This window comes from Thunnus maccoyii, chromosome 16 (assembly GCF_910596095.1).
Source record: "Thunnus maccoyii chromosome 16, fThuMac1.1, whole genome shotgun sequence".
Classification (NCBI taxonomy): Eukaryota; Metazoa; Chordata; class Actinopteri; order Scombriformes; family Scombridae; genus Thunnus; species Thunnus maccoyii.
In genome coordinates, this window is record NC_056548.1 from 1859869 (window position 1) to 1999314 (window position 139446).

The following is a 139446-nucleotide window of genomic DNA, read 5'->3' on the forward strand; positions in this document are numbered from 1 at the left end:
TTTGAGACACAGCTCATCTGTTAAATTAGCAAAAATACTTTTGCAGTAGAAGCACAAGCAGCTCCTCCTGAGACGTCACTGTATCAGTGTCTATAGAGGAGGTGTGCTGATTATAACATTACCTGCTGGTCAGTGATGTTTATCCAGTCTCTCTTTCATTTATCAGTCCATTCAAAGTTCCCGTTCATGTTTCTCAGAGACAAAGTTAATGACTCTGAGTTCTCTCGTCTACAGTTCGAACCAACATGAAACTCTCCTGGGCTGAATCATCAGTACAAAAGACGAACAACTGGGTTCTTTGATAAAAAGTTGAAGGTTCAGGACTGTAACTACAGCTCCCAAGATGCATTTCAGCATCAATCACCAAGTTTAAAATTCAGACATGTGCGCCGCTAACAGTAGAAACCAGTAGTGAACATAACACTGACATATCATCAGCTTATCAGTTGATATGTTGAACTTGTTAGCAAACAGTTTTTTATTTCCACATCCAGCAGTTACGGAGCAACATTATCATTCATGTGGAGTCGTGTTTCTGTCCACCTGGTGAATATAAGTCCAATATTCACTCTCTTTTAGCTCTGCTTTTGTTCTCCACCAGCTCCTGAGGGAAATATCTGGCTCTTTAGCTGCTAAATGCTCCACTATGTTCACCAGCTAGTCTACAGCTAACTGTGTTAGCAGGTAGTGTACAGCGGCTTTTTACAGCTTTTTCTCTCTGAAAACGACGCTATGAGACGCTGAGAGTGAACCAGAACAGTAAAAGTTGCAGCCGGACAGATAAACAATGAGCTGAAACTCACTATAAAGCTCCGTAAAGCCGAGAGGAGCTGCAGAGTCACTGATGATTCTCTGTAGGTTCATCACACACTGACACATCAGACACTGTTATTATAAACATATTGATTATAGCTGCTTTAAGAACAATCAATAAAATATTTCTAGGAAGGATTTAAGATTAAAAAAAAAAGAAAATGCAACAGAAAAAGATTCACTGTTTTTTGAAAAGGAAGCAAGGAAATCTCCAATTTTGTTGTTGCCTAGCAACAGTGCTCTCAAGACTTGAACCACCTGAATCACGACGTGCACGTGACCTTTCTGACCTCTGAGCTTCCCGCCTGGAGGCGAGTCGGTCTTCAGCTCACAGCGATAGCAGAATATTCAACTGTGTGTTTATTTCTCTCTTGTTTTCATATTTTTCCGATGTGTTTACCGACGGCGGCGCCGGCGCCACTGCTCACTTTGTCGACTCGCTCTTCACTTTGTTTTTACACTGCAGCTGCAGAGGTACCACCATCGGCTGTCAGTCACACACACACACACACACACGCGCATAGAAAGAGACATGCATGTATCCCTGCTGTGATGTATATGAGGTTCAGTCAGGGCTCAGGGTTAATAGCCTAGCTGTCAGTTTGATGTGCATACCTGTGTGTGTGTGTGTGTGTGTGTGTGTGTGTGTGTATTAATAATAGCTTGCTATCTGTCAGTGCAGATGAGGGGTGTGTGTCAGGAGAGCGAGCTTTAAATGCTCCTCGTCAAGCAGTTCGATGCACAGAATGACAGGCCTGCAGTGTGTGTGTGTGTGTGTGTGTGTGTGTGTGTGTGTGTGTTAGCATATGTTAGCATTTGTTAGCCTTTCCATGTGGGGATTTGTCATACGTACTTAAGATGTGTGTGTGTGTCTGTGTGTGTCTGTGTGTGTGTGTGTGTGTGTGTAGTCGTCTCTAAGTGGAAAACATCATGCTGAGCAGAAAAGCAGCCCGTGTCAAACTACCCATCATGCCGCATGAATGGGCCGCTCTCTCTCTCTCTCTCTCTCTCTCCCTCTCTCTCTCTCTCTCTCGTTGCCGGCGCTATTATGAAAGAGCGAGCTGAAATATTATTATTCTGCTGTTATTAAGCTGCGCCGACATGTCAAGTTGAAATCATTAGCTTCTCTCTCAGAAAACACCAAAGACTGTATTCACACAAAACACCCGAAAATACGCTTTTCATCACTAAAACATAATTTGCCTCCTCCACGGCTGGAAGATCACACTGAACAAATGTTTCTTTTCTTCATTTTCAAACTGAACCTGGAAGTTGTAACACATGAAGCTTTATTTTCCATCCTTCCTAACGTCGTCAGGATGTTTAGATAAAGCTCTTGTCACGTTGGTTGTTCCTGGCCAACTTTTGGAAGTGATATTTAAGATGCAACAACCTTCTCTGACCTTCTATAGAGGTTTAGAACAGACATCTTTAAAAGTCTGGAGCTGAAGTGAAACTGGAACCTCATTAAAGATATATTATTATGGCCTTTTTTTGACTATTTTAATCATATCTGTGACATTTTATTCACCAAAAGTTGTTTAGATTTCTCTAAATCCATCTTTCCTTACAGTCCAGGCTGTTGCTGAAATTATTTACATAAATCTACATTATTAATGAGCAGCTACTCTGATTGGCTGGAGGTATGGCCCCCACCTTCATCCCCAGCCAATCAGAATACGACTTAATGAATAATGCAGCATGTTTACCTGGAACAATGTCTGCAGCTGGAGATGTAAGACAGTTTACAGCGTCTATGAAGTCTGATCCTGAATGAAGGGAAGAAGCTGCGACTCAACAGGATGTTTCTGAACGATGAGATCGTGTCCAAGTTTCCTCACAAAGTAAACGTAGCCGGAAGTCGCTAGCTTAGCTTTAGCACAGATATATTCATTTAGCTCAGTAGCAGAAAGACGCCATGTTTTAAAACTTAATCTAAAGCGCTGGGCGGCGGCGGGCTCATGCTAAAGCTTCCTGCTGATCTGATTTGACTTTGAGTTTTCTTGTTTTCTACAATAGCAGCCCTTTAAAAGTCCCGTTAACATTTATAACTACACTAATGAGTAAAAATGTCACATCAGAGGGGAAGAGTCCATGAGTGAGTTCAGATATGTTTGTAAAAACAGCAGGACAGAGAAGAGCAGCACAGATTACTGCTACAAACATCCACAATGACTTTAGAGGATCGCAGCAGGAAGTTTTATAGATGTGGACAAAACCAAGTTACTAACACGAAGGTTTAAATATCTGACAGCAGCTGCTGTAGTGGAGCTGAACAGTCTGAGAATATGGAAAACACTTTATTTCTTCAGAAAGACTGATGAAAGAAACGCTGAATAAGACATCGTGTTGAGTTACAGAAGCTGGTGGAACAGAGATTAGACAGGAAGTGACGTCACGACTTCGGCTCTCTGTACGTCTTTATAGACAATCTGATCTGTCTGGTTCAGGTTTCTATCACAGTCGGACTACAGTTTAACCACAACATGTCAAATATGCTCCAACAATGTTAAAACAAGCTCACTGTAGTTTATAACAGCAGCCATGATGGAAATCTGATCTCAGACAGGGTTTCTGACCGTTGATTGTTGACGATTATTGAGACGTCGTGATCTCAAACTGCACGTCAAACAACAACCGATCTGACAGATTCTAAATGTTGTACGGAGCGACCAGGTCGGGGTTAAAATCTGTAGAGAGTCTGTAAGTCCAGCGACACGATGAGCGTCAGTCACGTCAGTCTTTATACGTGTGTAACTCACAACTGAAGTCTGTTTTCTTCCAACACATACAGTAATAACTCATAACTCCCAGTTTAATATTTTCATTTTCGTGGTCTATTTACGAACATTTGCATGTTTTTTATGGTCAAAAAGCTCCTAGTTTCAGCTGTATAAGCCGTGGATGCAGAACCGCTGTCCTCACTCAGCCTGAAACGGGCTGTTTTGTGTTCCTCTCTTCTGATTGGCTGTTTTCTGAGTGACGCACGCCCAGGCCAACCACAGGTAGCCTACTGTCGCCAGGTAAAACCAGGACTCTAGGTAAAGCTGAGGTTAATGTTAGACCTTTAGAAGACTTCCTGACATCCAACAACTGCTCAGCGTTTCCTCCGTGACCGTCTCTCCTCTGCTCCGCTCCGTGTGTGTGTGCGTGTGTGTGTGTGTAAGCCCCGCCCCCAGCGAAACACAATGAAGAGCAGACCAGAGAAACCGACTCTCACGCTGAGCTGAAATGAAACAAGAGCACATAAATCAGGTAAATAAACATATTTTGTTTGTTTCAGGAGCGGCGTATAGTTGTGACATCACAACCTTACTGAAGTCCAACCAGCTCGTTTAAAGGCGACGTCTCTGAATGTGTGCTTTTTATTTATAGCAGCTAGACCTGCTTTCTACAATATGCCCCCTTTAATAAGGAAATAATTTACATATATATATATATATATATTTAATAAAATCTTTCATGAACCTTTCTACAATTTGTACACAAACAAAAACAAAAGAGCAGCAACTAGTCGACTAGAGGAGAATTAATCATTTTAAACATCTTTCAACCAAATATTTTCTGGTTTCAGCCTCTCAGATACGAGGATTCGCTTCTTATTTTTTACCACATATGTAATATAAATGAAATATATTTAGTTTTTGGACTGTTGGTCAGATAAAATAAGCATCACTGTAACTATGTGCTCTGTTAAGCCTCATTTCTTTAATTGTCAGGTTAATCGGTGATGATAAAAGCTTTTCAGTTTTGGCTGCTTCCCTCTAGCGCCTCCCTCTGGCCAAAATGTCCCACTCACCTTTCTCTCTTGACTCTCGGTGGACTGAAGGTGTTTTTACCTGCTGGCTTGTGTGTAACCGTGATGTGATGCAACCCGACAGATTCTGACTCCGCTAGTTCTTCTGAGGAAAAAAAAAAAAAAAGTAAGATTCAGCATCTTGCTCGAGGACACTTCAGCAGGATCGAACCCGTGACCCACAGCAGCCGCGGGACCGGCTAATGATTCCCTGTCAGTGAGTTTGAGCAGCGGCTCGTCTAAAAAACCCCCACGACTCCTCCAGCGGTGCCCCGCCGAGCCCGGAGCAGCCCGTGTCAAAGTAAGCCGTCAGCCGGATGAATGGCCCGCAGCCTTTTGTTCTCCCCCTCGCTATTAAGAAAGACCACGCTGAAATATTATTATTCTGCTGCTCCGAAATATGCCAGATTAAATGGTTACCTTCACTGAGCCACACACAAAAGGCACAAACACTCAAGCACTTTACAGGCCCCCGAGTCCAGGATGTTTCTTGAGTTTTCTGAAATATTATTATAAAACCATTGTTAAACTGCTCTGCAACATGACAGCTTAAATCATCACCTTTTTAAAAAAAAATAAAAAATAAAGGGCACAATGTGCTGCCGAGATTTAAAGTGTAACACCGGTGTAATTTGAGTTTCCGACTCGCCGCCAGCAGCGAGGTTGCACAACTGTACAACCCCAAGCTAAGCTAACTTCAGTGAAAGGGCTTTAACTGCACACAGCAGCATAAATGATCAGAGTTTGGAGGGAACAGACGTCTCCTCAGTCTCAGCAAGCTGCTGTTTCAGACTGGATGTTGCTGCAAAAAGGAATTATTAATAAAATGTTAATCAGTCACATATTAGTTAGAGAGAGAGACGTTAAGATGACGTCTACACCAACATGTCTGTGTTTAAAACACAGTTTTTTATGTCAAAATGATTTGAGTCCACAAATGTTACAGAGTAGAAAAACACCTGAACAACAACAAGAAAAAAAAAAAAAACAGCTAAATCTCTTCTTCTTTGTTCTCTTTTCAGTTGGTAAACAACAGTTTTGCATCACTAGTCAGTTTTCCATCCAGATAAACAGCAGGTGGCGCTGATTCTCCAGTCGGCGCCATTAAACCGTCGCAGAAGAAGAAAACACAAGGAGATGACGTCATTAAAAGAGTGACAGTCAAAGCTCAAACGATGGAAAAGTGAGGAATCTCCTCATCATCGCTCCACACAGATCTGATGTTTTCAGCTCTTTCAGTGACGTTTAAGTCACATGACTCATGTCGCGTCGACCACGTTTTTACACCTCAGAGAACAGGATACTTGTGATACGTCCTCGTGTGCACGCTTTTCTTTTTTTTCTCATGCGCAGATTGAAAATGCCACTAAAATGAAGATATACAAAATAAACAACAAACAAAAGTTACAATAATTAAGACTAGCGACGTTTACAAATTAAAAGCGCAGCTAAAAGTGTTTTAAGTTTAGTTTTAAAAGCCGTCTGACAGGATCAGTGAAGATGTTCCAGAAGCTTAAAAGCTGATAATATTATGATGATAATAACCAAACAGTTCATAGCTGACAAGCAGACCATGAAGGCCTTAAAAACAAGCTTTTATTTTATTTCTCTGCCGTGTGATGAACATTACAGTCGGTCTTCTGTGTGTGTGGTTTATTTCATCATGAAGACTTGAACACCTGCAGTAAAAGGAAACAGTTGTGTTTTTAACAGAGATGCTGGTTGTTTCGTCTCAGCAGCAGCAGCAGCAGCAGCGATCCGCCTGTGAATGAGTCTGGATGCTGTTCAGAGCATGAAGGCTCAGAGTGCGCCTGCAGACGGGGGTGTAGGGCGCAAATTCACACAAACACGTCCTCAATGAAACTCCACAGAGAACACAGATATTATCACAGTTGGCACACGCCGCATTTTCCAATACAGCTGTCTCTGCTGGAGCCAAGTTTTTAGTGGGAGCCGTTGTGGCCAACTGGCTGCTCAACAATAAACTCTACAGCGTCAATCAGTCAATCAGTCAACTTGTTTTGAGCCGCGCACTCGTAGTTCTCCTCTTCAGTGTCACTTTGCAGTTTTGAAATTGCCAGAACGCAGCAATAGAAAGCTTTGTTCTTTAAAGGAACATGCCCGTGTTTATTTTTACACCAATATTCAGAAAGGTTTGTAGATTGACAAATTCTTTCTTTCTTTTACCTTCCAGGTTGGCAATTTCACTGCAGTGTGACAGTGAACACGCAGAGACTTGAAACTTACCTGAGAAGGTTTTTCTTTGCACAAAAAGTTCCATGTGAAGCAGAGAAAATTTCAGTTTAGAGGATTTAAACTCCTTGAGACGATGTCCTTCATTAGTATTTGTGGATAAGAAGCTGGAGTCTGGCAGCGTCTGAACAAAGCAGCAACTATTAAAAAGATGACATGATAACATGCTGATGTTTGACCATGTTCACCATCTTTCTTTAGCATGTGAGCGTGCAAACAACTCATTATCAGTAAATGTCATTAATCTTGCAGGTATTTAGTCATAAATCAAAGTATTGGACAAATGAATGTTAAATAAAAAAGCCAAAGATTCACTAGAGTCAGCAGGATTTATCCTCTGAGGACCAGGAATGTTTGTATAAATTACAGCTGCCAGTTATTAAATTAATCACTATTTTGATAATTAATCCAGTTATTTTTTAAAGAAGAAAATAATCTAAATTCTCTGATTTCAGCTCCTCAGATGTGAATATTTTCTTTACTTTCTATGACGGTAAACTTTGAGGAGTAAGGTTCTCTTTGGGATTCAGTCGACAGTGATCGAAATTTTCACCATTTTAATCGATTAATCAAGAAAATAACCATCAAATAGTTGTGGAGATATTTCAGTCTGGACTCAGACAGACCGACTGAAACCTCAGAAAGGTTAAATAAAGAATCACAAACCTGAAGAAGAACTACAGAGGGGTTTGATGCTCCGGACGCTGAACGATGAAAATCAAATATCAGCATCACGTCTTCAGTTCACTTTCCTACTAGAAGTATAAAACTGACCATCAGCACTGCTTTGGTAAAATAAACACGTTATTCATGTAAACCTGTCAGATCAAAAACATCATATGAATCTTGCAAATAGGGACATCTACGGTGGCCTTTCGGGACAAAACACATACAAAAATAAAAGCACAAACATTAAGAAACTTGCAATAGAAAAATGCTGCACACACACACTAAGAGATAAACAGGCAGAATAACGCAGCGTGAGTCACAGCGAGGTCAAAGAGCTCATCACTGCCCCTGCTGGCCGGGAGCATTTCCTGTTTACCAAGAAGCATCTCTGCTTTTGTTTGTGTTTCATCATTTGAGAATCTCTCTTCATGTTTGTGTTTATAGTTCACTATTTGTTGCATATTTGGATTCGAGATGCATTTTTCTTAATGTTTGTACTTTTGCTCATGAATATGTTTTATTAACTGAGCTTTTCTTTTTCTCAGTATTTGTGTTTTAATCTTGTGTGTGTTTTACAGTTTGTCTCATTTTTGAATGTTTTTGCTTTTGTATGATCGTTTAGTTTGTCAGATTGTGACGTTGCCAAGTTTGCAGTGAGAGTCACGTCTGAGACTTAATGGCTGTTTAATGGATCCACAGTGAACGTTACAGCTTGGATTAGAAAGTACAGCAGGCAGAGATTCATTCATTCATTCATTCATCACTGCCACAACATCCTCTGTCCTCTGGCTGCTGTGACCTTTGACCCCTGACCTCACACTGATAGTATCTGTTAACAGGAAACTTTTACTCCTCTTCTTCTTCTTCTTCTTGTCTCTGATTGAAGATTGAAGTGTGAAATATAAACGTGAGCTCTGATGAAACACGCATCAATACTTTGCAATTTGGGAAGGAAGAAAAAAAAAAAATCTGCACCTTCACCACCAAAAAAAAACCTCCTTGAAAAGTCCTCGAACGCGGCGCAATCGTTCAAATCGCTGCACTTCTGCTGCGTGAAATCAGTTAATGGTTAATTAAGTCTGCTGACAGCTTCACTGCTGATGTTCAACGTTTGTCACGTTTCATCGACGGACGATCAAACCGAAGACGGAGAAAGAAAATCCTGCTGAGACTCTGAACTAAGTAACTACGTACATTCACTCAAGTACTGTTACTTTACTTGTACTTTCTACTCCACTACATTTATTTGACAGCTTCAGATTAAACATTTACATTAAATAACATATAATAAGCTTCCAAAATACAAAATGTCCAACCTTTTGACTTGTAACCCTGTTTGTAGTTGTGGCTACTTGTCATGTGACAGATGTTTGTTGTTGTAAAACTTTCCAATATTTTATAATCAAACTGTCCGTGCAGCACCGACTTTCTGCAAAATCATACTTTTACTTTTAATACTTGAAGTAAATTTAGCCGATAACACTTGTGTACTTTTACTTTAGTAGGATTTTAAATGCAGGAGTTTTACTTGTAATGAAGTATTTTTACATCGTGATATTTCTGCTTTTATTTAAGTAAAGAAAACAAACATCAGATATAAATTCATATGATTACAGAGTAAAAACATAGAACTTGTAAAATGTTTTTATTGAAAAATGAACAATTTCTGCTTTGTTGTTTTTATCTGTTTTCTGTTGCATAATATATACATATATATATATATATATATATATATATATATATAGTATGTCAAATAAAACATTATCCAAAAATAAAAAAACAAAACTTAACTTTGGACTTAAGTCCAAACACAGACTTAGATTCAAGACAAAAATCAGACTTAGTGCATCTGTACATATATGTATTCAAACACACACACTGTACATACATTTATATGCACATACAAGTAAAAATGCATGTAAGAAAAACATAAATAACAGAATATTCTTAATAGTAAAATAATTCTTGGCGGTGTTCAGCGTTTGTGTGGGTTAAAGGACGAGTTCACAGTTTTTCAAGTCCAAATGAACATTAAAGCTGTTTTTCTTGCTGTAATCAGTCCTCCTGTTCATACTGACCATTAGAAGATCCCTTCATAATGACCTTACAATGGAAGTGATGGGGGACAAAAATGTATTTCAAAGTTTATCTGAAGCTAATATGAAGCTTCAGCGTCCAAATGAGTCAAATCAAGTAGATATCATTCAACGTTACAGTCTTTTTAGAGTCAAAGTTCCTCTTTTTGTTACTATACTTCCACCTGCAGCTCAACAGGGAAACACAAAGACTGTAAATGTGTCAGATATCCACTTGATATGACTAACTCAGACTGCTGAAGCTGAATAGAAGCTTCACACAGACTTTTAAATGCATTGAAAGCACATTTGAAGGATCTTTTAATATCCAGTATGAACAGGAGGAATGATTACAGACACCTGACTGCTGCTTTAACACACTGGAAACGTTGTGAACTGGTCCTTTAAATTAACCTAAACCCAGTGAAACTTACACTGAGAGACAGAACGATGGAAAACAAACCAGTCCAGATACTTAAAGCCCCAGTCTGACCATTTACGGTGTGTGTGTGTATGTGTGTGTGTGTGTGTGGGTCTGGCCTCCACACACACACACACACACACACACACACACACACACGTTACCCCGAGCAGAGCTGCCGTTTGACAACTGACAGCTCAATAAGGCCCTCACGCTGCTCTGAGTGTGTGTGTGTGTGTGTGTGTGTGTGTGTGTGTGTGTGTGTGTGTGTGTATGTGTGTGAAGTCGGAGGCCAGACCCACACACACACATTACGGTCCTGAACACCTACTGCCCTCTAGAGGCAGATGAGTGACGGGTCAGCGAGTCGGTCCTTAAAATCACTCACATCATCCTGCATCCTCTGAGCTGTGGTCATGCTGGGACCAGTTTATAACCAAACGTCCACTGCTGGTCTGTTGCTCCAGAGCTTCTAGAGCTGAATATGTCCCTCTTTGACTTCCTGTTGCTACTGCTGGCTGCATATTTGTGGAGGTCATGTGACCTGACAGCAGATTAAAAAGACCAGAGGCCTTTCTCTCTCAGTGCTGGGACAGACAGGTATCCCAGAATGCATTTTGCACCAACCAGCAGCAATGGTGGTGATTTTGATCGAGGCTAAAAGCTGTTATATGTTGTTCATTTTCAATCTATGACTGTTAATAAGTCACTTTATTAAGTTTAATTCTTTTTTCAGGCAGGAAAGTGACCATTTAGATTCCCAGTATGTCGTCAGTTTATCCAAATAACGTCTGTTTGGAAATTTGTTCCGATGTTTTCGGAGATGTTTCGGAGCCGCCGGCCGGGTGAGACCAGCAGCAGGTCGTCTCGGCCGCCAGCAGCCCGACTCCTGAGTCGATCGGCGGGTCAACATCCGATGATCTGACCGCTGGATCTGATGTCTGATTGATCTGTTTGTTGTTTTTCTCTCTGGAGTGAAGTTATATTCAGTGTTTAGCTCGGTTAGCTTCCTCACTTCCACCTCTCTGCTTTCTCCTCTTTTGTCCTCCTCCTCCTCCTCACCTCCTTGCCCTCTCTTCTCCCTCTCATCTTCTTTCTCCCTCATGTCCTCCTGGTCTTTTTTGGTTTCTCCTCCTCTTTCCTCCACTCTTCCTTCCTTCCTCCATCTCCTCGTTTTATCCTCAACTCTCTTCTTCTCTCTTCTCCTCCCTTTGGGGCCTCTTGATCTCCCACTTCTCCTCCTCTTCCTCTCTTCTATCTCCTGTTTCCTTCCTCTTCTTGCCTCTGTTTCCCTTTTCCATCACTTCTCCTCTCCTCCTCCTCCTCCTCATCTCTCCTTTCCTTGATAGTCTTCTCTCCTCCTGTTTGGATTCCTCCTCTCCCTCTCTGAGGATTCTTTTCCTCCTTCTTCTCTTCTTTCTCTCCTTTTTCTATTTCTTTGTTGCTTTTTGGCCTCCTTTCATTCACTCTACATTTCCTCTCCTCTTTTCCCTTCTTTCCTCCTCTCTCCCCTCCTCACGCCCCTCACTTGCCCCCACCCTTCTTCTCCTCTTGCCTCTCCCTTCTTGTTTCCTCTCCTCCTCTCCCTCTTTCACCTTCCCTCCTCTCCTCCTCTCTCTTCTCTCCTGTCTCTCTCCTCTTCCTCCCTCTCAGTAGGGGGTCTATATTGTCCTCCTCTCTCCTCCTCTCCCCTCTCTCCCTCTCTCAGTCAAGAGTCTGTACTGTCCTCCTCTCCCCTTCTCTCTCCTCCTCCCCTCTCCTTCCTCCTCCTTCCTCTCCTTTCCTCCCTTGTTTCCTCCCCTCCTCTCCTCTCTCCCCTCCTCCTCCTCCTCCCCCTCCTCTCTCCCCCTCTCAGTCGGGGGTCTGTATTGTCCTCCTCTCGTCTCTCTGTGGGAACAGCTCCTCTGTTTGTTGGCCAATAGGTCCAATTCAGCCGGGGCCTTTTTAGAAAGACCAGCACCACAAAAGCCAACGGGAAACGACCCCCCCGCTGCCGATCAACATTTTCTTACCCCCCCGGCCTCCCCAGCTCTCCCCCCGCCCCTCCCACCGAGGCCCTCTAAGTTTGTTTAAGAGATTGAGGGTCCAAAGAAAGAGACAGAAAGAGAGAGGGACAGAGAGAAAGCGTCCGCCCATTAAGGTAATTATATAGAGCCTGTGTTCCCGTGAGGGCCCTTAATTGATGTTAATGTTTGTCTAATTGGGGGGACTTGGGGAGGAGGAGGAGGAGGAGGAGGAGGGGAGGGAGGGGGGGGAGGCAGAAAGAAGGAGGTGAAGGTTCCTCCTCAAAAGATCCTCTTCCTCACAGGACAAGGAGCACTTTTCAGTCGTCCCTCCTCCCTCTCCTCTCTCTCTCTGTCTCTGTCGTTCACACCTTCCCACAATAGCTGTCACCTCCAGCTTTCTCACATTACCTTTTCTTAACCCCCCCCACCCCTCCTCACCCTTCCTCCCCCCTCCCCCCTCCCCCCTCCTCCCCTCTGGGCAGCCAGCGAGCTCTCACAGCTCTCTGAGGCCTCGAACCGACCTGATTAAACTGCAGCAACACATCCAAACTACAGCAAACAGGATGTTAAAGGCTCATTTCACACAAATCCTGAAAAACTCACGTCTAGTTTTAACTTCATAATTGATCACTAAGATAAAAATGCTAAAATTCTCTGGTTCCAGCTTCTGAAATGTTTTTTTCCCAGTTTTTTTTTAGTGTTTTATGACAGTAAACTGAATATCTCTGGGTTGTGGACTGTTGGCTGAGACGAAACAAGACATTTTTAGTTGCATTTTGGGTTTTGGGAAACATTTTCTGACATTTTATAAACCACACAACTAATCAATTAATCCGTCTGGAGTTTGGACCTCAGAGGATGTTAACAGCTCTGTTATATATTCTGGGTCCAAGTTATGTTTTAAAAGTGAGAAATTTAATTTAATATAAAATGTAAAAGACACCAGTGCAATGATGCTTAGACAAGTGCTTTTAAAGAATATTTTATTAGTTTAGTTAGTAGTTATTTAGTAAATGATGACAACAAAACAGTGAATATAAAAATAAAAATAATATAAATAAGTATAAGTAAGTAAATAAGTAAATAAATATAAAGAAGTAATAAATACACATTTTATAAGTAAAGTTGTAACAAATAAAGATTCTCAGTAATTCAATGAAAGGGACACTTATTGAAAAACTGTCTTTACTCACTATTATACATGTGCAACATTTATAATAATGAAACGACTAACATGTTATCATTCAGAAAGGTAAATATATATTTAGGTCGACATATAACAGACTCAAACACTGTTGTATTACACTTTCAGTTCTCTGCTGGTCAGTGTTTCTGCACTTGTATTTCTTGTTATATTTTATATATCTGCAATAAGCAAACAGTCCGACTTCAACAGGAGTCGTTGTGTCTTGTTAACACTCATTAAAAGTCTGAAACATGTCGGTTACACAACTGAGCTGTTCTACCAAACAAATAACTGTCAGACAGGAAGGCCACTTCCTGAAAATGTATTTTCAGATGTGAGACGGTGTCAGCGGACTGAATATTAACTGGAACCCAGTAGATCTTCAGCCTCTTTCTGATCAGAAGGTTTTAGGAAACTGTGGAACCAGAAGAACGAATCCCAGGAAGTAAACTGAAGAACCGTGAAGACTAATTAGAAATACTGTGTTAATCACTAAAGTCATCTAAAGCCTAGTAAGTGCTGAGCAGGTGACCAGAGCAAAGAGGCTGAAACTGGGATGATATGTATGCAGAGTTCTGCACAGTTAAGGCGGGAAAACAAAGTCCTACAATAGTCCAGACATGAAGATGTAAAACTGAATGTTTTTTTAAGTTTTGCTAAAAGACATCATTAATCAGATCTTGGAAATATTGCTGAGTTAGTAAAAACTTGATTGGACAGATTATGTTGTTTGTTGTTTAAAGCTGGAATTAAAATGAGATTCCTGCTTTCATCCAACACAATGGAGGCAAATGGATTTCAGTTTGTGCTGCTCACATTACTGAATAATACCTGCATGAATCCACAGAACACACTGATGATATAAACAGCCACAAGTTCTGGCTGCTGTTGAAGAGCGTCTACATCAATCTATAGCTAGCTGAGTGTGTATCCTGGTTATGATCCGGTCTCTGGAGTATCCTGGTTATCTGCTGTGCATGTAAACATCATATCCTGGTTTCAGAAACCTGGATATACTACCTGGAATACTCCAATAGAAACCAGGATACTGTGGCCTGAAATCAAGACTCAAGTAGTACTCAGTATGAATAATCTGGTTTCTTGTGCTCTATATAAACGTCAGGTCTCAAATGTGGATGTAAAAGCACTTGTCGGAGTGGAAATCAGGTTGATGTACGAGCACCTGCTTTCACAATGATTGGATTTAAAAAACAGAATCATGAGCACGAACAGATTTATAAAAGCTGATGAAAAGAGTGTGTCTGCATGTTTCTGGCTGCAGCTGTAGTCTGTTCAGGCTGTTCATAAATCCATCACTAAGTTTGTGTCTTTCTTAAAAGACACATATGCTGCACATTTCCAGCTCTATATTTATATTCTGGGGCTCTACTGGAATATCTTTGCATGATTTCCAGTTAAAAACTCCTTATTTATCTTCTACTGGTCCTTTATGCAGCCCCTCAGTTCAGCCTCTGTCTGAAACAGGCCGTTTTAGCTCCTGTCTCTTTAAGGCCCCGCCTCCTGATGAGCCCACTCTGTTCTGATTGGTCAGCTTTCAGGAAGCTTCCTCCGGCTCCGGAGGCTACGTAAACAAACTATAGTAGCAGGATTTCACTTCTTTTTCTCCTTCTTTACTCCAAATGTCAACTTCTCAAATCCATCCGTACATGTTGGAGCTGAATCACATCTGAGATATGAGACACATGGAAACACCTTAGCAACCACCTTAGCAACCGAGGATACAGAATGGAGGAATGTTTATGGGCATGTGTGACGAGCTGACGTCAGCTCATCAGCATGGTAGAAAAAAATGTCACAAATGAAGCCTTCACGGCAGGTTGAAGCCCTGAGTTTTGCCTTGCAGGCAGCATTTCTACATACGTTCACCTCAAGTTTTGGAACTTTGACCATGTTTAACATCCGACATCAGAACAGGAAATAAATAACAGAAAAGCACAAAAAGCTGAATATGTCCCCTTTAACGTCAAATAAGAAGCAACCAGCTATGTAAACAGGAAGTGACTGTAGCATCACAAGCTGTAACATAACTTCCAAAAATAACAGTTTAAAGTGACCTGTTAATCCTTTGTGAATGTAGGCGTGACTTTCTTTTATTTCTATCTGCATATCAGGAGAAACATGTGTTTTAGAATCAGTATTCATGCAGTTTACAGTGAGAAGGAAATATATGATTATGCTAAGCTAACTGATGTTATTGGTTTAGTAATTTGAGGTTTAGTGTGTTTTTTGTGTGAAATGTAAAGTGTCAGCTCAGATATGTCGACCAGAATGACATCTTCTATGTGACAATTAGTTTGGTTTAATTTAAACGGTTATTTAGACTTTTAATTTGGAGGATTTTTGAGGAGCGAGAACATAAACACAGGAAGTAGCTCCTGAAGCTCCCGTCTGCCCGAATATGAAGAAGAGAACGTACTCGGTTGTTAGTCCAGGTCGAGCTGCCGACAGCTGTTGATTTCACTCATCAGCATCCCAGCATGCAAAGCCTCTCCCGGCTACGGGCGCCAGTTTAGCTCAAACTTGCAGTCTTGTGGTTGGTCAGATGGAGGTCGGATCACGTTCCCACCACAAAACAGACAGACGGACCGTTTCCTCTAAAGGGTCTGTGCTGAGTTCAGACGAATCGAAACCGAGCAGACTAAACAACGAAGCTCTGAAGACAAACATCCTGTTGAACTTTTCAAACTAAATAATAAAACAGCCAAAGTGAGTTAAAATCAGGATGACACACAAACAAACAAACAAACAGTAAAGTGAGTCGATCCAGATGAACCGGAGCTCACTGACAGCAGCCTTTGTGTGCTGACTCACCGCCAGACTGACAGCGATTGTTGGCCTGTGTTTGTGTAGGCCCTGCTGCTGCTACTGATGATGATGATGATGATGATGATGATGGCGGTGGGTGAAAGCCACCATCATCCTCTTCTGTCACCATCAGCAGCATCAGCAGCAGCAGCAGCAGCAGCGCCGCCGCTAGGCCTCGCGCTAATTACCGCTGCATCTGTCTTCATACGTTCTTCCCTCGTTCTTCCATTGTCTGCCCGAACAAATAGTTCACGCCACCTCCTCCCACCTCTCCGTCTCTCCTCTTTTACTCCTCCTGACACCTCCCTGCGTCTCCTCACAGCTGGAGGCAGTGTCAACGCCACTCTATTGTGGATTGTATTTGCATGTTTTTGTGTGTCTGCATGTGTGTTGCGAGAGAGAGAGAGAGTGTGCGAGGGGAGCGTTTGGTTTCTCTCTCTCTCTCTGTCTCTCTCTTCCCACATCCTCTCTGTATATATTTGTGTATGCTAATGAGGGATTTCCGTGCTGCCAGCCATAATGGAGCTGCTGGATAATAACCCTGCAAAAACAAACTCAACTGCAAACCAACAAACCAATTATCTTTGCTCTTGTTTTTCCAAGCCCACTGTAATTACTGTACGCACAAGAAGAAGAAGAAGAAGAAGAAGAAGAAGGGGGGGGGAGGGGGGAAGCAGAAGAAATGAGGACGCCCCAACATCCATCATAAAAAATAATCAGGTTTGATTTCATTTTTCAATCCTTGGCCTCAAATTAAAGTCACCCCATCACCCTCACCTCTCTCTCATTCCTCCTAAATTTACCTATCATTCCCATGGAGGGGGGGCCGCGAGGATCGACAGACAGACAACGAGACGGGCGTCAAGGAAAAGAAGGAAAAAAATGACAGCGCGACAAATAACCTTCCTCGCTTTCTGCCCACAAATTCGACCAAAGAAATGAAAAAAAAAAAAAGCCTCTAAACTATGTCCCGCGGCCAAATGAGACACCTGTCCAAACCTCTAAAGACCTTTTGTGTCTTTCACAGATTCTTTGCGCTGCGTTCTAATTGGCTGGCCGGCCTGTGTGTTAGCGTGCATGGCATGCCCGGCTGCCGGGAAGGTAAAATAGGCAGGCGGGGGAGCTGAATAGAAATGTGATTGTGTTGCTGTCAAGCGCTCCCACATGAACTCCCCTTTTCTTTCTCCACCCGGACAGAGAGGAGAAGTGTGAAGGGAGAGAAGGGGGGGGTGAGGAGGAGGAGGAGGAGGAGAGGAAGGGTGAGAGAGAGAGAGAGAGAGAGAGAGAGTGAAAGAGACACACTTCATTTGTCATCCAGTGGCCTGATTGGAGTGGCAAAGCCAATTCACATCTCGAGTGGAGTTCCCATCACACAAACCCCCTATACCAAACCTCCCCCCCCCCCCCCACCTCCTCCTCCTCCTCCCCTCTCCTCCTCCCCCCTCCCTCCCCCTCCTCACCCCCTGTATCCTGCCAATCAAGCGCAGTCTGTACAAGCTGCCGGTGTTTCGAGCTGAGAGCTTCATCATCATGGATGGGAGCGGTAATGACTCTCTCTCAGGGGCTGTAATAGCTGCAGCTAATGGGATGGGAGGGAGGGGGGGGGGGGGGTGTGGGGGGAGGCGGTGGAGGGGTGAGGGTCATGGGGAAGGTTGGATGGTTGGATGTGTGTGTGTGTGTGTGTGAGGGGGAGTCGGGGGGCGACTGCTGCCGTCACGGCCAGAAGAACATAACTTTTTTTTTTTTTTTGGGGGGGGGGGGGGTGATTTTTTCGTCGAAGGCTTCACGTGGAGTTTCTTGGACACTGAGTAAAAGTTGGAACGTCATAAAATACGTGAATCAACTTTCTAACAAAGACCGAAGTCGTATTTATCACAGAATCACTCCGAGTAAGACCAGAAACGCTCCTCACAGCAGGACGGGAGACATTTAGGACAGTTTACTGCACCCACTTTTAAGATGAAATGATGATGTCGTCTCGTCAGAATCATTTACAGACCGTTAACATTTATCAATGTGAAGCCTTCATGTGTATATAGTAGACAAATAATAAAGATAACCTGTGTTTATGAAGCATCTCAGAGCAGAAAATCACCAGTAAAACTGTCATCAGCTTTCTTAAAGATCCTCATGATGCACAACAATCAAAACATAGAAAGTCAAAGTGATTGTAAATGTAAAAAATGAGTAAACATATATTCTGAGTGAGTGAAAAGAGCTGTTAGTGTTATTATCAGGATAAACAACACATCACGTTGGATGTGATGATGACATTTGTAAAGTTAAAGCGGAGTAAAAGACGACGTCAGTGGACGTAACGGCCTCGTTGATGAAGCAGCTGCAGTCTGGTAGAAAGCCGTTCATGTGACGGGAGGTTTTACTGGAGGGGAGTTTATGATGGGTGGGAGGTGTCGACATGTTTTAAGACATATAAATACTGTCTGATAGCGTTCTTCTGGTCTTCATCTCCTCCTCCTCCTCAATCATTAAACATCCAGAATCTGTAAATATTGTCGGTTTCTAAAGTTTTCCTGCTGGACGCCAGATGTTTCCTCCTTCACTGTGTAAAGTTCAGTGTTTGTTCACTGGAGGCTTCAAGTTTCCACATCACACTTCATACTGGACCGTGATTGGCTCCAAACTAGTTGTGATGTCACAAATCTTGCTCGTAGGTTAATGTGTTAAACTGAGATTTAAGGTGAAGAGAAGAAACAACATCCTATTAAAGGGGTTTTCCAATAAATCTAATAAATAATGAATAAATAAATAAGTGACAGGTCTGAGGTTTAAAAGAAAGACTTTATATCAAAATCGTCCTTAAAACCGTTGGTAGAAAAAGTGAATATTTGCAGCCTTTCCTTAGGTGTTAAACAGCGAAATTGTGTTTGTTTGTTGTGTGTTTGGTTTCATGCAAAATGTATTTTAAAGTTGCTTTAGAGGCGGGAAAAGGAGGGAATGGAAATTCATACAAATATCTGCTGCACCTGATCGATCGTCTGGGTCTGAAATGTAACGTCTGAGAAAAGCAGGTTTAAAGTCAAAGATGCGTCAGGCTCATGAAGTTAAAGAGGGAAGATGAAACTTTCCTCCTTCAGCAGACTGATGAAGAACAACATCCAGCTGCAGGAAGAAGAATGACACAACAAATATGTGCAGGTAAGCACTTTAAATCAATATATTAATGTATATCATATATACTGGTCTCTGAGTGGGAGAACTGGAGTTACACAGACGAGCATTAAAACACTGGTTCTCCACCTGCCGCCTGCTCGGCCTCTCGAGGGGCTTCGGTTTATTCCTCCGTCCGAATATATTTCTATTATCTCTCTTTTTTTAATATTCTTCTGTCTTCCTCTCCGTCACCTTCTCTCCTCTTCTGTTTTCACTCTTAAATGATGCTGTCAGTCCCAGCTGGATGCTGTTTGTGTGGATGCTGGTGAGTCATGTGTTTCCTGCAGATATCTAGTTGAATAGTTGTGTTGTTGTGTCTGCAGTGTGTGTGTGTGTGTGTGTGTGTGTGTGTGTGTGTGTGTGTTTGTGCTGTTTGTGTGGGTGGAGGTGTGAGTCTGCGAGTCGTTTCAGAGGTTACAAACTGTTTCCCAATTTTTTCCTTTTGTTGTTGTAAAAGCTCCAAAGAACACAGAAAATGTCCCGACTCTCCTTCTGCCGCTGAACGAGCTTCTCTGATGAAACGTCTCAGTGTTTAATACGTTTTATACTTCAGTCATCTTTTTGAAATATCTATAAAACTCCACTGAATATGATCAATCAATTAATATCTTGAATCCTTCTACAGTAAATAGACACAAACCTTGTTTCTTCACAGACGGACGGCAGCAGTGTCACCAACTGTACTCCACAAAAAAACACCAAAACTGAGTTTAAAGGTGAAGTAATTCTTGTTTTTTCTCCCCAAAATAAAGAGAATATATTAAAACTAAGCAGAGTTTAAGATGAGTCGTAGTGACGTATCACTACAGGAACTTCTGTGTTTAAGTGATAAACTTTGTTCTGTATGAAAGTTTCATGTAACAGGTGTGATGTTTAGGTCTTACTGGGCAAATATCACTTCATCTTCAATATTTTATTAAGATATTTGCATTTTTTTTAACATTAGCAAGTTGTGGAAAGAACAGAGAAGGAATCCTGCTAAAATCAAGTGGAGTTTTTTCCAAATTTTGTTTTTTTAGCACTAAATTACTGTTTTGATTTGCTGCTGCGACTCATTATTGTGCTTTTATGTGTTTTCCCTTTAAAAAAAACACATGAAGTGCTGTTTCACATGTGATAACTCACACGTGTTTTAACATGTGAAATGTTCAGGAGCACATGTGGTTTTCGGACATTTCACATGTGGTGCATTCAGGGGCACATGTGAAATGTTTCACTTCACATGTAAAGCTAAAAACGTCTTTTTTCACATGTGAAAGACTGAATTTCACGTGTGCTTTTTTCCGTACGGCTTCTGTGTTTATATCGTTATTTTAACTCTATCAAGCTGTTACATGTGTGTTTACATAGTTTTAATATAAATTATTCAGTTTTATATGTTATTTGTTTTTAATTGATTTTGTTGTAATATTCTTCTGTTTTCTGTGAAGCATTTTGAATTAACGTGTATCAGACATAATTTTATGCATAATTTTAAATATTGTATGTTGTGTTGTGTCTGATTGTTGTTTTTTTTTTTGTTTTTTCTTCTTCTTTTTTGTCTTTATATTTATGTTTTTATAAAAGTTCATCTGTGAACTTGTGTATATTGGTTTTGTTTCAATGAAAACATGACGTACTCTGGAACTGTCCTGACTATTAAATGTGCTGTTTAAATAAAGTTGCCTTAAATTTACAACGTGTTTCGAGACAGTTTTAAAAAGCAGCTCGTCAACATTAATTCTGCTTCGGTCGACGTCTCTGCTCTCGAATCGCCTCCAGCTCCTGGATGCTGTTCTGTAGCTGACCTCTGACCTCTGACCTCTCTCTCTGTGTGTGTGGAGGCGCAACACAAGACAACCTCCTTATATCAGAGAGAGGATCAATAAAGTATCTCATTATCACCTATTAAAGGAGTCATTTAAAGAATAACATGAAGGTATCGCTTACGTCTCTCCTGCTCAGGTAAACACAGCTTGATCAATAACAAACACAGATGCTGATTTTCTATATTTGTTCTTCTTGTCGACATCTCATGATCGGATCCGAACCACCGATGAACTGTGTCTTTATTCAAGAGTGTGGTCTTTCAATTTAAGAGCTTGATTTATTGATTTAACGTTCAGATTTTGTAACCTTCCTCACACTCAGACTCCTGCCTGCTCTTAGACTCGTTCTGCTTCTGCTCAGACTGCATTTATATATATTTTGTTACTTGCACAGATGTTCTGCTGCAGCTTCAGCTCTTCATCTCCTCACACTCAGGCTGCTGCTTCTGTGCGCTCGTCAAACATCTGCTCTCAGATTTCTGCTCCCGGACTGTTTGTTCGCTGTCAAAATCGACCAACCAATAGAAGGCCAGGTGAAGTATTGACCAATGAAATGACCTCTGTTCACTTTACTTCTCAGAGCGTCTTGTACAGGCCGTTACTCTTTAACCGGGTTCATCCGCTGCCGCTCTCCAAGGTTTTATTAAATGTATTTTACAGTTTATATATCATCACCTTCCTTCCTAAAATAACAGCCTGAGTCATTTCTTCAGGTTTCTCAGAAAACACAAAAAAACATCACGGTGTGCACAAGCTGCCATCACTAATATAATGTTCAAGTGAGATTTTCATTAAATAAAAACACAAAAGTAAAGGTTTTGGATCTTTATTTGTAATTTTTTTTAGTTATACACATAATTTCTAGCTGTTAGATTATAATACGGTATTCAAATCTTTCTTAATTATATCATGTGATGTGGAAAAAAATGAGACAAAAACTGTAGATGAAATATTGTTTAAAAGGCAGAAAAGAGTTAACAGAACAGCCACAGATTCTGGAGCCGTAACACTCTTTGCTAAATGCTTCATGGACTTAAACTAAAAAGACTGAATAACTATAATATGAATGCAATATGAGGATTTAGTCACACTCTTGACGTAGGCCGTTATACTGCAGGGGTAGAATCACATGATCTGTTCAGGTGGCATTATGAACAGATCATGTGACTCAGGCCATTAATTTAGGAAGGTGACGATATGTCCGAGTGTCTGTATGTTTTCTTTTACTATAATAACTACATATAATAATAGTCGTGTAGCACACCGGCCTCTCGTCAGTGTGTTGGAGGAGAAAACAACGTCACCTTCATGACTCAGCAGCAGGAGTCGTTTTTTAATTATCTGTATTTCATTGCTCAGGGATGAGAGTAACACATGAAGACAGTAGAAACATTTTCAATAAACAACAGTAAACATCATCTGAAGAGAAGGAAAACACTTGAACTACACAACAGTGTCACTAATTATGTTTTAAAAATGTTTCAGCTCAATGATGTTACTTTTGTTTTCTACTGTCTTAATGTTTTAACATCGTTTTGTTGTTAGTTGCTTAGCAACAGTGTTCACTTAACATACAACACTTGAGAGCCAAACATATTATCAGCGGATGAATTCTGGTGCCGCAAATACGACTTAAGATAAAGTTTTCTCCTCCGTCACACCGACGGGGGGCCGGTCCCCTCCAAACTCTAAACTCTAAACTTCTCACATGGTTTCATTTCAGTAAATGATCCAATATTTCACCAAAAAAAAAAAAAAAAAAGGAAAGAAAGGGAAGGGAAGGAAGGAATGTCATAGAAGGAGAAAGGAGGCGAGGTAGGAAGGAAAAGTCTGGAAAGCTGGAAACAAATAAAGGAAAGATGGAAATAAGGAAAGTCAGGAAGGAAAGAACAGTCAAGATAGAGGATAGGAGAGAAGGAAGGAACGAAGGTCAAAAAGACAAGAAAGGAAAGGAAGCGTGAAAAGGAAAGAAAGAAAGTCAGAGAAGAAATCAAGATGGGAAGAAGGGACGGAGGATGGATGAAAGTAATAAAACAAAAGACAAAAAGGAAGGAAGGAAAAAATGAAGAAAAAGTCAAAAAGGAAAGAAAGAAGTAAGAAGGAAAAGTCAGACAAGAAAATGAGTTTGATGAAAGTTTAAACTTCATCAAGCTGAAACTATCAGAGTCCCTGAAAGAGTTTCGTTAAATGTGTCTGCAGTAGACACAACTTTTCCTCTTTCTCCTCTATTCTTCCTACTGATAATCAGACTAAATTGCTGTTTTGTTTGTCTTTATTCATCGGAAACGTTGAATTCATCAAAGCTGTGGGAGAAATTCAGAGCTCAGAAAAACAGAAAGTTTCAGTGCAGTTCAGTAAAGTAGAAGCTCCGAACTGGATTAAACAACTGAGACTGACAGAGAGAGTAAGTAGACTTAAAGAGGGAGCTGGACAGTGAGGACAGGGGCTGAGGGGTCATCCTGGCAGAGGTCAAAGGTCGTGACCTGTGAGTCCTGGCAGGTCTTTGAAGAGAAAGACGAGCTGAGCTCTACAGATCTTCAGCGGAGGAACGCAGAGTTCAGACTCCCACCAGGCCTGTGGAGGAGGATTACACGCTTTGATAGAAACACTTTACAAATATTGTGGACTAATCCTTTAAAGGCTTTAACCTCGCGCTGAGACTTCCTCTGCAGCTGCTGTGTGGGCCGAGCAAGGCAGAGTTAAACACCGGCAGGGTTACAGGTTCAATTCCCTGTCAGACTTAACAGGAAGTGTTCCGTTAGAATATTTAATCACAGGATTTTCTCTGTTTTTGAGACATTTTAGTGAATTTCTTTAACTTCCCTCTTTGCAGCAGTGGAAGAAGTATTCTGATCATTTACTGCAGTAAAAGTACAAATACAGCAATGTAAAAATACTCCATTATGAGCTTGATGTAGTTAAAGTATTGCAGTAAAAGTACATAAGTATTATGAGCTTGATGTAGTTGAAGTATTGCAGTAAAAGTACATAAGTATTATGAGCTTGATGTAGTTAAAGTATTGCAGTAAAAGTACATAAGTATTACGAGCTTGATGTAGTTAAAGTATTGCAGTAAAAGTACATAAGTATTATGAGCTTGATGTAGTTAAAGTATTGCAGTAAAAGTACATAAGTATTATGAGCTTGATGTAGTTAAAGTATTGCAGTAAAAGTACATAAGTATTATGAGCTTGATGTAGTTAAAGTATTGCAGTAAAAGTACATAAGTATTATGAGCTTGATGTAGTTAAAGTATTGCAGTAAAAGTACATAAGTATTATGAGCTTGATGTAGTTAAAGTATTGCAGTAAAAGTACATAAGTATTATGAGCTTGATGTAGTTAAAGTATTGCAGTAAAAGTACATAAGTATTATGAGCTTGATGTAGTTGAAGTATTGCAGTAAAAGTACATAAGTATTATGAGCTTGATGTAGTTAAAGTATTGCAGTAAAAGTACATAAGTATTATGAGCTTGATGTAGTTAAAGTATTGCAGTAAAAGTACATAAGTATTATGAGCTTGATGTAGTTAAAGTATTGCAGTAAAAGTACATAAGTATTATGAGCTTGATGTAGTTAAAGTATTGCAGTAAAAGTACATAAGTATTATGAGCTTGATGTAGTTAAAGTATTGCAGTAAAAGTACATAAGTATTATGAGCTTGATGTAGTTAAAGTATTGCAGTAAAAGTACATAAGTATTATGAGCTTGATGTAGTTAAAGTATTGCAGTAAAAGTACATAAGTATTATGAGCTTGATGTAGTTAAAGTATTGCAGTAAAAGTACATAAGTATTATGAGCTTGATGTAGTTAAAGTATTGCAGTAAAAGTACATAAGTATTATGAGCTTGATGTAGTTAAAGTATTGCAGTAAAAGTAGTGGTTTGGTCCCTCTGACTGATATATTATTATATATGACATCATTAGATTATTAATAGTGAAGCATCAGTGTTAGAGCAGCATGTTACTGTTGTAGCTGCTGGAGGTGGAGCTAGTTTACACTACTTTATATACAGTTAGCTAGTTTAGTCCAGTGGTTCCCAACCTAGGGGTCGGGCCCCTCCAAAGGGTCAGCAGATAAATCTGAGGGGTGGTGAGATGATTAAAGGACAGGTTCCCAGTGTTCCCAGTGTGTGTTAAACCAGCAGTCAGGTGTCTGTAATCATTCCTCCTGTTCATTCTGGATATTAAAAGATCCTTCAAATGTGTTTTCAATGGAAGTGATGGAGGCCGAAATCCACAGTGTGTCCACACAGTCATTTAAAAGTCTGTGTGAAGCTTCTATTCAGCTTCATCAGTCTGAGTTAGTCATATCAAGTGGATATCTGACACATTTACAGTCTTTTTAGCATCAAATTCCCTCTTTGTGTTTCCTCAGACAGTGTTTCCCTGTTGAGCTGCAGGTGGAAGTATAGTAACAAAAAGAGGAACTTTGGCACTAAAAAGACTGTAACGTTGAAAGATATCTACTTGATTTGACTCATTTGGACGCTGAAGCTTCATATTAGCTTCAAGATAAACTTTGAAATACATTTTTGCACAGAAGGAGAACTTTGATCACTTCCATTTTAAGTGCTTTATGAAGGGATCCTCTAATGGTCAGTATGAACAGGAGCAATGATTACAGTCGTCCTCTAACTTTCTCTCTCTGGTCGTTTCGTATAAACCAATAAAAAAAAGAAAGTCAGCAGCTTGCAGCTTCCCTCTCTCCTCTCCTCTCCTCTCCTCTCCTCTCCTCTCCTTCCTCTTGTTTCCCTGCTCGGAGGAGAACTCGACTCCTCTGCGGCTGTAATCACTTTACTACTGTTTTTGTTCGCAGTAAGTGGACTAAATATTTGGATGCTCATAAGTAAAGCAGAATAATTGAACGTGTGATTTGTGGCAGCTGGCTCCGAGTCTATGGGCTTGTCTCAGCATAATGAAAACAGCTAGCGAGCCGCTGTAAACAAAAGCAACTTGTTATGTTGCAAACCCCTCGCTGTGCTTTGCTGTGTGTGGGAAACAACTAATTTTCTTGATGGCGTACTGTAATCATGGCGAAGCTTTACCACGCGCTGCGCTGAGTACTGCACTGCTTATTAATACACTGAGAGAGAGAGAGTCGGTCCACTCCTGGCAGAGCTACTATTACTGTAAACACTTTAAAGTACGAGGAGAGAGAGAGAGAGAACAATAAGGCAATCTGAATTATTATAATTATTAGTTGAGTCCAGAGCGGCGGACGGGGTCGGCTGGAGGACCCGAGCCTGTTTACAGCCGTCGACGGAGCTTCAAATTTGGACTCCGGGATGCAGAAGTCGGCCTGATATGAGAGTACTCAGGCCTTTTAAAAAATCACACAATAACAATTATTATTATACTAAAAAAATAATTACAGTAATAATAATGACGCAGGTGAGAGCAGCCCTCTCCAGCAAGGCGTGAGATGGAGCTAAAGGTTCGCAGGAAATAAATCTTCAACCGGACCTTTGAGCCGATGAAACAACACACAGCAGATTGTATCTGAAACATAACGAAACTATGATAATAATAATTAACAGTTTGTTCAAAAATAATCTTATGAGTTTGTATCAGAGATTTAAAACACGTCTCACAACCTTCATAGACGAGTAAAGATTTTAATAATATTAAAATATATTAACGATGAAATGAAGCTTGTTAAAGTTCAGAGTGTCTTAAACCAACAGTCAGGAGTCCAAATGAACATTAAAGCTGTTTTTTCTTGCTGTAATTATTCCTCCTGTTCATACTGACCATTAGAAGATGAAATTTAAAAGTTTAGCTGAAGCTAATATGAAGCTTCAGCGTCCAAATGAGTCAAATCAAGTAGATATCTTTCAACGTTACAGTCTTTTTAGTGTCAAAGTTCCTCTTTTTGTTACTATACTTCCACCTGCAGCTCAACAGGGAAACACAAAGACTGTAAATGTGTCAGATATCCACTTGATATGACTAACTCAGACTGCTGAAGCTGAATAGAAGCTTCACACAGACTTTTAAATGACTGTGTGGACACACTGTGGATTTTGTCCTCCATCACTTCCATTGAAAGCACATTTGAAGGATGTTTTAATCTCCAGTATGAACAGGAGGAATGATTACAGACACCTGACTGCTGCTTTAACACACACCTGAAAAACTGTGAACGTGTCCTTTAAGTGCTGCCGGCATTTGGCTTGTAAATCTGTCAGAGAGGCGACTGAACTCGTCTTCTCGTGACTCTTTCTGTCATTATCTCTGTCTTCTTCTTCACCTCTTCATCCTCCCTCTCGTCTGTCTCTTCCTCTCTTTTTCTCCTCAACAGATTCCTCCTTCAGAGGAACAAAAGCTGCTCTCCACATCACTCAGGCCTGAGCTGCACCTGTGGAGAGCCGAGAGACCGTCACTGAGGCTGGAGAGAGAGAGATGTGGGGGGGGGTGGGGGGGGTGTTTCTGGCTGGTCGACCCCTGAGAGGGGTCAAGAGTCAGGGTCGGGGGTCAGATGTCAAGAGGAAGTTCTTTCTACCGACGGAGAGCCACTTATCATTCTCATCTAATGGAGCAGCCATCTGTCAATCAGGAAGAAAGGGGGAGGGGCCAACAGGTATCACTGGCCCCTGATGCCGCTGCCGCTGTCCCCCGAGGCGCCAAACCTTCGAGAAATATGGCTGAAGGGTCCGAACCAGGTCGTGGGATTGTTTACAGTGTCCCTCTGTCCCCCGACCCTGAACCACAACGACCACTTCAGAGGGTCTGTCGTCCCTTTAATTGAGTTTTGGGACCTGAGGACGCTTTGGGTTTTTAAAGGAAAATGTAGATTTATGTTGCAGCTAAAGATTATTTTCATTATCGATTAGTCTGCTGATTAATTTCTCAATTAATGATTGACAAAAAAAAATCACAAGTATTAAAAAATCTGAGTGGAAATATCTTGTCTGAGGTGTAAAAGTAGTCATGTGGATAAAAAATAAATGATGTCGTACATGAATCATGTGACTGAAGAGCTGAAAACATCAGATCTGTGTGGAGCGATGATGAGGAGACTGTAACCTTCCTCACATCAATACATGAAACTAACAGAAACATCATATCTCCATCGTGTTTTCCATCGTCTGAGCTTTGACTGTCGCTCTTTTAATGACGTCGTGTCCTCTTCTTCTTCTTCTGCGACGGTTTAATGGCGCCGACTGGAGGATTAGTTTAACTGCTGATATTCACACAACAGCAGTGGATGGAAACAAACACTTTTTCTTTTGACGATTTTCTTCAAATTTGGTAAAAATTTGCGCTACATGGAGAAAAAAATGGAGTAATTGATAAATATCTGATCATTTCAGTTCTAATGAGAAGATTATTTTTCTACCAAAATGTAAATTCTTTGGCGAAAAATGTTTAAGTATCCAATATTATCTTAATAATTACTAAAATAAGATATCTTCATTCAAATCAACAATAATTCAAATAAGCTGCAGAAAAACAGTAAGTGGCCCTTGAGTCTGGATTTACTTTCATGCTGAACTTTCAAACTAAAAAAACTCTCCATGAACACTGAACTGATCCATGAGAGATGGCTGAAAGCTCTGGAAATATCTAGTAAATGGACCATGAGTTGCTTTCATATTCTATTAAAATAAGATTTAAATTAGAATCAGTGAATATAAATTATGTTGAAAGTTTGAAACTCGGCACGTTTTTACATTTTAGTTACAAATCGTCAATAATATTTTATGTTTCTTTTAAATTGAGACACTATAAAGTTTGTTAAAGGACCAGTCTGTAGGATTTAGTGTCTAACAGTGAGGTTAGTGAAGTTATTTCAATTATATTTCTCCTGCTCTATTTTCTTAACACATAATTTTATTGTTGCTACGGTTATTACTGTGGAGAATATCCAGCCAGAGTGTAAACAGTACAAATAGGTAATGTGTGTTCTTTTTCTGCGTCGGTATTGGTAATGCCTCAGGGCTCCAGTAGGGGGAATCGCGCTCCTCTCCCTCACTCAATACAAACAAGTAAAAACGAGAGAAGCGTGCGGGTTTCTTCATCCCTCTTCCCTCACTATTTTCCCTGTTTTAAGGTAATTACCGTACTTAAAGCACTATAAACTTAGCAACACACATTGTTGATACTTCTTTTGTTGTTCATTGCAAGGGAAAGTGGTGAATTTTGTACTTTTATATTGTTAAAGAGTTTCTGGCTAAGTAAGCTAGCTAACACTGCTATTGTCTCGATGTAGCATCCGACTGTTGTTCCGCCATTTTCTGCATTTAAGTTTGTTTAAAAACATTATTTTATTACTGTAAAGAGTCGGTTCATGTGTTAGGTAAAATATGAAAGTTAAAAAGTTAAGTTACAGTCTGTGTTGGCTAAAAATATAATTTACATTATTTAGAAAAAACCAGAGAATAACTTAGTTGTGGAAACTGGTCCTGAGACTGAGAAAATATGTGAATTTGGTTGTACTGTATATAATTAAAACTCAATACAAACGAGTGAAAACCAGAGAAGTGTGCAGGTTTCTTCATCCCTCTTCCCTCACTATTTTCCCTGTTTTAAGGGCACAACAGAGCCAGTTGGTTTGTCCATTCTGGGCTACTGTAGAAACATGGTGGTGCAACATGGCGGCTCCGTAGAAGAGGACCCGCTCTGATGTAGATGTAGTCACTAAGTTCTACACACTGGTCCTTTAAAAAATAAATGTTCTAGTTTTTGTATCAAAGACTCGTCCTGGTGATGAAAACTGAAGCTGAAAACGACATTTTTGTATCAACAAATTTAAAAAGTAAGAAAAAACAAAGCTGGAAGAAGCCTTTGTTTCACTGTCACACAACTAAAGTGAAACTGATGACACATGTTGTGCAAATGACCAACGGTTTCAGCTGGATTCTCATGTGTGACAACAAACCTGCGACGTTTCCCCGCCTCCTCCTGAACTACCCAACAGCTGATCTGGAGTCAGTGTGAGAACGTTCGGGGCTGTTTGTTGATCCTGTAATATCCACCGATCCTTCAATTATCCTGAAACACAATCTGCTGTCACCTGTGCTCGCGCCGCCTCGTCCCGCTAATACCAAACATTCCCACTGTCAGCCGGCGAGCTGGGGACTCCCTGTGGACCTCCTTCATCCACCTCCTCCTCTCTGGCACCTCCACATCATTTTGTAACAGGTGCAGTTTACAGGCTAGTTTGTTTGTGTGTCTTTGTTTCATCCTAAAATTCATTCAGGTGCATCTTTGCAGCACCAAAACTAACGTTAATGATTATAAAATTATGCGAAATAAGCTTGTAAGACAGAATTGTGTCCCTGCAGCTCTGGTGACAGAGGAAGAAGAAGTACTCAGATACTTTACTGCAGTAAAAGTACCAATACAGCGATGTAAAAATACTCCATTACAAGTAAAAGTACATAAGTATTATGAGCTTGATGTAGTTAAAGTATCGCAGTAAAAGTACATAAGTATTATGAGCTTGATGTAGTTAAAGTATTGCAGCAAAAGTACATAAGTATTATGAGCTTGATGTAGTTAAAGTATTGCAGTAAAAGTACATAAGTATTATGAGCTTGATGTAGTTAAAGTATTGCAGTAAAAGTAGTGGTTTGGTCCCTCTGACTGATATATTATTATATATGACATCATTAGATTATTAATAGTGAAGCATCAGTGTTAGAGCAGCATGTTACTGTTGTAGCTGCTGGAGGTGGAGCTAGTTTACACTACTTTATATACAGTTAGCTAGTTTAGTCCAGTGGTTCCCAACCTAGGGGTCGGGCCCCTCCAAAGGGTCAGCAGATAAATCTGAGGGGTGGTGAGATGATTAATGGGAGAGGAAAGAAGAAAAAACAAAGTTCTGATACACAAATCTGTTTTCAGTTTTTGGACTTTTTCTCTAATCTTTGATTTTTGCTGAAATATTGGATCATTTGAACATTTATTGAAATGAAAGCATGTGAGAAGTTTAGAGGGAAAAATCACTATTTGGTGGAGCTGTTAACAACTCATAGACATGTGAAATGTGACCCCGACTACACACTGCTTTTTGTAAGACGTCAAAAGACAAAAAGGTTGGAAACCACTGGTTTCATCTTTAACAATGTGTTGTATTTTAAAAGCTTGTTATATTATCCATTGTGTCAAATCTTCATCTTAAAAGTAACTAAAGCTGTTAAATAAATGTAGTGGAGTAGGAAGTACAATATTTCCCTCTGAAATGTAGAAAGTAGCATCACATGGAAATACTCAAGTAAAGTACAAGTACCTCAAAACTGGACTTAAGTACTTGAGTAAATGTACTTAAATGTTACTTTCCATCAGTGTCTGCTGGTAACCGCCGGTGGCCTCTAATGATCAGATCAGTGATTTAATGACAGTCTGGCTGTCTGGGAGAGGCCTCTCACCAGGTTTCTCAGAGCTCTGCCCTGCAGGGATTAGAGAGCCAGGGGGCCGCTGCGGCAGCGTGGCCCAGAACCACAGCTGGTCCCTGGGGGACAGCGGTGAGACACTCACCATACAGACCTGGAGGAACAGGTGGAGCGTGGGAAAAAAAAAGGTCTGCTGAATATCTGTACGGACCTTCATCATCATGAACACACTGTCGTTTATTTTTGACTCAATCCTACTAGAGCACCTACTGTGTATTCATCCGCTGCTGAAAATAGTCCCCAATAAATGCACTATTTCCTCTTCAGTTCACCCCCCCCCCCCCCCACACACACACTCCCCCGTCCATGTTGTGTTTGCTCAGGTGAGCTACCTGGTGTCATGTTTCCACTTCACAACACTGCTGTTTAGAAACAAACAAACATTTTGGTTACAAACACACAAAACAAAGTCAGTGTGGTCATAAATCAAACAGCTGTAATAAATCTAACCTTTAATCATTATTTAAAGTAATTACTAAATAAGTGTGATTGTGAGATTTTATGACATTATGATCAAATTCATGTTAAGTGTAATAAAAATAAACTTCTTCAGCACAAACTCTTAGATTCAGTTTGCAGTTATGTTGTTTATGAAAACTGTAACATGAAATGAAATGTGAAATGAAAAATGAAAAATGCAAACAAGTTAACCGTACTTTTAATCACCGATCTGCCACGACGCACTAAAAATATCTTATTTCTGTTGTATTTTGATTTGTAATTTTACAGCTCAGGTGACAGGTGTGTAGGAGAGACAGCTGATCTATGTTTGAATCTTATTACAGAGAAAAACATGAGAAATGTTTGTAGCATCTGAGTCCCACAAGTTTCTAAAAAGAGAAATTTGACTGTAAAATGTAAAAGTATCATCACTTTCCAAAATGTCCTTATTTTACATTTTTGTGATATTTTGGGAAATTAGGACATTTTTTAAAAGTGGAGGCATTTTTTTAGGAAATTGAGAACATTTCTCATGTCTTTTAAAGAAAGGACAGTTTTTATTTTGGAAAATAGGTAAATTCTTTGTAAAGTGAGGACCTTTTTTGTAAAGCAGGAAAGTGAAAACAAACATTTTAAACAAACTAACATTTTTGAGAACAATTTGGAAAGTGAAGATCTTTTTTGGTAAGAATTAGGTTACAGTTGGGAAATGTTTTACATGTATGGTCCTCATTAGTGTACATATACAAATACGTGTGTGTGTGTGTGTGTGTGTGTGTGTGTGTGTGTGTGTGTTTGTCTCTGCTTTCATCCACATCTGACAAACATGTCAAACACACAAGTTAGACTCAATCACATCCAGCTGTTTGGAGCTTTTTGTCGTTTTTTATATTTAAATATATAAAAATGACATAATTATAAATATTTTAACATTGTGACAATCTGTAAATAATAATTAAGGAACCAAATACCTCATAAAAACACATTACGTGTCATTGTTTTATCCAGAGACAAACATCTGTCCCTTCAGGTCCTGCTGTTTAACATTTTACCTCATGAGATTATAAATGTGCAGCCTGATTAAACCCGCTCTCTTCTTCTGTGGTGTTCAGGGCAGTCTGCCGTATTTACACCACAGTGGAAATGAAATTATCTCTGCTGGAACAGAGCTTGATTGAGAAAAGAAGAAAAAAAAGGGAAAATTAAAAAGGAATGATGAGTATTTTCAGATCGGGCTGATGTGTGCTGATCTAAATACTCTCGGCTTCAGGTTTGTGATGTGCAGATTCGGGGCGTTTTTTTTCCTGCAGAAACACACAACTTCTTTATTTCCTGCATGTCAATCATCGTCCTTTTTATTAAACGATTAGTTAAGAAAAGAAAAACACTGTGATTCAGCGGTGGGATCTCCAGGAAGCGAGCGGCGGCCTGATTGCGGCGCAGCTCGGCCCCTCGCCGTCGACGGCCCTCGTCGCCTGAATGCCAGTAATCATTTGTCTGATTTGATACGAGGAGGAATGAACGGAGCCGTCTTGATTAATGCTGATTTGGACGGATGGATAGATGAAAGAATGGACCCCCCCCCCCTCCTCCTCACCACCACCAGTATCACCACCATCACCAGCACCGACCCCCCCTGAGGAGACCACGGCCTGCTGGAATATTATTACACGTCGACGGCCTCCAATCAGCTAATGGCTGGTTAGCAGACAGGAAGGTGGAGGTTTGTCAGATATCCGACCTCCTCGGTAGGAATGAAGGCCGTAACCTGAACACAAGGCCGGCCCTGTTTGGATCCAAACAGCGAGAAAACACCAAGAAACAGACGCATCCTTCTTCCCGACAGTCTGCACAGATCCGAGCTTTCACTCACTGTAACAATCCTAAAGATTAATCAGCTTTTATTATTCGTGAACTTCAAGTCTCCTTCATTTCCAGCTGTTTTCATTCACATCTGTGGTTTTTCAATTCTCGTACATTTTTACAACACTGTAAACAGTTTGGTAAAGTGAGGACATTTATCTGTAGTTGTGCATTTTTCAATGATTGTACATTTTTACGCTACTGTAAACATGTTTTGGAAAATTAAAACAGTTTTGGAAAGTGTGGACATTTTTCAGAAAGTTTGAGTATTTTGTAAAATTAAGACTTTTTTTTGCAAAGTGAGGACTTTTTGGAAAATGAAAACAGTTTTTTAAAGTCAGGATATTTATTTGTGGTTGTGCATTTTTCAATTTGTGTACATTTGTAAACATGTAAACATATTTTGGAAAATGAAAACATTTTTGTAAAGTGAGTACATTTATCTGTGATCGTGCATTTTTAAATTGTAATTTTTACATTGCTGTAAAACTTTTTTGGGATAATTACAGTTTTGTAAAGTGAGGACATTTTTTAGAAAGTGGGTAAATTTATAAAGTGCGGTTATTTATGTAAGACGTAGACATTTATCATAAAGTGGGGACATTTTTGAAAAGTGAAGATATTTATCTGTAGTTGTGCATTTTTAAATTGTGATTTTTACTGTAAAAATTTTTTTGGGGATAATGACAGTTTGTGCAGTCAGGTAAGTCAGTAAGTGCAGACATTTTTCAGAAAGTTTGAGTATTTTGTAAAACAAAGACTTTTTAGAAAGTAGAGATTTTTGGAAAATGAAAACAGTTTTTTAAAGTCAGGACATTTATTTGTGATTGTGCATTTTTAAATTGTAATTTTTACTGTAAAACATTTTTTGGGATAATGACAGTTTTGGAAAGTGAGGACATTGTTTAGAAAGTGGGTAAATTTATAAAGTGAGGTTATTTATGTAAGACGTAGACATTTATCATAAAGTGGGGACATTTTTGAAAAATGAAGATATTTATCTGTAGTTGTGTATTTTAACACTACTGTAAACATTTTGAAAATGAAAACAGTTTGGTAAAATGTGTACATTTTTGTGAATTGGAAACATTTTTAGAAAGTGAGGACATTTATCTGTTGTGCATTATTCAATTCTTGTACATTTTTACGTTACTGTAAACATGTTTTTAGAAAATGAAAGAACATTTTTTTGGAAAGTGAGTACATTTTTATAATCTAAGTAATTCATCATTCATTCCTTTGTGTTCTCAGTAAAGTTCAGCAATCTTGTTTTTACAAAAAAATGTTTTTTAATTTCATTTTGAATAACTAAACCACATCTCAGTAATGACAGAATTATGCAAATGTAGTTGTCACTTACAATATTGACGTCATGTTCTAAGTATTTTGGGGTTTCAAACAACATTTTACTGGGTGGAATAACCAGTGTATGACTGAGCTGCAGCATATTTTATTCAATATGATATCCGTAGCCATTTTCCTTCAATCACACACACATTAAACAGCTTTAAGGCTATAGACGCTACAGGATCTGAACATGACGTCAGTATTGTAAGTGGAAACTACATTGGCATAATTCTGTCATTATTGAGATGTGGCTGGGTTTCGTTATTCAAAATGAAATTAAAAAACATATTTTTGCAAAAACATAAGATTGCTGAACTTTACTGAGAACATAAAGGAATGAATGATGAATAACTCTGGGTTTTAACTGTCGTACCACAGACTGCAACTCTCTGTTTCTTTCTTCTTCTTCACAAAATCACAGATTCCCATAAACCTACTGGCCATGTTGGTTGAAAACGATGCTGGTTTTGTTGGTGTTTTGTCACATTTCTCGCTCACATGGATCCATCGCTCAGTCTGAGCCTCAGTCAGCTGTCAGCGTCAGCGCTCCGCAGAGGGAAATAACTAAACTCCTTCATTTTTTATTCAGGAAACAACTTTGATGAAATTTGCTTTATCCAGTGGTGCTTGAATCAAAGTGCAAATCAGGGACACTGAGTGCGGGGCTGCAGGTCGGTGATGGAGATGATGGAAAAGACATCTGATCAAGAAAAATCAAAATGCGGCTGCCTCGCTTTTCAGAGAGGGAGAATAAATTCATCCTGGCTCCTGCAGGCTGATGATGATGATGACCTAAAAATATCTTTTTTGCTGCAGAATAACTTGCATGTTTTGGCAGAAAGCCTCCATCAGTGTAACATGACAAACACACAAAAGATCTTTTTTAAAAACGGACACTTTTTCTTCTTTTTCTCTTCTTCTACAAAGAAACTTCAGTACAAGTTTCCAGATAAATTGATTATTTTAATTTTTAAAAAAAAGACCCGCTCCACACAAGATATATTTACATACATTTATATTTACCTTGCAAATAACATGTAAACACTGTGAAACTGCAAAAGAGAAGGCTGGTTGTAGGCGTGTTAGAAAAAACAATTAGTAGTACATAACAGGGTTCTGTTTATGTCACAAAAATATCTGTACTGGGATTTATAGCAGAGGTATTTTAATCGATCAATCAATCAATCATATGTCACCTTTCATTCAGGTTAGTGCAACTCAAAATGCTTCACAGGTGACTGACAGGCTGATAATAAGACAAATGTAAACAGTGAAACAGTTTGAGACACACGAAAAAAGAAAAATTTGAAAATGTAAAAATTAAACCAATAAAACAGATTAAAAAAAATTTGAATTAAAAAGTAAGACGATCACAAATACAACTGACAAGAGGGAATATTTTGTGACTCATTTTCTGCATTGAACTGTTTGTTTTATAATAAAAACAATAATAATAATCTTTATTCATGGAAACTTTATTTTCAAAATCCACGTTCAAAGTGCTTCACACAAAGCAAATTAAAATAATAAAATCATTAGATATTATTTAAGCTGCAATTAATGATTAATTTTTTTTGTTGATTGGCTAATCAATTAATCAACTAATTGTTGCAGCTCTTATGTTTTATAATGACATTATCACAGAGGTTTGTCGTCCTGCTAACAACTTCCAGCAGCACAGGAAGTCAGCTGGAGACGGACTCTACTGAGCATGCTCTGTGGGCTCAAGAAACACTGCAGGAACATGTCAGACTTTTCTGGCTTCATGCGCCACTGAGCAACTTTGAACGCAGTGTCCACTTCCTGTTCATACAACCATGAGTTTATGTCTACAGAGAGAAAGGCAGCTTTACTTTTAGATATTTACTTTGTACAGAAACCAGCACAGAGCTGGATTAACCTGCTCTCATAGATTCTGTTCACACAACACGCTCTCGTCTGCGCCATGTTTGTTACTGTTTACTTCTGTACTTATTGATGTAACTTTATGAGACCGTGGAACTGCTCTGATCACTGTTGATCGTTGGGGTAATTAATCAGGCGCTGTGACCTCAAACTGCACCTGAAATGACGACTGATCTGACGGGAATTCTTGGTTCCAACTCTGTGTTAAAATGGGGCTGAATCCATACAGCTGAGACCGAACCAGACAGGAAATGCGCCGCAAAACCAAAACCAGGAGCAAACTTCTCAAAACTACTGGATCCACTTTCATTTAACAGAGACATTAAATGAATTTAATATCATAAATGTTGATTAGTGGAGCTTTAAGTGAAGGATTTTCCACAGCTGACATGTTTTGGAGTCCATTAAGACTCTTGGAATTGCGTGTGATTGGCGTCTGAAACGAAACTGTGTTCATCCACCAAACCGAAGCAGTGCGGCGTGAGGACGGCTGGAGGCCCCGTCTGAACCTGCCTCCGTCAGCTCCAATCAGCTGCTGGCTGATGGTTGTCAAAGCAACGGGTTGAAAAGGTGTTTGATGTGAGGAAACACAACAGTAAAGCTGCCCTCGCTTCCCGAACCGACCAATCAGCCGCCGCCCCTGCCGCTGACACGTGACAGCGCTTAGCCCCGCCCCGCCCCAACCAGAGGCCCGTCTACCCGTCACGAGACTGTTTAATCTGTGTGTGTGTGTGTGTGTGTGTGTGACCAGGAGAGAGAGAGAGAGAGAGAGACAGGAAACAGACAGACAAGCAGCATGAAAACAAGATGGAGGAGTTGAAGCAGGAAAAAGAATGTTTCATGTAAACAGAGAAGAGCGGGAGGAACGAGGAAGAGGAGGAGGAGGAGGAGAGCAACAGGTCATGTCCAGTCTCTGGATTAACTTCCTCTGGATTCAACGGCTCCAAACTTTGAGTCAAAGCACTCGACCGTCTCTCAGTTTGAAGAAGACTGAAGATGAATCCAGATTACAGCAGCAGAGAAACGAAGGTCTTGCAGGTTGGTTGGAACAGTAGAGAGAACTTCTGGATTCTGTTTCAGAAGTAAGAAAACCTCATTAAAAATCTCATTAACAGACTTGGATCAGAACCTTTCTCAACAGTATGTCGCTTCATGTGTTTAGATAAGGATTATATATGTGTTAATTTACAGTGAAGACAAAGCTTTTGTAGATTTCAGTCTCCCGAAGGATGAATTTTAAGAGGAAAATGACCACAGATGTGTTATGATGGCAACAATTCATTCATTCATTCCCAAAATAGTTGTTTTTCTCACATTAATGAAATACTTAATCTCCTCCAGACCTTTAAAAACCTTTCAAAAGAAGATTTTTTTCTGCTTGAAATGACCAAATGCAACAGCGTGGGCAGTGAACACGAGCGTCTGACCTTCAAACTCAAATATCTGACACGTGAAACTCTCTGACAGCCTCAAAATCAAAATTAATGAGACTTTCAAATGATTTCTGAAGCCTCTGACCTCTAACTGCTAGTTTGTTGTCTTATGTAAAGAATGTTTTATTTCTGTTGGTTGTTTGGAGTTAAACAAACCAAAAAAAGACAGAAAGATGTTCAGTCAGTTCAAATAAAAACAAAAAAAACTGTCAATCTGTAAATAAAAGTGAATTTCATTGATTGTTTATTGATCCCTGAGCTCCAGTCAATAATATCTTGTGTCACTTTTCTTTCATTTATATGTGCAAATAAAGCAAACTGTGATGAAACATCTGGGCTCATTACGTTTAATTTAAGAAAATTACAGAAACACATGCTCACTGCTTCTCTTTTACAAAGAAAACTGTAATAAGTGAATGTATAATATTGTTTCTGTGCTTTAAAAATATTGAAAGCAGCAGTCTGTCAGTGTAATTACAGTCTAATTTCAGGCAAACATCATCTAATTGAGAGAGAATAGGAGGCGGGTAGAGTTTTAATGACCGTGTTGTTTTTTTCTTCAGACACTTTTCAAAGTCTTAATTTCTCTTTTGAAATTAGTTTTCAACATCGTTTTCAATTAAAGCCGAGATGAACAGTGAAACGTTCTGACATCGGCTGTGTATCCGTTGAAAATAGAACAAAATCTCGACAACAAACTGCAGCCGAAGTGAACTGAACACGACTACTGTGACATTTAGAGAAGAAGAGTCAGCAGCACTTCATTCCTCTCACTGTTTGTTTATCTGTTGAACCAGCACGGCAACGTGTTTCCTCAACTTTATACCGTAAGAAGCAAAATAAAGAAAGTGCAGTTTACCGTCTCACGTGTTTTCTCTCCCGTCTTCTTTGTTTATCTGTGAAATAGTTGCTTCATCTATTGTCAGGTTGTTGTGAACTCTGTATTCAAGTCGTATGCTAACGTTACATGGAATTCATCTGAAGTTACGGAAGACAACATACATGTCGTTGCTGAGCAGGTTGTGTACGGTGGCTTTTTACAGCTTTTTCTAGAGCGCTATATAAGGATTCTGCACATTTCCAGGTCTGTATTTATATTCTGGGGCTCTACAGGAATGTCTTTGCTCTGGTCCTTTATGCAGCCCCTCAGTTCAGCCCAAGCGGCAACGTCCAGGGCTGAAAAATGAAGCCAATGCGGAAGTGCCAAAAACCTGCATTCTCTCTAACGGCCAGCAGGGGGCGACTCCACCGGCTGCAAAAAGAAGTCCAATTGTATGGAAGTCTATGAGAAAATGACCCTACTTCTCTCTTGATTTATTACCTCAGTAAACTGTTCCCTAACGAGTTCATGGTCTCAATCGCTAGTTTGAAGTCTTCTTCAATACAGCATGATGTTCATTGTGTAAATTATGGTCCCATTAACTTAAATTTGACGATAAAGCAGGGTATGCTTTAGGGCGTGGCTATGTTGTGATTGACAAGTCGCTACCATGGCATGGGCGTAACTGCTGCTATTTCACAGTGTTTCCAGGTCACTAAAGTTAATTGTAACATTTTAGTCGTATTAAAACAGTTTTGTTCAGCGTTTGGTTGTAATAAAAGATCCATCAATGAGTCAGATGATCAGTTTTTCCGGTGAGTACATTTTGTTTTAACGGTTTGAAGACTGTTTTTTGCTAGCGAAAATTAGCATTAGCATTAGCATGATCACTGTTAACCATAGCTCGTAAATGCACCATGCTGACCAAGCTAGCAGCTAGCGCTATGGTCAGCTCCACCCTCTCGTCCAAATATGGTCACTTCTGGCTCCAAAAATCAAACATGGCGACGGCCAAATCCAAGATGTTGCGACGGTCAAATCGCTACACTTGAGGCTTCAAAACGGCAGTTCACAAACCAGTGGGTGACATCACGGTGAATACGTCCATGTTTTTTACAGTCTATGGTTCAGCCTCTGTCTGAAACAGGCTGTTTGAGCTCCTGTCTCTTTAAGGCCCGCCTCCTGATGAGCCCACTCTGTTCTGATTGGTCAGCTTCAGGAAACTGCTTCACGGCAAAATCCATCTGCTCCAGAGGCGACGTCAACAAACCATGAAACAATGTATAGTAGCAGGATTTCACTACTTTTTCTTTACTCAAGATGTCAACTTCTCAAATCCATCTGTACATGTTGGAGCTGAAATCTGATCCGAAATATGAGAGTGGACAACACATTGAAACACCTTAGCAACCACCTTAGCAACCGAGGCTACAGAACGGAGGGATGTTTATGGGTTGGCAGAAAAAAAACATTTCAAACAAAGCGTTCAGAGCAGGTTGACGCCCTGGATTTTAACTTGCAGGCAGCATTTCTACATACATTCACCTCAAGTTTTGGAACTTTGACCATGTTTAACATCTGACATCTTAACAGGATATAAATAACAGAAAATCACTAAAAGCAGAATCCTCTGAGCACTTTTGCCAAGAAATCTGTCAAAGAGATCCTGTAGAAGCATCTAAATATACTCAAAATATACTAAAAAGAAGGTTATATTCTACTAAATTCAACCATCTGCTCCATGAAAGTTACTTTACTTTTATAAGTCAATTAAATCCTCATGTTTCATTCTGAGCGATATGCCAACAAAAGGGCCAACCAGGGGGTCGACGGTGATCTCTGTTAGCTCGGTGCTAGCGTTACATTTCCTTTACAGCATCATGTGTTTGAGATTTGTATGAAATGATGCATTTATTCTGATCACAATGACAGAAATCATTGATGAGTTTGATGAGCTTCTCTTGAAAAACCAGAACAGCTTCAGGAAATTAAACCTCAAAGCACATCCGACCTCCCAGACAAAAATAATAATAATCTCATAACTCATCCCGAATGGAGCTTTTATACAAGTGATGTGATGAATGTAACAGAGTCCTGTCCAACACACACACACACACACACACACACACAGAGCAACATGTAGACGTGACATCATTCAAATGTCAAAGCGCAGTAAAGTGAGCTGAGGCCGTCTGATCTGGGAACAGTCTGACACTCAGTGCTGTTAATTCTCTTCCACTCGTCCTGTTCTGTTTGCACCTTTTTTCCTCACAGATCGACTCCTCATCTCCATGTCCTCATCGTCTCTCTGTAAAGGTCACATCCAATTGTTTCAGTCTTTTCTCTTCTAAATGATTTTTTTCACCTCAACACCCTCAGAAACATGGAGAGCTTCAGGGAACAGAAAGAGAGCGGGGGAAAAATCTGAATATCTAATTTTACAGTCTCATTTGTAATAGTTACTGCATGTTTTAAAAAAAGAGAGTAACGTTCAAGTACGACAGGGAAAAGTATGAGTTGTGGATTTCATTTGACTTCATCACTGCATATCCAGGTTAGCCACTGTTTATTCCCAATCTTACATTTAAAAGGAACAGTTCAACTTCTTTTTTTTTTGGAAAAAACTTGAAAGATGAAGATGGATATCATGTCGTCTCATGTCTGCTAGCTTAGCTTAGCATAAAGACTGGAAGCAAAGGGGAAACTACAAGCCTGGTTCTGTCAAATATACAACAGAGCAGTTTTAAACTTATATAATACTTAATTATATATATATATATATATATCAATGCATAAACCTACTAACACCTGTAAAGCCGAGCAGAGTTGATCAACGATCTGGCTGTTGGACAATCGGTTGGATTTCTGAGCAGCTCTGAGATCAGATTTCCAACATGGCTGCTGTCAGAAGATGTGTTCTAACAGTGTAGCGAGCTTGTTTTCATATCATTGCAGCACATTTGACATGTTGTGGTTAAACTGCAGCAGAGCAGACGGATCAGATCGTCTGTGGCTCTGCTCAGTAGTAGAACGCTGTCTTTCCTCTCTTCTAGTCAACATTATTTAGGACGCAGTCGTCTTGTTTGAATAAACCTGTTTACAGGCGAAGGATAACAAAATTACTACCGAAGGACACAGTGAAGGAACCGTGTGCCTCCACAGATACACCGAATATAAACTAATTAACCTACATTGTCTGCTTACAGCTGCTGCACCAGGACACTGTCTCTTTCTCTCTCTCTCTATACATATATATATATATATATATATATATATATATATATATATATATATATATATATATATATATATAGTAAAGGGGCAGCACTTGGTTGCCAGGCTGCATGAAATTATTCTTAACTAATGAATGAAATTAAATTATGGATTTATGGACATTTAAACATTGAGCTCTTACATATTAAAAAAAAAACAACATATTTTAAGTATGTGTGGTTTTCAGAAACGTACAATAACGTTTTATTCTGCTGACTGTGTGCAGCATCACAGATGATTGTTGTCTTGTTGCCACGTTTGGTAAAACTGAAACCAAAACCAAAACCTGAACTCCTCAAAGCCACCTGGTTACATCCATTAAAAATAACTACAGACTAATCAACTAATCGTCAGTCAGCTGAAGCCGTGATTAGAGTTAGTTTCACTGGTCAGTTAACTGGTTGTTGCTATGGTTACCTTCAGCTCTGATGTAGAGATGTGGTTAAACTGTTGACCAGGACTACAGTGTGTTTTTAGGTGTCCTGATATAAACCAGGATCGGAGGCAACTATTTTCCGCAGTACGAGTTGAAAACATCATCCTCCCATCCAAAAAAAAAAAAAATTGTTTAGCTGATGAAAACTAGTTGCATATGACGGTAATTCTCAGGAGAAAAGGTTATATTATCTTTCTAATTTAGCTGCTAGCTTCTCTGATTCGCCGGTGGGAGTGGAGTCACCCTGAGAGATAGAGAGACAAAGAGTGGTTTAATTGCCTCAGTGAGGGCCGGAGCGGCATGAGAAACCAATCTGAGAGCTATTATCTTCCTTTCTCTCATCAAATTGGAAGCGGGTCTGATTTGGCCTTAATCGAGCTAATCTCCCCCGCTGCTCCTTCACAAAACTGGCTGCAGCTCAAATCGTTTCCCTGCCAGAGGAAGAATATTGGTCATTTTCTTTTAGCACCAGGACTCTTATTAAGAGCCATCTCTAATTTTCTCTCTGTCTCACTGAGGGGTTCATAGAAGACACGGTGACAAGTCGGCACGGTGATTACAGTTACCTAGACGACGGTCCGGCGGTGGCCCGGGGATCACGGCCGGGCGGGGTGACGGAGAGCAGAGGGAGAGCTGAAATTGCATTCCATTAGTGCTAATACAGAGACATTAAGAGTCTGTTTGAAGCACGGGCGCTAACGATTACGGTCACTAATTCATCCAATCAACTTCTGAGCAGACGTTTCATGAAGTCATAACGACCTCGCCGCCGCCGCCACTCCTCGCTGGCTATTACCGCGTGATTGACAGCAGCCAACGCTTTGTTTTAAACAGAGAGAGAGGAGAGAAAGGCCAAAAGGAGAAACATCACCGTCACTCTGAGAAAGACTTTTCATGTTTGATTTATCCTCCATATTGACAGGTCTTTATATTTAAGGACCATTCCGCTGTTTTTAGAAGGTTTTTAGCTCTTTAGTTACTAAAGTAAGTCAGCGACTGGTTTCAATTCATGTCAGTCCGCAGGGTTTAACTGTACGGCTCCTGGACAAGTTGAATATTACATTCAATTTGGGCACTTTTGTCCAATGTGAGTGACATTTTTTCTATATTGAGGACGTCCTGAGCCGATCCCAAGGACTGAAATATATATACAACTCTGTGCAAAAGTTTTAGGCACTTTAGATGTTTCTTCTTCTCCATAATTAACACCTTCAGGGAGGCAATTTATTCTGCAGCAGCACGACAACAACGAGCCCAAACATCCATCCAGAGTCATAAAGATCTATCTTCAGTCTCTGATCTCAACATCATGGAGTCAGTCTGGGATGAACATGAAGACACAGAAGAACTGCGGCGACTTCTCCAAGATGCAGGAACAACCGACCTGCCGAGAACCTGAAACACTGAGAACTGCTGCTGGTTTAAAGACAAAGCTGCTCACAGCAACATATTGATTAACTTTAGATTTCTGCTGTTTACTCAACTCTGGATCAAGTTAACTGATCAATAAAAACTATTCATTGCATTATTTTTGAAAGATTCTCACTTTACTTTTGCACATTTTAATTAACTTTTCTAATATAAACAAAACATAATGCAACACAAGACCAAATGTTATAGTAAATCAATGAAGCACAAGTGACAAACAAAACAAAATAAATCTGAGCAAACAGAAACAAACAAGTAAAATAACACAAACCAATTAAAGGCCACAATGTATAAAGAAATACAACATAAATGGGGCGGCACATTTTCATTAAAAAGCTAATTGTAGGAATATTTACTTCCTGTTAGAAAGTAAACAGTCATAACTTGGGCCGTGTTTGTTGACAAGTCCGCAGCTAATTTACATATTGAAATCCAATCTGGATGAAGATGAGCCTGTATTTAATATCTGTGATGAAGATCCTTCAGTTGTTTTCAACAACAATAACAGACTGATTAAAATAGAATATAATTACAGGTTCTCCTCTGCTACTAAACAAAACACACAACTGTGCAAATAACAATACAAATGTAAACAGAACAGAAATAACAACCTACCTGCTCTCACAAAGTAAAGTTTTCACTGAGGTGGACACTTCTTTACCAAAGTATTTCCTCCTGTGTAGCTCCATACATCTCTTACAGGTTTTGTGAGAGGAAAACTAGCCTATCAGCAGCCTCAGGTGGTACCACAGACTAAATACTTCAGACAGGAAGTGAATGTGAAGAGAAACAGTCCGGTAAAACAGTAAAACACCTGTCTGCGTTCGACTTGGCTGCCGGTGTTTACGAGCAAACAGCTGACACGAGCCGCTCGGCAACATGGGCTAGTTAGCTACAAGCTAGTTAGCTACAAGCTAGCTAGCTGGCGTGGCTCCATTCACAAGTAACGACATTGTTAATCATAACCTATCAATGAAGACACCAACGCCGACCAGCTGCATGGCAACTTGTAGCTTGTGCTTAATAAAACACGTTGCTGCTGATTAGCATTTTGACGTTTTATTCGTTATTATCTGAGCTGTCGTCACTGAACTCGACGTCCTCGCTCTCTGCCTGGACCGGCGCTGTGTCTCCCGCCTATTGCAGGAGAACTCGTGAGTGAGTGTGAGAGAGGAGAGATGAAAACACTGGCACGATTTTACAAAAGACACGGGTTATATTCACAACATCAAACTATATCGATACAAACAGTATTGTCTCATCCTTTCTTTGAGGGGGGGCAGAGAGTCCCCCCGAGGCGATGGCAGAGACAACATTATTGGTAGGGATGTGCAGAGATTCCAGTATTTGTATTTGTATCTGTATTTGTATTCAAATAAAACTGGAAAGAGGCTTAAAAATCCTGTTTTTGTATTTATTACACTTTTAATTTTACAAAATTAAAGTGTTACAATAAGTGTTCATGAATAAATTACTTTATGAAGGAGGTCCCCACACCAGGTCTCTAACTGGAGTCTCCCAGATCATAGACAACTGCGCTGACTACTGAACTAAAACTTTACTTATCGACTCATTGCAGACAGACCTCTACCTATTTATACACCCGTAACACAGAGACGACGACGACGACTCCACTGCAGTACATTAATATAGAATAGGGCTGTCACTTCAACAAAAACTCAAGTTTGAATGATTTCAAACTAATTAACTAACTATCTGACTAAGTCAAACACAACCTATATACTGTAATGTAATACTGTAAAATACAGTTTACTGTGACTGTGGTGAGCATACACGGCCAGCGATGTCCATCTGAGAGCGTTGTACCGTTAATTATAGTCTTTATATTTTCCTGTGTGATGTCATTCAGCTGCAGCGTGTCAGACCAGGTTCTGCTGGTTTGATGTCTCATCTGTGAGGTAAACTAGGGGTGTGCCCGAATACAAATACATTATTCAGCAAAGCAAATAGTGGGTTTTATACGAATATTTGTTTCATACAAATATTTTAAAAATTACTTTCGTTTTTGGGAAGAAAAAAAACCATGTCAATCATCAGGGTTAAGTACCAAGAGACTCTACATAACCTGTTGTTCCCCTTTTCCTTTCCACAAAGTTAGGTTGTAAAAAATAAGCAATAAATGAAAAGTACAAAGCAATAATCATCTTTGAAGTTCCTCCCTACATGTTACATGGTGTGCTGTCTCTGTGTTATGGGTGTATAAATAGGTAGAGGTCTGCCTGCAATGAGGTGATGAGTAAAGTTTTAGCTCAGTCGTCAGTCATCTATGATCTGGGAGACTCCGGTTCAAGGCCCGGTGTGGGGACCTCCTTCATAAGGTAGTTTATTCATGAACACTTATTGTAACACTTGAATTTTCTAAAATTAAAGTGTAATAAATGCAAAAAAACCCCTCTTTTCACTTTTATTCGAATACAAATACAAATACAAATAATTTTGCTGCCTCAACAAATACAGATACAAATACAAATACCGGGCCCTCTGCACATCCCTAGTGTTTATAGTGTTTTATTGTCTGATTGTGTTTGTTTTGCCCCCAAAATCCTTCACACGCTTCTTCTCGGATGCTTCAGTGTCGTGATTATCTGATCAGAGCAGCTTTGTTCGCTACTGTCCTGCATTTTTATTCGTTAGCTCAGTTTACTGACGATAGATCGAGCTGATAGTGAATTTTAAGAACGCCCCCTGCTGGATCACAAGGCAAACAGTCTGTTGCGTTTATAGACTGTAAATTTTGAATTTGAACAGATCGTTACAGTTCGAATAGAGAAAAAGGAGCAGGAGCATCAGTTTGACCTTTGGGAGGTGATATAAGGTACCTCAAGTGCAGTAAAAACTTAAAGTGATTATTTTATTTAATGTTTTTACATTTCATTCTTGTTACTTTCACCACCATTCTGTTTAATGTTCTGATGGTTTCTCATTACCGTATTTGTTTTAGTCTAAAAAGTATTTTCTAAATCACTCAGTAGTTTTACCACTATTATCCCAGTATGATACAGTCACACACACACACACACACACACACACACACACACACGGATCTATAGGTTTGCAGTGGAGTTGTTGTGGCGAGTAAACAGCGTAAACGGTTCGGCCGGTGTGTATTCACAACCGACAGTCCTTTCAAATCCTCCCCCCGGCAGCAAAACAGCAGCGGTGATACAAAATCGATCCGGCTGACAGAACATGAAAGAGGCCACATGTCGCTCTGACTCAGGAATTTTCCTCACGAACGTCGGCACAGAAAAATAAGCTGCTCAGCCTCAGAAGGTCTGCATCTGAGGAGAAACTTTCAGACACATTTAAACCTGTTTCTGGCATTTTTATTGCTTAAAAATCAAACCAATCAGATTCAGGTTTCATTATAGTATCAATCTGTCATATGTGAATCATTTTTCTCAAAGTTTAATATGTTGTTCACCTTGTTAGATTGTTTTCACTTGAAGGTTTCGTCCCAGTTTAGACGCAAAAACAGTTGTTGACACAAATTTTACGTAGAGGAACGATTAGTCAATCAATCGATTAGTTGATCAACAGAAAATTAGTCGTCATATATTTTGATAAACAATTGTTTTAGTCACGTTTTAAGCAAAAATGTCAGATATCTGCAGGTTGAATCGTTTATGTGTCAAACACAACAGTAAACTGAATATCTTTGACATTTGAAGACGTCACCGTTAGATTAAAACATTTATAACAGTCATTTTTCACTATTTTCTAACATTTTATAGACAAAACGATTTGTCAGGCAGATTAGTCTATTATGAAATAATTTTATGTCTTAAAAACCGATGAGTCTGTTCGTTTTGGTCACAAAAGTATAAATCAAATTAGTCTTCAAATGATTAGTTTGAGCCTAAAAAGTTGAAAAAGTTTTCATGCAACAAACATTTTGTCCTTCAGTCAGCTGGTGACTTCACGTTGCTTCACGTCTATAATGTGTCATCATGTGTTTTAAGAGTTTTCTTTGCTCTCAACTGTATAATCGTGTGATGATGACAGGAGTTAATTTTCACACAAAAGCCCAACGAGGTTAAAAATCTAAAAAAAAGAAAAGACAGAAAATTCATCTGCAACTATTCAAATAAGCATTTGACTCATTTTTCACACAAATGTCAAACATTTTGAAACATTTGAATTTTGTGTGGACGTTTTTCCACTGACGTACAAAACTGCACCGCCTCTGAAATTCACTTCAACTTCTGTCTGAACACACGGGAGCAGCATGTTACCGTTCAAACTCTTCAAGGATCCTTAAAACTTTCTCAAGGACCTGTAAAGCCTTCTAAAGGATATTAGACTAAACTGAATGACCCACAGCCACTGAGAATCCTGCTCTCTGATTGGATGTCTGGTTCTGCTTCATTGTTCAACTGTTCGCGCTTAATTCACCCCAGAAAACCTCCTCAAGGACTCCTGGTCACTGCTCAAAAAGCCTTACAACCTCCCTAAGTGCATCTCACACTTGCCCAAACTCTACAATATGCAGAGTCTAAACTAATTAAACACATTCAGCCACAACCACTGAGATCCTGCTGTCTGATTGGATGTTCGTTCTGGTCAAAAGCTCAACCATGGTAACATACATTACTGCTTAATTCACCCAAGTAGGTTCACAATTTCCTCAAGGATCTCTGGAAGTTCTTTATGTACCTCTAGAGCCTCTTCAAAGATCCTACAACCTTAAACCTGCCTACAGCGAGACTCTGTTGGAGTTAACCGACTGGTGAAACTTTTGTTTGCATTTTTAATTTGCGCATAAAAAAATCTGAACACATATCAAAAAAGATTTTATGCTTGGCTGAGGTTATATATTTATATATTGTGACAAAGTGCAAAGTGTGCAGACTTAGTGAATAAATGATGACGTACATGAATCGTGATTTAAATGTCACTGAAGAGTTGAAAACATCAGATCTGTGTCTTCTTCTGTCTTCTTCTGCGACGGTCGTTCATTATTCTCATTCATCAGGACTTAAATAACTTCCATTTATCTTCTGATGCAGTAGTGAACATGTCCAGACTGCTAAGAGCAAACATGATGTTTTCCAGCAATCATATTCCAAAACCAAAACAACCAAACAGAGACCCTTTAGTTGAAGCGGTCTCAGTCTGGTCACAAACCAAATCTGGAGCGGTTCGTTTGTGGCGGGAACATCATCTGACCTCCATCTGACCGACTACAAGGCTGCAAGTTTGCGCTAAATGAGCTCCTGTAGCCAGGAGCAGCTTTGCATGCTGGGATGTTGATGTTAGCATGTTGATGCTAGCAGCTAGCCGGAGATGTTTGGTTCTCCCAGTTTAACTTGCAGGAGAGGGGAGTGTGAATGTGTGAGAGATAGATGGTATTATTTCACTTCTATGAGGATGAGCACTCTTCTTCAATAAAGTATTTTTCCAAAAACTAACACTGGAGGAGGGGGTATGGTACTCAGGCTAATACGGTACGCTGCCTTCTTGATATTTGGGCAGATAGGAGCTTCTTCAGGACCTTCTTCCCGTCCAGTGTATTCTGCATCATTTCATGTCGTCTTCTGTTTGGTTGATTTGCAGTTGTGGGTCGTAGCATTACTCACATTTTAGGAAGATGGTCCTAAATTTGTCTTTGGTCGTCAAAGCTCCGAATCGTCCTTCATTGGTGGACGAGTCTCACAGTGAAGTCTTGGAGCACCGCTCTGGATCGACGACCAAAGATTTCATCCTGTTTCTCTCTTAGCAGCATCAGTGTACACTCAATTGAAGTGCCTTCAGTTCTTTTTTATACCATGGAACAACCTTCCATTAAACGACTGGTACACAGTGTTTCCAGTGTGTCTTAAAACAGCAGTCAGGTGTCCATATGCAGCCTGCTAGTCACATATTGAAGCTTGGTCAGGACCCCTTTAGCGTAATTTTTTAATGTGCAGGGTAGTCCGATAGACTTCTGCTGAGCTCCCACAACGTCTGAAGTAGACGCTATGAGACCGATGACGTCTATATATAAGGTGACAAGCCTTTTCAGCCTGGTTGCCAGAATAAAACGTCGGCGTATGTTTCTGCAAACCACAGATAGGTTGAACATGTACATTTCAACACCTGTAGTACAGATTAGGGATGTGCAGAGGGCCCGCTCAGTATTTGTATTTGTATCTGTATTTGTTGAGGCAGCAAAATTATTTGTATTTGTATTCGAATAAAAGTGGAAAGAGGCTTAAAAATCCTGTTTTTGTTTTTATTACGCTTATAATTTTAGGAAATTAAAGATGAAAATTAAAGTGATGTCCAAATTAAGAAATGTGCGTCATGTAGCAGGTGGATGTGACTCCCCTCATTGAGACCTGCTGATAGACGTAACAGCGGAGCAGAGATAGGGACTATAACTGACCTGCTCGCTGGTATTTGACTTGTTTTTTTTTTTCTTACCAAAAACAAATAATTTTAAAAATATTTGTATGAAACAAATATTCATAAAAAAACCCACTATTTGTGCTTTGCTGAATAACGTATTTGTATTTGGGCACACACCTAATACAGAGCATATTAACATTTCAACAATACGTATGATATCAACAGCATGGTTCGAAACCACCTTAACGTTTTTATTTTATTTTTTATTTTAACCCAAACCATGATCTTTCACTAACCCTAACCAAGTGGTTTTTGTGCCTAAACCTAACCAGACCTTAACCACCGCGTTGTCACTAAATGACACTAAAGGGGTACCCAGTGTGTTCAAAAGTGACGCCATGGGGTTCTGACCAAGCTTGAAAATGTGAGAACTTGTTGCCATATGATCAGTGAAAGAGGTTTTCCTCGCTGTAATCATTCCTCCTGTTCATACTGGATATTAAAAGATCCTTCAAATGTGTTTTCAATGGAAGTGATGGACGCCAAAATCCACAGTGTGTCCACACAGTCATTTAAAAGTCTGTGTGAAGCTTATATTCAGCTTCAGCAGTCTGAGTTAGTCATATCAAGTGGATATCTGACACATTTAGAGTCTTTTTAGCATCAAATTCCCTCTTTGTGTTGAGGAATGATTACAGCAAGTAAAACAGCTTTAATGTTCATTTGGGCTCCTGACTGTTGGTTTAAGACACACTTGAAAAACTGTGAACTCGTCCTTTAAATATCAAGACCAAGAAGCTCTTTTAGATGTCATGTCAAGGCCTCCGTACCTATAAGCTTTTCTCCATTAATGTCACGTAATGTAAAGTAAAGTAGGTGCTGCAGCTCTATAACATAGTACGTAACATATATACGTAACACGGCTGCTAGAGGTCATTTGAGGCATTTGAACACATGACTGACGCTGGCAAGGACCGTCTCAAAACTACACAGAACATCTATCAGCACATCTCTCTTCTTTGTTAACAATATTTCAGTGTTTTCTGCCAGATATCTCCTCTCAACTTGCCCCAACTTGCCTTTTTCTCATTTATTTTCTATCTTCTGCATCTGTATCGGTTCATTTTCGTCGTCTCCCCTTGTGACAATCGATAAAGTTTCATCTCATCTCGTTCTGAAACCAGAAAACATCTCTGAAAGGGGCGGGAAAAAAAAGCAGCCGCAGCTCTGAGATGAGAAGCGACTCGGCGGCAGGGTGATAATTGTAAGGCTCGATTCATTTTGTTTTTACTGGTCTGTTGTCTTTTCTGCTGCTGTGTGTAATCAACATGTGAGCAAGCATGGTGGACAGACGGAGGGAGGGGTGTTCATGTTGTCTAGTCTCATTTTGTTTCCTAACAGACCCAACTAAATCATTTCGACGTGGGAAAACTGTTGTGTGTGTTTGTGTGTCGTCATTTGGTGATGCTGCCGGTGCCAACAGAGAGAGAGGCTGAATGAAGGAGTTACTACGGCAACAAACCCATCATCCCTCTGTCTGCCAGAGAGAGAGAGAGAATAGATGAGAGACAAGGAGCTGGAGATACAGAGAGACAGAGAGACATAGAGACAGAGAGGTGAAAGACGGTGAGAGGAGGAAGAGGAGGGAGAGAAGATGATGGAGCAAGACAGCGACAAGGAATAAAAACCAAAAATGTAAAAAGAGGCTGAAAACAGACAAAGAGAAAAATTCTGGCATCTTTGTTATGTTTCTCTTTCTTTCTATTTCATATTTCTTAGTGGTCTTCCTCCCCCCCAATAAAGTAAATAAAACAACACAAAAAGGATAAAATGTCCTGAAATGTTAAATATTATACACATATAAATATTTGTTTTGTATAGGAACATACACGTCCAGGCCGCATGTTTAAACTACTTTTTCTTTTACACATGCACAGATTGTACATGTTGTTCATATTCGCCACAGTGACTCTGTTTACATTCTTTCATTTACTTTGTGAAACAGTTTGACACATATTCATAGAAGCAGAGTTACATCCAGGTAACTTATAACCTTATTTCACCACATATCATCACTGAATAGAAGACTTGCGCCGTATAATCGCTTCGCTAGATATGTGTTACTGAAAAGGAGACGACTACTGAGACGTCACTATCAATAATCTCCACCAGCAAAAACATGTAAGAGACTATTTGGATAATTTAATGATCGTTTAAGTCACTTTTCTATGCAAAAATACCTAAAAATTCTCTGGTTGCAGCTTCTCAAATAAGAATATTTGCTAGTTTTCCATGATAGTAAACTCAACATCTTTGTGTTTTTTGACAAAACAAGTCACATGAATATGTTCACATGAGTTTCAGGTAATGATGAGCAACATTTTTTTCACTATTTTCTGACATTTTACACACAGAAAAATCAATCAAATGGAAGAAAATGGAAGCAAATATTTGAAAATGAAAACTTCACAGCACTCCTATTAAAGTCTCTCTCACGATGGAGGATGGAGGAGCTGTTTGACTTCACTGCTGCACATTAATAACAAATTTCCGATTAATAAAATGATATAAGATGAACCTGGGCAGGTATAAATCCAGTCTAAGGGTGGAAATGTCCTCGAAACTAGTAACTAGTTTGTAAGAAGTGACGACTGATCACATCGAAAGACAAGAAAAGTGACGTATTAATTGTGTGAACTAATACAACAAAACCCCGCCTACTTTCTCACCTCCACGCCGATGACCAATCACTGCATAAATGGGCGTGGTTGTAGATTTAGGAAAGTTACAAACATTCTGACACCTTGAAGGTGTGGAGGTCACGGTGCTGGACAGGTTCACATCCTGTCACATTCTAACCCTAACCATAACCCTAACCATAACCCTAACCCTAACCTGCAATTAATATTCACCTTTTTATTAACCATAACTTCAACCTTTCCCTCACCTTAACCCTAAATTTAAAAAACATCAAACAAGGTTTTGCAGAGTTGTCAAATATCAACATTGTTTTCAGGTGGTAGGGTTTAGATTTTGAGTATTTTGTGTTTTTTTTTTTTTAGTATTTTATGAAGCAGAATTAAGTTTCCTCTCTTGTTAATCACTTGTGACCCGTCAGATGTATCTTGTGAGCCCTTGTGAGGGTTCCCAACCCCTATGTTGGGAACCACGGCTGTACAGCACAGAAGAATAAGTTGAATATTGGTTTGGATCTGATAATGTACACTGTTCAGTAATTCTTCATACAGCGTTCAGTAATACTATAGGCCTACAATGCCAGTAAACCTATTTGAATATTAAAAAATTAAGAGTAAAAAGAGGAAAGAAAATGAAAAGAAGAGGAAATAAATGAAGACAAGCAGAAAAAGGAATGAAAAGAGAGAGAGAGCAATGAAGCGAGAAAACGAGAGAGAGAGAGAGTGAGAGACATATGGTGGCTGATGGTTTACAGACTTTTCTGCCTCGCGGCGTCGAGCTGACAGCTCGCCTCACCGCTCTGAATAACACGAGAACACAACATGTAAAAATAGAGATAAAAGGTAGAGACAGTAGAACCATCGAGCGGCAGAAACACCAAGGCAGCGATGGAGATCATCTGAGAGCTCAGACTGGTTTGTTTGTGCAGCGTTTAATGTCATGCATGAATAAAAAAAAGGTACAAAAAAAAAATCTATATTGTTTGTCTATAAATATAATTATAGACAAACAAAGAATTAAAAATAAATGACAAAACTCCACCAATCACTTAATGTATCAGAGATTAATAGGATCTTAGCTCATATTTACATCTATAAATACACTATAAAACTAAATCTTTGAATAAAACACAGATAAAACAGGATTAATGAAATATCACAGCCAGAAAAAAAGGGGATTATGAAAAGGAAAAAAGGAGATTAAAGCGAAGCAGTAAATAAATAAATGCATAAAACAGCACACAAAGCAGAAAGCTATTTGTCGCTTTAATGCATGTGTTTTTAATGTTTAATGTAATGTGTATATTAAAAAGACAAAAATAATACATTTACGTAGTAAAATCTTTCAATACTTAAAGATATTATAATTTCATTTATGTCAAAATTTAAATAGAGATAAGAAAGACAGAAAAGACAATAAAAAAGACATTTAAATTAAAAATATTAGTATTATTATTATGAAAAAAAGAATAAATTTAGCATTATATTTTTAAAGGCCCATCTGCAAATAAGCTGTAGCTGTAAATGTTTGGGTATTTTTTTTATTCATGCTGTGTCTGTAAATAGACACTAAATAAGAATAAGAGAAAATTAAGAGACAATATTGTTGTGAATTTTTTTGAGAAAAAATCAAAAAGTATAATATAAATAAAATCTGGTGTAGCAACATGAATTAATAAAGACAAATATATCTAAAAATGCATCATAATAAAGTGTATATTGAAGTTTTTTGGTTGTGTTTAATGGAGTGAATACATTTCTTTGTATTCGTCTTTCCATTCAAAAAATATTTTTCAATGTTTTTTTATCATCTGTGAACACTATTTACATATTAAAAACTGTATTTTTTTAATCTTCAAACTGTGAAATACTACAAATAATAAATATTTTATTCCTTTCTCTGTACAAAACATGTATTCTTATTTCTAAATTACACCTTTTAATTCCAGGTTAAAGCTGCAGAGACGTGTTCAGTCTAACCTGAAGGTTCTCATGCATGCAGCTTTAATTCCCTGCAGTGCTTTCGTTGTACATGCTATAGAATAACTGATGAGGTGTTATATGTAGGTTTCTTTACGGTTTGGCTGCTGCCTCAGCAGGCGGACGCTTAACGAGAGTCTCAACACAAAGAATGTGTGTTTTTTTTTTTTCTTCTTCTTCTTCTTCAGCTGAACAGACTGAAGCTTCTTTCTGCTGCAGAGACTGAAGAAACAAACGGCTTGACAGGACAAATGTCAAAACGCTGCAGCGAGTCGGAGACGACAAAGTGCCTGAAAATGTAAAAACAAAAGCATAAAAAAAATGGAAAAAAAGAATACACCTGTTATAGGACATTAAAATGTAAAATTAGGTCATACAGGTAAATATAATTTACTTTTAGAAAATATTTCACACTCACACTCCTACTAATACTAATGACAATGATAATAAAGACTGTCTCTATTTTTTGTAATTTTTGGATTTTTCATACTTCATTTGTTTAGTTTTTTATTTATTTCTATTTGTAAACATGAACAATTACTCTGCCGGGACTATTCATGAATAAATACTGAAAGCTTTACTCATTTATCATTTTGTTAGCCTAAAAGTAATCACATTTAAACATATTTACTCCAAAAATACTGGATTAAGATGATAAAAATGTCAAATATGTGCATTTATAATTGTAAAATGTAACATGACCAAATTAAAATCAACTATTAAGTTATTAATAATGTTAAATACACTGTTGCAGTGATATTGTTGTTTTGTGGAAATATTTATTATTGTATTTTTTAATTGTTTGTAATTAAATTAGTGCAGCAATTGTTTATTTTATTATTATAATAGGCGTCCTGATTATTATTGTTATTATTATGAGAGTGATCATTAGTTATGATGTAAATGTAATTGAAATAATATTTTTATTTCATCATTTGTAGGACTGATGTTATGACACATTGTTTTATTTTTATTTTTAAAACATACATAGGTAGAAAAATATAAGCAATAATAATTATTAGAATAATTGTAACTTTTTAAAGATTGCTAATTAGTTGCCTCAATAAAATAAAACATTATTCTTATTAACATCAATGAACATTTGGTAATTTGTTTAACACTACTAATGTTTTTACGAGCTATATATAATACAAATGTAATAATAATAAAGAACAAACATTAAAATAAATTATAATACTAATATTTGTATATTCAATGTATATTAAATATGTAATACAGCATGTATTTATTTTTGTTACACAACTGTGCATCCATATTACACATATTCCATAATATAGGCCCACATTCTGGAATATATATTATTAATAATATACTGAATTATTAAATTAAAACAAGAATAAAAAGCTGTTTACAGAATGTAAAGATGTTGTTAGTTTATTATTAATAATAACGAAACAACAGTTCAGTTATATTTAAACTGAACTCAGACCAGATAAATATATTTGTTTGGTTGTAAAAATAATATAAAGTATGCTTTTAAAAATGCCTAAAACGTGATATTTTTTTGTGTATCGGCTACATAACAGCTTCAAAATCATTTTTACAATTATTATTATTGTTATATTTTATTATTATTATAGTATGTGTGGATGTTAGATGGAGACAAAGAGGATTCACTTCAGTTTTCCTGCAGCTGCTTTGATTCAACAACTCATTTACACACGTGACAGGTTTCACTGTGTGTGTGTGTGTGTGTGTGTGTGTGTGTGTGTGTGTGTGTGTGTGTGTGTGTGTGTGTTACACCGGTGTGAAAACATGAAGCTCGTTTTTTTTTTCCCTGCTGCTGCACAGAAACAAACTGTCTGCTGTTTTGTATTTTACACTTTTTTGTTCAAATTCATCTCCTAGTTTCACTCGAGAATCTTCTACTTTGATTATTTGTCAGTGAATGTTTCATATTTATGATTGGAAGGTGATATCAGGAGGATCTCAGCCTCGCAGACGCTCGTTCTACAAATGGTTTGTTTTCTTTAATCGCCTAGAGTCTCTAAAATAATTCATTTTTTTGTTTTAAACCCGCCTCTTTCTCTCTCTCTCTCCATCTCTCTGTGTTTTTTTTTTAATTGGCATATAGGGAGGCTTGTTTGTTTTTGTTGTCTGCTGTTTCTTAAATGTGTGTGTTCGTGTTCATGTGGCCCCCGGTGTCCCAACAAGCACCGCGGTAGGTGTTGGGAGGCGCTTTCGGCAGCACAAACACACATACACACAAAAAAACCCAACAGAAAATACACCAGACAAAATAGATGACAAAGACAGAAATACACACACACACAAACACAAAGATAACACACACACACACACACAAAAATACACACAAACCATGGGAACACAAAAACATACACACACACACACAACTCAGAGACAAAACCTGTTAAAAAACACACAAAAAACTCCCAACATCCTCATGGAAAAGCACACATACACAAGCAAAATGATACACAAAACACACACACACACACACACATACAGAAAGAGAAACCAGTTGCCTCTCATGGGGCGCCATCTTGTGGCGCCATCTGCCACCAGAGCCAACACACACCTGCAGAAACATTATGATTTATATTTTCTTCCTCTTCTGCTAAAAATTCAGAATCCGGCGACTATTTTGTTATTTGAGTGTGTCAGAAAAAGTGCAGAAATGTACAAAATATAAATAAGAATAACAGTGTGTATACTGAGGAAATGCCCTGTACTGTTTATGAATATTGGGAATTATATGAATGAAAAACAGACACACTGACTGTTTCCATTGTTAATGTTGCTATCTCTTTGTCAAAATAACACTTATCACTATATATATTTATAACCACTATATAAATATTTAATAGACTGTTTATATAATGTAGTTATGAGCATTCGTAAGCATTTCTAAGTGGTTATTAGTGTACAGAATTACTATATTGTCATTCATTATCCTCATTAACACTTATGAAGGAGTTATAGTTGTTGATTATGCTAAACAGGGAGACTTAAAGTAAAGTGCTGTCAATAAAACAATAAAATATAACCAAGAATTATAATATTGTACAAATAACAATGTGGGTAGTACTGTAAGAGTTATACTATAATAGACCTAGAAGTACAAGAAGTAATATTATTAGATACATATATAGATAGATAGATAAATATTTTATAAATCCAAGAGGGGACAACAGTATACACATAAGTACAAACAGAAAAAAACAACATAGCAATGTGCTAATGGACAACACAATATTATCAGTAAAGCAAAAAATAAAGATAAGCAGCAAAATAAAACAAAATAATATACAGATATAAACATGCTCAGTATTTATATAGTATAAACAGTAGCTATATTAGAGAGTAGTGCAAGTTATTGGAAATACAGCAGTTTCTACTGCAGTATGTACCAAACAGATTATTATGTATAGCCTATTGCACAGTTGAATTAATAAGATAAATACAGAATTAAAAAGATAAATATGTAATTAGCAAGGTATATACAATCCTGTAAGAAGTAGAGTAAATGTTGCAGTAGTTGTGCCAGTATTGGAATACTGCAGGTCTTTATATAGTACTATATTGCTCTGGATTCATACAGTTATAGTTCATCCAAACTGCAGGAACAGTCAGTGTGAATCTGCTCTGTCACATTCTGGATGAATTAAACAGAGCAAAGGCTGCAGGCAGGAGTAGTGCTTTGAGTAGTGCAGATGTAGTTGTAACAGCCGTAGTAACAACAGTAGTAGCAGTACAGTGCTAGAGGAAATAATCATGTAGTGGTGACAGTATTCCCTTCTAGAATAGCAGCTTCAGCAGTAGTAGTATGAATAGCCTAAATACCAGGAGTACTATGAGTTGAACTGTAAGAGCGGTAATTCTATAGAAGGCCTAGTTTTTGTGGTAGTACTGCGCAGTACAGTCCTAACAGCAGTAGTAATGTCCCATTTGCACCAACAGCTACAGTGGAATTTGGCAACTCTTGGTAAAATACCAACTCATCATAAATAGTGAAGAATTAAGACATCTATTTAGATACGTAGCTAGAAGGTAAGTCCTCTTGAAATTCAACACGTGGTAATACTATCTACCTTGTGTGACAATACAATATGTAAGGTTCAATATTTATTGTTGCTGGTGGACGGTGGACACAGCAGCAGTGTGGTGTAGTGGTAAGTAGCAGGGCTGTAGTACCTTTGGGTACTAAGGGTATCTGACCTGAACTGTCTCAGTAAATATCTGACTGTTTAAATGGATAAACAAATTTTACCCTATGTAAGTCACTCTGGATAAGAACGTCAGCTAAGCAACAAAAATGTAAATCATGCCACTGATTCACTGTTGCATCCATGTTCACTGGGAAATTAGATTACCCCCTCTGCAGCAACAACTGGACAAGCACTTTTGAAAAAATGCATCAGGATTTGACTGTAAATTCATATTATTATTACATAAAGAACATATTCCAGGCATCACAGATGGTAACATAAATGTAGTCTATAACCCATTTTTCAGAGTGAGCAGAGGTTGCAACATCTGCATCATGCCAAACACAAGGCCAACTTGCTGGAACTTGCTAAGTTACAACAGTCTTGCCCGCCTCCTGCAATGGTAACTTGGACTTGGACCTCGTGACTCGAGAGGACCCAGTGGTACCAGATGAGTCCTCAGAGTTTCAATCTGATACTCACCCTGAGGAACCTGTGGAATCAGCATCAAACCAGCCCTCCACCACCAAGCCCTCCAGCATTGGTTGTCGACCCTGTGGCCACTGCGTGGGCTATGAATTAATTATACAGATGCTGTGGAGGAAGAACACCCTGCCGAAGGCTCAAATTGCTAGGCAGCAGTCCAGTCCAACACTGGTCCCGTCCAGTCAGCCTGCGAGCCGTCCTAAATACTCCTGTGCTCCAGGGGTTAGGGGTTAGGGTTAGCTTAATGGGGATGTGACGTTACCCGGCCACATAGGAGAGGAAACACGTGTTTTTATGTTGGCAGGAAGCATGACATGATGGAAACAAGTAGTGGCTTATAACTAGAGTGGCAAATTCCGCTAATGGAACAAATTACAAACCAATCATCCTACATGTGATTAACATTACCACAGACATGGGCATCCCTAATCAGGCAATGTGGAAGGCTTCTGGAGTGGACAACAACAAAACATCTGACCAGACAGGAGGATATAATTCAAGCCAGACGTCCCACATCTGGTGAAGAACTTGTGCTCATTGAATTGGTCCATTGAAAGATTCGGTGGATTTTCATGAGGGGAAGGCATTGTTAATTGCTCCAAATTTATCACGTAAAACCTTTCAGCTCGGTCATTTCGACAAGATGAAGGTAGGCCTACTGGGTCATTTATCCTGTATAGTTTAGCATAGTTTAGTAGACCATTTATAGTGCATTATAGCCGCATATGGCTGACATAAGAAATATAAATAGAAGACAGGTCTATTTTTATGCAGTTTAACAGCACCATGCTGGGCATGTGACAGGTGTGTTTACGGTGTTTGTGTGCTCTGAGAGACGTCACAACATGGGTATTAAGTCACACAGCTGACGTATTGTTAGCCTAGCACGCTAATCAGTCTATCTTTAATAACAACGTGGGTGTTATTTGTTGTTAGGCCATCACTGAGTCAGGTGCTGAATGATTGAGAACAACATGCTGTCAATCAGTATGGTGGAGGGCAAGAGATTGAAAGAGCTAGTTCTGTACCTCAAGCTTAAGGATGTTATGCCATCGAGAGGTACTGTGACTAAATGCATTGACAACAGTTGAAGGTGAAGGACGAGTAAAAAGTCAACCTAACCAGGGTAGACTAGCTAGTTCTGACCACCAACTGCTGGACACCCCTCACAAGATATGTCACTACTTTTCTTAAAAACTGAACAGTTAGTTACTGGTTAATGGGTGTTGGTGTATTATATTTTACTGGGTGATCAAAACAGCGATTACACTCACCATTCTTCTTCTTCCTCGCCCTTGAAACTTGTTCTGCAATTACAAAACTGTCCCTGCATGATTTCAAACTTGACCACTGGTTAAATTGTTTGATTTTCTGCTCATCCCCATCTCCTAGAAATGACATTTATATACTAATTAATTTGCCAGAAGAATTAGATAACGTTGAGTAGCAATTGTGATGTTCAGAAGTCACAGGGAGATGGTCAGGATGGATGGTGGGTGCACTAAGTTCAGAACTTAAAACTAAAACATCAAAGTTAGTGAAAATCATGGTTTTGGTTAAATGTTAAATACTCTTGTCTCGCTACCATCTTTTCCTAACCTTAAACATAACACATCCCTGAAAAATTGCAGATAAAGTTAAAGGTGAAATAAATGACACTGAGCCTCACTAGATGTCAGCAAACAACTATTTACTATGTAAAGATATAATGGAGTAATGGCGACCTGAGCAGTGAATGAAGTCACACTCCCTCTGTGTGTTGCTATCTGAGCTTCTCTGTTCGTTGGTGCATGTGAGTCCCTCCCATGGATGTATGAAGAGAACTGGATACAGCGTCACTCCTATGAAAGTTGCTCAGTGGCGCATGAAGCCAAAGAAGTTCGACAACTTCTGCTTTGCTTCCGCAGCTGTGCGGCCCATAGAGCAGGCGCAGTAGTGACTTTCGCCGGCTGAGTCTGCTACTTCCGGTTTAGCCCTCCAGCTAACTTAAATGGGGATGAAACAATTCAATCATGCGGCTCTTCTAGGCTTTTGAAATGTGATCAGAACAAATGGATCAAATTCTGATAGTGAAACGAGTCATTTCGCGGGGGTTGTGACACTCAATACATCCGCTGATTTACACACATCTCTTTCACAATGTAAGTCTATGGGAAAAAGTCTTTTTGGGCCAGTGTGCATCACGTGACGTTGTAATTACACAGTTTTGCCACTATGTCAAATTTGCTTCAAAGCCTGGCGCTCTTCCTGTATCCAGTTCTCTTTATACATCCATGGCCTTTTCCAAGATGGCGGCCGTGTCACCAACATTCTCAAATTACAGCTAAACAGTTCAATAAAATATGTTTCTGAAGGCATTTGAGGTGAGAAATAGGCTACAAACATTGTCCATCTGTAGTGACCATGAAAATTGCCATCCAATGAGTATACTGTTGGTAAAAAATACCCACTTAACAGTTTATTATTACTGTATTATCATCGACAGTTAACATGTATGTGAATGACATGATATGTAACAGAATGCCACAGAAATCATCTCCACATTGATTTTAAAATATCTTTATTTAAACATAATCAAGAAAAAAAAATCATTTTTAAAGTTCCTGCAGATAGCAAACACTTTGTGAGCACTTCAGGCAGGTTGTTCATAGCACAGACACCAGAGGAGTGAAGCCACATAAACAGTCAACCGTTCAGCACATGGAGACACACACTTCAACACTGGAGGCTAACAGCTCTGAGCCCCCTAGCTAAATACATTCTGAGGAAAACTTCCCGAAACTCTTCTACTCTCAGTGTGCAGATACACAGAGCTGAAATCCACTGAAAACTACTCATCTTTAATAGTTTTAAACCAGAATTCAGGGGTGTATGGGGAAACAAGGCTCGGGGTTTTGCTCAAGGACACTTAAACATCATTAAACCTGTAATTTACCCTTTTGATTATTACATATATTTTTTTGCACTTTGACTAAAGTCTCAAAGGATTGTCTGCAGTCTCCCCCCCTCAAAAATCTACTCATCTAAAAGTCTTTAAAAGTAATTAAAAGTAAAGGTTACTTTGCTGACATTAATGGTAGTAAACTTGGACCGTTTTCATGTCTGTACCGTAAATATGAAGCTACCATTAGCAGCTGGTTAGTTTAGTCCCGTTAAAGGGGAGTTTTTCCCGCCGCTGTCGCCAAGTGCTGCTCATTGGGGAATGTTGGGTCTCTGTAAAATAAAGAGTGCGATCCAGATCTGCTCTATGTGAAAAGTGCCCTGAGATAACATCTGTTGTGATTTGGTGCTATACAAATAAAACTGAACTGAATTGAAAGTAAAGACTTGATGCAGCAGGAAACAGTTAGCCTGGTTCTCTTTAAAGATAACAAAATCTAGCTAACAACACCTCTACAGCATGCTGATAAACATTTTATATCTCATTTGTTTAATCCCTACAATCTGTTGTCATTTTACGGTGGGTTACGAGGGGGACAGGTGCGTTTCCATCCATCTGTTTATTGAAAAACCTGAAATATCACAAACAACTGTAGGTAAAAAGCTAATGTATGTGTGGGAAATATGGTCAAAATTTTCATTACATTTGGATGGAAAACTAGCTTATTTCTTTGTGGAAAGGAGTAACTGGAGTCACAAGGTTAACATCCAACCAGTGGAGACTTCAGGATCCTCAAATCTCCAATGTTTTCAAACATATACAGACTTGCTAGCAGTCAGTAATCTTGACAGCTAGCATGCAAGCTAGCATCTATCGAAATAATCAACAGCCGTTGTCATCCCCGGTAAAACCAGTCTTATCTAAGCAGCCCTTTGATAATTTACTGGTGGTTCTGATGTCTTATAGTGTCTGAAATGTAGGATAACCTTTGTGTAATAACTGTAAGAGTTTAAATCTAATATTTGTTGCTGCCAAATTGGTTTGTCTGTGGGTAAACTTATGGTTCATATATTTATTTTACGGTTATCTTTGTATAACAGCAATGCCCTTACGTAATATTAGCTCCTTACATTTACACGTCGCCACACTTAAATAAAAAATTTGACATTTATTGATGAAAATGAAAAGAGGCAGCGTAGTGTATAATAATTTATTTATTATATTGTAAATAAACATTGCAATAAGGATAATAGGTATAACTGTTGATTATTTAATGTTAGGTAGAAGCATAATCACCTGAGCAGGTGATGTCAGCATGAACGCTATTGTCCAAATTGCAAATTTAATGTATTATGTTATTGAGAGTTTGGTCTCCCAACGTCAACTTGCCAAGTTTGAACACCCAAGGGCATGTGTTTGAATTTGGTGTGCTCTGTATAGAGAAAGTCCTCTTGTCTGTGAAAACATGAGCAGAACTGTTAGCTGATCACCTGGTATAACGTCACCTTTCCCTTTTTTATATACACCCTCAGAAGCAGATGGTATCTGCATGGACACAATCACCCAGAGCTTTTGTACTTCCATTAATGTACAGCTTCTTTACAATAGCTAACACACACACACACGCACGCGCACACACACACACACACACACACACACACACACACACACACACACACCACTGCTGGACCATTTGTACAAACAATTATAAAACAAGTATTTCAACAAATGCTTGGTAAGTCACCTCTTTACAGAGAAACATACGATACAGGTGACATTTCTGTTCCTGTTGAAGTTGAAATGTCAGTTTCAGAGAAGACAGAAGAAGCACTGATCAACAAGAGAGGCACGAAGAAGACAAGGCCATGAAGGCTTCAGAGAAACAGCCCTTATTTTTCAGATCTATGGCAGTACAATAATAATAATATAATAACCCTGATACACGCTGTTCTCTTTTTGTGTCTGTATGAGAGGAGTTCAACAGTTCAACTTTGCCTTGCTTATCGGTAAACAGACTTAGATAGCATGACGGGAGGCTTTTTCTGAATCATTCACTGAGCAGCACTTAGGGCAATAAACTATAAACTTTAAAATTAATTTGCAAAGATCACTACAGCTGTCCAAAATACGTTCTGGTGGAAAGAGACTGTAGGAGGAACGATGACATTTTAAATGCTAAACTGCCAGAGTATAATTATTTGAATCATCAAATTCGTTTTTACTGCATGAGAGCAAGAAATATGGAAATCCAGAGAAGATGTATGTGCAATTACTTCAACAAAATGAGCTTTAAGTTTAATTTTCTTATGATGTGTTCTTTTGAAATGAAACAGTTGAGATCACAAAACCATAGCATGATCACAAGAAAAAAAAAAAAAGGAAGAACAAAAGCTAATGTTTTGTTCCCTTTAGCCTTCTATATAAAAATAAAAACACATGCTTAGTGCCTGGTAAGAGCAGAAAGCGATGCAGCAATATTCATCCTTAAAAACAGATTATATAGTGACTACTCGCAGGGCCTGTTAGTGAGTTACTGTTGCTGGAAAGTGAAGGGTAATGTGCTAGCATAGCTGGTAGCATACTAGTGCCTTGAAGGCTTGGCAAGCTACCTGATTTGGTAATGTATAAAAAATCTCTTCAGTTTATTCTAGACACAAACTGCTGCCTCACATCTTTATACAAACCATGTCTCTTGATCTCTTCAACTCCAATTCTTTTTTTTGGAGGAAAAACACCTGAAATAACCCAAAAACAGAAATGAAAATGTCTGTAGCTTGTGAACTACAGTGACTATATGCATAAATAAGGTCTTGCCAGACAGGAAAACTCTTGAGGTGATACAGAACATCTTTAAAATAAGTAAAAATGTAAAAATGTTATCCACCTAAAAAATAAAAATGTTTTTTTTTAATAGTGTCAATGCCTGCCTGTGTTAAGGTGGAAGGCAGTATGAGGCTGTAAACTGAACACCAGTGAATACCTGCCTCACATTTGAAGAAGATAACACATAGTAAGACAATTGTACAGGTTTTTTTCATGAAAAGTTCCAGACAGATTTCCAAATATGACATTTGGAGACTCCGTATTATTGTAAACATGAGCTCTTCCTGATACAGCAAAAACCTCAAGGAAGGAACAGAGGGCCGACTAGTGGTTGTTGGTGTTCTAGCGGAGTCAATTAAGCTAAAGAGCATAGTTATATACAATTTGATGACACGACACGGCTAATTTGATAGCTTCCTCCATTTTTGACTCCCTGGCTCTTTATTGCCTTCAAGGTCAACAATGTCACAACAGATTGAAAGTGGTAAATGGCGCAAATCTGCATCTAAAAGTTTATTACAATTGGAAGTCCACAAGAAAACTCTGTGTGGATTTATTTCACCTCTGAGAGTAAATCCACTGATTGAAATTAGAGTCCCCCATGCTGCATTGGTTGTCTTCCACTATGATACACTACACGGGATAAAAAACATGCTAACGTCACTCCCAATACAAATTGTTGTTTATCACACCCCACGCACGTACGTCATTGAGGCATTATTGGGCTGAAAATCGTGTAGTCGGAAAGTTAAACTTTGACGATGTGAGTTGCTACATTTGAAGGTAAACATGTTAAGGCCTGATCTCACAGAAATACATGAAATGACCCCGACCTCTTAACACTGCACTAGGTGGTGGCGTCACATAATGTGTTAAAATTACATGCCGGTACCATGAACAATGACAATGAAAAGTCACTGAGGATCGTATTTTGAGGAAAATGATTGTACATGAGTCATAACCAAGAGAACAAATAGGCATAAATGTGTAATTTCAGAAAACATAGTCTGCTGCTACGCTCATGGACGCACCATAACATCCCACTCCGAAGATGTACGTTCAGAAATGCGACTCAAAAAACATTTCTAAATTACTAATTTAAAATATCTTAACGAAGGAGACGTATCACAGAAAAGGCAGAAATTGACGCAACTTGTGGATGTAACGCATACAGGTTACCCTGCACTAATACTAAATGTCACTAAAATGATCAAATTATTGTACATTTGCATTATTGACCTTACATCGCACAGAGGGCAAAATAAGTGTATGCTAACTATTGTACATCTGGCAACGCTGCTCCTAACGTACATAATTTTAACACATTACGTGCCACCACCACGTAATGCAGAGTTAAGAGGTTGTGATCATTCCTGTGAGATCAGGTTGCATTTTTTAACATTTCAATTTTTTTTGTATGTTTACTAGTAAGCAAGGCAACACTAGACCAACAGAGTTTAACTGAGGCCATGATCACGTGAGAAGCTTCTTTTCCTTTTACTGAAATTTAAAGCAAACAGCAAGTTGGAAAACTGCTTTCATAGTATCTAGCTAGCATCAGCTAACTATCAAAAAGTGTTTCATTATTATCATTATTTAAGAGCTCTACCTACAGTCCTTGTAGTGTTCTGTAGGTAAAACTGAGAAACTTGACTCCAGGTAAAATTCCTAAAATTCTCAACATTGAAAAGTTTTACAAGGCAGAAGTTGGAGATAAAAACAAAACCGATTCCAAAAAGCTTCCAGAGTGATCATGGCCTTGAATTTGTGTCCATTAAAAGCTAGAACAGTGTGTACATCGGTTATATGTACAGTAAATGTGCTGAAAAACTGAAAACATCGGTACATTCAGGTGAACCTGCTGCCAAACATGCTGTTTTTTTTTTTTTTGGAAAACAGGAGTTTTCCTCTTTTTTTTTTAAATTGAGTTTAGTCAATGTTTTCTCTGAAAAAAGACTTGAATGTTTAATTGCCTTCAGACTGAGTGACGGGCAGCCATTTAGTTCTTAAACCACAGTTAGCAACACACACTGAAAGCTCTGCTACTGTCCAGACAGAGCCTTGGATTTGTCAAATTAAAATCTCACAAAGATTAATAAATAAATAAATAAATAAATCATGGTGATGCAAAAACATCTGAACACTTCTGTCGGTGTTAGATAACTGTGGATACAGTGTTTGGAAAAACAGAACCAGAAAAATACTGATAAATATTTTTCTCTTGTTGTTTTTGGTTTTTTTTGTTGGCATTGATTTTTGAGCAACTGAGGATTTTCATTCCAAAATGCTACATATCCATTATACCTGAAACCAAGAGTACTCCAACTCCATATAATGAATTGTTTTAATGGCTGCAGCAGCCGGTTTATCTGTAAATAATTTCATTATTTTGGATATTTTGTTTTTGGAATGAAACCCTGACCCCTGACCTTTCACTGCTTTCCTACAATGGAAAACATCAAGAACTATATTTATATTATGAAGGTCAACTGTCAATAGTAGAGTTTTAATTTTAGTTTAATTTTTCACTTTAAATAATTATACATTACACAAAAAGAGACTTTTCTGCCAGGACTGAGGGATGATTTTCTTTGTCATTATTTTCACTATTGATTCATGTATGTATATTTTTATTGATTAAGCACTTAAATATGTATTGTACACAGGGTGAAAACTAATAGAAAATGTAAGTAAAATGTACGGTGACTGAGAGAGCACAACCGTAGAAATGGCTCAAAATTCTACTTTACTTTACCAGCAAAGAGTCAGAAAATTATGGATCATGTCTTAAAACCCTTCCTAAATTTAGATTAATGACCTGCCTCCGTGTTTCATGATATACTCATTTAATTTTGATGACAGTTGTGGCTTATTTCCTCAACTTGACCATAATCATCAGTACAACGTCTCAAATAGAAAAGTGATGATTAGGAGAGGGGCACAAACTGGGAAGTTTCATGGTTTCCAAATATAAATGAAAGATGTTTTTCAGATTTTTTTCCTGATTGTCTTTTGATAAATAACTATGGGTCAAGGTTGAAAAGTAAATTGCATGACATTCACTAGAGGAAAAAATATATTATTTGTTAATTATGACTCAGCATTTCAGAATGATATGTCTTACAATCAAAAGATCCATAACTCATGATTATAGGTCCTTGTCAAGTGATTATAAAGTAAGGATCTCTTAATTATTTGATCATGTAATTATGAGAACCTTGTTTTGTAATTTTGAATTAATTATTTTACCTATTTTGTTTAACAGAGGCAATACAGACAAAACTTATGATTATGAGATATGGACCATGTATTTATTTTATTGATAAATCTATTATATTATCATTTTGACTCAGTATTTTATAATCACAAGATCCATATTGTTTTATAATGAGATCCTTGTTTCGTAAGTATTAGGTATAATTCTCATGGTAAGTTTATCTATTTGCTTGCTTGTTTAAACAGTACAATACAGATACATATTGATACCTTATTTGTAAAATCTTTGAAATTACAAAACAAGGATGCCATAATTACAAGATAAAATAACTATGAGATCCTTGTGATAACTTAACAGAGATAAAATGATTATAACATCTTTACCTCATGATTATGAAACAAGAGTCTCATAATCAAGAGATAAAATAATTATGAGATCTAACCTTGTAATGCAAACAGATAAAACGAATTTCAAGATCCTACCCTTGTAACCATGAAACAAAGACTTCATAATTACGAGATAAAATAAGTAACTAACTATGAGATCCTTAACCTGTGATAATTAAACCGGGATCTCATAATTATGAGATAAAATAATTATATAATACACAATATCCTTCCCTCATGATTACAAAACAAGTATCTCATAATTACAGAAAGATACAAATAATAATAATAATAATAAATTACGAGATATTTACCTTGTGATTATGAAACAAGGCTATTATAATCTAAAAATAATAACGAAATTCTTCTGTTGTAATTCCGAAACAGGGCTCTCATAAACAATAGAGAATAATTATAAAATATTTATCTTATAATTATGAAACAAGGATCTTGTAATCACTAGGTGAAATAATTACGAGATCTAACCTTGTAATACAAAAAAAATTACAGCATCTTTACCTTAAAATTACGAAACAAGGATCTTGAATATGAGATAAGGGTCTTGTGGGACATCTAGCTGAAGCTACATCGCAGAGATATTTTATTATAATTACAAAATCATAGTCATAATTATGAGATAACATCTCTAATTTAATTGCAATGCACTTCCGTAGAAAAGAAGCAGGTCTACAGCGTAAGTTTGGTTTGAATTTTTGGTTTAATGGACTGTGAAGGACATTTTAATTATCTGCTATCTGTTATATTTTAATGTTATTCTGTTTGTTTTTTGTAAAAATTTGTAACTGATCTTAAAATATCTCATTTCTAATTTTGTGCTTTTGTGCTGTTACAGTCGCTATTTCTTCGTGTTGGGGCAAAACTTTTCACGTGAACCCCCCACACCCTCAAAGTTCGCTGACCCTCTCGCTGAGGGTCTCCAGCTCCTCCTCCTGCTCACGGTAACGCTCCATCCCCTGTCCGCCATCGCTGCAGGGACCGTTGCCAAGGTAGGTGGGGTAGTCGAGGCCACTGAGCTGGGCGTGGTGATGCCAGCGCAGGTCGTCGCTCTCGTGGGTGATGTAGCGCTCGTTCATCCGGCACTCCAGGTTCCGCAGGTCCAGCCACATTTGGTAGTCCTGGTGTGCGAAACAAACACACCCTCAAACAAGAACAACAAATCAAAAAATATAGGTGGTAATATAGCAGCAGAAAAACCAGGAGTCAGGAATGAACCAGGTCAGGAATGAACTTTCACACTCAAGAAACACCAGTATGCTGTTCATTTAGTCTAAAATTGAATAAATTCAAAAGTATTTCATTGTGTGAATACTTTTGTCAGCCACCGTCATATGGAAAGCAAGCAAACTCTTATTGTTTACTCTTAAATCTAGTGTTAAATCTCATCTTTCTCATGTAAAGATTGTATTAATTAGATTTTATGTTGCTCTTTACTCCAGAACACAGTTCAGTTCACAGCTTCAGTTTGGTATTCATTGTTAAATTTAGCCTTCTGTTAAGTCTATTATTTATCTTTAAGTCATCTTCCTTGTAGGATTTTATCTCTTCTTTCATCTAGTATTTACACTAGTATCTAGTTGTTAATCTTAGTTTAGTTTCTTCCACTTTCAGTCTTTGGTGTCCAGGTGAGTCTGCTGGTTGAAGGCAGGAATCATGTAAACATGATTTGCTGGATTTGAAATTCTTTGTCATGTGAATATTAATCTCAGCTGTTTAAACAAACATTATATTTTAAGTGGTCTTAATAATGTCTTACCTGTAACCAAGGGTGACTGAGGGTTTTGTCAACACTGTATCTCTTCCTCATCTTAACTTGCAGTAGGTTGTTAATCAGGTCAATGGCTGCAGGGAAGGAAAGAATGAACAAATAAAAACACAAAGCAAGAAGTTTAAGAGGAAGAATTGATGAACAAGAACATTTTGAGGTTAGGAAGAGATGGAGGGATGAAGGAGAGGAGCAGGGGGCGGAGGATGTGGGGTCGAGGCCCCCCCCTGTGGTGAGGGGCCAGTCGGGGCTAATGAGCAAAGCTAACATGATGTTAACATTTCTTCAGGGGTCAGCGGCCTGAACAGCTCTGGGGCCCTGAGGCCCCTGTAGTCTATAGGAGACTCACTTGGCATTATGCACGTGAATGGACCAACACATGAATAGACCCCCCTAACCATCACCGTCGCTACCTCACCCCCAAATCTGTCTGTCCAACTCTTTCCCAGAACCGCATTGCTTCTTGAGTCCCTCCCTCGCTTCTCTGCGACAGCAGTTCATTCCTCTTTGTCACATGACCCATGTTTAATCTGTGGGGCCGAAAGGATGGCGATGTCAGTCTGTCCAACACTTCAGCTCACAGCAAGATATCTGAATCTCCCGGACAAACTGGTGTTGAAGGTTTTCCCATGATAATAAATTAATTACTTCTCTGAAATTGATCACACTTTTCTAGTGAAAACTCTAACTTGTCATCTTGCGTGAAGATTAATTTGAAACACAGAAGACTTTTACCCAGTCTGTAATTTCTAATATATTTCTTCCAAGTTTCCTTTCCAAAGAAGTATAGAAATATGGTCGTAGTTTTAGGGAAAATAAAGATGGTTCAATTGGAATCAATTAATTCCCTGGATAATCTTTTAGTCAGCAGGTCAGCTGAACATACAAAATTCTTTAACAGACAGGAACACACAATTCAACATACAGTATTTGAATAATGACATTTCCAAGAATGGGTAAATAGGTGAATGAGCCATTGGTCTGAATTTTCATGGAAAGAATTACGTAATTTGGTGATAATTATATGGAAATATTTAAATTTCCTTGACAGTAAAGTTCACAAATAAACATTTAGTAATATTTCATTTTACAGGTACAGGTGGAACTTCTGTTATAATACCAAATAACTTCCAACAAGTTTCCTGAAAAGAAGTATAGAAATTGGCAGTGATTTTAAGGAAAATACAGATGGCTCTGTTGGAATCAATTAATTCCAGGTAGTTGCTGACATAACCACATATCAAGAATAAAATTTGCAGCAGTAGGTGAATGTATCATGGGTCCGATTTTTTTTCTTTTTACAAAGTTTCCTAGAATGAATTATGTAATTTGGTAATAATTAAAAGGAAAACTGTAATTTCCTTGACAGAAAAGCTCAGTTCAAATCCAAATAAATATTCCAGTAACACTTTAGTTTAAAGGTCTGTAATTTTGATATGTCTAATAATAAAGAAGTTTCCTGAAAAGAAGTGTAGAATTTAGTAGTAATTTTAGGGAAAATAGAAACAGTTCAATTGGTACACGTCCAATCAATTAATTCCAAGTAGTTGCTAAGTTGCCCTGGGGAGTCTGATGTAAAATTGTGAAAATTTGTCCACAGACAAGCACAAGATTCAATATAAGAATAAAAATTGCAATAATAGGTGAATGGAACCAAATAATTTTGAAAATTTACTCTTAATTTCCTAGGAAGTTTCTTAAAAATAATCATGTAATTTGGTAATAATTACAGGGAAAAATTGTGATTTCCTTGACAAAAATGCTCAGTTTAAACAAAAAAAAATTAGCAGTAATTTTAGGGAAAATAGAAACAATTGTATTGTAACATACCTGGACAACAATAAAGTATTTTGAATTGAACTGCAATAACAATATGGAAGTGTCTGACATTCACGTAAACATGGATGCCTCACTTCAGCCAGAGTCCGTCATTCAGTGCAATTAAAACCAAATTTAATGGACATAATGTAATTTTATCAATGCACAGTATTTTAAACCCTCAGTTATCATATAACCTTCCTGAGTTGTTTGAACGCTCACAAGTTGATAACTTTCCAATCCTTCCCATCCATACGACATAGCGTGAACGTGAATCTGAAGCTCTCTGATTGGATCATTCTTCCAGCAAAGCTCTCTGGGACTTGTAGTTGACTTTACTCCTGCAGTTGCCATGGCTACAGTTTTGTAGCTTTGACTTTTTGTCAGTGGAGCTGATTTTTTTTAGATCAGTGTCTCAGTGGATGATGGATGATTCAACCCGAGGGGTACCATGTCATTCTGTAATGAGCCTTCCTCCACCAACAAATATAAAGTGATCAAAGATGAATAGTTTGTTTCACCTCTCTGTGTGACTCGGTGGTTATTTTTTGTCCTCAAACATCAGCGCAGGTTATTATTTTTATGATATCTCCAACATGTCCTTGTGTGTTGAAGTGTGTTTGAGCCTTTCTCTTCTGCTGCTGCGTGACTCATGTTGTTGCCGTCATTGTCTCTAAATGCGTCCGCCGTGTGTGTGTTGGCTGCAATTGTCCTGTTGACTACGAGACAGATTTAAATCAGCCTGACTCACTTGCTGCTCAGCCGGATCCCCTGAAGTGCTCTTAACCTTCCCTCCGCCTCCTCATACCACCAGAGTAACTCCAGCTCCGGTTGAAAATAAACGCAAGTGGTTTTCTGTCAGTCGCAGGAGGATTAAATGTCAGAGAATAAACTCTTGAGTGCGTCAACAGATCTGCATTTTCAAAGATCACTCTGAAAGGGCTTCTGTTACAGAACTTATTTTGTCCTCTGCCCACATGCAAACACGAATAAAGTTATTTAATGGAGATGCTTAATTTAGATTCTGTTCAGGGTTAAATTTAAAGTTAAGGCACTTTTGTAACTACATCTTTACCATGCTTTCTGCATTTGATTGTATTTACCTTCACTTCTAACATTGTTTTAAGGAGCACATACATACAGGTGACAAATTAAAGAGTACCTTAAGTGTGATCATTGTGAAGCACTTTACACGTATTAATCGTTTTTCTATTGCCAATGAGTGAACAGGTTGAACATGTCGAAACTATTTTGAGTAAATACCGAGAAAAATAAGTGAAATCCTGCTACTATAGTTTGTTTATGCAGCCTTACGAGCTGGAGGAGGCTTCCTGAAGCTGACCAATCAGAACAGAGTGGGATCATCAGGAGGCGGGGCCTTAAAGAGACAGGAGCTAAAACAGCCTGTTTCAGACAGAGGCTGAACTGAGGGGCTGCATAAAGGGCCAGTAGAAGATAAATAAGGAGTTTTTAACTGTAAATCATGCAAAGATATTCCAGTAGAACCCCAGAATATAAATGTAAATCTGAATATGTGCAGAATATGTCGTCTTTAATGGCGTTTGATGTTATGAATATTTTTAACATATACCTCCTTATTCAAGATCTCAGAGTTTTCTTGGCAAAAGCACTTTAAAAGTGAAATTCTTTACATATTTCAGTTTTATACACAGGTTGTCAAGTGAGGTGCCACCACAATGATGGCAACTCGTCTACTTTCACCTACAGCTTGAATTTGTCTTGATGTACCTTCCTGAGAGACTTTCTTCCAGGGGTGTGGAGGGTACATGAAGGCAGCGTTCTGGATCTGATCGTTGATATCTTCATCTTCATTAAATGGGAATGTCCCACTGAGGCTGCAGCACACAGAGAGAAACGGTGAGTTTAATATAAAATACAGAAATAACATTAAAGAACATACGCATCTCGTCCTACCTGACGTAGATGATGACTCCGACTGACCACATGTCCAGAGAGCGGTTGTAGCCTTTGTTCCTCAGGACCTCCGGAGCGAGGTACGCCGGCGTGCCGACCACCGAACGCCGGAACGACTTCTCACCGATGATTCGAGCAAATCCAAAGTCGCATAACTTCACCTGCAGGAAGAGGACGGCGGTCTGTTACACAACATCTGAATTAGGCCTACATCTCACCTGCAGCTGATTTGCAGGGGTGAAGTCCAGCCACCACTCTGTCTTGATTTATGTTAAAGTACCTTGGAAAAATTAACTTTTATGCACTTTTTTTAGTGTGCTTTTCTTTCATTGCCATTTTGTAGTTTTTCTCAGTCACTAATGTTCAAAGATGTTAAACAAGGTTTGTTATATGTGAGATGATTTACTGAAGTTCTACATTTATGTTTAATTTCTCTGACTTATGTTTTTGTCTTTATTGACAGTAGGTTCATGTAGATGTTGCTGGTGGTTAATTACACATTCATGAGCCTTCGTTTTCAATGTTTTCCTTTTTTTTAAATCAGATGAACTAATCCCAGGAACTATAAATCCCTTTTGTTTATTCTTGTTTGTTTTTCCACCGCATCTAAAGAACCGTGCAGATAGATAAATTACCTCTGTTGTAGATTAAAATGAACAGTGGCAGCTTTTGAAACGCAAATTTATACATTAGAAAACAAGAACAGTGTCATCCTGTTCCTCTTTGTATTTACTGTTGTAATTACAATTTTGGGTCTCAAAAGAAAAATGAATAAGAACCTCTGGTTAAGACACTGTCTACCTTTAAAACACCCACTGTAAAAACATATAAATACAATTACTTAAAAAAAACAAAAAAACACTTTAAGTTCTTCTTCCACAAAATGATCATAAACAAAATATTTATTTTTATGATTTGCAGAAGTTAAAAAAAAAAACTGCGGTAGAGGAGTGGTTACAGTTCATACAAAGGTTTTAAACAAAAAACAGGTAATATAGTTTTTATCAGTATCTGAACTGACCTTGATGACATCACTATGACATCATCAGGGTTATTTTCTCAGACCTGACATCATACAGCTGTTTTTACTTGTCACTGGTGTTGATGTTAATTGTAACCTTTTAACAGAAAAGAAACTGAATCACTTTTTTTTTCTTTTGAATTGCAACTTTATGGACAAATTTGGTCCGATTTAGTTTAATTTCCAACATTATAAACACAATCATTAGAAAGGCTGGATTGTTCATGTTTACATTAGCTGTCTGATCTCTTACAGCTCTAACTAAGCTAACTTTGATGCATCAGTGCTAAACACATCAGCATGTTGTTTGCTTCTGCAGATGATACGCAGTAAGAAAAGTGTGAGGACTCGACAGCCCAACAACCAGCCTGATGCATCATTACACTTAGTGTGTCTGACACAAACAGCTATTTCTGGAGAGGAGACTGAAAACTGCAGAAAGCTACTAATAGTCGCACTGACGCTTAATGGACTGTTTGACAGTCTGAGTCTGTTTTTGTTTACCTGCCTGTATCCTGCTGTTTCATCTCCTCTCTGTATGCATGTATATATAAAGTCTGTATCTTATAGCTCCCATCATCAGCTTTCAGGGTCGTTTTATCACTATTGTTGTTTTGTCTTGATGCATTTGGAGTTTTGAATCCATAAATCTTTCATCACCTTGAATACCTGCTGACTTTGTGGAGCTTATATCACAATTTTTTTTTAACTATTTGCAATTTTTGAGTCAAATACTGCAGACTGAATTTGTCTTTAGTCAGGTTTATAACAACTTTTAACCAAATTTTTCACAAAGTTAGAAAGAGAAAATGCGAATTAATGCACGTTTCCATCCACTGCTGTTGTGTGAATATTAGCAGATAAACAGCAGGTGGTGCTAATTCTCCAGTCGGTGCCATTAAACCGTCGCAGAAGAAGAAGAGAACACAACGAGATGACGTCATTAAAAGAGCAACAGTCAAAGCTCAAATGATGGAAAACGTGATGGTTTTGTTTCATGCTTTTGTTGATGCAGTAACTTTTCAGCCTCAGCCAAGCGTAAAAAATGTTTGCGATATTTCAAGATTTCTGTTTCCACTGTTTTTTTTTTATGCGCTAATTGAAAATGCAAATAAAAACAGGTGGATGGAAACACACCTAATGTGAAAAATGTGTTTTAGACATTGGTGGACATTTACTCAGGTACTGAACTTGAGCAAGTGTTGTACTTTTGAGGTACTTGTACTTGAGTATTTCCATTTTATCCTACATGATACTGCTACTTCACAACATTTCACAGGGAAATATTTTACTTTTTACTATCCTACATTTATTTGACAGCTTAAGTTACTTTTCAAATTAATGTTTTACATAATAACATCAACTTTTAAAATACACTGCATTGTTAAATGAGTTCAAGTTTGTGTATAAAGCCCTAAATGGGCTGACCCCCCTCCTGTATCGCAGACCTTCTGACCCCTTATTCCACCTCCAGGTCCCTCAGGTCAGCTGGGGCTCCTGGCTGTCTTGCGATCAAAACTTAAAAATATGTTTTTCTTCTTGTCCCTGCAGTAGGATGTTTGAGCTTCTCTGTGCAGAATGATGTGATTTTATTTCTTAATCATCAATCTTACACTCTGAGTCTTGTTGCTCTTTTGAACAAACTGATACCTTGAATAAAATGCAGCCTTCAAGCAGTAATGACTCACTCATGATCCACATTTGATATTTACTGTAAATAACTACTAGAAATCATATAATCAATATCTGCACTATAGTAAACACACACACACACACACACACACACACACACACACACTGTACCTGTGGAAGTGAATCTGCAGACGCCAGCAGGACGTTTTCAGGTTTCAGATCACAGTGGACGATGTTCTTGAAGTGAAGATGACGCAGAGCCACCAGGATCTGACGATGACACACAGACAGAAAATAATTCAGTTCAAATTCACCATAAAAATCTTTTCAACACAGAAATCTAATTTGACAAATAAAAAACGGGGTCATTAGATTCTAACAGGTTCGTCCTCTGGGCTGCAGAAATGTAATCTGGAAGTTTCTTGTGTACAAATGTAAGTTTTGACCTGATGAGACACTGGAGGAAAGGCCAGCGGGTCATCTAAATCTCCTGATGCAGGAAAATATGGGCAGTTGCCATGGCAACTGTATGGTCCCATTTGGATGCAGCAAATTTGGACAGACAAAATCTAACTTAAATTAATTAAAATCTACTCAGATATGAATTTACCTCTAACTTGCTTTTAATGTTTAATCATTTTGTCCGTCTTATTTCGATTATAATTCTGCTGTGTATGAAGTGTTTTATTTATTTGTAGATCTAAACATGTTTACACTGATGTTGTTAAAATGAGATGTTGATTCAAAGTTAGTTGAGAGGAAAATGCAACAAAGATCAATAGAAACTTAGACAATTAATCATGTTTATCTAAAAATTAACAGCAGCTATTTTTATAATCAAATAATCGTTTTAGTCATTTTTCAAGCAAAAAGTCTCTGTATTGATTTTCTTTGTCTAATTTGAAAAGTAAACTGATATGTTTTGGTTTTGGATTCTTAATCCAATGAAGACATCAACTTAGGTTTTAGGGAATCTTAAAAGGCATTTTTCACTATTATATATATATTTTACACATTTTATAAACCAAACAATTAATTGATTAATCAAAAGACGAATCATCAGATTAATTGATGATGATAATAATCATTATTTGCAGCCTTAAAATCATGATTGTTTTTATCCACATTTGCAAAAAAGTATTTTTACACTGTTGGTGCATTGATAAAAACAAAATGCAAAATAAACAGACTTGATGACGGACATGAATCATGTGACTTAAACGTCACTGAAGAGCTGAAAACATCAGATCTGTGTGGAGTGATGATGAGGAGACTGTAACCTTCCTCACATCAATACATGAAACTAACAGAAATGTCATATTTCCATCATGTTTTCCATCGTTTGAGCTTTGACTCTTTTAATGACATCATCTCGTTGTGTCTTCTTCTGCGACGGTTTAACGGCACCGACTGGAGGATTAGTTTATCTGCTGATATTCACACAGCAGCAGTGGATGGAAACAAACATGAATTTGCATTTTCTTTTGCAGATTTTCTGAAAGTTTGGTTAAAATTTTGGGCTGCATTTGGAGCCCAAATAAAAAGCATTAAAAATAAGTGGTGGTATTAATTATTATTTATACTGTGGTCACAATATTAACACAATAATGCAAAGTATGGAGTCTAATACACAACAATAATGGACAAGATTAATAAAACTGTTGCTTAGTTAAGAGTGTGTGTGTGTGTGTGTGTGTGTGTGTGTGTGTGTGTGTCTGTGTGTGTGTGTGTGTGTGTGTCTGTGTGTGTGTGTGTGTGTGTGTGTGTGTGCGCGTGTGTGTGTGTGTGTCTGTGTCTGTGTGTGTGTGTCACCTGTGTGACCAGGAACTTGGTGATCCTCTCGGGCAGTCGTCCTTTCTCACTGGACAGGATCATCTCCAGCATGTCTCCGTGGAGCTTCTCCATGACGACGAACACTCGCTCCGGTGTCTCGAACATGCAGTCCAGGTTGACCACGCCCGGGTGGTGCAGGCTCTGCGAGGAGGAGGATGAGGAGTCATCATCATCATCATCATCATCATCATCATCATTAACAGTATAGATACTTTAGTTTACAGGTTTTGATGACTACATATATTTTATGAATAAATAAAACTGGCAGCGTTCAAGAAATTGAAGAATTTAAATCAAATCAAATCATAAGTTTTATCTAAAGACTCCCGCAGAGGAGGATGGAGGAGTCTGTCTGCAGGTGTGTGTTGCAGCAGCTTCTGCAGGTTGAGCAGCGCTGGAACATTATAGGATGTCACACCCCTACGGTGTTGCCACGGTAATGAAGTCGTTCACGACAGGAAGTCTCACTCATTGCCGACAGGCTCCTGAGCAGCACCGCTGCTGCGTGTGTGTGTGTGTGTGCGTGTGTGTGTGTGTGTGTGTTTGTGTGTTTGTGTGTGTGTGTTTGTGTGTTTGTGTGTGTGTGTGTGTGTGTGTACCTGTAGGATGGCCACCTCGTTGCGCAGCTGGCTCTCCTGTTTGGTGGGGAAGCGGAGTTTGTCGATGATCTTGATGGCAACGTCTCGGCCGGACTTCCTGTGTTTACCTGCAGACAAACACACAAAAAACCATCAATAAACACTGTTACATTTTATTGGTTCCCAACCTGGGGGTCCCGACCCCACAAAGGGTTGCCAAAGCTTCTCAGGGGGTCGCGAGGCTCTCTTGATTTTAAGTATCTCATTTTAATACGTGTCTCAGTGGAGAAAACAACAATATTTTTAGCTTAACGTCTAATTTCACCCTAACTCTAACTGCAACAAGATCTGAGGGACACTTGATATAGAAACCGTGTCCCTTCCTTCCATCAGAGCCTGCAGACATCATGTTTCCAGTGATCAGCTGTGTTTTTACCTCCGTAAACGATGCCAAACTGTCCTGAGCCCAGAACCTCATCCGGGAAGATCTGATACACAGAGTTGATATCCTGAAAAACACAACAGTAGTTCAGCTGAAAGAAGATTTTCCCAGTTTGTTTGTTTTTTTTTTCAGACTGGTGTGAAACCTGTAAGTGTAACTCTGGTGTGGACTCAACACCTGTGTTTTCAGATCTGTGTAGTTCAGTCTGGTTCAACGAGACTCTGCTTGGTTTTCCTCCTTGGTTTGATTTGTTTGGGCAGATCTGATTTCTGATTTGGTCAGAAATCGGACCACACAGAGACTCTTTAGACTAATGCTGGAGCGGTTAATTTGTGGTGGAAACATGATCCAACCTCCATATAACTGACTGCAAGGCTGCAGCTTTGAGCTCAACAGCTCCCGTAGCCTGGAGCAGCTTTGCATGCTGGGATGTCGATGAGTGAAATCAACAATTATCAGCTGGACGGAGAATGAATCGAGGTCCGACCTGGACTAACAACCAAGGGCAGATAGGAGCTTCTTCAGGACCTTCTTCCTGTGTTTATGTTCTCGCTCACGCCCCCAGACACATCTGACCAATGAGAGGAGAGAACTTCCACACCTGGCTTTCAGTGATTTACATTTGAAAAGAAACTGAACCACTGATTCAATCTTCAATAAGGTTTTATTGAAGGAAACGGTGCACGATAGTGAACAAACTGCCACAGAGTTCAGAAGCGTGAGGAGCCGCTGGTTTCGGATTATTTTTCCTCATTTTGTATTCCCATTTTAATGTTTTATTGAAACAATCTCCTCGATGTTACTGAACGTAGAAACTCATCATCGTCATTTTGGAGGACAGCTCTAAATACTACAATACCCATGAGCCTCGGCTGCTGTTGCTATGGAAAAGAAGCCAGTTAGAGTGGTAGACTATCAAATTTGACGCTAAACGGCGCCATAATTGATGAATCTTTATCTTCTGCCCACCATTAGTGGCACATGTAACAGAATTTTGAGCTTATTGATGGGATGTTTCTTACCAAAATGCACTTTGGGAGTCATAGTTAACTGCTACATTCAAATGTTTATGTCCACAGTCTTGTAGCTTCAACTTTTTTTTTTTATCAAAGAATCAGATATTTTCTAACACAGTTGTTCATCTTTTGTTCTGATGACTCAACCAGGAGAGTTTCATGTTGATCCAAACCGTAAAAGAGAGAACGGTGAGTCACTAATATAGTCTATGAGAGAAATGAATGAGATTTTTACTCCTGTAACCAAGGGCACCCAAAATATCTCTTCCCACACTGCAACTCTACTGTGACTGACTAGCGCTAGCCTGCAGCTACAGCAGCTCACTACGTCCAAACTTCCAGACCTTCCTATCTCACATGAACAAGTGAATCATTCATTTTGTGACCGTCACTTTATCTCCCTCCTGGACGGAAAGTTCTAAACGTCTCCAGTATGAAAGTCTCAGGTCACACATTGTTAAGCTGCCACAACTGAGCTTGAAAAAGGCGAAACAGGTTGACAGAAAGTGGGTTCAACAACCTGCTGGAGGGGTTTTGAGGAAAGGTTTTCTAGCGGAGGACCTACTGTTCTCCTCGCCGAGTGTAACTACACAGCGTCAGCGATCTGCCACAGCTTTGACACCAAAACTGCTAAATATTTTTTCCTTCATTTGTCTGCAATCACATCTCCCTTTTTCTCCCCTCTTAGCTGACAGCCTAATATCACACCTCAACCAAAGGTTGGATAGAAATACAATATTATAAACCCCCTCCCCTCTTTTCCCCCCCAGCTCACTGCCTAATTACCATCCATCACTATGGAAACCGTTTGGCTGAGTGAGTAATCACAGTAATCTCCATTTGTGGTGCTTGAAGACGTGCTCACCTTGGAGACGGCGAAGTGCATGTCTGCATTGAAATGGGACGTCATGTTCTCTGCAGTTACATTTGCATGAGGAGAGTTTGCCGACGTTTGAGCCTCATGTAAATCTGTATGATGTAAATGCATAAATTGGTGTTTTAATACACGTCGACCTGCTCGGAGAAAACCTGTGACTCAGAGTCTTCAAACGCGAGTCGTCTCTCCCTCCTTCTTTCTCTCTCTCGACCCAACTGGTCAAGGCAGGTGGCCGCCCACCTACAGCCGGATTCTGCTCGAGGTTTCTTCCCGTTAAAGGGGAGTTTTTCTTTGCCGCTGTCACCAAGTGCTGCTCACGGGGGAATATTGGACCTCTGTAGTCTAGACCTGCTCTATGAGACAACTTCTGTTGGCACTATATAAATAAAATTGACTTGACTGTCTCACAGTGTCATAAACTGAGACCATGTCCACACTAATCTGGCTACATAAACACATCTTTTTCTCTCCGTTTTGGCCTCCGTCCAGACTAAAATGGCGTATTTCTCCCATAAAATTGAGCTTTTCCAGAGTGTGTAAATGTGAAAACGCTGGTTTTGCATTGTAGTGTGTACGGGGGGGAAACAGAGCTTTGTAGAAACGCTGTCATATCACTGACAAAACAGTTGGTGGCAGTAGAGCGACGTTTCAGAGCGTTTTAGAATTTAGCTTAATGTAGACGTAGTCTGAGATGTTGTATTTGATGTCTGAAAAACCTTTAATCTCATAGACTGTACATAAAGCTGGTCGTAGCGAGGTTTGATGTCACCCATCAGTTCATTGGAGTCAGTTTGAAGCTCAGAATTGCAGCTTATAGTCGGCGCCATATTTTCTGTTTGGAGCCAGAAGCTTTCAAATAAGGAGTACAGGATGTCACCTTTCACGCTCTGGAAACACTGAATGTTGTGACAATAGTGCGACTCAGTGTTATTAACGGAGCGATAATTTCCAAAATGACCTCCAGCACACTTATTAGAGGGCCTCAATTTAGAGATTGAGACCATAATGACACGTTGAAAACAGTGATTGACTCAATATTTCTAGAGAGAAGTTGAGACTGAGACTTCATGTCTCAGTGGCAGCGGTTGGAACTGTTTAGCTGTGTCGTCATTAATAAAGTGAACTTATATTGACTGATGGCTGAAGCAACACACCGCTAACATCTTAGCCTTAAGTGTGTTTCCTTCCTGTGTAGTTCAGTCTGGTTGAAGGAGACTCTGGTTAGTTTGGTGCGATTCATTTGTGCAGATCTGAACTGTTTGTGGTGGGAATGTGATCCGGCTACACGTCTAAATGTCTCCCGTAGGCAGGAGCGCTGCTGGGATGTTGATGAGTGAAATCAACAACAGCTAGAGAATGAATCAAGGACTAACAACCATGTAAAATGTCTTCTTGGTATTTGGGCAGATAGGAGCTTCTGTAATGCTTCATTTTACAGTTGGTTAATTTTATGCTAATTTACTGAAATTTTCAGAGTAATTTGCAGGTATTTAACGGTTAATTTTTAGGACATTTTACAGAGAGTTTGGTACAATTTAGGAAGTACCCAATCATTATATCTGGGTTCATACATAGTTCTTTAATTTGGAAAAAAAATCTTAAATAGACTCTTAATAATTCTTCAACTGACAGAAAAAAATAGTTTTCAGTGTTTTGTGTGTCAAACAATATATAAGCATTTTTCCATTAATTTCCTAAACGTAGCTGCTGTGTAACTGTTAATAACTGTTAATTCTGAGGACATTTCTGTGACAGGGTTATGTGATTTGATAATATATGAGAAATGTGCTCATTATAGAGTTTTTAGGAAATAATCTAATATGCTAATATATCGTTTGACACACTGAAAACTATAAGTATTTCTGTCAGTTAAAGAATTGTTAAGAGTCTAAATTATTAAGAATTTTTACAAATAAACAACTACATGTGAACCCAAATATAATGAGCAGGTATTTACCAAGCGGCAACCTCCGGGGCTGTAAAATGAAGCCAAAAACTACAGTTCCTTGAATGGCCACTTGAGGCCCCAAAAGTGAGTCAATCCCCGTAGACCCCCATGTTAAAATGCCCAACTTTACAGCAGAAATAAACATGTTTACAGCCTGGTACAAACAACGGTTTTGGTCTCTGTAGCTAATTTCCTCTTTCATGACAACTGTATGGGGGTGAATTTTTTTATAACTCACCCGTTTACATTTTATTAAGCCGTAAAGTTATGCATAATGAAGGACATGGCTGCTTTGAATGACAGGTCCGCCAGCCGCTAGGTGGCTTGTTTCAGCCATTCGGCCCCACCTCTTTGCCCATTTTTGATTGGCTGGGAGTTAGGCAGAGTCACGCACTGCCAAGATGGCGACGGCTGGAGCGGCTCACTTTGAGCTTCAAAACCTCTTCAGAAACCAACGAGTGATGTCACGGTAACTCCGTCCATATTTTTATACAGTCTATGGTATTTACCAACTAAACCAAATTAATTTCCCTGATTTTTCTTATAATTTGTACCAAATTGCACCAACCCTTCTGTAAAATGTCCTAAAAGTTAAACATTAAATACCTGAAAATTACTAAGAAAATTACTATAAAATTAAGGGACCTGTAAAATAAAGTGTTACCGGAGCTTCTTCAGGACCTTCCTACTGTGTTCATCTGGATTTTAGTGATTTCTGTGTGAAAAGGAAGTCAGTAAATTCTATTTGATTCTCCAGAATATATTTATACAAGATTGTACCATTTCGTCCCACTGCGTTTGGGCATTTCTCTGTGAAAGCCACAACTCAGTGGGATAACCTACCTGATTATATGAAGAGTTGTAGTTCAATCAATACATTCAAGGCCAAATTAAAAAATCTACTAAAGACCAATCAGCTGTGTGACCACTGAGTCTAAACTCCATCTATGGTCTTCTCATTAGCCCAGGTAGTCTTGCTTTTAATTTGACAAGTTTACATTATTCATTTCTAATTAACATTGTGGGTGTATGTGATGTGCTGTTGCTTTGTATTTTGTATGGTGTGGTCTGTGTGTTTTTTGCTTTGTACTGTTTGTTGTGCTGTTGTATGTTTTGATTGTGGGGGGACTGCGGATGCAAATTAGCTTCGAGCTAACTCCAGTGCAGTGCATCTTTAATGTTTAAATACTGCACACTGTCCCAATGAATAACCAGGACAGACACATTATAAGGTGCTTGTGGGAAACCTCGTCCTGGTTCGTTTAGACTTAAGTCAACGAAGCTCAACATGTTTGTGGAAATGTGTTCAACATCTGTACAATCAGATGGTTTTATATAGAAAGTCAAATATGAATAAAGCAGGTTTTGTGTGTGTGTGTGTGTGTTTTCTCACCACATTCTCCTGGATCTGGCAGTTGGAGACAGAAATACTGATGGAAATTTCCTCTGTTGATGAGACACAAACATGATCCGAGTTAAAACTGCAGGAAAACATCATGATTACAGTAAAAGATACAAACAACCAATCATCTTCATAAAGATAATTTAACTCCGAGTATATGTGTGTATGTAAACATATATATACTCTGTGTTTTAACAATAAAACTGTCGGCAGTTAGGACAAAGTATTATTTTTATGTACTCTCCCCACAGGTGAACACGGAGTCAGAGCAGCGTTAGTCACTATCAGTTTGACGTCAGCGAAGGTCTGAAATATCTCTGATGGGTTTTGTGTGGGAGTCGACGGCTCTGAGGGGATCTGATAGCCTGCAGGAGGATTATAGGAATACCTGAGCAGGAAATGTGTTACGGACACTGTTAAAAATGACATTTACATTCATCCATGTTCATCCCAAATAGATTCTGTAATAGCTAAAATAACGTCTGGAAAGAGAGTGAAGCTTGTTATAGCTTCATATTAACTTTGAGGAGAAGACACAGCATCCAGCTTTTGTTTCCGTTTAAAGTGTAGGCGTATCTTAAAAGCTAGCTGATGTGCGTCTCCTCAGAAACAGGCAGCTGCAGAGATGACAGGAACTGTGATTGGTCAGCTTGTGTGTTTTCTCCTACAAGTAGGCTCATGCCGATTAGCGATCAGGCGATTGAAGAGATGATCTTTGATTGCTTTTTTGTAGAAAATAAAATCTACAACCTGCTTCCTACTGTGTGTCTACAGGTGATGTTTCTGTCTGCGCACAGTGACGATGATCAGTGTTAATCAATAAAGAGTTTATAATAATTTAAAGCAACATGTTTGCATCTGTTTTCCAATCTTGACATCTGCATTCACTTATGAATGAATATAAATCCCTGTTATTGACAGTTGACTTGAAATAAATGTTTAATTGTGCATTTGTTACCAGTGCTGGAAATTAACTAAGAACATTTATTCAAGTACTTCTACTTTACTTGAGTATTTCCATGTGATGCTACTTTCTACATTTCAGAGGGAAATATTGTACTTTCTACTCCACTACATTTATTTAACAGCTTTAGTTATTTTTCAGATGAAGATTTGACACAATGGATAATATAACAAGCTTTTAAAATACAACACATTGTTAAAGATGAAACCAGTGGTTTCCAACCTTTTTGGCTTTTGACGTCTTACAAAAAGCAGTGTGTAGTCGGGGTCACATTTCACATGTCTATGAGTTGTTAACAGCTCCACCAAATAGTGATTTTTCCCTCTAAACTTCTCACATGCTTTCATTTCAATAAATGTTCAAATGATCCAATATTTCAGCAAAAATCAAAGATTAGAGAAAAAGTCCATATCTGACTTGACACTTTACATTTCACAGAAAAAAACACATTATATACCTCAAATTACAAAACTTCATGCTAATAACATTTGACTAAATGAGCGAATATCAGCATAATGTGATATTTCCTTCTCACTGTAAACTGCTGTGTCGTCATCATTAATTTATTATCATGAAATGATAAATAAGTGATCACTGTTTAAATATTTTGCTGCATCTCATGTATGAAAGGCGCTACACAAATAACATTTATTATTATTTTTATTACTAATATATTTACCAAAAATGTTAAAGTGGTTCTTTACCAAGTGTGATGTGTTCAGGGTCTTACTGTGTCCGCTGCGGTGAGAACTGTGAGAAATTCCCGTAGAGACGGCCGGCATCAGAGCGTGCTGGATGGCCATCTCCCACATCCGAGACACATCCTGCCCCACCCCGCTGATCTGAAACCAGCCAGTAAAACCAGTCAGTGCAAGATCCCGCCCCCACCCCGCTGATCTGAAACCAGCCAGTAAAACCAGTCAGTACAAGATCCCGCCCCCACCCCGCTGATCTGAAACCAGCCAGTAAAACCAGTCAGTACAAGATCCCGCCCCCACCCCGCTGATCTGAAACCAGCCAGTAAAACCAGTCAGTGCAAGATCCCGCCCCCACCCCGCTGATCTGAAACCAGCCAGTAAAACCAGTCAGTGCAAGATCCCGCCCCCACCCCGCTGATCTGAAACCAGCCAGTAAAACCAGTCAGTACAAGATCCCCCCCCCACCCCGCTGATCTGAAACCAGCCAGTAAAACCAGTCAGTGCAAGATCCCGCCCCCACCCCGCTGATCTGAAACCAGCCAGTAAAACCAGTCAGTGCAAGATCCCGCCCCCACCCCGCTGATCTGAAACCAGCCGGTAGTTTTATATATCGTGCAGCTGATGGACTATTTTTTCTTCCAGATGTTTAAGGAGTCGTATAAAATCCTGAAAACACCTTCAGAGCGTTTCCAGAATGAAAAAAATCATGTGACAGTAAATCCGTCTCACCAGAACGCTGCTGCCCGTCACAGATGAATCAGATCTCTGCAGATTCTCTCCAACGTAGTAAACCAGCGAGGCCGTGGTGATCTCGAAGCAGTGGGGATTGGCTCCATCGGGAAGCAGAGAGAAGGTCTGAGCAGGTTCCAGAGATAAAATCTCTGACAGAGGGATCTCCTGTAGACAAGAAGAACATCTCAGTAATCTCTTAGAAAAAGTCGAGCATGTTGTAATCTTTCTTTCTGCATGAACAGAAGCTGCGTCTTTCATGCTCATATCTGTCCAGACGACCGTGTCCTCATCAATGCTGACAGGAAGACAGAAAGGCAGCGTTACTTTGTGTAACTCTACTATGAACAGAAAGTAAAAATGTGGAGCAACAGACAATCTGACGTGATGCTGAGTCAGACTACAGTTAAACCACAACATGTCAAATATACTCCAGTCATATTAAAACAAACTCACAATCTTCTGACAGCAGCAACCTTAAAAATCTGATCTCAGACTGTCAAATAAATAAATGTCAATTTTTGTACACCTACAATTTATAGCTGCAAAAATACAAATCTGAACTCCAAATACAATTTCTTGACAAATAACTGTGTATCCATATACAGAACATATTATATCCAGGCTAGCAGTTTCCCTTTGCTTCCAGTCTTTATGCTAAGCTAGGCTAACACACAGACATGAGATTGATATCCATCTGAATGTGTATTCCTTTCACTGACATTAGTCTGTAACTGTGTCTTTAATCTGCACACATACTGTAACTTGTACCTTTAATTTATGCTAAATTGGTTTAAATTAGTAGCACAAACAGAAACTAGTCACTACCTTTGTGATGGATCAAAAAGAAGCATCTTGAGCTCGTTATGAGCTTGTTCTGTTTTTCCTGTACCTGTACTATCACAGTGTCTCCTGCTGTCTCAGCGTTAAACTTCAAGAACAGACATCTGTTCAGTTCAATAGTAGTTTGAACTCATGCAAAGACACTTAAATTTGTTTAGTGATGATTTCAGAGCTGCATGTTTTACACAACAACAAAGGAAACGTAAAAAAAATGAGCAAAAACTCCAAATACACAGAGACCAGCTTGTCTTACCTTGTAGTATTTACTTCCTGTGTCGTTCTGAAACAGCGTGATGCATTTACTGTCCAGCCGCCAGTAATGTCTCTTCCTCTGAAACACAGAGATGGAGATGAGACGGCAGGTTGTGAAGAGATGGAGAGAGTGACAGAAAAATGAATTAGAGAAAGAGAGAGAGAGAGAAAAGAAAGAAAATTAGTGTCCAGAGGAGGATAAAAGATGAGGAAAGAGAAGACGAGTCAGTTACGAAGCAGAGAAGTGCTGACATCACTCAACACACAGATCACATTCATCTTGATCAAGGTCTTCATTTTGCTTGTTTTGTCTGAAATTTGCATGTGGCAGAAAAACAGCATAAACCTTGTACTTCTATTTACTTGTTTGTATGTATGTATATATATATATTTATATATATATATATATATATGTGTGTGTGTGTGTGTGTGTGTGTGTGTGTATATAACAGGTTAGCAGTACAGTTGTTTGATGTATAATGTAAACAGAGACTTTTGTTCTATTCTTTTTTTAGTCTGAATCAAAAGATTTTAAGGAAGGAAACAAAACTAAATAACAAAAAAAAGAACTTAATTTATATCAAACTAATCAATGAATTAAAAAAGTAATAAAATGGCAGAATCCAACAAAAATGGTAGATTAGGTAAACAGACAGACAGACAGACAGACAGGTGAGCAGACAGACAGACAGACAGGTGAACAGACAGACAGGTGAACAGACAGACAGACAGACAGGTGAGCAGACAGACAGACAGACAGACAGGTGAGCAGACAGACAGACAGACAGGTGAACAGACAGACAGACAGACAGACAGACAGGTGAGCAGACAGACAGACAGGTGAGCAGACAGACAGACAGACAGGTGAACAGACAGACAGACAGACAGACAGGTGAGCAGACTGACAGACAGACAGGTGAACAGACAGACAGACAGACAGGTGAGCAGACAGACAGACAGACAGGTGAACAGACAGACAGACAGACAGACAGACAGGTGAGCAGACAGACAGACAGACAGGTGAGCAGACAGACAGACAGACAGGTGAACAGACAGACAGACAGACAGACAGGTGAGCAGACTGACAGACAGACAGGTGAACAGACAGACAGACAGACAGACAGACAGACAGGTGAGCAGACAGACAGGTGAACAGACAGACAGACAGACAGACAGGTGAGCAGACAGACAGGTGAACAGACTGACAGACAGACAGGTGAGCAGACAGACAGACAGGTGAGCAGACAGACAGACAGACAGGTGAGCAGACAGACAGACAGGTAAGCAGACAGACGGGTACCAGAGTGTCCTTGCTGGTGTAGTGCACCATCCATCCCTCCTTCATCACGTTGCTGCTCTTCCTCTTGGTGTGTTTGACGGACTGGACGACCCGCATCAGAGGGATGTTGTTACTGGTCGACGGGCTGCGGGGGGCGGGGCAAAGCACAACCTCAGATCTGTGTGTCTACGTGTGTGTGTGTGTTACTGTGTGTGTGTGTGTTAGTGTGTGTGTGTCTATGTGTGTGTGTGTTACTGTGTGTGTGTGTGTTAGTGTGTGTGTGTCTATGTGTGTGTGTGTTAGTATTTGTGTGTGTGTGTTTCTCTACCTTATGGCCCGGTTGGACTCGTCCAGGTCGGGGTCGTGCGGGTCACAGAGGTCACTGGGCCCCGCCTCCAGCAGGAGACCCCCCTCTGATGTCAGCGCCTCATCCATGTCATCCAGCAGGCCGCCACCTCGGTCGCCATCGTGGTCGTCGAGGCAACCCTCCACCATGACGACGTCTGACTCCGCCCCCGGGCTCAGGAGTTCTACAGACCAGAGACAGACCCGGATCTGTAGCTTCACACAGAGTTCACCAACGAGGAAGACAAGACTAAAACAACGATGTGAAAGACAGACAAATAACCTAATGACTGTTTAAACGAGCTGCAGCATCTGTGGCTCCTGATTGGTCAAACAGTCTCCTCCAGCAGCCAATAAAATCTCTTGTTCAGCAGCTGATTCGTCTGTTTGACCTGTTGCTCTGCTGTTAATATGAAGCATCTTCATTCAGTAACGTTACACATTTATGGATTAATTTCATCTGAGAATGAGACGAGAATAGAACAGTGGTTCCCAACCTGAGGGTCGGGACCCCCACAAGGGGTCGCTGGATTAATCTAAGGGGTCGCGAGATGATTGGACAGGATAGGACAACAGAAAAAAAACATTTCTGACACCAAAATGTTTTTTTTTTTCAGGCTCTCTACTCATGTTGCCTTTATTTATTGTGAATTACTGTATTTTATCTCTTCAAGCCTTTAAAAGTTATAAATCCTCTTTCGTGTAAGTTTAGGAACCACTGGAACAGAATTAATCTTTGTTGGAAAAATTGTCTTCGGCTCAGCAAGACATGAAGACGCACTACAAATGATTGTGATGATAAGTGAGCAGGAACGTTCTGTTCAAACAGGAGAGTCAGAGTCTGTCGGATCACAGTCACATGGACGGCACGAACCTGTAACCACGGTAACTGCACACAACAAAGATGGAGAAAGCTAAAGCTTCAAGAAGAGCCTCAAAATGAACTCTGGTTTCAAACAACAGCTGTGTGTTTTTGCTCTTCTATCTTTGTGAGGACACAAGTTTTTACACCTTGGAAGTGACAAAACCCGGGAAACTTCTCCACCGGGCTGTTTCAGGATTAAAACTCGTCTTTATGATTAAAGTTATAATTATTTTAAGTAAAAGGTGTCGGTCAGGGTGGTTAGAATCACATTAGCATAGCATTAGCATGTGTGTGTTTGTGTGTGTGTGTGTGTGTGTGTTGAAACTTGCCTCCATTTTTGGAAACTTCTCCCAGGCAGTTGTTTGGCACTTTGGGAGCACATCGTTTATGACAGTTAAATTTACAATCTGAGAGAAAGAAAAGGAAGCAGAACATCTGTTAATATGAAACAGACACCGTGTGTTTGTTTGTTGTCTTGCTCTTTGAGATCAAATTAACACGGTCTCATCTTCTTTTAGTCATCAGAAGATCTTTTCATCACCTCAACCGAGTTAATTTGAAGAGAAGCACATCTGGTGTTTTTCCTATTAATTGTTGCACCAGACAAACAGTTTATTTTGTCATTAAAGTTATATCTTCTAACATTTTTATTACATAAACCACATTTTTGTCCTGGTCTTGATGCTTGATGCTCCTGTTGTACACTGTAAAAAATTACGCTGGTTCAACAAAAAAGTTGATTTTATTATTTATTTTATTAGATATGTTTATTGATTTGTGAGTTAACTGAACTAAAGTTGAATAAATAGTTACTGAGAAAACTAGTTCAATAAACTAAAGCTGACAAACATCACAATCAGATTTGAATTTCCACTTTTTTAAAAGTTTAAACTAACAAAGCTGCTTCTGCTTTATTTAAATTATAATTTTACAGGCGTAGTGACTGGATTTAATACCTTTATCATGGTTGGTATTGTTTTTATTATTAATACATATTTTCATTACTTAACATGTGTTAAAGACACACAGCAAGTTTCCATCATGTACGTTTTTCTTCAAATTACAAAAAGTTTTAACTCTTAAACAATGCATGCTGGGAAATATGCTGATATAAACTTAATTTAATGAGCAGTTCATTCATTCAACTCATCATTTCAAGTCAGTAAGTAAGTAATAAATGACAGCATATTGGTTGATTGCACTAGAGTTCTGATTGGCTGGTGCATAAACCTCGTTACAGGAAGTTTAAACTTGACATTGAAATCAGAAACATACATTTTGTTCTGTAGCTTCTCTGCATGACTTCAGACCTGATCCAGCTGCCACGTTTGATTCTTTTTATGGTCTGCGTTCTTTCATCAGCAGCCATTAAAGATATTTACACGTATTGAATATTTGCTGCTGACAGTAAAAGTTCACCTTTACACTGCAGCCCCTGTCTGAAGAGGCCTTTCAGCAGCTTCTTGCAGTGCTGGCAGACGGTGGGTCGCGTGTACGAGTGAATCAGGAAGGTGTGAGGAACTTTGACCTTCGACAGCAAGATCTTGTCCAGTTCGATGGGACGTCCGACGTACGACTGCGAGCTGGAGCGCCGCTCTCGTCCCGGGAAGTAATCTAATTGGTTCTTCTGCTGTGTGAGGAGAGGCGGAGACGAAGCTCAGTAGATATTTATCAGATGTAGATTTTACATGGAAAACAGATGATGTATTTTACACTTATAATTTAGTGAAATCCTTCTGTAGAGATCAGTTTTCACCTCAACATCAACGTCTTTTTGTTTATCAGTGTAAGAAAAGACATTAAATGTCCTTTGATTCAATGTTATAAAACAATAAAACTCTAAATATCCAAAAGGAGTGAATAGTTTCTACAGGAACATTATATCTGTATATAGATAATAAATAAACACTACTTTTACTTTTGATATTTTAAGTTAATTTTGTAACTAATACTTAAGATCTTGAATGCAAAATGACTTTTACTTGTAAACGAGTGTTTTTACTAGAAACTACTAAAAGATCTCAATACTTCTTCTACATCTGGTGACCAGTTTATCATTTTTGTCGCTTTAGTTTTTGCTTTTGTTTTCTTCATCCTCAAAAATGAGCCTTGCAGGATTCATATTTATACTAAAACAATATAACAATGTTCTGTTACATGAATAGAAGCTGTTTTTTTTTTACTGTAATAACATCTCAGTTCCTTATAGATATCCTCTTTTTTTTACTTTTAAGTATTTTTATGGATAAAAGTGGGACTTACCTCCATGCTGGGACTGACTGGCGACTGGATGGTGAGAAAGGAACAAGGAAAAGATAATTAAAATTTGGTTCAAATTAAAACAATTGATAGCTTTTTATTTCACTTCCCTCACAACTACAACTACTCACAAATATCAAGTTTATCATGTGAGTCTCATGAACATAGTTTGAAAAGTCAAACCAGGGACGGAGGCTGCAAATAAACTTCAGCTGGACGTCTTGTATACATATGTTTGTACTAGGGATGTGCAGAGAGCACAGTATTTGTATTTGTATCTGTATTTGTCGAGGCAGCAAAATTATTTGTATTTGTATTCTAATAAAAGTGGAAGGAGGCTTAAAAATCCTATTTTTGTTTTTATTAGGCTTTTAATTTTAGAAAATGAAAGTGTTACAATAAGTGTTCATGAAGCGTGTGTCAGTAGTTCAGCTTTATCTCTGGGGAACACCCCCAACTCCAGGAGTGATGTCCAAATTAGGAAATGTGCGTCATGTAGCAGGTGGATGTGACTCCCCTCACTGAGACCTGCTGATAGACGTCACAGCAGAGCAGAGGAGAGACACTGAGATAGTGATGTAACCGACCTGCACGCTGGTATTTAACATGTTTTTTTTCTTCCAGAAAACAAACAACCTTTAAAATATTTGTATGAAACAAATATTCGTAAAAAACCCCACTATTTGTGCTTTGCCGAATAATGTATTTGTATTCAGGCACACCACTAGTATGTACAGTATATGTTGCTTTGCTTGTCTGTATGTAACGATGTTTATCTGTATGGTCCCTGTTCAATAAACTAATAACATAAATACATAAATGCACAGACACAATTATTTTTAAGCTTTTATTTAAAAAATACACTATACAAATAACCTTTTAGCACAGTTTTTCTAAACTAATATGTTTGCTACTGGAAAATGTTTCAGGTGTTAGTTACGTCCTAACATTCAGACATGTTGGGAGTTTAAACTCCGGCGTACTGACCAGTAAAGCATCGTCGGTGTAGTGGGGGGGCGAGGGTTCGGCAGAGAGGGGCCGGGCCAAGTTGACCAGCCCCCCCGTCAGGGAGACGTTGGACGGGCGACGCCTCCTCACCCCGCTGCAGTTATTGGGGATCTTAAAGGCACAACGTTTGTGATAATTCAGACCGCAACCTGCGGAGAGTGAAGATATTTATTAACACAATTCACCAAACACCAAGTCAGATTCAACAAACTCTCTTAACGTCATAAACGCTTTGTAAATATCTGGTCGCCTGTTCATGAGGAGCATCATTGACGCCCCTAAAATGTCCACATAAGGCGACTTGTTCCGCTCCGTTTCATTCACAGAAATGTTCCCAGAGAGCGAAAAGAAGAGTTTGAGGTTGCTGCTGTCAGAAACCAGCAGACACATTGATCAGATGTCTGTCGTCGTATTGTTGTTATTATTGGAGTTGAAACTATTAGAAAACATGAATCCATCAGAGCAGCAGCTGCACTGTGACAGAAATAAAGAGGAAACGCTTTGACATGAAGTTAGATGCTAAAAATGTCTTTCTAAAGCAAAGAGCTCCATGACTCATGTGAGATATTAGAGGAGAGAATATTACAGCCTACAGTAGACAAGTTTCCATCCGAATTTAGCACAAATTTTTAACTGAATTTATTTTCAGAACATCAGCAAAATAAAATGCAAATTAATGTAAGTTTCCATCCATTTCTGTTGGGTGAATATTAGGAGATTCTCCAGTCGGTGCCATTAAACTGCTGCAGAGGAAGAAGACACAACGAGATGACGTCATTACCCATTACCCACTCGGGTTTTTTTATGTACAAAATAAAAATGAGAATAAAACAGGTGGATGGAAACACGCCTGCTGTCCAGTGCAACAGAGGATGATACTAGACAGAGACCTGCAGAAAGACCCTGAAGCAGCTGTTTATAACAACCACTGTCATGTAGAAGCTGCTTTGTTGACAATAAAAACCATCAGATCTAGAAAACCTCAGTAAATTGAACCACTCGTGAATTTCGTTCGTACCTAAAAGAAGAAGTAAGAGAAAGAACAAATCTTTTGAGGCTACATGAGCAGAAATGTCAGAACGACACTTTATGGTGTTAGTTGGTTATTTGCTGGCCTCTTCATACATACCTTCACATTTGAGTCCCTGTCGTACGAGGCCCCACAGCATCTCTCCACAGTGGTCGCAGAAGGCCGGCGCTCGGTACGAGTGGACGAACAGACAGTGCGGACGGATCTGGAAGTCCTCGACTGTGGCCGAAGCTGCAGAAGACAAACAGTTATAAAGACAAGACTAAATCCAACAAAACGGATTTTTCTTTTTCCTCATTTTCCTGAAAGTGGAAAGACGAGCAGCTGCTCGTCTGGGCCGGCGGCCATGACGGCTATCTGAGCCAAAAACAAACATCCTCCAGCTGTTTGCACAAAAACTCAGTTTGAACTCGCTGGCGGCGCCGAGAACTCCTCCTGAGAAGGAAGGAATCGACTGTCCTGTGTTAAACCCCAGTTGAGTTCAGTAATGATGAAGCTCCTCGAAACCGACTGCAGGTGAGTAAAAAACATCTGGTTTGAGGTGAGACAGCTCACTCTGTTACTGCTTTAATGAGCTGTGCAGCAGTCTGATCAGTGATTAGCTGATTTATAAGCATCTGTTTGACTGTGTAGAGTTTTCAGTTTGTCTTCATTCATTATTTGTGGCAGACGGATCGTTATTGGAAAAACACAGTTTAGAGTTAACAAACTGTACATTCATTAAAAACTGAAACCAAGTGTCGTGTGTTTTTGGGTCGGTTGACCAAAAACCAACAACCAGTGATAGAAAGTAACTAAGTACATTTACTCAAGTACTTCCTCTACAAATCAAAGGGACATATTTTACTTTTTTACTCCACTACAATTATTTGATAAATTTAGTTACTTTGCAGATTCAGATCAATACAAAATATGACCAACAATCAATTTATGATGTATTATTATAAATTAATCAACCAAGCATATGAAATAATTAAAATCATCCCAAAACTTTATGAGCTGCAACATTAAAGTGATGAAAATGTAAATGTGCCAATAATTATAATCCAATCAAATAATAATCATTATTCTGAAATTGGCTATTCTGCATAATGAGTGTTTTTATTTTTTAATGCTAATACTTTTACTTTGGCATGCATTCATCAAGAACCCCCCCCCCCCCCCCCCCCCCCCCCCCCACACACACACACACTCCACTCCAACAATTACAGGAACATTTTAATTCACCCAATTCACACAACACATTTCTTCAGGACTAAAGGAGCTGCATCAAATATTCACAATGCATTTGCACATTTTGACTGCACAGTGATATTGGACCATTTAATAAGAGAAGCATAGCAGGAAGACCTGTAAAAAGTTACTGCAGTTCAAAATATCGATCAGGCTGCATCTGTATGTCTGTAGAAATGTTTAAAACTGCAATAACTGATGTTTTGTCCACTAGTTTTCACATCATCACCTTTTTAAGTTGAAATGTTGGACTTGTTAGCAAACAGTTGCTTATTTCCACATCCAGCAGTTACAGAGCAACATTATCATTCATTGATAATATCAATAATTACTTGTGGCGTTCCTCAGGGTTCTATTCTGGGTCCGTTTATTGTTTCAGTCTGGTTAAAGCTGCTTGACATTATGTTTTTTGTCCAATTATTTTCAGAAGAATAGTCTGTAAACTCAACTTCTGTCATATTATCAGCTTATAAAATACTTGTGGCTAACATGTTAGCAAACAGATGCTTATTTCCACATCCAGCAGTTACGGAGCAACATTATCATTCATGTGGAGTCGTGTTTCTGTCCACCTGGTGAATGTGAGTCCAATATTCACTCTCTTTTAGCTCTGTTCTCCACCAACTCCTGAGGGAAATATCTGGCTCTTTAGCTGCTAAATGCTCCACTATGTTCACCAGCTAGTCTACAGCTAACTGTGTCTGTTTGCTGTTTGCTGCTGAGCAGTGCATCAGTGTGGCTCATTTACATGTTTTTTTAATATATTTTTGACAACAGTACAGAGGAATGAGACATATACACACAATACTTGTTAGTAGGATCCATTCACTGCTGGTTCGAAGAAGAAAAACACACAATATCACCAGATTTGATCCGCTGACTATCTAAAGATTAAGAGAGAGAGAGGGAGATAAACAACAACAGAGACAAAAAGTAATGAATGGGTTGTTAGTGGGTATTTTGTAAATGTTTGGGACGTATGAGAGGCTCTTAGCGGGCGCAGATGGACCAAGTGTTTGTTTGGTTGGCCAGCATGCTTGGCAAGGCATGATGGGTAGTTTGGGGGATATCGTTTTTCTTTTTCTGTCGATGATGTCTCTCTCCCTCTGCATGTATTTCTGAATCTCTCGCCTTTTTTCCTTTCACACACACACACACACACACTCTCTCGCCCTGTGCTGTGGTCCTCCAGTAGAATACGGCTCTGATTAGATATTCTGCTGCAGGAAATTACCTCCATTTATTCAAATTATTGTTTATGCCTTTTGTTTGGAGGGCCAACATACGTTTGGAAGTCTGAACAAGCTCCCGAACTGTTATTATATGCTTCAGAAAATGACTTTTGTGTGTGTGTGTGTGTGTGTGTGAGAGTGTGTGTGTGAGGGTTTCCTAGGTAGTCCTTGTCTGAATATAAATGCCTGATGTTTATGTGTGTGTTCTCTGTGGTGGAATTAGCAGCGTTAAGGAGCGATCGCTGCTAGCTTGTTAACCCACAACCAGAAAACAAACACTGCGGGTGGAGAAGCTGTAAAACCAGCAGTGGCGGCGGCACAGCGTGCTAATAATGACATTCATGTTTTAGTTGTTTAGCTCAGTGAAGAGTAAAATGTAACTGTGTGCAGCAGGACAATAGAGTTAGATTATGATGAAGCAACATTAAAGGACAAGTTCACAGTTTTCAAATCCATGTTAAAGCGACAGTCAGGAGCCCAAATGAACATTAAAGCTGTTTTTCTTGCTGTAATCATTCCTCCTGTTCATACTGACCATTAGAAGTTCCCTTCATAATGACCTTACAATGGAAGTGATGGAGGAAACAGGGAAACGCTGTCCGAGGAAACACAAAGAGGGAATCTGATGCTAAAAAGACTGTAAATGTGTCAGATATCCACTTGATATGACTAACTCAGACTGCTGAAGCTGAATATAAGCTTCACAGAGACTTTTAAATGCATTGAAAGCACATTTGAAGGATCTTTTAATATCGAGTATGAACAGGAGGAATGATTACAGCGAGGAAAACCTCTTTCACTGTTCATACGGACGCCTGACTGATGTTTATAGACTCACTGGAAACACTGTGAACACGTCTTTTAAGCTGAAATGAGGAGCAGAGAGGTCAGATGTTCTCAGTTTTCTGTCAAAACTAACACTAAAGCCCAGTGAACGTCTTTCAATCAACAACTAGTTTGACTAAATGACTAATCGTCGCAGCTTTAAACGTTTCTCTCAGTAATAATCACGTTTTACTCACCGAGTTGATATCTGAGATGTAAAAAAGAAGCCTGTCAGGTCAGAAACACGATCAGACGGGTCGGAGACAACAACGTGTTTTGAATTCGTTAAACTCTGATTCACACCTCTGACTGGCATCGTCTCCATAGCAACAGCAGCTGCAACTCGTGAGTATTATAGTATTTAGAGACGTCCACCAAAATGACAGACAAAACATGATTTCTCAGAAACAAAGTTGGAATAATTGAAATTGATGTTCATATCATAAACCAATAAGATCATTATATTATCCTGGAGAGTTTCTGTGTTCAGTAACAGTAATGAGGTCATTTAAAGAGGACGTATTCTGCATATTTTCAGCTCTATATTTATATTCTGGGGCTCTACTGGAATATCTTTGCTTGATTTCCAGTTAAAAACTCCTTATTTATCTTCTACTGGTCCTTTCTGCAGCCCCTCAGTTCAGCCTCTGTCTGAAACAGGACGTCTTTAATCCTGCCTCAATCCACATAGAAAACGGTTTTAGAAGCGTTTTTGACGTCCGTCACTCGTAAGTCTGAACAGATATGCTTCCATTTTATTGTGTTAGGATCAAGTTTGACCCGTTTTCAAGTTTAGATGTGTGAAATATACTTTTAATTTTTTCTGATCAAAACAAGGCTTCATTACATCCTCTACAACGGCCCACTGAATACAATAAAACACATTTTGATCATTTTTCTTTTTTTTTAATGCCTATTAAAAAAAAAGTTACATCTGTTGTGTTACGGGTCAAATTTGACCCAGTAGGAATTATGGGTTGTTTATGCACAGAAATACATAGTAAATGTTGCCAAACCATAATGAATAACAAAAATTACAACAAAACTAAAATAATAGTAATGAAATCATATTAAAAAAATAGTATAATAATATTGTGTAATAATATTAAAATTATGTTTCATGCCAAGAAAGCATATCTACTTGAATTCAATTGTTGAGTGGCACACAGCAAATATGATCCCATGCTCACACCCCCACTCTCTCTTTTCCACTCGCACCCCATGGACACACACACTCAAACACACACATGTTGACCTAGGTCACTTCTGGGGACATTACGTAGACCTACATTAATTTCCTGGACTTACCCTAACCATAACCCTAACCATAACCCTAACCTTAACAATAACCCTAACCATAACCCTAACCATAACCCTAACCCTAACCATAACCCTAACCTTAACCCTAACCATAACCCTAACCTTAACCATAACCCTAACCTTAACCCTAACCATAACCCTAACCATAACAATAACCCTAACCATAACCCTAACCTTAACCATAACCCTAACCATAACCCTAACCTTAACCATAACCCTAACCATAACCCTAACCATAACCCTAACCTTAACCATAACCCTAACCATAACCTTAACCATAACCCTAACCATAACCCTAACCTAAATCATAACCCTAACCTTAACCATAACCATAACCCTAACCTTAACCATAACCCTAACCATAACCCTAACCATAACCTTAACCATAACCCTAACCCTAACCATAACCCTAACCCTAACCTTAACCTAAAAACAATTTATACAATGTAAGTTAAATATATATATATTATGGTTATTGATGAATAATAAGTCACTTGGCAGGTAAAACATTTTATTGAATGATATTTTTTTTTTTTCAGTGCTTGTTAATGAATTCAAACACGGGTCAAATTTGACCCGTGAACACTAAAGGTGTAAATCCTTTTCTAACACATTAGGAGGGTTAAATGTATCTGTCCACACTGAATCCGAACACAGAAAGCTGTTTTGAACGTATTAACAGTATCTATATTGATCGATTGGCTCCTCTTCTGCCTGTCAGCTGACCTGTGTCACTACAGGCAGACTCTCCTCGCCCACTACGGCAGGCGGGGAAAAAAAAACAATTAATCAATAAATGCAAATTTGGAGCTGACGTAAAAAACTATTTTGGTTCAGTAAGTTTCTGCTGTCAGTCAGCCTGCTGCTTCTGTGGACGTCCAGATAGAACATGCTTACAGTAAAATCTCCCTCCTGATGAGCCTGCTCTGTTCTGATTGGCCAGCGTCAGGAGTCCAGGAATCCTCTTTCTTGTTCTTTACTCAAAATGTCAACTTCTCAGATCCATCCGTACATGTTGGAGCTGAATCAGATCCAAAATATGAGCGTTGACAACACACAGAAACACCTTAATAACAACCTTAAGCTACAGAGCGGATATGCACGTTGATCTGACGTCAGCGCGGGTAGAAGAAACCTTGCTAATGAAGCATTCTGGGGATACAGAAAAACGTCACAACTCTATTAAAAACATAAACCAATTCCTGTATTCCTTTGGGTTTTTTTTGTGAATTGTAAACAACTTTAATCAACATATTCCCTGATTATAAAACAGGAGTTTGTTAACGAGCTCGCAGCCAATAAACGCTGTCTGGCTGTGTGTCTCTTGGCTGAAGTTGCCTGTTACACCGTACAAACTTAATTTCCTGTTTGTTTCCTCCACACTTCGACAGGAGCAAGCTGTTGCCGGTGCTGGCAGAGCGCCGTTAACAAAAGTGTTTTTTAACCGAATGTCAGCAGGAGGAGGAAGAAGAGGAGGAGGAGGAGGAGGAGGGAAGAGGAGAAAAAGGTAGAGGAGGACAGGAGAAGATGCAGTGACAGATTGTAAACAAGATGGAAAATAATGAGGAGGAGGAATGTGAGGAAGAGGAGCAGTTGAGGAGGTAAGAAGAGCAAAAGAAGGTGGTAGATGGGAGGAGAAGGTAATGAAGGAGGAGGAAGAGGAGAAAGAATAAATGAAGAGGAGAGCAGCAGAAATGAGGAAGGTAAACAAGGATAGGAGGAAGAGGAGGGAGAGTTAGACAAAGATGAAGAGAGGAATCAGTGAGGAAGAGGGTGAGGAGTAGAGGAATGAAGGAGTGGAGAAAGGGGGGACAAAGAAAAGGAAGGATAAGAGGAAGATGAGGATTGGTGGAGGAGAGAATTAAGGGATCAAGGAAACATGGAGGAAGGAGAGAAGTAAGAAGAATGAAGAGAGGAAGAGGAGGAGGACGAGAAAGGCATAGAGAAAGGGGGGTGAGGCAGAAGAGGAAAGGGAGGAGTGTAAGGCAAAGGAGAGAAGGAAGGAAGGACGGATGGGGGTGAGGAAGACTGTAGGAAGAGGAGGACGAAGAGGAAGAGGAGAATGATCATTAAAAAAGAAGCAGGAGTAGGAGGAAGAGGAGAAGATTAGAGACATGTTCCTTCATCATGTAGGGTTTGGTTAGTTAGTTTTCAGTCTCTGGAGAGTAGTTCTGTGTAAGACAGAAAATCAATGTCCAACTATTTAGATAATCTTTATAGATATTTGCCAAATATTCATTGATTAAATCTTCTCAAATGTGAGAATTTTCAGTTTTTATTTGTCATGTATGATAATAAATTGAATATATTTGGTTTTTAGACTGTTGTTTGAATAAAACAAACAATTTGAATACTAAACTTTGGGCTGTTTGAAATTATAATGGAAATTTTTCACAATTTTTTAATATTTTATAAACAAAAGTTAATATCACAAATCACGAATGTGCCTCAGGAGTTTTACTATTTCTACAGTAATACATAACATCCTCTGTCCTCAGACTCTCATTAGAATGAGGAAAAACTCCCTAAAAAACCCTTTAACAGGGAAAAAAACGGAAGAAAGCTCAGGAAGAAGAACAGGAAACAAAGTTGGGTTGAAGCCTCCATCCTCCTCCTCCTCCTCCTCCTCCTCCTCCTCCTCCTCCTCCTCAGAATGAGGAAATCTGTCACATATATATATAAACGTATAAACAATATAAAAGAAATGAACAAATGATATTGATAAATAAACAATTAATCAAGATTAATCGATAATGGAAATAATTGTTATGAGCAGCCATGGAAATGTAAATAAAACTGACGTGATAATAAACTGAAATTATGGTTGAAGTAGAGGAACACACAGCAGAACGCACATGAAAAATGTAGAATATTAATTAAAACAAACACACAAAGTAGCAGACAAGCGTTATGCAAATAGACACACACACACACACACACACACACACACACACACACACACACTGTACTGGTGGTGACAGAGAGGCAGGAAATTGGGGAGCAGCAGCTGTCAGGCCGTTAGCGTAGCATCGTGTGAACACCTGAGTCCTGAGCTGGACGGCAGCCAGACAGCAAACCAGAAATTATTATTATTATTATTATTATTATTATTATTATTATTATTATTATTATTATTATTATACACATCTGAATTCTTTCAGGCTGACAAAAAACTTTGTGACTGAAATTAAAGTAGATTCATTTTTGGAGGTGTTTTTGCACGTTTTTAATTTCCTTTATTTACAGTCTTATGTCAGGATGATTTATGTGTCAGCCAGGCATGCCATATATGCACATGAGCAGTACTACACATGCTCTACAAGACTTTTTATGGAAAAAAAAAAACTAAAAATGTTGTAATTTCTTGTCTTTATGTCCAGAAGTTTTCAATCCAGCACAGATCTCCATATCTGAATGAACAGAGGAGACTGTCAGAGTTACAGAGATATAAAAAACATTTACATATAAACCATAACACACACACACACACACACACACAGGTTTAACTGCTATAAAATGTCTATGAAGTCAGGAGTTGGTTGCAATGTTAGAAAAACTGTACTGATGGTATAAAATAAACAATGTGTAAAAAAAAGCTCTATAATAATCATGACATGTGACTAACTCTCATTTTAATCTACAACCTGCTCTATTTTGTAGAATCGGAGGAAGCCATATACATACAACCTGCTGCAACCGATTCAAAACACAGAACTGTTTGACTGATTTATGATATATATATATATATATAGAGAGAGAGAGAGAGAGACAAACAGGTGCAGCAGTTTGAGGCAGAACGTGCTGAGGTACTTTCAGATCGATGAAAACTTTGCAACATCAAACCTCACTTACTTCTCTGAGACCCCTGCGTTGCTGCGCGTCCATGATGGTAATGGGGACCCAGCAGAGGGTGTTATTTTAGTCATCATCATCATCATCATCATCATCATCATCCCCTCCTCCCACCTGTGATGTCAGCGTGACCTCGTACCTGACAGCACGGCCTCCACCAGGTCTCCCTCCTGGATCTGCGAGGCGGAGCGCAGCAGCTGCAGCACGTTCTCTGAGCTCTGGTCATGACGGAACAGCAGGATCTTCTCGTACATCCCGTAGAAGCCGCACTCTGGTAACTGACACAGAGCAGAGAAACACAGAGGGAGGTGATCCGAGCCATGAGACACTGGTCCACAACAGACACACAACTGGAACGTTAAAGGACCAGTTCACAGTGTTTCCCTGTTGAGCTGCAGGTGGAAGTATAGTAACAAAAAGAGGGACTCTGGCACTAAAAAGACTGTAACGTTGAAAGATATCTACTTGATTTGACTCATTTGGACGCTGAAGCTTCATATTAGCTTCAGATAACTGTCAGTATGAACAGATTACAACATGTTTATGATTAAAAACATGTTTCACTGTTCATTTAAGCTCCTGACAGACGTGAAAAATTGTGAACTCGTCCTTTAACAGACAATAAAGGCAACAAATACAAAAACTAACATAAAATAATCAGGACACATAGTAATATAGAAGCATTAAATCAAACTACTGCGTTCATCATCACACAAAACTAATAATGAATAAAATAAATGAACATTAACTGTCACTGAGAGATGAATTGTTTTCCTCTCAGTATGTCATGTCGTTTAGTTATGAAGGTGTGAAGAGTTTTATTATTTTTTCTTCATAATTGTTACACTAATTTTCTAAACTTTGCTTTGCTGTCAATCAAATCTGAATTTCAGAGAAAGAGAGAGAGAGAGAGAGAGAGAGAGAAAGAGAGAGAGAGAGAGAGAGAGAGAGAGAGAGAGAGAGAGAGAGAGAGAAAGAGAGAGAGAGAGAGAGAGAGAGAGAGAGAGAGAGAAAGAGAGAGAGAGAGAGAGAGAGAGAGAGAGAGAGAGAGAGAGAGAAGTCGAGCTTTGATCTTCATCAGCCGATGAATAAATCCTTCAACTTGTCATCAGGAGGTGATGAACTAATAATAATATCAGAATAAAACACTGAGTGAACAAACAATCACGTTTATGTCATAAACGGTATAAACATGGAATCGCTTTAATCAAACATAATAAACAGTCTTATCAATAAAGGATTTATTATATTTTAGACATTTTGGTTTGTTAATTATTGGCATCTCACTAATATGTGAGCTGAACAGCTGAAAACTTTAATTGATGAATTATTTTTCATTGGTTAGTCAATCCGTCCTTTTTCTGCAGTTTATTTTGGTTCATGTCGCATTAATGTATGATGTCATAAATTATTGTTATTTACTGCTGGAAAGTACTTAGAAAATGTGATATAATGATAAATAATTGTGTTTATTCTACCTGTAACAGGTGTTAAATTGTGTTATTTGTGGTTTTGACTCTTTTTATTGTATTTCTTTCACTGTGTGTGATACTTTAAGCCTCCAGACTCACGGATTCTGCAGAGTCACATGATCTGTACAGCATGAGAGTAATAAAAGTTGCAAGTTCTGTTAATGCAGGAAGGAAGATTAAACTGTGTAATGTGAGTTAATGTGAGTTAATGTGAGTGGAGGATATTTAGTGAGGATCTGCTGCCTCTTTTTTTTAATAACTAAACAGCCAATTTGCTTTTCCTGTTGGAGGCACAAAACATAGAAACACTCTCAGCAGCTGATTCATCAAACCGCTGCAGCAGGAAACCTTAACAAAGAGATCATTATTCATTCTAGTTTAACAGTGATGTGTAACAGACGCCAGATCAGAAAACGCTCTGGAGTCACATGATCAAACAACGTATCTGCTGGTTTAATTTGGAGGATTTGTTGGCGACCAAACAGTCCGACATATTTAACTCAACTTTACGTAAATCAGATGAACTGAAGTGAAACAATCAGTCGTATTTATCAGGATGAAACAACTGGTTGATTAATGTCTGGAGGAGGAAGGAGATGATGAAGAGGAGGAGAAGAGTGTGATGGTGACAGTAGACGAAGAGGAGGGAGAGAAGGGTAAATAAACAAGCTGAAGAAGAGGATGATGAAGAGGAGACCTTCAACTCTCTCTACCTCTCAATAAGATCCTCAACAATACACTTCATAGATACATGCTTATGTATGTATGTATGTGTGTGTGTGTGTGTGTGTGTGTGTGGTGTCACCATGGCAGCAGTGTCGCTCTTGTTGTCATGGCAGCAAGAACTCAAGGCTGATTCTTCACTTCCTCTCTGTTCAATTCAGTTTTTTTTTTTTTTTTTCTGGACTGAATGTACTAATGCAGCATATTCAGCTAACAGCTCTCTGCCTGCCCGCCCTGCGAGGCATGAAGGTCACTGGAGTCTCGATGGTTTCCACAACAGACCAGTAACTCAGCAGATTGTTTACTTTAAAGGACCAGTGTGAAGGATTTAGTTTGTCCGTTCTGGGCTACTGTAGAAACATGGCGGCCTCTGTAGAACAGGACCTGCCTCATTCTCAGGTAATAAAAACATAACAATTCTTATTTTCAGGTGATTAAACACTGATTGAAACATAGTTATGAATATTATATTCCATTTCTGCCAAGTCTTTTCCACTTGATGCCACTAAATTCTACAGACTGCACCTTTAAATCTGAACATATCAAGTTGTTGTTCAGTATCTTACAAATCAAATTAAGCTAAACTACATAACTGCTGTCTAACCTCTGTAATTCAATAACACTGTATGTCTTTGAGAGTTTCTGAATAAGTGAAACATGTCGTTAACAGATAAAAATAAAGTGAAGTTTAGTTCAGACTGTGTTAACGGTTGTTAGCAGCAGTGACAAATAAAGAAATATGTTAATTTAACCCTTGAAACTACTGTTCAGGTCAAATCTGAGAGCAGTGAAAACACCCTAAACACAACATTTTAGCTTGAAATGTTATGGCTTCTATAACTTCCTGAAGTGGTTTATTATTAACTGGTATTATTTCAACTTTTTCTTCATTTTTATTTTATTTTTGTGCAGCTGATGCACATTTTTGTTCGTAGAGGGAGTTTTGGGTTAAACTGGACCCATATTTATTGAAAAATTAATTGAAAATTAATGAACTGAATTATTTGAAAACATTATTGCTGTAAGATTATCATGAATGTTTTTTCTCCATTAACAAATAAACAACACTCTCTCACTGCTCTCTGAAAGCTTTATAAAGGATTAATCACCCAATAGTTAATGACTGATGAGGTATTTATGAATGAAAATAGATTTGTGGTTCAGCAGTTTGGTAGAGAGGCTAATTATGAGGAGATAATAATATGAACAGTCTGTGAGGGATTAAGAGTTGTACTCGTACAGCTGCAAACAGCAGAAATGCTTGTTGCTATTTTTCATGGATAACTAGCCGAGCAGAGAGACAACCTCCCCGTTCAGGGAGAAGTTAGGAGCTGGAGGTATTTTAATCGATGCAAGCTGATCAGATGGACACACAGTTACGGCACATAACTGGTCCTAAAACCACAAACTGCACAGTGAGCTTTAGCGGTGGCTAGCTGTTTCCAGTCTTTATGCTAAGCTAAGCTAACCGCCTTCTGACTCAAGCTCTGTACTGAACACACAGATATAAAACTGATGTGCATCTGAACAGCAGAAAAAAGACAGAATGTTGAACTGTTCCTTTAACTCGTGAGTCTAATGTGAGTAGTTAGTTGTAATAAACTGAAATGTTCCTTTAAAAAGGAGGCCGCGTGGTGTTTATACAGTCGACATTGATGTAAAAAAGAGATCAATACTGACACACACACACACACACACACACACACACACACACACACACCGTTGACCTACTCTGACCAGTAGACTTCACCAGTATGTTACTGGTCAGACTAGGTATCTTTCTAATGAAGCTCTTTTTTTTCAATGATTTTTGACATTTGGATTTAGCTCATTTATTTCATCAAATATTTAGTTGCCATCTTTGGCTTCTATTTACCTTAAAGTTTCTAAATTTTTCTTCTTGTCAATAAATCTCATGTTTGGATCCAAACCAACAATGAACTGATCTACTAACAAGTATTGTGTGTGTATCAAAGTCTGATATATCTTATTAAAAACATGTCAGTGAGTCACACCGCTGCACTGGGTGACATGTTCCTTCATCATGAAGAGTTTGGTCACGTTAGTTTGTTTAGAAACGGCTCCAAAGACTAATAACAGCATCACGTTTTCAGTCTCTGGAGAGTAGTTCTGTGTAGTTGGCTAGCTTGTTGTGCTACGTATCACAACCTCTGGACTTTTTACTACATTATCAGTTTGCTCTTAGTCTTTGGAGCCATTTCCAAAACACATTCATGGTTCTTTAGACATTTTGATGACATTGTTTGTATCTAAAGGAGATGTTTAACCGACTAAAAGTCCACAGTGTCGGATGAAAACCAAACCGTCCACGTTAGAGGAAGATAAACCTCCTAAAACATTAAATTATCACCCAAACTGGAGATACAGCGTGAGGTTTTTCACACGACAACAGCAGTGATGTTACAGGTCTCTGCTTGGAACACCTAATAGGGATGAGAGAGGGCTATCACCATGACGACGGGACATGCTGCATGATGCCATTTATAAAGGTGTGTGTGTGTTTGATCATTATTTTCACTGTTATTCCACAGCTACGTTTTACATGTGTGACAAAGGTGTTTATACTCCAAGTATTGATCTGAGACTGAGTGAGAGACACAGATATGACTGTAGAGAGAGACGCTATGTGATGATGGACAAAAAGACATCTTCATGACTGGTTACAGAAGATTTCACAGCAACTCCGTCTTATAAAAATCAGGTTTTTAAAACACCAATTTGTTTTTTTACTAAAATACTTTTTCAACAGAACATAAACATAAATAAAGATTATGTTTACTGTCAACGTGTTTCCAGTTGAAGGTTGTCAGGGTGGATGTCGTGAGTGTAAAACTCAGGACTGTGACACTGCAAACCGGTTAAGAGCTGCGTTACACTAGAAAAGAACAATTCTGTCTCCTAGAATGTTGTTAAAGGGGACATATTCTCTACTTTTTGTGGTCTTCTGTTATTTATATTCTGATGTCTGATGTTAAACATAGTCAAAGTTCTAAAACTTGAGGTGAACGTATGTAGAAATGCTGCCTGCAAGTCAAAATTCAGGGCTTCAACCTAATCTGAAAACTTTGTTTGTGACATTTCATCACACATGCCCATAAACATCCCTCCGCTCTGTAGCCTTGGTTGCTAAGGTGGTTGCTAAGGTGGTTGCTAAGGTGTTTCCATGTGTTGTCCGCACTCATATTTCAGATGTGATTCAGCTCCAACATGTACGGATGGATTTGAGGAGTTGACAAGTTGACGGAGAAAAAGTTTGTTTACGTAGCCTCCGGAGCCGGAGGAAGCTTCCTGAAAGCTGACCAATCAGAACAGAGCGGGCTCATTGGGAGGCGGGGCCTTAAAGAGACAGGCCTGTTTCAGACAGAGTGTTCACATTTAGCTCCTCGTTTAGCCGACATTTAATCAACACAGGCAAACTTTTAGCAGCTATTCCTACTGAATCAGTTCTCCCTGCCTGTTGCCCGACCCTACAGATGCAGCCCCCCCCCACACCTCCCACCTCCCACCAGTGAACCAGCCCAGCTCCCAACTGAAGGAGGAGGCGAGCAGCAGCATTGTGTTGGATGACATGTCAGCTGGCATAATTGCAGAGGGGGTTCGTGAGAATTTATTTTATTACTATGAAAAAAAAAAAAGAAAAATGATTAAATCCTTTTCAATAAGAATTCAAACACTGTAATTATTTTTCCACATAATGATCATTATATGAAACAAAAACGGGACAGTTTGAAGCATCGAGTGACTCAGTCTGTGTTAAAGTGACAGTCAATGTTCAAATAATACCTAAGAGTCATTTAGCCAAGTAGGTCTGTTTATTTTAACTTATTCATTAATGTTAAGAGACTTTTTCCATTCAAGGATTTTACCATTAAAATTACATTTAGACTGTAAAAGATGGTCTTTAGCACATTTCTCATAAAGTCATATAATCAGTCTTACATCAAATAGTGAATTTAACTGTTCACAGCTCAGTAAATATCTTACAGTAAGTATTAGACTACAAGAGAGTTGCAAGCCTGCAAATATTAGTTATTTAGTTATTAAAGCTTTGAATGGGTTGATTGAGGCCCAAAGTCCCTGGAAGCACCTGTCCTGTTTGAATGAGGGTATGAAGAGAGAGTGTTGCATTCTGGGTTGTTTGTAGCATTAATGTTGCTAGGCTAGCGAGTTTCTTCCAGTGTGTTAGAGTCAATCAGCACTAAACACGATTGGTTATCTCAGTTCAACCTGCAGGAGTTTCTGAAGGCTTATTGCACGACTTTGTTGAATACTTGATTCTGATTGGTCAATTACGCCATTCTACGGATAGCAGACCGTTGCTATGAGTAACAGACCGTTGCTAGGACACAGTTCTGCTCATAGACTCAATCATATCAATCCGCAGAAAGAAGTGTGGTAAAATCACCAACTACAGATAATGTCAGTGACTGGGCAGCCTGAAGAGCTACTGGGCTCAAACCAGTACAGAAAGGGAAAAGTTTAGAAAGATCCTGTCCTCTGATCCAGATGAATGACAGAAAGGTCATAATCTTGAGAAGGCTACAGAGTTTTCATAGATATTTACATTACATTACAATCTAACGGACTATTTTTTTTTAAGTGGAAGCAATAAAATCATTTTTAAATCAATACTTGTGTGTCAGGTTATTGATTTCTTTAGTAAACAGCCATGTAACAAGCAGGATAATGTGCAGCGAGTCCGTCTGATGTGTCCTGCGTCACTCTGTCAGGGTTCATTTCACAATAACGACCCCGCTCGCTGTACATTATCCCTCATGTGTGTGTGTGACGTGTTTTTCTGCCACAGAGGAAATAAAATTCATGACGAGTGAGAACGACCTCTTTACTGCAGAAACACAGCGAGGACTGAATCATCTGTCAAACAGCCAATTACTGCTGTCACACATGATGAGGAGCTCGAAAAGACGAGACAGCCTGAAAAATGCCAGAGAATATAATTCTGACCACTTCACGAGAGTCGTCAAGTTACTGGACTAAACAAAAACACTAAACAGCATAATACACCCCGAACCTGTTGGCTCCTACTGAGGACTTTAAATACAGTTTAAATACAGTTCATACATGTATAGTTTCATGTTTAAAAAAGGCTCCATCGTTCCCTGAAACAGCTGGAGTTTAGTTTTTACTGTAGTTTTTAACAAACAGGAGGAAATCCAGCATTTATTGGGGACTATTTTCAGCAGCGGATGAATACACATTTGGTGCTTCAGTGAGTATTTCTGGCAGCAGGACAGTGTGTGTGTGCGTGTGTGTGTGCTCATGGTAATGAATTTAATATACGTGCATGTTTAATATGTCAGGCTTTGAGTACACACACACACACACACACACACACACACACACACATAATACACTACCACATATTTGTTTGAGGAAGGAAAAAGGAAAACTTGAAAGACGAGAGAAAGCGAGAGGAAATATATAATGAAGAGAAAGATGAATACATGAATGGATGAAAAAAAGAGATGAAAGAGAGAACAATGAGACGGAGAGAAAACACACACACACACACACACACACACACACACACACACCTCTGTTCCCCTCTGTTTCATTCATTGTGTGTGTGTGTGTGTGTGTGTGTGTGTGTGTGTGTGTGTGTCTCATAATGGCCCTCAGAAGGACACTTCACAGCCGCAATCATCATCAGTTGCCAGGCAACAAGAAGAAACCGCTACCGACAGAAACACAGCACATACTGCTTTATTATTACTGTTACAGAGTGGCAGAGGTGTGTGTGTGTGTGTGTGTGTGTGTATGTGTGTGTGTGTGTGTGTGTGTGTGTGTTCAGAGACACCACAGCGTTCGACAGAGTTGCGTCATTATTGGCAAAAAAAAATCTCTCTCTTCACCTGTCCTTCACTCTTTTCTTTCAGGAAATTAATTTTCTTTCTGAAAAGCAGAAACATGTTTCTGAGGTTTCATGGCCACATTCTGAATAAAACAAGTATCTACAACTGTGCTGAAAAGTAACATTAAAGATGACGTATTCTGCACATTTCCAGCTCTGTATTTATATTCTTTGCATGATTTCCAGTTAAAAACTCCTTATTTATCTTCTACTGGTCCTTTATGCAGCCCCTCAGTTCAGCCTCTGTCTGAAACAGGCTGTTTTAGCTCCTGTCTCTTTAAGCCCCGCCTCCTGATGAGCCCACTCTGTTCTGATTGGTCAGCTTTCAGGAAGCTTCCTCCGACTCCGGAGGCTACGTCACCAAACTATAGTAGCAGGATTTCACTTCTTTTTCTCCTTCTTTACTCCAAATGTCAACTTCTCAAATCCATCCGTACATGTTGGAGCTGAATCACATCTGAAATATGAGAGTGAACGTCAGCTGTTTATGGACATGCACGATGAGCTGATGTCAATTAATCAATTAGTCAACCGACAGAAAATTAATCAACCAAATTCTCTGATTCCAGCTTCTCAAATGTGAATATTTTCTGGTTTCTTTAGTCCTTTATGACAGTAAACTGAATATCTTTGTGTTGTGGACTGTCAGTCAGGATAAAACAAGACATTTGAGGGCGTAATCTCAGGTGTGATTGACATTTTTCACAATTTTTTAGCCCAAACAACTAATTGATTAATCAAGACAATAATTGATAATGAAAATAATCAGTCGTTGCAGCCCTGTTCATCAGGAAAGTTAAAAAAAAACATTGCAAACTGTCTATTGGGGGCAGCTGAAACCTGAGTTGTGACTTGCAGGCACATCCCCATACTGCCCCCATACTGCCCCTACTGGTCATGTGTGTATTGCATCTTGCATACGTGTGGCATCAATTTCTGAGAACGTGCACAACCAACGCTCCAAACGGACGCAGGATACGTACACGCTCACACAAACACCATAACAATCAACAAACCATCATAACAATCATACATAGCACACATCATATCCTCTGGATTCAGATCTATATACATATATATATATATATATATATATATATATATATATATATATATATATATATATATATATATATATATATATATATATATATATATATATATATATATATATATATAATTGCCTATTAGAGGGCAGAAGTTGTTATTCTTCATTTAAAACATGCAAGGAGTCAGAGGTGATGCTGTTTGTGAGTCTGAGCCGCTCTTGTTATGAACTATGTGAAAGGATTGTGCCGCATGTTGGCCAAAAATCTGAATAACTGATTTAAAAAACAGAAAAATAATTTGTCTACTGGCTCCAAAAGATCTGAGTTCACAAAGAAAGTAAATGTGCTGCTGTATCTCTCTCTGTGATAGAGTCGCATCTATCATAACACCAGGTATTCGTATGAGGAGACTTGTTTAATTTCTATATTGTGATTCGTCATTGAAGAAGCAGGAAAGGAAATGTTAGAATATATTTACAACTTTAATCGAGAGTCTCATATCAGACCAAAAACGGCAAACTACTAACGAGACAGTTGTGTTTTAACTTCTGACCTTCTGACCTCTACCTTCACCGGACAGAACAGCCAATGAGGAGGCAGCTAAAGATCCAAAACACTTCAGTCTGAGCTCTGATTGGTCCTCAGATCTGAAGAGGAACTTTTATAGAGAAACAGTTTGGTTGAGTTCCTGAAAAACCTTAAGGAACATTTCACACACACACACACACACACACACACACACACACACACACACACACACCAGCGTTAATCAGTTCATTTGGTGCTATTTGAAGTGTTAAGTGTTGCATGTTGTGAGTGATGTCATGCAGGTTCGGTGTGTGAACAGGTGTCGAGGTGACCTGCTTTACTTTATATATCTCTATAGAATATACAGAAACCTGCTAATAAACACGCTAATCAACAACCTGTGTGTGTGTGTGTGTGTGTGTGTGTGTGTGTGTGTTGCACAGTGTCACGCCGTTAGCATCCTCGCTCTCAGGTTCAGGTGTGTATGTATGTAGCGTTCAGGTGTAAAAGTCTCGCTGTGGGGATATGAGGTGATTTTCACCTGAAATGAGACGATTAGTGAATCTGAACAGAGATAATGGACATGTCACATGGTGTGTGTGTGTGTGTGTGTGTGAGACAGGAAATACTTCTATCTCTATTTTGGGCTTTTATCAACAAAAAAGGTGAAGGTGTTTTAAGACAACATGGGACTGAATTATTTTTCCCGTCTTGTCCAGTCTTAATTGATTTCTTCCTGTTTTCACCCAGAAAATAAAAGAATAAATTAAGACTTTTGTTCCCACACAGATCAGGAAGAAATAAACTCATTCCTGCCCCGTTTCCGATTACATCACCACAATCAATCCCATCATGTCCTGATACACTCCCGTCTTAATCTCGTCCCAATCGACTCAGATTCTTTCACCATTATAAACTCGATCCCGTCTCTGTTATCCCAAAACTGTTCTGATCCAATACCGATTTTGTGTCGATCCCACCCTGATCCCAATCCATCTTAATCTACTGTCAATTCTGTCCTGATCCTCTCTGATCCTGTCATGAAGTCATTATAATCTCATCCTAATCCCATCTCAATCACATCTGGATCACGTCCCGATCCCATCTCCCATCGATTCCGTCTGGATCCCCTTCCCAACTCATTTCAGACTCAGATGTTGAACTCTTCCCAGTCCTGATCCTGATCCTGATTCTCTCCTGATCCTGAACAGGATCCCATCATAAACTGGTCCTGAATTTGAATGCATCACATGTGAAACATCCGAAAACCACATGTGCCCTTGAATGCATCACATGTGAAACGTCCGAAAACCACATGTGCCCTTGAATGCATCACGTGTGCCCCTGAAGTTTCATATGTGAAACGTCCGAAAACCACATGTGCCCTTGAATGCATCACATGTGCCCTTGACTGCATCACATGTGATAACTCGCATGTTTTTTTCATCAGGGCTGTCACAGTCCCTTCAGGTCCAACCCTGATCTGATCCCAACTAGAGCTGCAACGATTAGTTGATTAATCGATTAGCCGATCGACAGAAAATAAATCAGCAATTATTTTGATAGTCTAATAATAATTTCAGTCATTTTTAAGTGAATATGTTGAGTTTCAGCGTCTCAGATGTGAAGATTTGATGCTTTTCTTTATCACAGATGACAGTAAACTGAATATCTTTGGACTGTTGAGATATTTAAAGACGTCACCTGTGACTCACTGCTCTCTGATATTTTATGGACAAAACAACTGATTGATTTATTGATTAATTGAGAGAATAATCAGCAGATTAGTGGATAGTGAAAATAAATGTTAGTTGAATCCCGTCTGGATTTCCTCCCAGTCTCGTCATGATCCTGATTCTTTCCTGATCCGATCATGATCTTGTCCCAGTGCCGACTGACTGGCGTCCCAGTCTCCTGTCTCTGACCCCGACCAATCCTGACTACTACTTCCTGTCTGATCTTCTCTTAAGGAAGTCAACGTACGAATCAAACTGTTCAGACTCAGAAACCTGCAGCACATTTACTGGGATAAAAGAGTTTTGAATGAATGAGGATAATTTTTCTTGGCATATGCAAGAAAAAGATGCTTGATGAACACTAGATTTTGTCAGATTTGGTCTTTAGATGAGAGAAAAATCACATTCATAACAACAACAACAACACTGTTACTGGTGTAAACGAGTGAAAAAACACAAGCTCGCATTCACAAACTGCTCGCTGGTTTTTCTCTCCTCGTCTATGTGAGAAAGAGGACATCTATCACATTCATAAGGACGCTGACACTGTCTTTGTTTCTCTACGGTTTAATTGTGAGCGCCTGGCAACAGCTTTTGCGGTTCATCTCGGTTCATAAAGCAAAAGCCAGAAAAACAGAGAAACCCCTGCAGAGCGAGCGAACAAAGGCAGAATTCATCTTGTTTCCAACGAGAAGCGAGAGAGTGAGTCACCGCTGACTAACGCTGCTGGAGCAGATCGCTGCTGCTTTTCCAGCCTCACATACTGTAAACTTTACACATGGAGGGAAAATACTGCTAAACACACTGGAAGCCATCAGAGGAATAATCTGTGTGTGTTCATGTGTTTGTTCTGTGATGTTTCTGGAGGCTTCGAACTTTCCTCCTGAGAACTCTTCAGCAAATCCTCAAAAAACAACATGTTTATATTCAAGTCTTTTCTGTGAGGAGCAGAGGAGGAAGTTATATGATGTTGTTATAAAGCTACAAAGTCCACACAGAGGGAACTTTAACACAGGATTGTGTCAAAACCATGATTTCCCCCCAACTTCAACCTAAATCTAACCAAACCTTAACCACAGTCGTCACATCTCAAAACAGATTATTATTTGTCCAACAGTGATGTGTGAAGGTTTCGTAAGGTACAGACAAATGATAGAAACATGGACAAGTAACGTATTTTGTAATTTAATTTGGAGGAAGAGTGTAGAGCTGTCTGATGAACCCTAAAATCTAAATATCTAACAAACAATCCCAGATAGCATACGGTAGCGGACCAGCAAATATGGCCCAAATATCCCAAATCAAATGTGGGTGTTTTTTTTGGCACAGATGCTCTCAGGTACGTGTATACTGGATGTGGAGCAGTTCTGGTTTATCTGGTTTGTTCTTGGTTAACATACAGTTTGCTTGTAGCCAAGATCTGGCAAACAAGAGCAGACCGCCATGGTGACATCATTCTACGCGGTACGTGGGCCGGATGAAAGTGCCTGTTTGTACTGGAAACGTGCTGCAGAAACTTTTAGTCTCTGAGGTTACTTTCTGTAACTATACACTTGAAAAAAGACAAGATGATTTAAATATAAAGAGTAAAGCTTCCCAGATAATTATAAATGATCCTTCCCACCCGCTGCACTCTGAGCTGTTACCGGTACCGACACTTAAAGCTCCGATCAGACAAGACGAACATCAGAAAGGGAGGCTTGGAATTAAATAACTGAACTGGACGGTATGTTAACCATGAGGAAATGACAGGATCTGGTCTGTAATATATGTAATATACATGGACATTCAGCAGGATAAAACGCCTCCACAGGGGGCGCCGGAGAGTTGAAGGTGAGGCAAAGATACTGCGTGAGGTGAAGAAGAGTCAAACATCTTCTTCTTGCTCTCTTGATGGTTTTATTTTTTCCATAAACTGTTTTTTTTCACAAAGCCCTTCTCTCATTTTACTTTTTGTACTTTATTTTTATTCCTGCTGTATTTATGCATTTTTAAACCACGTTGTCAGTTTAAACTGTGTCTCTACCTGTATTGTTTTTAACACCATGTATTAGGGGTGTGCCCGAATACAAATACGTTATTCGGCAAAGCACAAATAGTGGGGTTTTTACGAATATTTGTTTCATACAAATATTTAAAAATTATTTGTTTTCGGGAAGAAAAAAAAACCCAGCATGCAGGTTGGTTACATCTCTATCTCAGTGTCTCTCCTCTGCTCCGCTGTGACGTCTATCAGCAGGTCTCAACGAGGGGAGTCACATCCACCCGCTACATGACGCACATTTCCTAATTTGGACATCACTCCTGGAGATACTGACACTTTCTAAAATTAAAACATAAACAGTATTTATAAGCCTCTTTCCACTTTTATTCAAATACGAATAATTTTGCTGCCTCAACAAATACAGATACAAATACAAATACTGGGCTCTCTGCACATCCCTCCCTATGTAGTGAAGCAGGAGATCATTTTCCACATGCGGAGTTAGTAAATCTGCAGCCGTATGAAGGTCCAGCAGGTCACAAAGGTTAAAGTTCTGTCATTGACTGACAGAGAGTTGTTACTATAGACGGCAGCGCCTGTGGCACATTATCCATACATGTCACTTATTGAATATTCCTCTCTCTCCCCCCTCTCATACACGTATACATAATGTTTCCCAGCATGCCCTCATATACATAATGTTTCCCAGCATGCCATCTCATGTTGGGGAAAATGTCAGTCTTAAGTTTCCAGCTGTGGACTTTCTGGTAATGAGAGCAAATTTTCTTCACACACAAGGACGATAATGGACAATATCAGCGTTTGGGAGGTTAAATAGTTCTTAAATATGTTGTTGAATCTTTTACAGGACAAGAAAGGTTTAACTATGACGTCATTCAGCTGATATTTTGATGATTAGACACATAAAGTAGAGCTTCAGAAGATGATGGTTTCTACAGAAATAAACATTTTTATTTGACAGAAATGATCAAATTTTTCAAACTGCTTAAATTATGTTTATGTTTAAGTGTAAAGAACAAAGTCTGATGGAGGAAACTTAATCAAATAAACTTAATCAAATAATCAAATAAAATGTCATGTCCAGGTATTCTACACTTGTTTTTTTCTCCATTTAATGAAGTTAAACTCTTTAGTTCTACATGTGAATGAATGAATATGAGCCTGGATTCATGTCTGTAGGGCAGCTGTGGTGATTTTAATATCACCTGCTGATCAATGATTTTAATCCAATCAATCATTTTTCACTCCAGTAATCATTCAACGTCCAACAATAAATCCTGTCTGGAGCGACGTCCTTGTGTTTTAAATGGATGTCTGGAGCTGTTTGTCCTTCCACTACAACACGCTAACACCAATATATCCACCTGTTTGTGAACCAGTATGATTATGATGACCATTATATTTTGTCCATTAGAAGTCTGCTGAAATGGATGTACAGACAACTCTCACTGGATTACTGTGATACTATAGAACACTTAAAAATGTGATGATTCTCTGGTTTCTAAGTGGATTTATGGAGGTTTATTAGTGATGAACATCAGAGATACTGAATCCTCAGGGAAGTGTAAATCACACTGGATGATATCGATATGTGTTTCATGTCCATTACAGAGCAGATCCTCTCATGTCCTGATGGTTAAAACGTCGAGTTCAGTCACCGAGGAGCACAGAGAACATTTCATTCTCCGCCTCCTGCTGTGATGTTCATCCTGTCTCTGTCATTTCAGCAAATATCCCAAAGTAACATATATTTACCTTAAAGTGACAGCAGCATTGTAATTATGACTCAGGTGACATTATTATAGAGCGATTTTATCACTGTGACTTTAACACAGGAGACTGCTATTCACTTCCTGTTTCCAACCATTGATGTATTATAGATTTATTAAAACTTCCTTTACCTCTGCACATATTTTACACAACTTTTTTATTTTTATAATTCACAAGTCAGGTTATGTATATAGCGTAAGTACTGTAATGTTTATAATGTAAATAGATTGAATTCCATTTATTTGACTTCTTATTTAGTTTGTATTTATTACTCCTAGTTCTTGTTTCCTGCACTGCTGTAACGTAAATTTCCCCCCTTGGGATCAATAAAGTCTTATCATATCTTATCAGAACTGGATATCGGACTCCAATAAAAACTGTTCTCCTGGTGTTTGAATCAAAAATGTTTCTATCTTCCACGTTGAGCTGATGAATATTTGTTTCTCTCGCTCGGCTCACAGACTTTACATCAGGACGACAGAATAATTAAAATCACTTTTAGGCTCAAGGAAAGTTTTACAAATATAAAATCTTAAAAGTGGATTAAAAATTCATAATAAAAAGAGTCATAATTGACCTTGTCTGTTTATAGACGTCTCTTTTATAACGGAGGTCTTTGGGGAAAATGTTTTTTTTATTGTTGTTGCAATACCTCCAGTGGCCACTAGTAGAAACTGGCAGCGAAGCGTTCTCAAACAACAGTCAACATCTGTTTCTTTTCATTTTCACCACGTGGTTATTACTGTAGCCATGACAACAACTGTTCCCTAACTTTAAGGAAGCGCCAATTAAACCCAAACCAGATGTTTAACGTTGTACCACAGTGTTGCCACATCGTAAAACATGAACTTTTCAACAGATTTATTTGTAAAAGTTGCTGAATAATGTTCAGAAAACTCTTCTTTATGTTGATCTAGAGGACATTTACAAACAACATATTTTTGATGTTTAATTTGCAGGACTTGTCTCAGTTTTATGGTAAAAAAAAATGACTGATTGCACCTTTAATGCACCGATATTTAACACTGAGCTCTTTCAGATACTTCAATATGTTTTACTGCCGTTTAGTTTAACTTGACCATCAACTGGAATGAAAGACTTCATAACTTTTCCAGAAGTTAAAAGGATTTTTGGCACTTTGACCCTCTCTGGTTACCTTCTGGTCCACGATGGAACACGCCACCTCCCGGACCTGGCTGAGGCTGAGCTCTGCGGCGTCCAGCAGCACCGGCTCCCGGCTCAGTCCGATCTGGATGTGGAAGGAGATCACACCACCTCCTCCTCCTCCACCTCCTCCACCTCCACCTCCCCCTCCTCCTCCTCCTCCTCCCCCGGTGCCGGTGTTGGTGTTGTTTGTCCCCCCTGAGAACGGGAGCGGGCTGGGCGCACGGATCAGCGGAGGCGCACTCATATGAGCCTTTTCCCCGGTGGTTTCCAACCCTGCCAAGAAACAATTAGGAATCACGGCGATGATTGCCTCAATGACCGCACGGGTGATTGATTAGGGAAATGAACGGCGGGAGCGGGAGCCAGGTGGAGCAGCAGCCGGAGGAGGGATTCAAACCGTGGAGAGGTGCGGGATGCTCGGACGCACAGAACCAAAAACTCCGCAAAGCGTCAGAAAAGCGCACAAAAAAAACAACAACAACAAAAAAAAGAAAAAAAAAAAAGAAAAACAAGAGTTTCCGACAGAAACGGCGAACTACAACAAAACTAAAAGAGAGGAGACACACAGAGGAGGGTTGTGGATACGGAGGGAATTAAAAGAGCCATAATGACTACATGACTGGACCAGAGAGCAGCGTGGAAACCGGTGATGCGGGTGACAGAGCCGTGGACGTCAACAGTGGCTGGAGAGGAGGAGGAGGAGGAGGAGGAAGAGGAGGGAGGAGAGGAGAGGAGAGGAGAGGAGAGGAGAGGAGAGGAGAGGAGAGGAGAGGAGGGAAACCTCCAGGACTGATGGATGATGGATGGACAGATGCTCATAAACTGATCCAGAGATGCTTTCATTTGCAGACTTGACTCTCAGTTTGTGAGTTTAAAGTGAGTTTTACTTGTTTTTTTTTTTTGGTTTGTTTGTTGTTTTTTTGCCTTTTGACTAAAATCTGCAACCAAAACAGTTTCAACAGGGAACATTTTTTCTTTTATTTTTTTAATTAATTAGGCCAATTTATGTTATTTTCTTCAATTTTACGAAAAAATATTCCTCCTTAGAAGCAGCATCTCTGGATTCAGGAGATTTTATAAATACTGACGTCATGAGTCACCAACCAACCAGAAGACAGCGACAAAAAAGTCTTTAATTTATTGAGTTTAGTGTCCAGTTCTATTTTCTGCAAGTTTTATTCCAACAAAGTAGTTCTTTTAAAGGAATCCCTCTTATAACAAACTAAACTCAAACTCAAATAAATGTCTTTAACTTTATCTCCATTTCTCGACAATTAGCACCAAATTACATCGTTCATTATTAACAGGAAGTTACAGAATCACAAAATAAAACAAACCCAACTTGTTTTATCTCTAGAGCTAGAGTCAGTTATCGATTAGTTGCCAACTATTAAATTAATAGCCAACTATTTTGATAATCGATTGATCGTTTTGAGTCATTTTTTAAGAAAAAAAAGTCCAAATTTTCTGAATCCAGCTTTTCAAATGTGAATATTTTCTGGTTTCTTTAGTCCTTTATGACAGTAAACTGAATATCTTTGTGTTGTGGACAAAATAAGACGTGTGAGGTTTCATCTTGGGTTTTGGAAAATACTGATCGACATTTTATAGACCAAACAACTAATCAATGAATCAAGAAAATAATCTACAGATTATAATGTTATTTCCCACAATAAATAAAATAGTGTTTAATATTTATCATTTATGTATTTTGTTGGCCTAAAAGTAATTTTAGTCTAAAAATACTGAAATCGTGAAAAGTTCTAACTGCAACATTTTGTCACATTTTTCAGTTTAAGTGTAAAAATTGAAGGAAAAGCTGGAAATTCTAAAAAAAAAATAAAGTTTCAACATTTGTCTGAAGTGTAGCATGTCGCAGAGTTTTTACACAGAAGCTTGTGTTAGCTTCTCGATCTGAGAGAAAAGGAAATTAAATTAACTGTAAAAGAAGCTTCCTGTTTGTACTGATGCTAATACAGATGAGAAAGTGATGCACCTCACATCTGGAGACCCTCCTCTCTTCCTATTGGCTCACAGACCTGCTGTTGGAAACCTCTTGATTCATTTCACACATCGACAACATCCCAGCATGCAAAGCTGCATCTGGCTATGGGAGCTTGTTTAGCACAAACTTGCAGCCTTGTAGTCGGTCAGATGGAGGCCGGATCACGTTTTTACCACAATCGAATAGACCGAGACCACTTCCTGTAAAGGGTCTTTGGTTTGAATAGGATCTCTGAGTTCAGATCTGCAGAGAAACGAGTCATATCGAGGAGAAAAACGAGTCAACCGCACTGAACGACGCAGGGTTTTGTATCTAAACAGCCTGCGTCTCTATGTAAAGATATATTATAGGCAGGCAGATGCTCACTTCTGAATTTATTACACACACCTGTTGCATCTGAGAGCAGATTCCTCAGAGTGCTGCTGCTGTCGGCTCAACACAGACAGAGAGTGAAGGGTGTTGGTTGCTAGGAGACACACACACACACACACACACATACACACACACACATATATACACAATAGACACATTTCTGCCGACCCTCCTACGCTTCAACCTTGCCTCCGTTTACTTCCATTTATTACCAAGGATGATGCCAGAATCGTGGCATATGGTATGTGTGTGTGTGTGTGTGTGTGTGTGTGTGTGTGTGTGTGTGCAGAACAGAACAAACAGCTGATAGTGTCATAACTCAAATATCACTTTTAATATTAGTAACTTCTTAATACCTTAAAGGAAACATCTGGTAATGATCTTCTAACAACTGTTGTGTATCTGAGCTTCGTTATCGTCCATAAACGATTAAAAACACGTCAGTGAGCCACATCACTGCACTGGGTGACATGTTCATCCGCTGCTGAAAATAGTCCCCAACAAATGCACCGTTTCCTCCTGTTTGTTTGTTTGTTTGATAAAAGATAATGTGAAAAAAAATGAAACTACATATTTATGAGCTGTTTTTAAAGTCTTCAGTAGGAACCGATGAGCTGAGAGCTGCAGGGAAAGGAACTTGAAATAAGAGATTTTAAAAAATTTTTAATGCTTTGACATAACTTCAGTATTATATTTTGTCGATAAACAAATGTCTTTTTCTCCGATTCTGGTACTTTGGTCATTTCCAGAGTCAAGAATGTAATAAAAATAACATCAGAAATCAAAAATATCCACTCAAGTATCTTGAACGTTTAAGTGGCAAAGACGTGTTTTTATGAGAAGGTAAAATTCACTGACAGCTACTGAAATCTTCCTCATCACTACTTTCTCTCTATTATGATATGAACACTTTCATTTTTATTAAAGATCTCCTCCCGACATGTTTGAAGACCTATAAATAAGAATCAGAATAATAATTTGTGTCTGATATGATTTTGCCACAAAAAAAACTCAACTACTTTGTTAAAATTCATAAAATGACATTTACTCCTTCTGCCTCATTAAAATAATCCAGAATCTATGAATATATCTGTGAAGACTGTCAGTCACTGAGGTCGTAATATATCTAACAGGACTCGTTCTGAGGATGAGAAGCAAAACATCTTCAAGAATCTACAACAAGCCCAGTTGTTCCTGATTCAACCCTTTCAGATATAATCTTCATGTAATTATTGTTCATTTCAAGATTTCTCATCAGAACATCAGACTTTAACACGAGATCACTTCCTGTTTCCAACGGAGAGTCAACATTGTTTTAAAACCATGACGACGAAGGTCTTCTAACCTTAATAAAGTAATAACTTATTGTTTCTTGAGTAAAAACCTTCACTGTACACAGCAGCTCCCCCCACATCCACCACTCCTACACTGCTGTCTTTAAATATCCATACATACAGTAATAATACCTGAAAAAGAAATAATGTCAACAAGGAACAGATTCAAGTATACCTGTCACTCTCTCTCATAAACCAAATGAATGACAGATTAAATGTTTTGCTCCAGAATCAGATTACAGCTGAGAGGACGTGACGTGCAGCAGTAATCCCATCAGAAGATCTGCTAACAGCGTGTGTGTGTGTATGTGTGTGTGTGTGTTTGAGATCCAATAATCTCGATACATCATCACATACAAAGCTGTAAATTCTGCAGCTACCAGACAGATCCGCCGTCTTGTTTTTTCCTGTCAGTGATTCACTCTGCCAGGGTTCAGCTCCCCTGTGGATCCACCCAGGCTGAAAATGTACAGTGTAGTAATCGTCCTTTATTTATAGAGCCGTGTGTTAAAACGGTATGATGGTGACTCAGAGCAGATGAAGCTTTGGCAGGAAACTTCACGACCGGAGAACTTTATTTGTCAGCGGCAAAGAGAGAGAGAGAAGAGAGAAGGACGTTTTCCTGGCATGAAACCTGTTTATAGAGGCATGAATTATGTTTTCTAGCAGAAGTAGTTTGATGAACAAAGTGTCCGACTGGGACACTGGAGGCGACTGACTGAGAACATCCACATTCTCTTGATTCATCGTTCCTCGCTTGACCCCAGTCCGCTATCATGAAGGACGTTCCAATTCCCTTATTTCTGCTTGATGATCAAGGACAGAGGAGGTATACCTGAGGAGGCATATCTGAGTTATTGTAGTTACAAGTTCAACATCTAAATGTGGGGACACGTTTCATGGGTTAGAATTAAATGGTTCTATCTGTCGTTTTTATCATAAAAATCAATCTCAAACTTGACGCTATCATCTTCAAAGAACCGACGAGTGCTGGAAATGTAGACAGGAGGACCAATCATGTTCTGCCTCTTCACCATGTGACCTGACTGCTCTGTGACACAAGCAGAGTTAAAGTCAGATTTTATTGTATCTGGACTCGACTACTGAACACAAACTACAATACGTAGAAATACAGCTGGTCTGTGTAAATAACACTACTGTATATATTTTATTTATATTTTGATTCACTACTTCACTTATATAACATCTACATATATAACCAGCTACAGCTAACTTCTGTACATATTAACCTTTTTATTTTTCAATCCACAACGTATTGTTATGTGTATGGTCTAAGTATTGTAATGTTCATAGTTTATATAAATTTAATTCCATTTACTTGACTTCTTACTTTGTATTTTATTACTTATAGTTCTTAATGCACTGCTGTAATATGTGGAATTCCCCTCTGGGCATCAATAGTTTCGTCTTAGCTACCATGCTAGTCAGCTAGCTTGCAAAGTTTAATTACACAGTTAGCACAGTTGTTAGCAATAATTAATGTTCTTATTAGTGACTTAAGATTATCTGACTACTTAAAAAATGACAGCAATGAAAGGCAAAATGTTAATATGTAAGAATATGAGATGCATTCAGGCTGCTAGCTACTGATGCTAACGCTAACTGCTGCTAACTGGGTTTGTGTGTGTTTAACGTTCTAACTTGAGTCCTGCAGGAGACACAGTGATGACAGACAAACATTTAGAGCTTAGACACTCACAGAGACCCCAGAAAAGTAAATGTGGGAGCAGAAAAGGACAAGAAAGGCTATGAAAAGACAGAGACAGCGACAAAAAAACCCCAAAAAACAAAACAAAATGGAGCATAAAGAAGAAATATCAGCAAATTAACAGAGAAACATTTTTGAATGTTCTTTCTAATCGCCTTAAACTTTGTTGTTAATAAAACTTCATTATCAGTTCAAATCTGCAGATTAATAAATTAATGGAGGTCTATGGTACAGAGGAATAAGATACTCAGAATATCACTGCAGTCGGCTTCATGGTGTTTGGACACAAATCTTTAGCTGCAGGCTGAACAAATGGTGTCTGTTAGAAGTGTTATTAGACAGATTCATTCTTGTGTTCAGGCTCCGTTCTGACAGCAGACCTTGATAACTTCACATACGCTGACACGCTTTACTCGTTTTGTTGCCTGTCGCTTGTTGCTCAGAGGCTTCTGTAATGTGCTGTTTTATTTCTCACAACAAGCCGGATTATTGCGCTCATAAATCTATGAAATAACCATTTCCTGCTGAAAAAAACATTTATAGTCAGAAACAAATCAGAAGATTGTTTGTGTGTGTGTGTGTGTGTGTGTGTGTCTGTGTGTGTGTGTGTGTGTGTGTGTGTATGTGTGTGTGTGTGTGTGTGTGTGTGTGTCTTGCGGCTCTTGGAGCAGTAAATGCAGCTCAAAAGATTACAGGACAGACAATAAATTCAATGAAGCTGTTGCTATGGAGATCCTAACAACTGTGTGTGTGTGTGTGTTTGTTTGTGTGTGTGTGTGTGTGTGTGTGTGTGTGTGTGGGTCATGCTGTATTAATGCAGATGATTATTATCCTGTCAGGGCTGCCCTTTATTCAAACCTCTGTCTCTGTAACTGTCCTCCAACGCGTTATTGGATCATTTCAGTCAGGTGATCATCCACCGAGAGAAACAGCCAATCAGCTGATTGATCAGACAGCATGTCGTGTAGGTTTGGGTATAGATACTAATGAATTGTTCCTACCGATATTATTACTGATCTCAAAGGATCCACATGATGTTAACAGTAAGATCTATGTAGAGTTTCCAGGTTTGTGTGTTTGGATGAAACAGATGAATATCGATCAATATTCAATGCAATAATCAGTTGATATTATATTTAAATTTGAGGTGTTTGTGATTTCTGCTCAGACATTTCATTTTATTAAAGCAAATTAAGACTTCAGGACCTTTTGAAAGCAGAACCAGTGTGATGATCTATAATCAATCCAAAGATTCATCTTCTTTGAAATTATTAGGAGAAATATTTACTATTTAAAGCCGTCGCTCCTCTTTTCAACTAGTGGAGAGTAGAGTTATTATATAGACCTTCGCTAAAAAAAGACCACACCGTTTGTGCGGTATATAAAACGTAGTAGTTTATAATAGTAATAGTTAATAGTTTATTGGGATTGTCAAGAAGATTTGAGAAGATGAACAGGAGCCGAAGGTTGTTCGAGGTCATGTACGGTGGGATGAAAGGGGTCGATTGGATGCAGATGAACGGGAACCAGGTGGAGTCGTGATGTGGCTGGAGCATCTAGGAACCAGGGGGTCGAGACCAAACAGCAACCTCCGGGGCTGCAGTTCCTTGAACGGCCACTTGAGGCTCAAAAAGTGAGTCAATCCCCATAGACCCTCATGTTAAAATGCCCGACTTTACAGCAGAAATAAACATGTTTACAGCCTGGTACAAACAACGGTTTTGGTCTCTGTAGCTAATTTCCTCTTTCATGACAACTGTACGGGGGGTGAATTTTTTGCTTTGAGTGACAGGTCCGCCAGCCGCTAGGTGGCTTGTTTCAGCCATTTGGCCCGCCTCTTTGCCCATTTTTGATTGGCTGGGAGTTAGGCAGTGTCACGCACTGCCAAGATGGCGACGGCCGGAGCGGCTCACTTTGAGCTTCAAAACCGTTCGTCAGAAACCAACGGGTGACGTCACGGTAACTACGTCCATATTTTTATACAGTCTATGGTCGAGACTCAGTGTGGGGACATGTCTCGAGCTCTCTGCTTCATCATCTCCCAGTGGTTCCTGTAATGAAAGTTGGAGAAGGGGAATTCCTGAGATTGAAGTATCGATCCTAACATGTCTTTGATGGTGGGAGGAAACCAGAGCACCTGGCGGAAACCCACGCAAACACGGGGAGAACATACAAACTCACCACTAAAGGACCTGGGACGGCTGGAGATGAAACCCAGGACTACTGTGATGCTACAGTGCAAAACCACTGAGAGGAGAGAGAGGATGTTTTGGGTTGGAAGGTTGTGAGAAGTGAGACACGGTATAGACACAGGTGTTTGAATTATCGAGAGAATGCAGGGCGTTGTCTTGTTCCTGAACTTTAGTTATAATAACTTCATATCATTTATGACATGAACATTATTTATAAGGTAAATTAGACACAGCTCGTCCAACTGATTATATTGTGAATGTGTGATATCAGAGACTCAGACAGATGAGCTCTGATGTCAGACTGAATGTTCTGACCAGTTAAAAATAAAACAAGTTGTGTCGCCAACATCAACAAACTGAAAGACAGAAGAAAGCTGCAGAATCTCAGGTGGAGTTTAAAAACCTGTCTGGTATCAGGTGAGTCATAACAGCAAATACATATATAATGAAGTCAACTTTTTGCACAGTCAGACTCTTTATGTGTGTATTTGTACATATACAACTGTTTATTCCAGGCTGTCTGACAGTAAATGTTCCTACCGAAGATAAAACCAGATCTACAGCCTCGCCGAACTGTTTCCACATAGTGTGAAACGTGTGAACTCTCAGTGTGACGCTAACAGCTCAGACCAGACAGACACAGTTTGAACTCTCCGTCCATCTGCGGGTCCAGAAACTCTGAAGGACACGAAACGTTGACATCGCTGCTCCGTGTGTGTGAAAAACACATCGACCGAAAGTCACAACTACGAGACACCGAGGAGACGCCGGAGCACATGAGTGACGGCGAGAAAACCAAATAAATCAGGATGAAACAGAACTTCACCTCACTGCAAACTTTCACCTTATTGTTTATTGTTTAGATCTCCGTTAGCTTAGCGTTGCTGCGGTGTGTTAGCACACACAGATATACATGTAGGACTAAATCTATTGACCAAGGACGTGCTGGAAGTAGGAATATGTTTCTATATCTGACCTGTTTCATAAAGTAACATACAGCGTGAAGGACTCACAGACTTTATTCTACAGCAGTCTGATCAGCTGATCATGTGACTGTTATAACAGTCATGTGACTTCCCACAATATGTTTGTGTTTTATTATGTGTTTATAACAATATGATATCAGAACAGAAGCTGTCAAAACATGTTAATACAATAATTCTTCATCCAAAACACAGAGAACACAGTCACATTATTACACAGCACAGTCCAGCTTCACATGATGACAGATTATTAAGCTGATTATTCCAACATATGTTATCAATAAATTGTAAATTACATAGTTGGGGAAAAGTTTGCATTAGTCAACATAGCAAAATAATGTTAATAACTTAATAACCTGCATCATCACTATAATTATCAGCTCAACATTGCAATATAAACTTCGCTAGTTGAGCTGTAAGTGAGTTAACGCTGAATGTCTTTGATATCTGTGCTGCTGTCAGGTCACATGACCTCCTCAAACATGTGCTTTGACTTTTATTTGACTTTTATTTCCATAGCCAGAAAGAAAACAACAGGAAGTTGAGATACAAAACAGGAAGTGGAACAAAAGAAAGATCTATACATGAACAGTGACTAAAGAACACAAATTACAAGAGGAATGTGAAATAATACAAAATTAAAAGAAGGTCAGTTTACATTACACCATGTTTATATGGTAAATGGTCAGTTGGCTGCATTTATAAATCATCTTTCTAGTCTTCTGACCAATCAAAGAGCTTTTACACTACATGCAACATTCACACAAGGTGGCAACCTGCTCATCAGGAGGATCTAATCATTCACACACCGATGGAACAGCCTTCGGGAACAATTTGGGCTTCAGTATTTTGCCTTCAACATGCAGACTGGAGGAGCCGGGGATCGAACCACCGATCTTCCAATTAGCGGATGACCTGCACTACATCTGATCCACTGTCTATATTTCACTCTCATGTTGAAACAGGAGATGTGTTTGATGTCAGTTGGTTCCAATCAGAGGAGGCTCTGAATAAAAAACTGCATCTTTTACACATTTACATGTGATGTTATTCTGTAAATAAACTTGACATTTTGCTACAGATTTGTTGTTTAGGAGACAAAACAGAGAATAGATGTAACATAAGTCTGATGTTATCAGGAGCAAGTTAACTAGTAAATGAAGGGAAAGTCATGCAGTCATGTGGAGTTTTATGAGTTTTGGGTTTTGCCTTTTCAATGAAAGGAAACATTCAGGGACTCTAACGTCAGATTAAAGGGTTTAATGTGTTTTCAGGGTAACTTAAGGAGAAATATTTAAGGAATTCTTGTTTCACACACACTGTAATTTATTTAGATTCAGTCCGACACACACCGTCCTGCTGCCAGAAACACTCACCGGAGCACCGAATTGGATTTGTGGATTCATCCGCCGCTGAAAATAGTCCCCAACAAATGCTCTGTTTGCACCTGTTTGTTTGATAAAAACTACAGAGAACAGCTGTTTTAGGAAATTACTGAGGCTTTTTTAAACAGTAAACTTTATGTTTGTGAGCTGTTTTTAAAAACATACATCTTCAGAGTACAGAAGTTAAAAAGTATTGATCGATACGTCATTGGTTCTTTTTCAGAGATTTGTTGACAATAAGAAAAACATCACCGTATATCTTTTAAACGTCTTGGTTTTCATATAAGAGTGACTCCTCTCTCTCCTCCAACATGGCGTCTGTCTGCCTCGAATGATCTGCATCTCTGCGACACCTCACACACACACACACACACACACACACACACACACACACACACACACACACGACTCAGTTACTCTCAGTTATTCACACACCATTGTGGCAAAACGAACACACACTATTCATTCACACTCACACACTTACACACACACACACACACTCTGACAGATTTGACACCCACCACCCGTCGTTACATTTTTACAGCCCCCTCCTCCCTCCATGGGTGCTATTCCCGTCACCGTAGGGTGTGCGAGATACGGCAAAGTGCTAAAAAGCCGCCGTCTCTTCCCAGTAAACTTGGTGTCGTTGTTGTATGTTGTTGTGCAAATGTTTTGAGGGGAAGTTTGCAGACGCCGGCGCATGGCGAGGTACAACAGTAGTCAGAGGGCACCGGTGGCGGGGGGGCGGAGGGAGGCTGCATCCCGCCGCAGGAAGCCCAAACGTGTCAGTCTGCAGGTCACAGGTCACGCCTCCCACATGTTACAGTTTGTCTTAATTATTTTCACATTCTCAGAAATTGTACCTCACTTTCACAAAACATTAAAAAAACACAAACATGTTTGTGGCGTCGTTGAGATGCCGTGTGTGGGTTTATTTTCCCACAGACAGAAAAATGTTTCCTTCTCATCAGATTTGGACAAACTGCTTCAACCATAAAAAGCAAAACTGAAACTGACACCGAACTTGAATGATGTTCATCCTTCCAGAAGAGTCCAGAGACTGTAGAACCAATAACAAGGCTGATGATGATATCATAAAGATATTCCCTCATTTGGTGTTGTGATGATGGTGATGGAGAGCGCTGTCTAACACATCAGTCCTAAATCTCTCATAGATGATCAGCTGGGTTGAGATCTGGTGACTGTGAAGGTCATAACATATGATTCACATCATTCACCATCCAGTGACCCCTCGTGTCCTGTGAATTGGCGCATTATCGTCCTGGAAGAGAGACCACTCCCATCAGGATGGAAATGTTTCATCATAGGATAAAGCTGATCACTCAGAACTACTTTGTATTGATTAGCAGTGACCCTTCACCTCTAAGGGGACAAGTGGACCCAAACCATGCCCTCCACAGCATAGCAGAGCCCCCAGACCCCCTCACTGTAGGGGTCACCTGTCTGTACATGTATGTATGTACATATATAATTACATATATGTGTAGGTTTCATTCAAACACTGTGGTCTGAAATGTTAACAAATGTTTTTCAAAGTGCTGATAATAACTGTCATCGCTCTAAAAAGTTTTTTAAAAAATGATCCCTTTAATATTAGTGTTTGATTGACTGAAGCAGTCCTGACTGCATCACCTCTAAAACTTTAATAATTGAGTTAATAATTTGAGTTTTTCACGCGTCTGATCTGTCAAATTGCAACGTCTCTGACATGAAGCTGGTTAATGAAATATTTACATAACTGACAGCGAGGATGGAAAAGAACTAGTGAAAAACATTGAATCAGGCAACAAATAGTGAAACAGTGCTGATTGGTTACTGTTTACTCATGAACATGATTCTGTGGCGTGTGTGTGTGTGTGTGTGTGAGGTTCGGTGTGTGTGTGTGTGTGTGTGTGTGTGTGTGCAAGAGGATTCATTTTTGTACATGTATGTAAATGTAGACACATAATATGTGCTGTTTAACCAAAATAACAGCACTTATGGGTTTGTATGTGTGTGTGAGGTTTGGTGTGTGTGTGTGTGTGTGTGTGTGTGTGTGTGTGTGTGTGTGTGTTATGTGTGTGTTCAGCCTGTTTGTCTGTAAATGAACCTGAAAGCCTCCTGATAAATATCTTATTTGTTTCCAGGTTGTCTGATGTGACAGCGCCCTCCTTGGTTCACTGCTGAAACTGCGTCTTCCAACACTGAACACAAACAAACTCACATGTTTATACTTATATGTACTTGTGAGGACCCTCATTACTGTAATATATTCCCTAAAGCACCATATTCATATCCTTAATCAAACTCTAACTTTAACCCTAAAAACAAGTCCGAACCCTCAAACAGTGATGACCAGAAGAAAAGTCCTCAGTTTCCTGACTGTCGTCATTATCAAGGTCAAAAACACGTCCTCACTGAGATAGAAATACAAACACACTGACACACACACTCATGCAGCTCAGACCTTCAGTGTCTTTTTACTGAAAAAGAATAAACAATATTATTTTTGTCTAAAATGATGAAAATCCTTGAAAAAAATGTAACTTTCCAAAGTTATTCAGCATCTAAATTATACAAGATCAGTGTTGTCATAATAAAATGTACATGACGGGTTATTTACATACTGTTTACCTGATGTAGATAAACAAATGTTTACATGCTAATATTTACTATACATCAACAGAAGGGATGCCAAATACTGAGCTGCTTTATAAATACATCAGCAGAAGGGATGCCAAATAGTGAGCTGCTTTATAAACACATCAACAGGCAGGATGCCAAATAGTGAGCTGCTTTATAAGCACATCAACAGAAAGGATGCCAAATAGTGAACTGCTTTATAAATACATCAGCAGAAGGGATGCCAAATAGTGAGCTGCTTTATAAGCACATCAACAGAAAGGATGCCAAATAGTGAGCTGCTTTATAAATACATCAACAGGCAGGATGCCAAATAGTGAGCTGCTTTATAAATACATCAGCAGAAGGGATGCCAAATAGTGAGCTACTTTATAAACACATCAACAGGCAGGATGCCAAATAGTGAGCTGCTTTATAAGCACATCAACAGAAAGGATGCCAAATAGTGAGCTGCTTTATAAACCTATCAGCTGAAGGGATGCCAAAGAGTGAGCCACTTAAAAAATCCATTCAGCAGAAGGGATGCAAAATAGTGAGCTGCTATATAAACCAATCGGCAGAAGGGATGCCAAATAGTGAGTCGCTTTATAAACCCATCAGCTGAAGGGATGCCAAAGAGTGAACTCCTTTACAAACTCATCAACAGGTGGGATGCCAGATAGTGAGCTGCTTTATAAACCCATTAGAGGTCAGAATGGCTTTGATGGTTTAACCCAAAGATTTATTCCTTTCCTGTGCAGTAAACCCAACAAATAGCCCACTGATAACTAACTGTGCTGTATTCAGAGTTTAATAAGATATTCAGGACTGGCGACGGTAACGTTAACTTGATAAACAGCAGGTTTATGGCTACATACTGCTGTGTCCATTGATGGCTATTTTTCCTAAAAACTACACAACTAGAAACTAAGAAAGAAATAAGACCTAAATTGTGATAAATAATCCTTAAATTACATTTTTTGACAATGTTAAATTTAGCAAATACGACATAGAATGAATCATTCACTTGACTCAATGCTACGACCAGAGAAGAGTTTTAATGATCTCATTGTGACTTACACTGAGGTCACTGAAACTCTAAATAACAGAGAGTTTGTGGATGATTCACAGTTCTTTGTTTGAATATTTCTCTACAGACTGTTTCGACTCACAGTCACAGACAGTTTGAGGCTGAATGGGAGGGATTTCTGCATGCACGTCTGTCCTCGCTTTGTTATTTTTAAAGTATATTAACGAGTGGGTAACAAAAGGCCTCCTCAGGAGAAACAACATTTTTCTCACGACATATGTTCCACCGCAACACTTTGGAATAAATTACTAAACAGTCTTTATTTAATCATCTCTGAGACTGTCGCCTCTCCGTGCTGTCGGTCGCAGCATCACATCCCCAAACCTACGCTGTAAAAGGTGACGAGCTGCAGATGATTTAACTTCACCTGCTGTTTATTCTGGAATAACAGTCACATCTGAAAAAAGTCATGTGTTAAATACAAACAGTTGATGGTTCTCACTTTGCTAAAGATTTGTTGTTTTTCTCAGTTTAATATCTGAAGACTTCAGGGACATTGTGATGAAAAACCATCAAAAAATACAGTAATTCTTAGATTTTCATATATGAGGATGAAGAGCTAAACATAATAATAAAGTAGCTGTCTGCTAACTGCTAAACTGTTACAAATCACTGTTAAAATAATGATGTTTAATGGTGTGTGATCTGGGTAGGTTTAGGGAAAGATCGTTTGGGTTAAAATGATCACTTGAAATGTTTTTTTTTTTTTATACTTTCTTAGTTACACAACCTTCGTCGTCATGGCAACAGTAAAGGCCACGACATTACAGTTTTGAAAAAAATGTCCCAACTTAGGGGTGTGCCCGAATACAAATACGTTATTCGGAAAAGCACAGATAGTGGGGTTTTAACAAATATTTGTTTCATACAAATATTTTTAAAATTCTTTGTTTTTGGGGGGGGAAAAAAACCCAAAAAATATGTCAAATACCAGCATGCAGGTCGGTTACATCTCTATCTCAGTGTCTCTCCTCTGCTCCGCTGTCTGTCAGCAGGTTTCAACGAGGGGAGTCACATCCACCTGCTACATGACGCACATTTCCTAATTTGGACATCACTCCCAGAGTTGGGGATGTTCCCCAGAGATAAAACTGAACTACTGACACACGCTTCATGAACACTTACTGTAACACTTTAATTTTCTAAAATTAAAAGCGTAATAAAAACAAAAACAGGATTTTTAAACCTCTTTCCACTTTTATTCGAATACAAATACAAATAATTTTGCTGCCTCAACAAATACAGATACAAATACAAATACTGGGCCTTCTGCATATCCCTAGTCCCAACTCAGGGTTGGAAATGGGAGGCGAACAGTGGTCTCCTGCAAGCAAAGTCCACTTTTTGCCATCTAACTATCTAGACATCCACCCAACCAAGCCGCCGCCTCCTCCTAATAAAGCTAAATCACCTCATCAAGTCACCTGATACTGACGTCATCTGAACTGTGTCATAATTACAACGGTTGCTAGATGACGTAACCGTAACTATAGGTTGTTTTTGACGGCCTGAATTTTAGACCTGTACTGTTGTTTCTCTTGTGAGGACGAGTTGGACTTTGCGGTTTGCCAAACAGCAGTTTTCCTGTGGAAGTAAACAAGCCTCCATTACTGTGCTGTGATGGTAATTCACTTCACTGTAACTTCTGCAAAAGCCTTTTGCTTTTTAGCCACGTTTGCCAAGAAAAAAACATTATCAGGAGATAAAATATAGTTATGAAATGCTATTAGAATGAAGGCTATGATTTAAAACACTTAGTTTAGTCCACTTTTAGATGTATTTTCACCTACAAAACCACTGTTATCAGGCAAAATCCACGAGTCTGTGCTACATTTTCACTAAATTTACCTCCATTAAATTCTCACATTTACATTCTGAGCAGCATGTTGACATCAGACCAACCAGGGTCGACCATACATGAGCCAGACTTCAGGTAAATGCAGTACTTAATAGTAAAAATGTTCTGAAATGCCCTTTCTAATGAAAAAGTAAGCTGTATAAAGATTTCTTTATACAGCACTTCTCAAACTAAATGTTACAAATTGCTTCATGGTAAAAGCATTTAGAACAAAGCGTCAGACGGGATAAAAACACAGTTAAAAAATTAGATTAAAAGAAAAAAGTATAAACAGTAAATCAGTTAAGAAAAGTGAAGGAATATGTAGCTGCGAGCTAGCAGCAGGTTGACAAAAGTTTCCTAGCTGAAATCCCACTTTTACTTTTTTATTTCCTTCAAAAAACCTTTTTTCTTTTGTTTTGCTCAAATTGATAAAAAACAAAAGAAAAATCAACTGCAAAAATGGACGAGCAAAAAAAAAAAAAACTAAATAAAGAGGCAGAACTGAGCTCCATGTTTGCGTCTCCGAGGCTCAGCGACCAGGATCTGGAACAACAAGATGTACAAAGTGAGATCAGCAGGTGGGGTGAATGATTAGACTGATGGTTTTTAGTTTATTGTTGCTTTGAAAACTCTTCACAGTGTTCTCTGCACGTCAGTTTAAAACAGAGCCGGCTGTGTGTGAAGAAGGATGCGACTTTGACGCCACGTTTGTGTTTTCACTCATAAAACTCAACAGCAGCGGTCCAGGAGTTTAACACTCTTCTGTGTCCAAAAGGTTGGAGATACTCTCTGCTTCCCGAGGGCTCACGACTCTGTAAAATGCTCCCTTTAAAAAAATATTTTTCCTCAGTGCACTTAGTAAGAGTACAATGTTTCATCAGGTACAGAAACATCTGATAAAAATAAAGAAAAATACTTGGTAACATTTTATTTTACAGGTCTTTTAATTTTATATTAATTTCATGGATATTTTCAGAGTAATTTTCAGGTATTTAATGGTTAATTTGTAGCAGATTTTACAGAGATGGTGGTGCAATTTGGTACAAATTATAAGAAAAAAATTAAAAAAGTGTTACGCTGATTCAATTGGTAAGTGCCGTAGTTGATAAATTGCAAATCATTTTTATAAATTAGTTTTCAGTGTGTAGTTTTATGTGTCAAACAATATATTAGCATATTAGGTTGTTTCTTAAAAACTCTAAAATGACACATTTCCTGTATGCTACCAAATTACATAACGCTTACAAAGAAATGTCCAAAGAATGAACGGTTAAAGCAGCTACTTTTTTGGAAATTATTGAAAAAAACTCTACTGCTAATATATCATTTGACACGTAAAAGTACAAACTGAAACCTATGTATGTTTGTTAATAATTGTCTAGAGTCTACTTTATTAAGAATTATGTTTTTTTCTTATAATTTGTACCAAACTACAATAAAAATGTTCTAAAAATTAGCTATAAAATACCTTAAAATTACTCTGAAATTTTCCACAAAATTAATATAAAATTAAAGGACCTGTAGAATTAATCAAATATTTTTCAAAGGGAGCATTTCACAGTGCTGTGAGTCTTTTGAAAGCAGAAATTTACACAACATTTCTGTCATCTATACTGTCATGTTACAGTGTTTTAGAGTGACTGTGCTGAAACCTTCCGCTCTTGTTGTGTTATTTCTGACAGGCGTCTGTGGACTCCTGCAGTCACAAAGGAGGAAAACCGACTTCAAGTTGCACTTTGTAAGAAACAGACGAATAGAGGCTACTTGTCTTTTTTTTTTTTGCAAAAGCTGTAAACCAACCTGACAGGTTTCAACACAAGATAAAATTACTTACGAGACTTGTCACCTTTTGCAGCGCCACTTCCATCCTCTCCATGATCAACATATGTCAAAGGAAATGAAACATGAAAGCTGACAGTTCCTGCACCGCGGCTCGGCTGCAGGCGCTGACACTCGTCAATATTTACATAAAACTCACCGGGGGAAACAGCTAGCATGGAGGAGTGGGCGTCATTGTCACCCTGATATATTCACACACAATGATGACTGTGTGTGTGTGTGCGTGTTGGATTCACACAGGTTAAGGTTAGAAATTCTGTTTGCTGTAATTCAGAAACTTGCAGAACGTGCTGTTGTTGAGAGAGAATAATGACAGCGCTCACAAACACAACCTCCGAACACCAGACTGAACATGATGGAATCACAACAACATAATCTCTGCATAATTAAAATGACTGAAATCAACAACCTGTCAGTTTTTCATGTTGGAAAAGCAAAACATGGTGATGAACTGTGTGAGCCAGATTTCACTCACATAAGTAAAGATTCATTTATGAAGCACTTTTCAAAACAAACATTACAAACTGCGTCACTATGAAACATTTAGTACAAACAAACAAACAGGATAAAAAAAATAGGCAGGTTGTAAAAAATAGGCAATAAATGATAAGTGCAAAGCAAGAATCACCTTTGAAGTTCTTCTACATGTTACATGGTGTGCTGTTTCTGTGTTACGGGTGTATAAATAGTCAGTCGATGAGTAAAGTTTTAGTTCAGTAATCAGCGTAGTCGTCTAGTTGCGAAGTCTGCTGTACGAGATTTCTGTGTGATTAGGTGTGAGTGTGTATGTAAGTGTGGAAGAGCAAGTGGTAAGAAGTTTGTACTCCTGAATCGAACTTGCCAAGTCCGAACTAGCAAGTACACAAACCCAAACTTGGCGTAGTTGGTATTGAAGAAAGACTCAGAGATTCAGAGACTCAGTGACGGACAGACTTTCGGGGTTATAGAGCTGCTCTGTGGTTGGTCCAGCCAAAAATAGGCAATTCAGTTTCCTTTATATAGCACATCTCATACAGTACAGTGCAGGAATTTTGATCAAAGTGGTTTACATGTATTAAAAAATGTGTGTGTAAAAAATGTTTACAGCATACACTAATACACAAATTAGTGTAAATACAAAATATACACTAATATACTGTATGTATTAGGGGTGTGCCCGAATACAAATACATTATTCGGCAAAGCACAAATAGTGGGGTTTTTTTTTACGTATATTGCAGGTCGGTTACATCACTATCTCAGTGTCTCTCCTCTGCTCTGCTGTCTGTCAGCAGGTCTCAACGAGGGGAGTCACATCCACCTGCTACATGAC

The 139446-nt window shown here is 38.9% G+C and overlaps 1 protein-coding gene and 4 long non-coding RNA genes across 8 annotated transcripts; 4 read left to right on the top strand and 1 right to left on the bottom strand.

Moving 5' to 3' along the window:
- The first annotated feature begins 15139 nt into the window (after nt 1–15139).
- Nucleotides 15140–20569, top strand: LOC121880981. Of its 2 annotated transcripts, XR_006091665.1 has the most exons (4): nt 15140–15946; nt 16649–16765; nt 19072–19201; nt 19872–20569. It is a non-coding gene; the product is annotated as an uncharacterized LOC121880981 (long non-coding RNA). The 2 variants fall into 2 exon arrangements; XR_006091664.1 differs by lacking the exon at nt 15140–15946 and having other exon boundaries at nt 16455–16765.
- A 17360-nt stretch (nt 20570–37929) lies between these two features.
- Nucleotides 37930–38743, top strand: LOC121913948. Of its 2 annotated transcripts, none has more exons than XR_006100414.1 (2): nt 37930–38019; nt 38323–38743. It is a non-coding gene; the product is annotated as an uncharacterized LOC121913948 (long non-coding RNA). The 2 variants fall into 2 exon arrangements; XR_006100413.1 differs by having other exon boundaries at nt 37974–38063.
- A 26573-nt stretch (nt 38744–65316) lies between these two features.
- prkd1 (protein kinase D1) lies at nt 65317–121065 on the bottom strand. Its single transcript, XM_042388384.1, has 21 exons — nt 120733–121065; nt 104540–104678; nt 96038–96169; nt 94888–95057; nt 93904–93927; nt 93061–93271; nt 91971–92048; nt 90760–90961; nt 90453–90576; nt 89154–89231; nt 88058–88225; nt 87361–87472; nt 85658–85710; nt 80418–80490; nt 80003–80109; nt 79383–79544; nt 77742–77840; nt 74918–75078; nt 74732–74838; nt 71156–71241; nt 65317–70517 (listed from the first exon to the last, which is right to left on the bottom strand). Exons 1-21 carry the CDS (start codon nt 120985–120987, stop codon nt 70287–70289), a joined length of 2772 nt encoding a protein of 923 aa, XP_042244318.1. The 5' UTR covers nt 120988–121065; the 3' UTR covers nt 65317–70286.
- LOC121880835 lies at nt 70328–76604 on the top strand. Of its 2 annotated transcripts, none has more exons than XR_006091648.1 (3): nt 70328–70388; nt 74711–74860; nt 74956–76604. It is a non-coding gene; the product is annotated as an uncharacterized LOC121880835 (long non-coding RNA). The 2 variants fall into 2 exon arrangements; XR_006091649.1 differs by lacking the exon at nt 70328–70388 and adding an exon at nt 70427–70617.
- Nucleotides 121066–136967: 15902 nt separating the features above from the next.
- Nucleotides 136968–138467, top strand: LOC121913936. The gene is made up of 3 exons (XR_006100406.1): nt 136968–137070; nt 137978–138033; nt 138151–138467. It is a non-coding gene; the product is annotated as an uncharacterized LOC121913936 (long non-coding RNA).
- Nucleotides 138468–139446: the final 979 nt, after the last annotated feature.

Excerpts from the sequence above, each read along its gene's own strand:
- prkd1 (XM_042388384.1), bottom strand. The coding sequence starts at position 120,987 with ATGAGTGCGCCTCCGCTGATCCGTGCGCCCAGCCCGCTCCCGTTCTCA. Across the intron at positions 104,679-120,732 it reads GTTCCATCGTGGACCAGAAG|TTACCAGAGTGCGGCTTCTA; the intron begins GTAACCAGAGAG and ends GCTCTGTGTCAG. Across the intron at positions 77,841-79,382 it reads CCAAGTTCCTGGTCACACAG|ATCCTGGTGGCTCTGCGTCA; the intron begins GTGACACACACA and ends TGTCATCGTCAG.